Source organism: Rhyacophila brunnea, unplaced genomic scaffold (genome assembly GCF_057557595.1).
Source record: "Rhyacophila brunnea isolate RB1 unplaced genomic scaffold, BYU_Rbru_1.0 scaffold_122, whole genome shotgun sequence".
NCBI lineage: Eukaryota > Metazoa > Arthropoda > Insecta > Trichoptera > Rhyacophilidae > Rhyacophila > Rhyacophila brunnea.
The window spans coordinates 37,087-181,265 of NW_028232777.1; the positions used below are offsets into that span (position 1 = coordinate 37,087).

At 24.6% G+C, this 144,179-nt stretch overlaps 1 pseudogene; it reads right to left on the reverse strand.

Moving 5' to 3' along the window:
* Window positions 1-111,741: 111,741 nt before the first annotated feature.
* On the reverse strand, window positions 111,742-113,412 carry LOC147077588 (uncharacterized; annotated as a pseudogene).
* Between the last annotated feature and the right edge of the window lie 30,767 nt (window positions 113,413-144,179).

A 144,179-nucleotide genomic window follows, 5' to 3' on the forward strand; every position in this document is an offset into this window, starting at 1 on the left:
TCTACTGTTCATCGCTAAGAGTTACAAGCTACAACCACACTCTACACTGACCTATATCCTTGCTGAACGGTTTGGGATCTTTTTCATTCTGTTGGCACAGTTCAACGGCTTAAACAGCAACCTTCTATTTCTATATGGCTTGTCAATGCTTTATGGTTTATCTTTTATTTTTCACTGGCCGCCCCCTTGGGATTTTACTTTAGAGTAAATTCGTTTCGGAAATTAGTGAGGTGGGTAGAAGTGGATCCTGCGACCCCTCACTCTGGGGTCCGACTTGTAAACCACTCAACCATACCACCCGTAAGAATAAAATTATTCTAAATATATTTAATTTTTACCATGTATTAAATATTTTTCTCCCGTAGAACACATAATTTTAATAGCCTATCGCCGTTACCGATATATCAGTTTTTAGAATTAATTTTATTAATCGGTGAGCGTGCATTTTATATGATGACCATGTTTATATCTTTCTGTGTACCCTCTGCTTTTTACTTATGCCTCTTTCTCTTGTTTTTTCCATTTCCGCCATAAAGCTAATGCGTAGTGGGTCGATATGGGGGTCTAATTTTTATAAATATGCACCAAAAATTTTATTGCCTCGAAGATATACACGGATATTAGGGTTTTGGATTTTTAGATTTTTTATTTCCGACATTCTTACTTTTTTTTGATATATATTGACTACCTGTGCAAAAATATGTGCTTTTTGAAAATTCCTTTTAGTTATAGCAAATCGCCTTTTTACGCTTGGACACGGACTACACGCATTATTTTTTTGAAGAGTGAATAGCTTCTACATTAGGAATTGCAATTTATATAATTTTTTCATTGTCAATAACGCATGCATTAACAAATAAAATGAATTTTTGGACTATAAATTATAAGGAATTCATTTGAATCACATCTTTTCATAAATCGCTATCCCAGAGTGTATTTTACTCATTTGTAAAATAAAATTTCTTGCTCGACCCTTATTGTGTTCATATCAGAAAGCATTGGTAATTTTTATTCATAAATATTGACAATATTAAACATTTGATCTTGTTTTTCTTTGGTATTGCGCTTAGCGCTTTATATTAGATCCATAAACATACAGTCTCATTTCATTTTCTTTCACAGAGTTTACATAAATAGACCAGCAAAATATCTCACAGCTCTGTAGACCAACCACCTTTAAGAGTTTTGAAATCATCTGTCTATGTGTTATCAGAATAAAGTAGGGCTAGCGGTTTTCCTGAGAAATAAGCATACCCTCCCACTTTGAAAGCCTTTTTTAATTTTAGTTACATGATTGATGATATTGGTTACTATTATGCTGATAAATTTTTTTTTAAGATGGACACTTACGGAAAAGGCGTAATTTCTAAAACATGCTCGAGCATAATTTTATGTAAATTTAATCGCTTTTATTTTGTCTATGCATCTAATTTACTGATGTGGAATTATTTCCGGTGTGACAATCAATACATACAGCATTTTAATTTTTTGGAGTAAATCTCAGTATTCTCGTATTATGTTTTTTATTTTTTTTCAGTTTTACTTTTTGGATTGTCAAAATCAGCATTCTGTGCTTTTGATTCGAATCGCCTGGAATGTGTGTTCATTCATCAATTATCTAGAAGCAGATTTTTTTTCTATCAAACAATTTATTTTTTAAAATAGCCTTTGAAATGCTAAATTGAAAACTAATTCATGTTAAAATTATCATTTATGTTTTCGTTTTTTAGATTAGTTTCCGAAACGGAGGTAATCTTAAATAAATAATTTTATCTATTAGTAAATTCTGGTATTTTTATCTATGATTTTTTCTTTAAGTTTAACTTGTTTAATTTCCCAGAACACATCATATCTATACTCTATGTTATATACTCTTCTTTTACATATCTTTCAAAACTTCCCTATCTGACAAAGACTTATTAGTCCAAGCTTTTTTTCAATTTTATAGTTTGTATGTATGTATGTATGTCTAGATATAGTTTGTGACTATGAATTATTTCAGTTACCTTTTATTATATCATGCTACCAATCCATCAAATGTTATGACTTCTGGTATGATCTTTGTCTTACATTTGTATATTTAAGAAAATTCAAATGCTGGTTCAAAGTATTTTCTTACTTTATCTAATTCAGCAATATCAATATTATCTATATTCGTTACACAGATTTCTATCGAGGTGATACATTTTTGCTTTTTGAATCATGCAAATATATCGAGTCTGTCACAAAAAAAGTCATATGTTTATCTAAATTCACGTATATAATTTGATTTCTACATTTATCATAATCTTTTGTCCTCAGTTGCTGTGATTTTTTCGCTAGCATGAGGTGACGACATAACACTATTAAATTGTGCTTTCATGTATAATCTTGGCCAGGTATCTTTTTGAATCTTGTTGCAGATGACCAACCATTATAAAACTTTCATTACAGTGAGCGCATAATGATTTTTCTCGAAAAAAAATTTCTTTTCCTTGAATGAAACAGAGTTAACTTCTTATGGTGGTCGTATATATCGTACATTTATTTTAAAGATATTTAATATTAAGCGTTGTGCTCTAATAATCATTAAAAGGTTTTTATTGTAATTTTTTTGATGTTGTATTGCTCAATCGACACAATTTTTGTTTTTTACCCAGTACTTTAATATAAACATATTCAAGGTTGTAAATTATCACCAAATATTCGTTGATAAAGTCAAGTGTGTAGCGTTTTCATATTACATTGCAAATATGTCAGATTTTCTGTGTTATATCCCTTCTTTTTGTGCTAATTATCTTTTTACTATCATAAATATTTTTTCGTACGCATATTTACTTAATATTTATACTTAATTATGTATATACATTCAAAAAAAGCATTTTGATTTGATTCCTCGGTTAATTTTATTTTTATCCAATTGGTTTCTTTTTTAAATATCGTAAAATCTTTTTTATTTGAAAATTTCATCTATGAATGTTTTTCTTTGAATCATTTTTGCCACACTGAAATTAATGTCCACTATTTAACCGGTTTTTCCTGGCATTTTTTTTAGTAGTTCCACATTATTTTTATATATTCGTGCTATCGTTGTTTTTTTTAGATACCAATAACAAATTCTCACTTGTTCGTAATTTTTTAAAATATCTCCGGTTCAATTAAATGGGAATAATAACTCTGCAATCTGACCTGAATCATAAAAAATACGTTAGAAAACTTGCTATTCACTATATAAATCTACATTTCACTTAAAGCTAAAATTTCTGCAACCAAATATAAATTGAAATCTAGTTTTATCAGATAGAAAACTTGTTTCCTTAATATCTCAAGTCTGTTTCAGCTACTACTGTAAAATATTTGCAAGGAAATGTTAATCGATTATAGTAAACAGTAAATAGCAGAGAAAGCGTTTCCAGTATAGTATAAGACTTTCGATATCGCAAGTTTACTTAAATAAAAAAATTTACAAAGAAAAGTTCTATCTTTATGTTTATTAGTCTGTAAAAGACTATGCACCAAAAAAATAAGTAAAAGTGGTATAATATTAGATCACAATTTGGCAAATGTTTAGCAAATGAACATAAATTCCAGTTTAATTTGTTTTTTTTAATAATAACGAAATATTTTCAATCTAGTTATTTTCGCTATTTTACTTATTTATAGTTTATTATAATTATTGTATATTCATTCACTGATTTTACAATTATTATATATTTATGCTACAATACAATGTTTGGATATCTATTTCAGATACATAAAAATATTATTGGGCCTAAATTCAAGCCAATATGCTTTGGTGTGTTTTTTACAATGCAAACCTAGTTTTATTCTTAAAAAATTTAACCAAGCAAATTTTTAATCACAAGTCAAATAAAAAAAATTATATTCGAGTAATTATAGATAAATAACGCATTAATATTTTTTATAAAAGATGCAACATTGTTTATTCCAGGGGTACATTAAATTAATTTAAATCAATATTTAAGATATCTTAGAAATATATATATATAAAAATAAAAAGACATAAAAAACAAAATAATAAAAAGCCATGATTTATAATAATATCGCAAAAAAAATTACCGTTCTTCCCGTTAATTATTTTCGTGGTTACGACTTTCAAGAATGTGTAATATTTTCACGTTTAAAAAAAGAATATATTTAGATTATTTCTATTGATATGTAATTTTTCAAATGTTCTATTCTATTATATAAAATAATTTTGCATTATTTTAATATACAGTAACAGTAATAGCCTTTTATTTATTGCTGCTTTTGCAAAATCATATTAACCCTTTATACCTACTAATATTTTCATTTTATTATAACTTGGATCATATTTATCAATCTATTCATTAAATTAGATATCAAAACAGAAATATAGTAAATCTTTTCGTCAGTTCCGAGACTAGATCAGGTTGAATAAATAATTATAAGTATAATTTATAAAATATAATTTTTTTGTATTTTCTTGCAACCAGTTATAAGCGAAAAATATGTATTCATATTTCTATCGTAAATATATTTGCTTTAATTAAAACTATTCGATTTTTGCATAAATACACTTTATATAAGGTCTGATTAAAACTCACAAATAAAGTAATGTGTTAGAATTATTTATTTTTTCACGAATATTTTCTTTTAAAATCAAATGATTCATGTATGCTGATCAATCATTAATTATTTTCATAGTTACAGTATTTGTGAACTATTTGTAGTTAGAAAATAATACACTTGCAAGTGATCGTAAACAAAACTTCATAAAAAAATAAACGTTTGAAGTAGGTCGTGTTTGATAATTTCGATTTATATAAAAAAATATTTATTACAATAAATCAATTAAATGGGGGTGTTGATGCCACAATATATTCCGGCTCTCGGGGTATATAATGGTATACACATATGTAAGAGCATCAATTGTGTTTATTTAGCATATAAAAAATTCATACAATTAATATTTTAGTAACTATGTAAACGATTAATTGATGATACTTCATAGTATTTACATTTTTAATAGTTTTTATACAAGGTTTTACAACCTAGCCGCATTTTTGATTTTTCGTAGAAATGGGGTATCTTATTAATATAATCTATTCAGAGATTAATATTTATAAATCATAGTTAAGAATTCCGATACAACAAAATATGATGCGCAGAAATACACCTTTTATGTATAATAGTGATATAGATTATTATCTTTTATGGGTAAAATAAGCTTAAATTGTTACATTATTACCACTTAAAATTTATATAGTCTAAACAAAACATCATTTCTTCACATTTTTTCAAATTTTTATGACTTTTATCATGAAAGTCTTTAGATAAAGATGCTTTAAAATGGTGAAACCTATCAAGCGTAAATTTATAGTGATTTATATAGTACTTTATTATGCTTGGATTAGAATTAATTAAATAATGAACCACATAACGAATAAATCACATATTTTCAATATTATAAAACAAATAGTTTTTTTCCCAATCAATATGATAAATACAAAATATTTATTATGCCTAACTACTGCTTTAAATATAAAATAATTATTCTAAAATTTAATTTTACTTATTATTCCCATTTTATCGTCTCTTTTAATGTTTATTCTGCTGAAAACTTGAGTTTATTATACATATGATATATAAAATCCAAATCAACAGATTTTACAACAGTCTCAATAGAGGTTCCAGTATTTTTTTACAGTAATTAGAGATAAATTAAAAATCAAAATAAATTACAAAAGAATTTTTGTGAAAATAAAAAACTGGAATCCTCTAATTCATATAAAAATACTTATAATAATTATGTTCATAGATGACACGATAGTTTTAAAGACTTTGCTTGTATTTCTTAAAATTATGAAGCATGGAAAAATATCCTTTAGTATGCATATACACATAAGAAAATATATAACCATTCATATATGCGATGATATTTATTTTCTGACTTTAATAAATATAAATACAGTTTTACTATGCCTTAATAACATATACATGGAAGAATATATAGTATTTTATTCCCATTTTTAGAATAAAATAGATTGACAATCATAAATTAGATGCGGTGTTTTTTTTATTCAAAGTCTCTTTGAAAGGTAAACAAAAACTTCAATTTTACGACATAATAAACAAAAAAATTATTCAAGCGGTAAAGTTTTTTGGATTGTTTTGCAACTTTAAACACTTAAAAATATAGTTATATTTGCCCGTTATATTCTATTGAAGAATACTGTTTTCGCAAGCCGATGTTTAACTATTTTGTGTTTATCTCGTATAATTTTAACATATGATGGTAAATATCAAGCGAAAATCTTGAATTTTTATTAAATTTATTTACGTTTGTTCTTTTAATTTTATTTTTTAACGATAAGTAATTTCGAACTAATACCTTTATGATCTACTATTGTAAAAAAAAGCTTTATAAATCACAGAAAACCCTTTTGTCTTGTTTTATATATTTTTTTTAACTTTAAGTTCTGGAAAATCAATTAAATTTATTTTTAGACGTTGATTTTAAATTCAGATACTTTCATTTAAACTGGAAAAGAGAACAAGGAAACCAAATAGCTTAACACTTATACGATGTTATTCTGATCTTGTATATACTTTTTGGAAATTTTTTGATAATACTAAGTGCTCAAGTTGGTATTTCTTGCTAGTTACATTAAAGGATTTCCTATGACACACATGGTATTTTAAATTGAATTTACTTGCATATATTTCTTTTTGTGATTAATGTTCGTTTTTTCTATATATTTGCATGCCGATTTTCTATTATTTGATAATAAATGCTTTCAATTCAATCTAATGGGGTTTTAAAATATTTTATAGGATTTTATTTACATATTTCATTTATAAATATAGATTCGTGCTATACAAGTTAAAAAAGCCCTTAAATGTGGATAAAATATACTTAAGTCTCAAAGAAATTCCAGATGCGGTATCGTAGTTTTTTTTTGTTACTTTTTGTCAGCAAAAAAAACCTTTACAAATATTATCAACACAGTTTAAAGATTTTTTGAACAGTATGTAATTTTTTTAACTATAAATAAATATGAAAAATATAAAAAAAGAATAAGATACACAAAGAATATAAGAATAAATACAATATGTGAATAATAAAGAAAAAAATACAAAAGAAGATGAATATTACCGATTCATTTAAAAGGCAAATAATAGCTTTAAAAGTGTAAGGACACAATATTGTAGTGTGTGGGTGTAGTTTTAGTTTATAGATGAGAATCCAATATATTTTCCCAACTTTTAGAAACAAAAATTAAGTTATTTATATAATTATATATATAACAGTGGTTGAGATATGTAATGACTTGGGATGGAATGGTTACAAAATTCCATAAAAAATATGTTAGGAGTTAAAAATCCCGGACGAATAGAAGCAATCATGTAAGCTCTCACACTCCGCAAGGCACTGAACTCATCTAATTTGAGAGAAGAAGAGCAGTCGACGAAGATAGATCAGGGGAAGGTGTCAAAAGATGCATCAACAAGTTTTGCAATTAACCGATGGGTAACCACGTCTAAATAGAATAAACTGATAAAAATAAATTTATAACAGTGTTTGAGTAATATTTCAGCAAGTTTTATATTTTTTTAAAAATATATTTCAGTTTACAGTTTTAGACCAATGAATTTTTGAAAACAGATAAAATAGAATGGATTAAGATTTAATATTTTGCACTAAAAACCACAATAACCTTTTTTTGGAATTATATTAATTTATGAATCAACTTTATTTGAATAATTTTTTTGTTCAAGCAAAAATATTAATTTTTCTATATAACACACTTGCTTAATGCTGCCTCATCATCTTTGAGATCTTCCGCAGTGTATCACCTTCTTTAATTAAAAATAATTTTAAGTGTTTTTAATACAATTTTTGTTTGTCCGTATATTTCAGCTCAGTTAAAATTCCGAAATCCTTAATGTATATTTATTTAGTCTTTCTATCTAATCAAATAATTAAGATGAATATACTAAATAAATGCTTCTCGGTTCAAAAACATTTTAAATATAAAAGATTATTTTTTAAATTTGAAAAAAAATCATAGCTAAAATGAATAAAATACATAATTATCAAAAATAAAAACATGTGCTAAAATATGAAATGGAAATCACAGCCTCTGTGTATAAATTTTATAGCATATTCTATTAAACATAGATTTAGTTTTTTTAAGAGGATCGTTTCCAATAAAAAAAATTAGTCAAATCATCAGTAAAAAATCAATATATTTATATGATTCATATTTTGTAACATTATTTTGATCTATTGGATATTCTAATATAGTATATTTATACAATCTTTAATATTTTTGTTAATTCGGGAGCTAGTGTTATTCATATGTTTTTTTATTTAATTATAAAATCATACATTAAAAGCTCATATGAGCAAAAAATATGAATACCTCTAAAAAAGGTGCCGTAAAATATTTTGTATAACTAATCTTGGTTCAAGCCACATTTACACAAGACTCTTCCTCTGCCTCTTTGATTTTGGTTTTTTTACAATAAGATGAAATTCCCTGTTCATTAATTTCAACTGATGGTTTATTTTTATATATTAGGCATGCAATTATAAGCATTTAAATTTTTGTTTTGAGTGTTTTTTATTTACATTATAGTGTTGAAAAATTAAGATGCTATTTTATTGTTAATTGGTGGTATTTTTATAAATTAATTGAATCATTTTTAAATATTCTTTATCTTTTTTAAAAAATAAAATGAAATATTCATACAATTCTGTGGGATTAATTTTTGTCAAGTGGTAATTTATGTATACGGAGCATATTTTCGTCATCATTTATATATCTTTAACTAAATTACTCTGGGTTTCCGGAATAAAAAGTAAGTTTATTTTTTATTAAATATTCACCAATTAATTTACATCTCGAAAATGGATTTTCAAATATTATAGATGGTTTAAATAGTACAGAAACCTTGTATTTGCAATTTTGAATCCCCAATAATTTTTTAATTTATACGTTATCTGTAATAATGGAAGTGATTATACGGGCTAGGAAATGCAATTATAGGTTCATATGGCTTGATTTTACAAATATCTTACATGATAAGTTTTAAATTGGATTATCATTATGATTAATTAGCCTTGAATACTTTGTGCATATGATGTTTTGTATCACCACAAATAAAACCATCACGAATCTCGAAAAATTCAAAAGAATATTATTACTTATATATGTTCAATAATTTATTAACATTCCCATGAGATCCCATAAAAAAACAAAAAACCTGCATAGTATCATTTATATTTTCTGTTGAATATAAATTTAACAAATATAACCGGATTAGACTTATCTAAATTTAAATTTATAATGCGTGAGGTATAAAAAAAAATTAATGTTTTTATAAAATCAATGATACAATCAAGCATTAACAAGACAGAAATGTGTTAATGTTTTGTATTATCATATATTTAAAGGATAATACCTCTATATGAGTTTCTATTAGATTGTTTATATGCAATTTAATATTTTTAAACTAAGCTATACTTTTTAAGGATACATTATTATATCAATAAGTTTATTTAGGTGACATTTTCTTTTGCGAAAGCCGCTGACAAAGGTATTTAAATATTTTTTTATGAATTTTAAGACTTTATAAAAATTATTTTATTGATTCAAATGATACTAAATTGCAAAATATTTAGTTTTTTTTAAAATAATTAAGAAATAAAATTATTAAAATATTTTGAGAATGATTAGTGTTGGCATTAAATTGTCATCAAATGCTGATAATTTTGTAAAAAAATTGTAGAGTAGATTTACTGCAATTATATTATACCACTATTTTCCCTTTTATTAATAAATTTTAATATTTGCTATATTTTATACGTTTTTATACAAAAAGCCCGTTTCTTTATTTATACAATTCTTTACCGTATTTTATTTATGATAAACGGTAGTGTTTTTTAAATATTCTACTTCACATTTCTTTCATATGTAATTCGTGTTTTGAATTATTGAAAGTAAAATTTGGGTGTAAAATGTCATAATTGAATTTAAAGTGGTTGTTATTATGTCGTTAAACCCGTATAGAACATCCCAATAATGAGGAAAACCCTCTAGGGGAAATAAACTATATATTTGTGCTAAAAAATTCCAACCCGGGCTTATAAGGCTTTTAAAAACAAAACATACATTCGTAAAGAACATATGCTACAAATAGAAGATCGATATCCACTTAATTTTTTTTCTTGTATAAAATTATAAGGCTACATGTATGCATTTCAATATGTGATTTTAAACTTTAAATTAAGTTTTATATATTTAGATAAAAAAAATATTTTTCAAATTCAAAATTTTTAAATGTGCTTTCTTATAGTACTGTTTAGTGATAGTATATAACATTAAGCATAGTAAATGATAAAAACTTGATATTTTTAATTGTTGTTATAGGAACTTAAATGTGTATATACATTATTTTATAAGGGCAATTGAGCTAGTGATAAGTTTACATAAAGAAGCATAATATCTTGATAGATTTAGATTTTAAATAGACGAAGGAGCGGCTATGCGCCATTGAAAACAATTCACACAAAAAAATTTATCCAATCCCCAAAAAATATATTCTTAAAATCATTAAATCGAATTTCGCTGCTTGATTTACACATTTTCGATCAAATTACAAATATATTGAACGCTAAGAAAAATTTTATTTAACTTTTATTATCAAATTTTGAAGTGTGACATCGTAGCTTGGTAATTAGTAACTTATACACACCGAAATAATGCAAATATACTTTAAAGTAATCTAAATGATATTTAAAATTTAAGTTCCAAGATTTGTATTCTTTAAATAAAAATACAATAATTTCATAAACTTTATTTACCCATTAATATTATGGATAAAATAAAAAAAAAATATAGATCACGGATTTATAATATCCGTTTAAAAAATTAGAAAACATACACTTTTTGGTTTTATAACCATTAATTCTCCTCCTGATCACTTAATACATTATTTCATTTGAATATAGGTATCAATATACAAATACCCAGGTCGATGAAATTAATTAAATCAATCAAATTAAATACAACTTAATATAAAAAAGAAAAAAATAGATTGTTATAATTATTAAAATTCAATGCCATATTGTATAATATTTATAAAAATGAATAAGATTTTACTCTTGAATTTTAATTGAGTCAAGTGGAGCTTCATATATCTTGCCTTTATTATCATCAAAAAAACATAAATATCTTAAATAATTCTCTCTAAGTTCCTTTCTACAATTTTTATATTTTTTAATACTCTGCTTCAGCTTGTTGTTTTTGACTCAAAATTTTGAGTATGCAGTAAAAAATCTTGATCAACAAAATTATAATTTGTATGATCGTATGTAGATATATTATATAATGAAATATCTTTATTGAACTTGATTCATTGATATAATTACTGAAAGCTTTTTAAATACTCTCTTAATGACATTCATTGGAGTCCGCGTAAGTTCTATTCGGAACAACTGTAGCAAACACTTTGATAGGTGATTCACTTGTGCCTGCAATAGTAAGGGTCCAGGTCTGGTTTATCAGTGTCATCTCTTGATAAGACTTAATCTTATATTTAAGCATTGTTTCATTAGCTTGAATAATGCAAACAGGCGCTCTTATTCTACTATATTGCTTTTATAATGTTTTATTTATTAGTTTCTTAACCTCACTTATGAATCTGCTAGCGAATCTTATATTCATGCCAATAACATCGTAAATAGCTTATTGTAGGATGCCATTAGAATATAAAAACGGAAATTTCAACAATTTCTTGATTTCAATTTTGATGTTACTCAACCAGGCATTTTTTTCTTTGGGAGATGATATTTCGATATTTATCACAGGTATGATTCAAGAAGCTACAGTTATAATCATAACAACCATTTTTTTATTTTATAAGATCACTGGTAAACTTGGTTGCGTACCAAAACTTTGTAACTTATATTCATGCGATAGTTTATTATTTAAGCAAAAAGAGATTAGACTGATATTAGTTTTTCTTCTAAATCACTTAAAAATTTGACATTTATAGGGGACGTATAATTCATTTTAAACTCGATGGTTATATATTTCATACTTTCTGCACAGATATTTCTTTTTTTTTTATAGAGGTATTTTAAAATTATAACACTTTTTTATGATAGATTATGGTAATCAAAAGACAATTTGGCAAATTAACATGAATAAAAAGTCAATTTAGAAATCTTATCATTTTTTTGGGATCTAAGCATTATAATTCATGCTTATTACGTAATTATATTTGACTGATCCTAACCAAGATCCAGCCTCCCGTACATAAAATGGAAATAATAGACTATCTTATTTGTTTTTAATTTTTGTTGTTTCATAAATATCATTAAAATGACATACAGTTGACTAACAAACTATATAAAAATTCATATAATATGAAAGCTTCCAAAAAAAAATTAATATTGATTTATTCGAATAAAGAAAAAGAAACACATTCATTGTGCAAGCAATTTGCTATAATAAAATACATGCGATACTATTTTAAGTATATATGGCTTTTAATATAATTTATAGGCTATTTGATGTGTGTAATTGTCTTATATATTTTCCCTGATCATATTCAAACATGACAGAATATGCAAATTTATGTAGAAAAATAGAGACTGTACTTATGATGACTTGATTAGCTGAGAGTGTATGGTTTTTTTAAATATATTTATCCTAGTTACTATAGATAACGTGTCAATAAGTTTAATACATATCCTACCTATAAATTTTATTTTTAAGTTAGAGTTCGAAATAATATGAAAGTCAGAATATCCATTATGTTTTTTTCGTTCAAGGGGGTTTACATGTTATTAAAAACAATCTCGTTTTTGCATGTTGCATTTCTTAAGTGTAATGTTAAAAATTTAATTTTGTTTTTTCACAGCTTCATGATTGATTAAATATAATTTTATAACTTCTAATATAGATTATTTTATAAAAAAAATGGGTTTTTTTATGCTAAATATTTGAGATTAAAGGATAAAATTTCATCCAAAAAAATATCGTACGTTTATTCTATTGAAATTATATTATTAACAAATGGTAGTTACAAAATAATTATGCTAAAGATTGATATTTACTAACTTGGGTAATTTATTATGAATGTAAAAATTTGAGGGAAATGGTTGTTAAAAAATTTTATGCATTGCTCTTAGTTACCATGATAGTTGCATTAGCACATAAATAAATACAGATTTTATCATATAATTTTTTTAGAAGATTTATATGCATAAATTAAAGAATTTTAGTTTTTGTTTGTCAGATAAAAAATATTAGTTTAATTTTTATGGAAGTTTACAAAAAAATATGATATAGGTATAGTGTATTAGTCGCTATTACGACAGAATTTAAATTTCTTTTTTAATGGTTTTATTAAGATATAGTTTATTGCTTAAAAGACATCTTCTATAAAATAATTAGTATGGAATAATCAATCGCTTTCCCTGAAGAAGCTTGATCTTCTTAAAATACTTACATTTTTTTTATTCAAGAAAAGGTTTCGTAAATTTTGGTTGTACGAACTTCACTTATATTTTTTCGATTGAAAAATTACAAAAATTTGGTTAAATAATTTTTAATTCACCTGATCCTTTTATTTTTATGATATTAAAATGATCAATAATATCTAAATAGAAAATGCAAACTTTTAAACAATTTAAATATTTAAACATATTATAGATAATATAAATGTGAATTTTTATAAACCAATAGAGTTTTAAAACTAAAATTTAGATAAAACTACGATTTATATTAAACATACCATATTTTTGAATTTCATAGATTAAAAATCCATGAAAACCAATAAATTTGCCCCTTAATTACATGAAAGGTAATTTTTGTGAAAATACAATCGCATGTAAGCCAGACAGCAGATCAATTTCTACAAAGAATATTATATTAAGATTTCTTTGGTTTTACATTTCATATGACATAGGTTTGCACAAATTGGAAAACTTCGGTGCATGCGAAGAACACCTTGATAGGTCTATACCATATCCATCGATGTTTGTAGTCGCATTAAAAATGAAGTTCAACCTTTTAAACTGTCCAACAGCAATAAATGATACAATAAGTAAACTCGAAGTTCTTGTGGAAGCTCTCGAAACCAAAATGGATATACAAAAATATGATCCTTCGAAGCATAAATTAGCAAAAAAATACCACTTTCCTGATGATATCACACGATTATACTTTCGATTATATAAAATTCACAGAAATTTATCCATTCGTATGTTTATGTTAGCAGTAGTAAACTATGAATGTGCCATTGATATACTGAAATTCGCCCAAAAATACACAGAAATCCCGGTAGAATCTAAAAAAACCCATGCAGATTCTACAACAGAATTATATAGGACCGCGAGCTTATATATATTAGCAGCCGAAAATTACGTATTGAGCGGTGAAGATGATATAAAAGCATCAGGAGAATTTGACATAATGCTAAAAGCACATTTAAAGGAACAAATTAGTTATTGTGATAAAAAGGCGTATGAATATTGTAATAATTCGAATAAACTAAGCCGATTGGCTCGAGAATTAGAACTTTATGCTGAAAATATGATTTCATCTATAATGAACCAATCGGCTGACAAGGAAATATGATTTAAATAAAACACCATTTTTAATATATAATACAAAAATAAGAAGAATAAAAAATAATATTATATATATCTTTAAATTATTAAATAACAGAGAAACTACAATTTCGTATATAAATAAACTTAGATTCTATAAGCAATTTGTGTGCAGTCTATAAAATATTTTACAGTCTTTTATACATAAATAAAATTTACCTTAGATCTTCATAAAAATTATGCTAATGAGTAAAAAATATCGGACGAAGAAGAAGCATACACGCAAGATTTTACAGTTTTCAAGACACTTGACTCATCTCATTTGAGAGAAGAAGAGCAGTTGATGAAGATATATCAAGAGTGTGTCAAAAGATGCATCAAGGAGTTGTGCAACGACCCCAATAGGTTGACACGTCTCAATAAATAGAATTTATAAAAAGAAACTTAACACATAAATAAAAATCATAATGCGTAGGTCATAAAAGAAAAAATAAATCAATAAGATAAAAGATCATTATCTGATCAGAATCTTTTTCTCCTCAGTATAAATTAATGTCTTTATAAAATCAATGATCCACTCAAATATCAAAAAGACAGAAATATGATAACTTTTATATTATGATAGATATAGAAGTATAATCACTATCTAAGTTTCAATTTGATTGTTTTCATGCCAATAAATGTATTTAATCTAAGCTATACCTTTTTAATTTACTTTATTTTATCAATAAGCTTATATATTTATTTATTTTATTTCCGGTTGCATTCAATTTTGTGAAGCTGCTGACAAAGGTATTTAGCCATTTTTTATGCTTTTAAGACTATACAAAAATTATTTTATTGATCAAATATTAGTAAATATACAATTTCCCGGATGTTTTATTAAATCTTTATAAAATATTATTTGGATCATAAATTGTTTTTTATTATCATATAATGCAAATTATTTTGTAGATTTTTTTTCAATAGTAAATTTAAGAAGTAGTTTATATTGAAAATAGATTTTCTAGTATGTTCCCTTATACTTATAAATTTTAATATTTGCTGAATTTAGATTGTTTAAGCATTGTAAATTAAAATCGTTCTTTCATGCATTTCCTCACCCTTTAAATTTACAAAAATAAGTAGTGGGTTGTAAATATTCTTCTTTCCATTTCTTACTTATTGAATTCATGGGTTGGATATTATAAGTTTATCTTGGGTGTAAAATAGAATAAATCTAAGATTTAAGTGCTATATATTTTCTCATAAAATCTGTATGGAAAATCACGTATATCAGAAATAAACTCTATAAAAAAAATTATAATAAACAAAATTAAATTTTAAAATACATTTGTGCATAAAATCGCAACTATTAGGTTCAAAAACATCGTATTCTAACTAAAGATAACGGATTCTTATTTAAAATTTATTTTCACATATTCTATATTATATAGCCCTGTAAATGTATTTTAGTCTGATTTTCACCTTTTCATTGAATCTTATATATGTTGATTAAAAAATTATTTGCTTCCAAGATCACAATTTTATAATGCACTTTATTAAGTACTCTATGCTGAAAATATGAAAAATTTTTTGCTATAAATATCGTCTTAATTCATAAAAAACATTTTCCCATATTATTATTGCAAAAAAAAATTTCAAGTAGATTAAAGGGTTTAAAAACACGATTTTTATGTAAATTATTATCAAAAGGACGAAATATGTGTATAATTTCTTCATTTAAAAAAAAGACTCGAGCTAATAGATGGGTTACATAAACCTTCATAATATCTCAAAATATTTTTTGTTTCATAATTCGATGAAAAGGCGGCTATGTGAGAATAAAAGGGATTCGCATATTAACCAGGCTCAAACACACCACGGAATTTATAGTATTTAACCATTTTTTCATGAATATAACAGAAATAATATAATAAGAAATTAAAATCGAGCACAAATGAATAAATAAAGCAACAAAATAAATTTATTAGCCATTGTTGATCAGAACCCGTGGCTCTAAATATAGTCACTTTTTTTGCACGAAAATAATAAAAATAGTTATGATATATACTAGATGATTTTTTACCTAAACATCGTGTAGTGTTGAAAATTTTAAATTACCTATCTATTTCTAGGATCAAAAAATATATAGATCAAATTAATAAATGGACTTATTCATATTTAGACGAATAAGCGAAATTTTAGGATTATAGGCATTAATTATCATTCTGATTAGAAATATCCTATTAGATTTGTTTGGTTTTTAATGAAATATGACTGTTTATGATTGCATTTTTTCGATTTGTTTTTAAATTTATAGATAATTTAAGGGAAGAAATGCCATTATTAATGATAGTTTTAAAAAATATAATTGCAGTATTTTAATTTTTTTGAAGGAAAATTTAGATTTTATTAGATTCAAATTCACTTATTGGCGCTAAAAAAAAATTTGCCTTTAAACGAGATTAAATTCAACATATTCTAAAAATATGATAATCGTGTATAATTTGAAGACTATTTTTTTAATTTTTATTTTTGCATTGTCTTTAAAATATTGGTATATTTGACAAACCAAAACATACAAATAAAGATTTATTTGCATGTGTATTATTGACAAAATGTTTATTTTGTTTTCACAATGTGAAATAAAACAAATGCAGCGCTACTTTACATACATTGGGATTTTTTATAGAGGTTATTTGGTAATTTATTAACTGCAAATTAATTGTATATATTATTAAGATATCATTAAACATGATAAGAATTTGTGAATTTGTGTACTGAAAAGCGAACTGTATTTATGCTAAAATGATTAGCTAAATATGAAATTTGTTTTTAATATTTTTATCATAGTTTTTATAAAAAAAACTATGTTAACATTTTTTAAAAATCATACTTAGAACATCTATTGTTACTTTAAGAGGCTTTAAAAATATAAAGTTCATTTTTATAAACCTTTTTTTTATAGAGGGTTTCAATATTATTACAAGCGGTGACGTTCTTGTTGTTGTATTTCTTAAGTTTAATTTCATTTTTTTATTTGTCACATTTTAATGATTCAGAAAATATAAAATTTTATATCTTCTAAAATAGCTTTTTTATATGAAAAATTTGGGGTTTTTATGGTTGAATTTGATTTTTAGAGGATTAAATTTAATTGAAAAAAATATCGTATGTTCATTCCATGGAAAAAATTTATGAACAAATAGTAGTTACTTAAAAATACTGCTAATTATTGATATTTACTAACTTGGGTAAATATTTATGAATATAAAAATTTATGGAAAATAGTTGTTAATAAACTACTTGCATACACATAAAAATAAATACCGCTTCAAATATATAATATTTTGAGATGATTATTTTGTATAATTTAAACAATTTTAGTTCTTTGTTTGTCAGATTAAAAATATTATTTTAGTCTTGATGAAAGCTAACAAAAAAATGAAAAAAGTATGTGTATTTATCAGTTTATGGCAAAATTCAAATTTATTTTTTGTATGGTTTTATTAAGACTAAGCTCACTACTAAAAAAACACCATCTATAAAATACTTAGCATGAAAAAACCAAAAAATTGTCACAGAAGAAACTTGCTCTTTTAAAAAATAATTATATTCTTTTATCTAAAAAAACACGCTGTTCTAAATTTTGATTGTGCGACTAAACTTATTTTTAATTCACCTGATCCTTTTATTTTTATGATATTGAAATGATCAATAATGTCTACATAGAAGATGCACACTTTATAAAATAAAAAGCTCTAAAACATATTATATATAATACGAATGTCTATTTTTATAAACCAAAGAAGTTTTAAAATGAATATAATTTATTTAAGACTCCAATTTTGATAAAACTTACCATATTTATAAATTTTATGGATTAAAAGGCGATAAGCACCAAATAATTTACCCCTTAACTACATGAAAAAAAATATATGTGATAATGCAGTCGCAATGAAGCCGGCAAGTATAACAATTTTTACAAAGAATTTTATATTAAGATTTCTTTGGTTTTACATTTCATATGACGTAGATTTTCACAAATTGGCAAACTTCGATGCATGCAAAGAACAGCTTGATGGGACCATACCATATCCATCGATGTTTGTAGTCGCATTTAAAATAGAGTTCGACCTTTTAAACAGCCCAATAAATATAAATGTAACAATAATTAAACTCGCGAACATCGTAGAAGTTCTCAAAACTTACATAGATGAACATAAATATGATTCTTCACGGAATAAATTAACACAAGAATACCATCGGTCTAGTGGTATCACACGATTATATTACCGACCAATCAAAACAAATGCAAATGCATCCATTAAAATGTCTGAACGAGCAGTAATAAACTATAAAAATGCCATGGATATTCTGAAATTCACCCAAAAATATCCAGAAAGCAAAGCAAAATCAAAAGAAACGCATACGGATTATACGAAAGAATTGTATAAAGCCGCAATATTCTATATATTAGCAGCCGAAAATTACATATTTGGCGGAGAAAATGTTTTAAACGCATCAAAAGAATTTGAAACAATACTAAAAGCACGTTTGGAGGACAAATTTTATTATTCTGATAAACAGGCGTATAAATATTGTGAAACTTCGCATAAACATTGCCAATCTGCTGAAGAATTTGAACTTCTTGCTGAAAATACCCTTATATCTATAATGAATCAATCGGCTGACAAGGAAATGTGATTTAAATAAAAGACTTTTCTTAATATATAAAGCGAAAAAATTAAGTATAAAAAAAATTATGTATATCTCAATATTATCTAATTTTAAACAACTACAATTTAGCATGTAAATAAACTTAGAATGACAAGTATTTTTAACCAAAGTTTATATAAATATTTTACTGTCTTTTATGTAAAAAAAAAATTTATTTTGAATCTTCACAAAAATTATGCTAACTAGTTAAACACCCGGACGAAGAAGAAGCATACATGCAAGCTTTCACACTTCGCAAGATACTTGAACTCATCTAATTTGAGAAAGAAGAGCAGTTGATGAAGATAGAACGGGGGACGGTGGTAAGAGATGCATCGAAGTGTTGTGCAATGTCCCCAGTGGGTTGACACGTCTCAATAGATGGAATTGATAAAAAGAAACTTAACCCGTAAATAATGAATAATAAATAGGTTCATTAAATATTTAGACGTTTGAACTGTAAAAAATCGAAGTTCAAGATTTTCGGGAAATATATTAAGAAAGGAATAAAACAATAACTGCTATGGACCGTTACACCACTTATTACATTTCTATACTTCTTAAAAAAACATATCATCATGTGAAACAGTATAAAATAGTGTTGTAATCTTTACGCGCGTATTATTTATAATAAGATATAATCTATTAGAAGTTTAAAGTGTTTATTTTACTAATAATGCATAAATTTGATAGTTTCATTCGAAATTAAGGAGGCAGACAATTAATCCGTAAAAATCTTAATTTTTAGGATCTTATACAATTGTTAATTCATATGGTATTTAGATTCTAATTTTTAAGAATTATTACAGTTTTATAACCCAAATATATGAGATTTATTATTGTGATTAGTCCGGGGTGTTTTATGCTGGATGAATAATATAAAACTCGAAGAAAAATATATTTGAAAAATAAAATTTGATTTTAAAAAGAACGATTAAAATCAATAAATGTATTGAATTGTATCTTTCTAATTCTTCCATAAGTTTGCTTTTACTCATTAAATTAAATTAAAACTATAAAGTTTTTTATGTTTATCCAAGATGTATAAAACATCAATATTAAAAATAAATAAGTTTCTATAATTCTACCAAAAATATGAGAAAATAAAAACCTTTACCCATGAAAATAATATAATTTTCGAAGAAAAATATGGTGTATATTTGCTAAAAAAAACATATTGCTATGCGAGAGTATCAAATTTCAATGATGTTATACGCATTATTTACTTCCATTATTAAAAGTGAAATAATCAAAAAAATATGCACGATGAAGAAATTTTTTGAAAAGGTAAAAAATATAGCAGTTTATATGTATAAAAAACATGCTTTGAAAATAATATTAACAAATTTAATGTAACTAAAATCGAAAAAAGAAAAAGAACACAAATATATAATTTCTTTTCCATAAACTTTAGACTGAAAGAGTAAAATCTGGATAATTGAATTGACTTTGATTCAGAAAGAATATCCATAAAACGAGGATCATTTTTTAGCATATTTAATATATAGTTGACTAGTTATTATATATAAAAGAGTTAATTTTAAAGATATTGTTGAAGTTTTATGTATGAATGGCAATTAAATTAAAATAGTTGATTAGAAATCTTATTTTTCAGAGATATACAGATTTTATTTATATTTCAAAGAATTCTATGAATTTTAATTAAATTTATATATTATAAAACTGAATGTGTATATAATAAGAGAGTATATAGTGAAAAAATTAATTTTAAGAGATTAAATTGGTTAAATCAAAGGAACAATAAATTATACTGTTTAGAATCATCAATAAAAATATCAAAATAGTTCAGAAGTTATTTAAAATAAAAGGAAATTCTATAGCTGTTTTTAAGGGTTTTAACCAAGCTTAATTCTTTAATCTGGATGATAGTGCCAATGATCAAAACATTATAAATAATCCGAATTTACGTTCAAATACATGAATATGATAAATATAGGTTCTATTTTTACAAGCTGTTTTTTAGAGTCATCTTTTTAATATTATTACAGCATATTAGATTTCATAATTAATTTTAAATATAAAAATTATTTTCAATCGCAAAAAATAAGTTTCATTGATTATAATCTATTAATACTATTGTTCATGATTTTATCTTTTGATTGATCATAAATTTCCATTTTATTGATCATGGGATTGTATATTGTTTATTATGCCTACCATTTTTTTCTATAATTTTTCACTTTATCAATCACAATTTCTTAACAAGATTGCGTTTCAAAAATGTCTCTGCTTATAACATAGATTATGCCACATATATTTTTATATTCAGAATCTACTTACATGATTTTTTGTAGGCAATTCCAAGAGGTTTAAACGAATTTATATCACAATTAACTATTTATTGATTAGAAAATGAGAAGCAGAAAAAATAAGATTTAAACGCTAAAAACTCTCCAAATTTTCAAATGCGAAATATGAATGGTAAAAAATTCATGACATGGAATATAGTGGTGACAAAATACCACAAGTTGTATATAAAGTATTAGGAAATCCGACTGAAGCATACGAGCCAACAATAAGATTAAACGAACACTTGGAACAATAAATATGAAATAGAAGATCTACTGAGTATATTTTAGAAATAATTAGATAAAAAGAGGTAATTTGTCTTTAACTTCATTGCAAATTATTTTTATGCTCGAACAGATTTAAATGGCTAAATACCATTAACTCAACAATCATATTGATATTATTAGGATTTTACATATAGTAGCAAATTTATTGCTGATAAGTGTAGCATTGATAAATTTAATAATAATTTTTTTTATTTATGGGTTAAGTTACATTGCATAAATTACATATATTGAGTCGTAGTCAGCCTATTGGAAATATTGCACAACTACTTGATGCATCTTTTGACACCTTACCCTGATATATCCTCATCAACTGCTCTTCTTTTCTCAAATGAGATGAGTATAAGTGTCTTGATTATTTTATTTAATTAAATATCATAATTTAATCCTAGTAATTAATCAACTATTTTTAAAATATAATTAAGTTTAAAAAATCATCTAAGATTACACATATCTATTATGAAATAAATATCCATCTAACATGTCGTTAAATATTAGTAAAATAAAAAAAAATTTATGAATGAGTAAAATTTTGATTGAACAGAAATAGATTACAAGTGATACAATTTTATTTATTTTGAAATTCACATCAGTAAGCCAAAAATCACGAAAATTATATTTTGTCAATAAATTTGATTTGTCATTACGTTTACTATAAAAAAATAAATAGCATATTTTTTTTATTCGAAGTATGTATTCAACAAAAATTTTTATAGCTTTCTTCGTATTTAGGCTCTTAAATAGATTTAAGATTACCAACCTGAAAAAGCAATGTAAACTAATCAATAGCCAATGTGTAAGCAGTATTGTAGCCGTATAAACAGAAGTATATTTGTAGATTTTGTTATCTATGATTCCAGCAATTAGTTAAAAATATATATAATAAGTTCACTCTTTATAGATCACAATGTAACGCTAAATTTATTTTCGGTTATAAGAAATATTTTTGACAGCGTTTTGATTTTAATATTTTATAAAGAATAAACATTAAAGCCTTTATTTTTTTAGTATTAAACCCCACGCATGTAAGCGAATTTTTTTAATACAATTGAATTATGTTAAAATGAGAAATAAAAACCAGACTTATATAAAATTATATGAAGCTTGTGTAGATCTATTATCAACAAAATAAAAATATTACTGATGGAAAGATTTTTTATGCTAATGTCTTAATAAGAAATACTATATAAATGTCTTAATGAAATTATCTTCTCGAATTATAATTTTTTACTTAATATGGTGATTTTTTTGAGTAACTGAAAAAAAAGTGTATTTTGTTTGAAAATAAATATTTTTTGTCAAAATTATTATGATGAATCGAAAAATATAAACAGAAATATGGATAAAATTTATAATAAGAAATGAAACCGTTTTAAAAACCAAAAAAGAGACATGCGCAAAAAAATAATTCAATGAATATTAAAATTAAAACAAAATGTGAAAAAAAATATAGATGAAGAAATGAAAATGTATAAAGAGATGCGTAAACAAAAAATCTTCTGGAATAAAATATAGAAAAAATGAGGATAAATTTACAGTAAAGAATGAAACCATTTTAAGTACAAGTACGAGACACGTATAAAAAATGATTTCATTGAATTTTAAATTAAAGAAAATGTGAATAAAAATATAGATAAGGAAATAAAAATGTATAAATGTGTCTAAAAAATTTGTAAAAAAAAATCCACGACTTTCAAAATATAATAAAATGTAAATAAATATATTAATTTCGAATCTGATAATAAAATACATAAAAAGAAATACTGTTATTTTTTCTAATTTAAAGAAGAATATCAGATGAGTCAATAATTTAGACATCTGCTCTTTATTATTTAGTATACGATATTTAATTTTCTATTTGGCTGCTTATTTTTTATTTTATTTTTTCTGTGTTGTGGTAGGAATTTTGCAAGCAAATATAATACTCTAAAAGGAAATTAGAGTTACTAGTGGCTTATAAACAAAAAATCTAATATTTCAAATATAGATATGCTAATATTGTATGTGAGAAGCTGGGTCTTAAGGCAGAGAATATAATTTCTCAAACGTATAAGAAGCATGAATTGAAAGTGTTCATTTTCAGATTTTTTTAGTAACCATATTGATTTTTAAATATACGTTTTATATTTTGTAATGCTTTATTATATGCGGTATCGAGATGATATTTTATGCATAAATTAAAGATATTTATCTATTAAAAACATATTTTCCATAAAATAGTAATTTTATATAAATTTAAGCACTCAAAAGGCAAAAGGTATTGTTATTTTTTTTATATAGCATTTTTAGTCTGCTGCGTATAGTGTCTGGGGTCTTTTTTAGAGAAATGTAGATGTTTTAATAAGCAGAAGTTAGGCAATATATTGATGAAATTTAATATTCATATAACTTTACCAAGATTTTTAAATATATTTGTATATTTTGACACATGAATACTACAAATAGAGGAGAGATGGGTTTAATATGTATCAAATATAACTTCGTCATAAATAAGTCAACCTTTCTCGTTTAGATTTTCATTTTTACTCTTCTTTCTCTCTTACTCGAGTAATATTTCGATAAATATATATATTCAATATATAATTTATTTTCTGCGTATTTTTATGTCGGAAATAGAACAAGTCTATTCAAAAAATCTTTATATTAGAATAAATTTCCTAAATCAAATAAATGAAAAATTAAAAAAAAAGAGATATTTGCAACCATTGTATATATAAAATTAGTAAAAAGACAATATTTTATCTACTATTGATGTCAAGTGAAATAACTTCATTACACAATAAATATTCAGAAAAAATAACTAAACCTTAAATATTTATGAAAATTTAAAGAATAAATTATATAAAAAGAGAATTTATAAGTGATCAAAATGTACCGATGAATAATAGTATAAAAATAAGCAAAAAAAATATGAGACTGTTTAGTTTGAATTACTTTTATTTTTTAATTATGATTTATATCCAAATATTTACCAGAAAAAAAGGTTTTTTATAGGATGAATAGGGGGTGCCTGATTCAATAATATTTTAAAATGCCCAGACATATGGTTGTTCGTATAATTTTGTTATTTAAAGTTCAGAAAACTGTCTGAAAACATTTTAATGCACAATTAACCCAAATAAATAAATCAAATATGCATTCATTTTTTAATTAGTATTGTTTTATAAACAAAGTCGTAAATATTTTTGTTGTTTTTGTATTTAAATTATATATTACTTTTATTTTTCATTAATTTTAGCATGAGAATATTTTTTTGTCGTTCAATATGGTATTGTTTTCTGCTTTAATTTAGATTTTAATGTTAAATACATATTTAATCGTGAAAATTTCTGAGGTTGTTTAGTAGATATTTAATTTTAGATATTTAAATAAGTGTTAACTATAACTCAAGCTTATACACCCGATGTATAAGCCTGATTAAAAAATTGTTATAATATTACTTGAAACCTTTTTTTTCGATTTTTTAGAGTTTATTTTTATATATAATGTATAGGAATACAAAAGACATGGTTTTCGAGGTTATATGATGGTTATCTTTGCTGGAATGTGAATTGATATTCAAATTGTCACATAAGTTGGGTATAAAAAACATATTTTTATGAATCTTTTTAATTTTGTGTTTTTCGTTTTGTATTTGTTTGGAGCGTAGATAACTTTATGCTAAACTTCTATTATACTTTTTAATTTTGTGTTTTTCGTTTTGTATTTGTTTGGAGCGTAGATAACTTTATACTAAACTTCTATTATACTTTTTAATTTTGTGTTTTTCGTTTCGTATTTTTTAAGGACTAAGTACTTAAATTTAAACTTCCTTTATATTATACTTTTATATTTTGTGTTTTTCGTTTCGTATTTTTTAAGGACTATGTACTTAAATTTAAACGTCTATTATATTATACATTTCCTGATTCTTACATATGTTTTTATGTCTGTAAAAATTATTTATATGTGAGCAGAATAATTTTTTGTGTCTAGATGCGAAATACACATACATCTATTAAACATTAGGACGTTTTTTCTTATGATTTTATAAGACAGTTATGATATTTTTATAATATACATATATCGTGGTATTTTATATATATACATATATCGTGGTATTTTATATATATTTCCTGCCGTTTATAAGAAGAACATATAAAATTTTAGTGGTAAAAAAATTATTTTGAATTAGAATGCATCAAATAAGTAAAAAACAGTATTTTCTTTCAAATATATTTAACAAAGTTTATTTGATATATATAATAGCATTATTATCAGAAAAATATATAAAATTTAACGATTTTGTTTTTCTAGAAAAAACAGTGGACAAGAAAATATTTTCAATTAGAATTATGTATAAAAAACAGTATTTCATCTACTAATATTTTAATCAAAAAATTAAAACACTAGATATTAAAAATATTATAAATAATAACTTGTTTAATTGGAGATTCCAGTGGAAGCATATTCACAAACAATAATATTGATAAAAACATTTAGATAAATGATTCTTGAGCGTAGAAAGATATATGGAGGAAGACTTTAAGGATGATTTGCTTGAAAATAGTATACGATGAATCTTTAATATTGAGTAATCTAAAGTTTTGCGCGAGAAAACATGAACAGTTAAAAGGCTAATTAACCCATAAAAAAAATATAATTTATAGACAGTATATTTTTAACAAGTGTGTTTTAAAAATCAAAATAGACTATAATAAATATTTTTTTTATTATAGATCAAAGCTATATAAATGGAATTCTTATTAAATTATTTTAATTTCTAGTTGGTTATTATTGCAAAAAATGTTACCTTATATAATATTATTGCATTAATACAATTTTATAATATATGTAGGCATGTTCATGAATTATTTAAATTATTATATATGATTTTGAATATGACAAATATGATCATATATACTTGTACAATTATATATTTAAATTAATCACGTATATAGGAATTAGTTTAATAATATATTTGAAATTATTATATATGATTTTGAATATGACAAATATGATCATATATACTTGTACAATTATATATTTAAATTAATCACGTATATAGGAATTAGTTTAATAATATAATTGAAATTATTATATATGATTTTGAATATGAGAAATATGATCATAAATACTTGTACAATTATATTATTAAACTAATTCCTATATACGTGATTAATTTAAATATCAAGCAGTACAAATTTTATTTAAATATGAAAAATGTGATCATAAATATTCGATATGAAGAATTTTTGTATTAATTACAATTTAATGCATCATTTTATGCATCAAGCAGCACAAATTATAATTATATTTTTTGATATTATATGCAGCAAAAAGTGAGACCCATCTTTAATTCAGACATGGCCCAAAAGAGATGTCCACGAAAACCAGGTCAAAGCTCTATAATTGATTTATCTTCAGACACGGGATTTCTAGATGCATACAAATTGTTGCAGAGTAAAGAAAATCCAGATCATAGTCCATTAGATGATTCAAGTTATGGTTATATTTTTTCGGATGAGTTAGTTGATTTAGATTTTAATAAAAAGAGGGAAAATGTTAATAATCAATACAAAAATATTTGTATCAATAAATATCTATCGAGGAATGAATTGCACCAAAATTATCCTCAGAAGAATATGGGAAATAATTATCCTTTACAAAATGGACTAAACAACAATTATCCGACAAGAAATGAATTAAACAACAATTTATCATCAAAAAATGAATTAGACAGCAATTCTCCACCAAAAAATGAATTGCACCAAAATTATCCATTAAAGAATAAAGGAAATAATTATCCTTTACAAAATGAACTAAACAACGATTTCCTATTAAAAAATGAAAATGACAATGAGTGTATTTTACAAAATAAAGCGAGCAATATTTCATATAAAAATGAATTAAACAACAATTTATCATCAAGAAATGAATTAAACAGCAATTATCCACCAAGAAATGAATTAGACAACAATTTCCCATTAAAAAATGAAAATGACAATAAGTGTAATTTACAAAATAAAGCTAGCAATATTTCATATAAAAATGAATTAAACAACGATTTATCATCAAAAAATGAATTAAATAATATTTCTGATTTAAATGGAGCAAATAAAATTTCGGGTAAACGTGAAAAAGGCACTATTCTAATAGAAAACGGGATATCGATTCTTAGTGAAAAGAGCAATACAGTTCAAAAAAGGATATCAGAAAGAAATGTTCTCGAGCCACGCAAAGAAAATACAGTAAAAAGAGATTCCTTTCAAAGAAAAGACGACGTAAATATAAACAAGAGGCGAATATTTATAAGTAGTTCAGACGATGATATAAAAGTAGTCAGTTATAAAAAAACAGGTAAAAATGAAAGAATAAAGGCAAAAAGTGACGTTACGATGAATGTGGTTGAAAAAGATGGGTGTCTTACTAAACTGTTTGATGATGTTGATCGATGTACACTTTCTTTTGATCGGAAATCTTCTAGTGATATTGAAAAATATACAGGTTCATTTATTAATGATTCGTTTGATGATAATGTTGTTTTTAGTACCTATGAAAAAGAAAATTTAAAAAAAAAAGATTTTGTAGGTGACCTTGATAATTGTTTAGATAATGGAAATCATTATGGTGCTGTGAAAGTGTATAATAATAAAACCAGTTCATCAAGCGAAAATATCAACAAGACACCAAATATAATAACCAGTCGAAAAAATAGGGACGTCAACGTTTCTTCAATGAACAAAAACAAATCCTTTAATCAATCCTTAAAGGAAACGGATTGTTTTAAAGAGTCAACAATACACCATAAAAACTTAGAAAATGTGACCGGTGATAAAATACAAAGGATGAATTCATCATTCAAAGAAATTAATGATAAAAAAGAAGCGATACGAGGGGTATCTAATATTTCTTCTAAGGATAAAAAGCAAATTAACAGTAGAGTCAACGAAGATTCGTCAGATATTGATGCATATATGTTTTCTGATGAAGACAATGACCCAAAAGTTATAGAAATTTTCAAAAAACCTGTATGTACAGAAAATAATACAAGTCTAAATGACAATATTAAACAAAATTTCAATAATAGCATTGAAGATATAAGACAAATAGAACAACCCAAAAATATTCAAACCACACAAAAATGTAAAGAAATAGTTTTAAACGATGAACCACAAGATTGGGATTATAAAGTCGTTAAACATCAAAAAGTAAATGGGGATATCACAGAGATGGTTGATAACGGGTTTACGTACAAAATTAATATTGAAGGTACCACACAAAAGTCTTCTAATAGCACAAATCAGCAAAGAACCCCCATCAAAAAACACATTGGTAATCATAATGACATTAGTCAATATTCAGATTTTGAGAGTGATGATATAAAAACCGTGCATAATAACTATAAAACAAAGCAATACCCTGATAAATCACAAAACATCAGCAATAACAATACAAACGGTAGTAAAAATTCTTATCATCACAATATTATTCAACAAAAGGATAAAAAACATGATCATAGTTATGAAAATAAAGCAAATACCTCTGATTTATTTCAAAAAAACACAATAAAATACAATCATTTTGAGGAAAAGGCAAATGAAATAATTTCCAAAGACATTATTCAACAAAAAGATGAAAGATATGATCATAGTTATGAAAATAATAACCCTAAAGATTCGAAAAACACCAGCAATAACAATAAAAACGGTGATAAAAATTCTTATCACCATAATATTATTAAACAAAAAGATGAAAGGTATGATCATAGTTATGAAAATAATAACCCTAAAGATTTGAAAACCATCAGCAATAACAATACAACTAGTGAGTTAAATAAAAAAGCAGATAAAATATCAAGCAGTGGAAGTCAAAAAGTTCCCAACACGCTCGATATAAAGGTAACACGCGAAAAGAACTACATAACAAACGATCTTCCCCACACTGTCCTACGAAAAATATTCAAGCTAGAGTCATTCAGACCACACCAACACGCCATCATAAACTCATCCCTTCAAGGCACAGACATATTCGTATTAATGCCAACTGGTCTTGGAAAATCACTAACATACCAACTTCCCGCACTATTATCTCCAGGAATTACTTTAGTAATATCCCCCCTTCTTTCTTTAATGCAAGATCAAGTCAGAGGATTACTGAAAAAAGGAATCATGGCTCTAGCAATATCAAGCCAAGTCGGCATGAACGATCGCGGAATGATGTACGATATAATTAAAAGAAAAGGCACTCCCATATGTAAACTGTTCTATGTAACACCAGAATCTTTATGTAAAAATATTCTCTTTCAGAATATGCTAAGGGATGTTCATGTGTCAAGAGTTGTCATCGATGAGGCTCATTGTGTTTCTCAATGGGGACACGACTTCCGACCTGACTATAAAGAAGTCGGAAATGTTTTGAATGATATTTTCGATAGAAATGTGTATGATAAAAACACATATATAGGTAATAAAGACATGTATAATATTAGAAATAAAGACGTGTATAATAATGGAAATAAAGACGTGTATAATAATAGTAACAAAGACATGTATAATAACAATAATACAAATGAAATGAATCCCACACGCGCAGTTCCAATAATCGCACTTACTGCCACTGCATCTCCAAAAGTTCAACAAGATATAATAAACACTTTAAAAATGCACAACCCAAAAACATATAAAATGAGTTTCAATAGATCAAACTTAAAATACGAAGTCCACAAAAAAACAAAAACAATCGACCTAGAAATAGTCTCATTCATATCAACACACTACCCCGAATCATGCGGAATAATATACTGCACATCACAAAAAGAGTGCGAAATGATTTCGGAAAAAATGAACGACAAATATAACATCTCAACAAGATTCTACCACGCCGGCCTCTCAAAAAAAGAAAGAATCACCGTACAAGAACAATGGAACACAAACATATTCAGAATCATTGTTGCAACAATCGCATTCGGAATGGGTATCGATAAAAAAGACGTCAGATTCGTCATACATTACTCTTTACCAAAAAGCCTCGAAGGATACTATCAAGAAACTGGAAGAGCCGGCCGAGACGGAAAAGAATCAATATGCTTGCTATATTATAATTACGGCGACAAAAAAATTATCGGCTTTTTAATTGAAAGAGGAACAAATACACAAGCCCAAAAACGAAAACTAAAAGAAGAACTCGAAAAGGTTATTGAATACTGTGAAGATACTAAAATGTGCAGAAGAACAAGAGTACTGAAACATTTTGGCGAGGATTTCGATCCAAAAGAATGTAAAAAAACTTGTGATAATTGTGCTAGACTTAAAAATAACGAAGATACTAAACTTGTAGATGTAACTGAACATGCTCGAAATTTGTATAACTTCGTGGCGGGAAATAGTAACCTGACTTCGAATATAGTTGTTGATATATATAGAGGATCGAAAAACGCAAAAAGTTTGGATTTCAAGGGGAATTTTTATTACGGTAAAGGAAATGCTCTAACTAAAGAAGAATGCGAAAAAATTATTAGAAAAATGATCAGCACTAAAGCAATCATGGAAATTAAAAAGAAAAACTATTCGGGATTCTTTAATATTTACCTCGGCATTGGAAAAAGAATCACAAGTCAGATTGTTATAGAAATTAAACTCCCCACCCCTAATTCTAAGAAACAAATAAAACCCGGCCTGCCTTAGTACTAAAAAAATAAACTCACAATTTATTAAGCTGTAAACTATAAACTATCGAAACTAATAAACTCGTAATTTTTAAACAATTCATCTTAAAAGTAAGAAAAAAAGTAAACACTCAATTTATTAAGCTGGAAACTATCGAAACTAATAAACTCACAATTTTTGAACATTTAAACTTAAAAATATGAAAAAAAGTAAACACTCAATTTATTCAACTGTAAACTATCGAAACTAATAAACTCACAATTTTTGAACATTTAAACTTAAAAGTATGAAAAAAAGTAAACTCACAATTTATTCAACTGTAAACTATCGAAACTAATAAAATCGCAATTTTTGAACATTTAAACTTAAAAGTATGAAAAAAAAGTAAACTCACAATTTATTCAACTGTAAACTATCGAAACTAATAAACTCGCAATTTTTAAACAATTCATCTTAAAAGTATGAAAAAAAGTAAACTCTCAATTTATTAAGCTGTAAACTATCGAAACTAATAAACTCACAATTTTTGAACAATTCATCTTAAAAGTATGAAAAAAAGTAAACTCATAATTTTGTAAACCTTTTATACTATAAAGTGTCGAAACTTATTAAACTCGCAATTTTTAAAAAATACATATTCAAAGTATTGAAAAAAAGTAAACACTCAATTTATTATGCGAACTTAAAAGTATGAAAAAAAGTAAACACTCAATTTATTAAGCTGTAAACTATCGAATCTAATAAACTCACAATTTTTGAACAATTCATCTTAAAAGTATGAAAAAAGTAAACTCATAATTTTGTAAACCTTTTATACTATAAAGTGTCGAAACTTATTCAACTCCCAATTTCTAAACAATTAAACTTAAAAATATGAAAAAGTAAACACACAATTTTCTAAACTTTTCAACTATAAACTATGATAAAAAAAAGTAAACACACGATTTTATAAACTTTTTAACTTCAACGTATAGAAGGCCAAATAATTGATCTCGGTTTTGAAAAAATCGGAATAAAATTTAAAAATCAGATTTTTGCTTTTATCTACGAAAAAAACATATTTTTCTAAGATAGTTAAATAAATTTTTATACCTATGCGTTGCATTCATTTTGTAATCTCAAATATAATTAAAAAATGCAGAACACATTTGATTTGTGTTCACAAATAAAAATTTTAAAGCAAAAAAATATTATAAATTATTATCGATCGGATAAAAAATTTATGCTTGTAAAAAAAGAAATAAATCCACATCTATCATAAATATGCAATTGCCACCATAAAATTTTAATTCAAACATTATAACATCAAAAAATATAATAAGAATAGTAAAAGAAACATTTATGCACACAAAAACATTTATTATAGAACGATTGATTTTTTTTATTTATATAATAAAATATGCTTTAGTTTTGAAAATAAAAATTAAATTTTAAAAATAATTCAATGCCGATTTAAACCTTTATAAATAAAGCCATTCGTCATACTGTAAACAATCATACAAAATTAAAAATATTTATAAAAATTTGGGACATTAGAAAACAAGGAAAATTAAGATAAGATATAAAATAGAAGAAGATATTTACCTTTTAAATTTTGTGATAATCATAAAAAATGCAAAAAAGGGTTGATTCGGTATAGGCTAGCACTTATTGGCTTATTTCAAATAACATTGTTTTAGTATATCTATTTTTCAAAATAAAACAGCGAATTAGTTATAATACACGTATATAAATGCTAAATATTCATTCAGTCAATCTTAAAATATATTTTTCTGCCCCTATAACTTTTTAAAGATCTAGGTCTTGCAATATTTAGCTTTAAAATATGGAAATATAATTCCGGCGCAATATTCTTCAATTCACCTATCTAACTTAATTAAAAGCCAAAAACAAAGTTTTTTCAATATCAATAATTTTTTCGGATAAAAAGATTAAAATCAAAGTTTTTGTCATCTTTTGGGAATTTATCCAGCCATTTATTTTCATACAATATTTAAAGTTTTCCAATTTTGCAGCTTTAGAATTTTAAGCGTTTATCTTGTTCCAAAATATATAAAGAAATAAATATAAAACATTGCTTATATTATGAAGTTGCCATATTTCACTTATATATTTCAAATTCTGTAGTATATAGCAATAAATTGTTTTACATATACATCGATTTATATACAAAAAATATGGGTTTTCAAAGCATAGGAATAAATTAAAAAAAAATCTCCTCCATCAACATATCACAATGAATCTATTCTTTAATGAAGTGAAATAAAGCAATAAATACAAAAAAAGTAGTACAGAAACATAAAAAATACTATTGAACATGCTAAAACACGACAAAATCCACAATAAATATTTTAAAAACACTATTTATTCGACCAGTTATATGATAATAGAACATATGGTAAATAGGAAAGCTCCTTCTCTGTACAAATCCGCTGGTGAAAGTTGGCCTGTCTTTGATATGATTAATTACAGCCTTGCCTAGTTTTTAAGATTAAGCAAAACTAGCAAATGTCTTTGTTAAAGTGTTAAAGATTTTTAATGGCTAAAACAAGATTTAAAAACTCATGTATGCTACTTAGAATATAATAATCATACCTTTCAGTAATTAATTTACGGTGTAATCATACGTATAGATAGATTAAAACAGACATTTGTGTCTAAGTGATCTTTAAAGAGCATGAAATTTATTTGAATTATTCACAAATGAAAGATATATTTGAAACTAGACTTTCTATTGAAGGCAAATAAAATTACCCTACAATTATCATATTTTTTGTATTTATATCTGTATACTATATTGCGTGTATAATTTTGTTGTTTTTATTGCTAAGAAGATAGATGGAATATTAATAAGATGCTATAATAATCAAAAAATATATTAATTTATGTTTTTATTCTAATTACATCTTTCATAAATATAAATTACGATGTTGCATCTGCAAAAAAAAATCGTTTTAACCTTCTGTAGAATAAAATAAACTCTAACCATAAAAAATAAGCTTAACTATACTTCTTTCATGTAAATTTGCAATCATTTTAGAAACTAAATTTTCGCCTGTATTTCTGGAACGCTTTCTACAACTAGTCTTTGGTGCAAAATAACTATGAACCATCTCGCTATCCTCAAAAAAATCTATGGTCTTTTCATATTAAATTTTACAAAAGACCTTTTTCTTCAAATGATTTCATCTACTATATTTTTTCGTATGTCTTTTTTCACCCCAGAAAAAACACAGGAGAAACTTTGAGTATAATGGTGATTATAGTTCAATATGAATATAAAAAAAAGAAATGCAATAATTCTAACAAATTTTATTTAACCAGAGACCATCTACAAATTATTTTATTTTACGTTTATCTTTGATCATAAGATTTGATAACTTAATAAACAATTAAAGCATTTCCCAAATTAATTAAAACTTCAGAAGTAAAAAATTAGATTCAATTACTTACAACAGAACATACTTAAAAACGTATAATATTATTAGACCAAAATCATTGAATCGCTTTTTTTCGCCTAATTTTGTTTCAATCAATGACAAATTTAAACACATAAACACTTTGACTTCATAATTTCATTTATTTATCGCTATTTTTTTCGGGAACGTATTTACGATAAATGTCGAATATAATAAAAATTTAAGCCTTTTTTATACATTATCACGATATAAAATTTTGAATGATCTTTCTATACGAATTCACCATTATTTATTAGGTCTGAAAAACATATATGCTCATATAGACTTCAAGTATTAAAATATCATATAAGTAATTTCAGCTTTTTATAGCTTTAACTTGTATTTTTTTGTATTATATTTATATTTCAGATATCGCTGCAAGCCTTGGAAGTTTTGAAAAAATTTTCATATATTTTATAATACAGTTGGCTTTATTAGATCTTTTAAATTTACATTACTAGTAGATATATAATTCTATATAGAATTTTATTTGTAAATTTCTAAATAAAAAGCTAGACATCGAATTTCACTGCTTAAAAATAATTATATATCATGTAAACACAGCCATAACAACTTACTTAAGACAGAAATGTTTTTATTTTTCTATAATAAATTTATAATATGTATATTTTCGTTTACTATTCAGAAATATACACTTTTTAAATTAAGAATGTTTTTTTATGCTAAAGGTATCATTTTATGATGAACCCAATATTAAATTAAGGCGTGGGTAGAGAATATATTCTATAATTTATACATTTACTTTTCATTTTAAGAAAAATATTATGCAAAGCATATAAGTGAAACAAATTCATAAAGAACAATTGTATTTAAAAAATATTTAATTTCTTAAAATTAATTAAAATTTAAAATAGCAATATATTTTCCAGTTATTATAGAAATATTGACAGGTTTAGCAAGAAATCAAATATTTTATGATAACAAGACAATCATAATTTTTTTTAATGATTTTATGATATATAATTTCATTGGAATAAGTTTAAGACATAAAAATAAATGCTGAAACAAGTATATTTTATTTTATCCCATTCTATTTACAGATTCTCGTTTAAACATGGCATATCCAGGTCTTATTATAATTTTCTAAAACTAAGTGGTTTTATATTTTTTACTTGTAAGATATTTCTGCATTAAATGATGCAAATGACAGCTTATTGTTATTGAAATGCGGATATAAGTCTTTGAACAGGTTTACTTCTGTATTTTTATTTTTAAAATTATAGATTCTTCCGTAAAAAGTGATTATAGCTTCAAATTTTCTTGTGTTCAAATATTAACAATCAGTTTTCCCTATTATATTAAATGTTTAGTATGATAATAAAAACCTATAACTTACAAAAATAGCTTTAATTTTTCAACGGGATAATGTATAGGTCAAATCTTATATTTTAGTTTTTCAGAATTATATGAAATAAAACCAATCGAAAAAATAAAGCATTATAAAAAAATTCCATCTTTATTGCTCTAAGGTGTATTGGTAACTTTTTTCGTGTTCTTATCAACAATTTTTTATTTTAAGTAAAATTTGACGTATTTATTTATAATACCCATTTTTACTACAAATATTTGTTTCAAAGTCATAATCGTGTATTAATAGCACAAAAGTATACGAAAGTTATTTTAAGCTTTGAGCTACATCAATAAAAAGCGATTATCAAAAAATCTCTCGTTTTTCCAATATAAAAGAAAAATTTAATAAAATTTATACGATATTGACATTTATTGTATGTTTATTGTAATCTAATTACATAATAAAAAAAATCCAATAATATTTATGTGCAATATATATAAACTGTAATTGAACTTATATATACAAACCGGATATAGAGCCTGAATTTATATTATAGACCCGACGAAATGTGGCAGTAAAATGTATATAAAATTGAAAAAAAATATAAAAAATGCTTTTCTGCAAATATGATCGAATTTTAATGGTTTTTTTCTTTTTTTTGTAACCGTTATATCATAATAAAAATGACAGGTGGGCCATATTATCATTTTTATAATAATTTATGACATGAAAAAAATTTAAAAAGGAATGTTTTTTAAAGTAAGATGTTGTTAACTTGATTGCGCTTAATCCTTTAAAGCCATATATTATGTATATAATATGTAAAATAAGAAATAGTTAAATTATCTGGAATATATATTGCATAAGAGAGCCAACACCAATTATTTTTATGTGTAAAAACGCAAAAAACTCCAAAAAAATCATCTTGAATTTTTTTACAAAAGAAAAAAAATATCTACTGTAAGCCATGTTTGTTGCTATTTTTTTACACAATAGACTTATTAGACCAAAAATATTATCCCCATATTGTTCTTACGAGTTTCAGGAACAAAAGTTGATTTCTTAAACAAAAATATCAATTATCCTTCCTTTATTGGTTTACTGATCTCGATACCATTTTTTATGGTTTGCCTATCAATTATTTTTATGGTTTAAATTCTAGAAAACTTTTGAGCTACATTGCACTGACAAATCTTAGTAGATCAGTATTATTTTTAATATTATGAATGTTGTGAATTGACAAAGGATATTTTACAAGCTTATAATTTTTTTTACAGATATAATATTCTTATTTATTAAGAAAAAATGTACTATCATGAGGTTCTTAAAATAAACGCCAAATAAAACCATCAAATGAATCCACTAACATATCACTTTTCCGTTGCAATATAAAATATTATATTTTATAGATATACGAAATATATAGACACCTTCTGCCTAAGAATATTTTATTTTAGTATTTTAAATTTCATTAAAAGTAAGTTTTTGAAAGAATAAACCGAAATATAAAGCATAATTCGGCTTTCGAACACAAATATAGATATTTGTGTGATGAAGAATAAAAATTATTGTGTTACGGTGCACTATATTTTCTCTGTATTTTTATTTATCTCATCAAATATGCGCCAGAAAACACCTTTCGAGTTACTATATCCATATTTGATTTCATATTTTATGTAAGCACGAAGTTTTTAATATTAAATTATTTGTATTGCATGCCATCACCTTAAAATCAGGCTTCGTTGATTTTAAACATAAATACCTTTATTTGATGGTCTCATTGTACAGCATTTATAACTCCATTTTATTGACGATGAATGCCATTTAATTATTATTTATTATTCAGAAGATAAATATCTTGCACTATACAATATTTTATCGAATTAAGAGTCTTAAGGAAATAATAGTGTTTTATATTTTCATCTGATTTTTTTCACATATTATAAAAACTTGTATCGGGGGAAAACGCCTTCGTATAAGTCAAAAAATGCAAAAATAGGCTGAAATTAAATGATTTTATTCTTGAATGGTGATGTTATATCAAATATATATATACATAAATAAATGAAAATAAACACTTGGAAAAACATGTTTAATTACCATTGAACAATAAATTTTTTCAAAGACATATTTAATTTATAATTTGGAAAGATTATTAAATAAAAAATTAAAAGGGTATAATTTTTTTGAAATCGAATGAATATACTTAATATGTATTCATGATTTCTATTTTTATAAGGATAATTTCGGGATATTTTGTTATATATAGAGAATTTAGAGATTCCAAATTGACTTATGCCTAAAAGTAATAAAACCCATAACACAAATAAAACATTAAAATCATATAAGACAACCGATGAAACCAGAAATAATCAATCTATAGATTATATTAAAAATTAAAATAATGCATACAAATAAAAAAATGCACTATAAAGAGAAAATTTTCCTGATATTCTTCTTTTTTATTTTAAATATATATTATATCAAAATTGCATTCTAATAAAAAAATTATGGATTTCGTTGCAGAGTGAGGAATGTGCCGATACTTTATCACAAATCGTTCATCATATTATTTTGGCATAGATTTATTATGAAACCTCAATAATTAATAAAATTAACAGAGATGTGCCTTACCCTGTCTAACCCTATATTAAGTATTCTTACCAATAAAATTCGGAATCCATCAATTCCAATGCAAGGAATACCTACTGTAAGACCTAATAGTTTGATTTCAGAACAGAAGAAATGATATAAAAAACATATTATAATTAATCATAAAAATCAACAAATACCATAAATAAATGAAATTCGACACATCTATATAAATTAAAAGAAAAAACTTATTCAATATAAAAAGAAAATGAAATTTCCAGAATCAATGATTTTATTATTTGGCTAATATCAGAATAAAATGTTATTACGTGTGTAAAGGAGCCTTAATTTGATATTTATATAAATGGTATCAAGTCGATGGTAGAGGATCATAGTAAAAATTTTAAATAAATTGAGAAGATTTTATTGTGATTAGGATCATTGGCAACCATTGATGATTTACTTTAAATACATGAAATCGCCTATGACGTACTAGAAAATAAAAAAACATCTAATAAGATATTAAATATGCTAACAACATTTGCAAAATAAAAAACTAGCAATATTTAAGCATAAAAACATAAAATTAGAAGCGTTTAAAACAATATGGCATAATAAATTTTCTTGATCATGTTTATTATATGCATTAAATGGATTAAAGAATATTGCATAAATCCATGTATAAAAAATCTTCCGAAATTGTTAATCATGTGATTATGAAGACAAATTAGATATACTTCTTTTCAACTAATCAAGCGCAAAGATTAATTTTTTTGTGAATATAAAAAACACAATGCGAGTGCTGGTATATCTTATGTTTACATTTTTATATTGTATATAAATGTCTAATTTTTATTTATCTCTGATCTTCAATGAATTAAGAAGCTTTAAAGTAAATCTTTGGGATTTTGGAAAAAGAAAAAATATCATTAGAAACATATAATAATATTCCAAGAAGTTTGGTTTTCTAATCAGACTAGACTTTGGGAAGATTCAAAAAAATATATTTCTAATTTACATTTATAGATTCTATATGGATCTTTTGTTTAATTTTTCATCGATCAACTTTACCATAAGAAAATAATATAACAAATAAAAAATTATAGTTCATATCTTGTTAAATTATAAAGCGTAGTATAATGCCTACCATTTGGGTGAAGAATTTAATAAGCCTGTGCTTAATTTTAAATATAATTTTGTTCTAATACAATTTTATAACGGTTTCCAGTGCACTTTTATATTTTTTTAGACCCTTCCAAAGAAAATAAGATTGGTCTAGCATAAAATCATTAATATTACTTAAATATGAATTGTTACCATTGCATTTGATATTAAATTGCAATATATGATTATATATTCTAACCGATAAAAATACACATATCATTATAAAAAAGTCGTTATTTACAATTTAATAATATTTTCACACTATATATTGTAAAACTAATTACTTATTAATAAAAATAATTGCGCATATGGAATTTACTTTTGTAAACTTACATAAACTGATATCTACAGCCGCGAATTTAAAAACAAAACCTGTTTCATTCCAGAAAAAAAAGTATAGATCTGATCTTTGTACAAGTTTTGTGTTGGAATTTCGCGCTAGATATCTGCTGCATAAAAATAAGATTAATAATTTTTTTAGCTTATATAATACATAAATTTGTTTTTAAAATGCCACATTTTGTAAATTTATTGATTCTTTATCTTCATTAAATAATAAAAACATGAAAAGCTGCTATGATTCATATATATTTTTATACATACTGGTGAGCAAATATATATTACCCTCCTGAAAAAGATTAAGAACATATTCAACATCATTTCAGATACAAAAACAACTTAAATGCGTCAAAATATAATATAATCGGTCAAACTTTCGTGCTTCAAAATCAAATTTATTAAGTAGACTTCTTATTATTATATATATTTAAACGTAGGTTCGAGATGCTTTATTGGTGTTTTTAGAGGTGCAAAGTGATGTTATTGGTACCCACAAATATTATGCGTAAATTTTATAGATTTGATGTATAACAGTCTTAAATTATAAATACGAACATAGGTGGGCTATGATTTTAATCTATAATTATTTTATATTCTGACCGCGTGCAATATTTATGTTTATTGAATTTTTTTGCCATAAAATGTATTGTTAAAATTAGATTAATTATATTCTAATTAAATATTTTCTAAGATTAGAAAAAAATATTTTTATTGTGATTTATAAATGATATGTTGTATTAAAAAATCCATGAAGTTCATAAAATCATTTGTTAAAAATGTATGAAAAACCATAAAAATAGCAGTTTTTCAAAATAAAACTATCTTAGCAACCTATTTGACTGGTTTTTTATGCGCCTTCAAATACAATAAAAAACTTATATCTATATAAAATCCTTCTTGACTATATTTATTAAAGGAAACAAACACCTTTTATAAATCATCTGGTTATATTTATTTGTAAAATACACGAACCACTATAGTAAAGCAAAAGGATTGAATTATATTATTTTCTGCAATTATTTTGGCAACTTTTTTTTATTAAGTTGCGCTTTAAAACGAAATTTTTGTTTTTTTATGACTTTGCGTTGATTTTGAACGGCTGTGAAACCATAATTCGAATAATTCTTTTTTTATATTAATTATTATGATATAAAAATGTGTGCATCAGTCAGAATATATATTTCGAGCAAATGCCTCTATTTTGGTGAATCTAATAAGAAAATGATAACAAATAAAAGCATATATAATTTAAGCTACTTGTATATTATATTTATTTTATTCTTTTTTCTCCAATGAAACAGAATCAATATATATGGGGATGAATTGTTTTTTTATGCGTGTATTGGTTTGAAATCATAAATTATTAGCTGATTTATATCATAGTCAGAGAGAATCTTCATCACAATAAAAGGACTTGCCGCATTAATATATGTCCAAAATACAATATAGAAAGTATAGAAACGTTGTTTTATTTGTGTTTAAATGTTTCTCTTCTAAAATAGATCTTTCGTCTCTTATTTATCTATTTTTGTGATAAATTTACACCAAATCCATAAATTGATAAAATGATATATATTTATACCAATATTAAAATGAAATATGTTTTTTCTAGTTTAGGATAAAAAATTTGAGACTATTGTTTTTTTTTTAAAAAAGATCAGATTATGATAAATATTAGAAAAAAAACCATAAAATCATTTTTTATGATATAAGACAAAAAAAACAGAATTTTTCGAAGAAAATTTTCTACTAAATTAATTCCTACATGCTTATTTTTTAGGAATATATGTTTTTACAGAAGTATTGTCTTTTTTACAGTAAAATTTTTCAAAAATCTCATTTTTTTTTGAAGAAAATTCCGGCAAATATTGTATATTTTTTTTAATTTTTTAAGCCATCCGAAATAATGTAGTTAGTTTGCATTGAATAGCTATTAAAATATGTATAGAAGCGTATCTGATTAAAGTATAAAAGATAAAAATTTGGAATTTTAAATTAATTTTCATAGGTTAAAATATTATGATATACAGATAAATATATGAAGCCTCTCCATCATAGATACATATCTTTTCTGGTTCTTTTGTTTTAAATGAGCATTTGGATATGAAAAAATATTTAGAGCGTATTAGATCAGTAACAGTTATTTAAGTATAAATATTTTCGACGTATTTGATCAGTAACAGCAAATTTAGCTAAAGTATTTGTTAAACTATACTACAAAATACTATATTTTGTACCTTAGATTGCCCCATACAAATATATTCTTGTGATATTTTCAAAATGATAAAATAAGAGTTTAGACAGTAAATTTTGCTTTTAAATATATTTTTTATATCAAAATATATTACCGATCGCTTTATAAATTCTTTTCAAAAAATGAACGCATTTTTTGGATTTTTTCGCTCAATTTTAGATACTAAGTATAAAGTGTCACACAAAATATCTTTTAGGAAACACTTCGGATTTGTATAATACGTCCATAGCTTGTTTAAGTAATATCGCATCTCACCTTAATTTTGTTTTGATATCCCTTTTCATAATTTTTTAGACAGGAATATGTTTTATATTACCTTATATACATATCAAGAAGTATATATAGCACCGAATTCTAGTATTCTTATAATGGATTACACGTAAGTTTTTCTGGTTATAGGAGTGATAAAATTAATATTAAATACACATAAGCCTTCTATTTAAGGTGAATAGTAGTTTTCTTGCTTAAAACTTGTACAATAATAGAAATTTCCACAGCGTTTATTTTTTTGGTACTTAAAATATGATTAAAAGAATGGAAGTCTTTTACAGCGCTTCCTTAAAGTTTTTTCACTTAATTTTTTTGCTCGATATTTTGTATTATTCTTTTATTTCATACCTTAGATCGCCGGCCTCTGCTGTTATTAATATTACTTGTGTTCATGAGCAAATTTTTTTCTAAATTTATCTTTAATTTTACTATCAAAACGAGTTAACATAAAATTGAAAACTATCATGTGTTCTGATATTCATAATTAAGCAGAATTTTCACGCACACCACAGACTTGGAATATTCTAATTTTATAATCATGTATTGAGAAACGGTTCATATAAAAAAATAATTTATTTAATTTTTAAAATAAAAATACAACAATACAAAGTTTTTTTGTGCATGTCTTTAAATTTTAATTACTTTAATAATGAAAAATCGGTTGTCAGGGGATCGGAAATATATGTTTTAGATATTATTACAATTGCATATATACACAAATAAATAAAAATTCTTTATTTTTTTTAAATATCGTTGTTATATTCTATTTTGAAATATAAAATATAATTAAAAAAAATGAAATAAGAAGATCTAAAGCGAAAATGATCTGCAGTTTAATCTATAAGAAAATATTTACGATCTAATTTTATAGTTATTAATATTGTGTATTATATCACAGAAAAATATAAAATTTTATTGCATATATCCATTATAATAAAAATTCATTAAGATTTAGGTTTCGTATTAAAATATTATTAAATTGAATAAATAGTATAAATAAATAAAGATAAAGCAAATCTAAAAATGAGCTTAAACATTTTTTTTTATAAAAAAAGACAATTTTATTCAATGCTATGCATTATATGTAAACACAGTAATGATAGGCGCTTATATACCTGTTTTTGAATATTCTATTCAGTAATATTTATAGCTTTTTCCTCTTGAAAAATTTTTTTTGACTGCTTAAAATTATATTGAAAATGTTGGTCTGGATCATATGTTAGAACGAGAGGATTTTTATATAGCAAAATAACGATAAACAAGTAATTTTTGCATTCTCTTCTACGTTTAAGAAGTTTTTTTTATGGTTTTCCGCTTAATATTTTACACGCTTAAGATTAGATTATAAATACGAATAGCAACATTTTTCAATATCCGGTATCTTTTTTGTTTGTATATCAGTACGTCTTTAAGTTTTTTTTAAGTATTCAACTTGTTTCTTTGAGAAAATGTCAATGGATTTAAAAACATAATTTTTTGCTTTAATTTAATGCTGCCACAAATCTCTTTTCGCTGCAGAACGCTAAAATTGTAAATAAATAGAATATTCAAAACATTTAAGTATGTCTAGTGCTGTTAGTAAATAAAATATATTCCCCTTAAATCACACGATTGATTGGTTAAATAATGTATTCACTCTATTTTTTTAACTGTGACTTAAATAAATATTTTGCAAGAAAACGACTTTTTACTTATGTTTTGTAAAATTCTTGCTACTATTTATGATAATTTTACATTAAATCATATGGAACTTTTGTATTTTCTTTCTGGAATTTAATAATCCTATTCTTTTGCATTCTGTATAATTTTTACACCAATACTCGTTAGATCCTAACCATATATTTGTTTTTTTAGAACTCGGCTTCATTGCATTAAACCTCCATGGTATCTTTTGTAAATTAACCCTTTTTGTTTTATTGAAACAGAAAAACACAATATTCTTGTGATTGAAATTATTAGACATAACAAAAATAAAAACAAGCAGCGATTGTATTTTTTATTCAAAGGAAAATTTATTACAAAATGCTATAAGTTGGTATATATTACGTGAATTTATCTTTTTTTATTACCATTTTAAGCATATAAAGTATTCAGCTCGTATATATTATTTTATATTCACTACTTCGATTTGAAAATGTGCAAAAAAATCGCTTTTATTCTTATAAAGAATCACTATTATAGATATTAAAATTTTCTATTGGTCTTTTTTATGTAGATGCGCACTATATAAGTTTCTATACATCACTTATTTGTTTACCTAGTAATCACATAAAGACTGTATGTGAGCAATTTAATCAACAATTCTAATGTTGTATAAATGGAATAAAAGAGTTATGCAATTTTATATAATGCTTAGAATAATATCGGCCTTTATTTACACAAAAAAAGTGACTGGATCGTATTTTTAAGTATAACACCATAAAAAATCAATATATATTAATTTGATAGCTATTTTGTTTGTTTTGATAAAAAAATACGAATTTGAAATTTTAAAGCCACAATAAAAGTGAAAATCATTTAATTATTGAATTTTCAAAATAATTATGTAGTTTATGTTATCTTTTACTATAATAAATGTTTTCGTATCATTTAGGATGATTTAAAGATTAATATCTTATTTATAAATTTTAAGTATTTAAATTTTATCGAAACCTATCTTATAGACCTTTTTCAGCGTACATAGTTTGATAATTTTGAAAAAATTATTGAAATTAGAAGAATATTAGGGGTTTGAGTGAAGCAAAAATAGGCCTTTAAGCATCAAAAAATTCGATCAAATATGTATTTTAAAAATAAAAATTCTCGAAGTGCATATAATCAATGCAGATCATGGTTAGGAGCATAGTCCTTAATCCTATTTTTTTATGATTGCAACGAATTCTGGTAACTTTGATGCGATTTTTTTCATACTGTTAATTTATATGCTTCGAATATGGTATATTTTAGATTTTTTTATCCATCATGTCATTGTATTTTTAGGATTACAACATGAAATAGCAAATATATACAAAATATAGAAAATTTATTCCAATATAGAAATGCATGAATACGTCTATAAATGTGCCAAAAAAATTCTTTGGTGCACTTATCACTTCTATAAGCACATTTAAATATAAATAATATCATAAATAAAATTTGACTCTGATTTTATGTTGTGTTCGCATCAGACACCAATATCTTTGTATTACTGAATTTTTAACGCTATTTTATTTGTAAAATCTCGCATAAATCCTTTATGATTCGGTTATATTCAATATTTTTTTGCTGTAAAATTATTGGTAATAGATATATATGAAAACATATCTTTGTTATTGAAATGATTTTTTAGGTCCAAGTATAATCAATAAAATTAGTTGTTTCTGAAAAAAAGGTAAATCGTGTGAGATTGTAACATAAGATTATCATAAAGAAGCCATTTTTTTCATGATATAGAAATACTTATTGAAGCCATTTCCATATAAGATCGCATGATTTTTTATAATCTGTGTGTCAAGATTTCTGTAAATCCATACTTTACTGATATATAGTTATTAGATTTATGAAAAAGCATCTTTCACTTTTTATAGGAATCATTATTCGGTTTTAACTTGCGAGCGCTTTTATAAGTTAACCAAAATACGTTATCCATGTTTTATACTCTTAAAAATATTTTTATGGCAGAAATTACTTTTTATAGTAAATTTATAGATAGAATTATGCGAAATACGATAATAAAAATTTCAATATTTTAGCTAGTATTCTGTAAATATAAGAATAGGCTTTTGTACATAAAGTTAAGAACTGCTATTATGTTTTAAGTGATATTTGGATATTCCTTTTTAAAAATTAATTTAAATGATTGCTCATTTTACATGTTTATATTTAGAAAAAATCCCGAATATTTTGATTATACATATTATTTTATTCAATTTTTATTTTCCAATGAATTTACTGTTAGTTTTTTTGATTTATAAAATTCAATTTTTATTCCTTTTCATTCAAATTTTTATTAAAGATTTATTTTAGGATTAGTTTACCTTTTTACTTACATGCAGATTTCATCATACTCAGTATAATTATTTAAAAAAACCTACTTCATTTACCCATTTTGTATATCATACTGTTCTTTGTAAGACGCAATATCTACATATTTTGACGCACAATTTTCAACTATGGTTTGTAAATGTCCGGGTTTTTCACTCGCCAATGTTTTTTTTGTAGTCCCAATTTATAAGGAACAGCATTATTATTTGAAACTGTTGCGGAAAAACGAATTTCAATATCGTGAATAAACTAATGTATAGGATACTGTGATTTATTTTTCATTACATAAAACACCGCTGAAATATCTAATAAGTATATAAAATATTTTATTTTGCGTTATAAAAATCAGTTATATTTCTGAAAACATTACAAATAAAGTTCAATAAATACATTTAAAGGTATATATATTAATAATATAAGAATATTAAATTTTTCTATCTTATAAAGATTTTCATATATCTTTACATTAAAAAATGAATAGACAGTTTTCGTACTATATATCGCTGCCCTATTATTTTATTGGAGCATATTTTTCATCATATTTTTTTGATAATTTTTTTAATCGTTGTTCCAAATTTCTATGCATTATTCCGTTTTCTTTCAATTTCACTTTTTATAAATTAAAAGTAAATTCAAAATTTTCAAAGCACAATTTGTTATGGAATAAAGCAACCATGCCAGAATATATATTGGTTTATTTTAAGGCCACTAGAAAGTTACAACGGTTCAATTACATAAGAATCAACCAATAATAATTAGTTTTAATTTTTTCTTTTCCTTTTTATTACGAATTTCAATATTATGTAGGTTTTCTTTTTAAAAAATTTACTAAATTTATAAAGTTTCTTTTTTTTTGTTTAATATAAAGTAAAATTGAATTTTCTTGTATTTTCTTGCATTTATATTTTGAAAATAAGAAACAGTAATTTTTGATGCGTGAGAACGGTATACGGGCATGTCCCTATAGTCTACAGCTATATGATATTATAAAAACCAAAAGGTTTTCAATAAAATATATATGGTAACAAATTTGTGCGAAACGACTAAATTATAAATACTTTCAAGATAAATTATTTCGATGTGGTCGATATATCAATTAAAGGTTTATTTATTATTGCTAATGATTTAAATTATGCTTAAAAGGTGTTTTTTTAGATTTTATTCTAAAAATTTATGTCTTGGGTATACTGCAAGTTATATTGATAGAGAGCATAAATAAAGCTCTATGACATGATAATTATGCATCTTCCAAAATAGAGTGTATAAATTTTTTACATATTCGCATCTGTTCGTATAATTTTCAATATATGTTATTTGATATTACTTATTGCGTATGAATGATCATTTGGTTGGTTTTAAGATATTTAATGTTGAAATGTATTTTCCTATTTACAAGATATTTCAAAAATTACATAAAAATAAGCCAAACCGTTTTATTTACATAAAAAAACATTTATTATAGATTTTAAAGTCTTTTAGATGGTATTATGTTAAAATTCTGTTTTTTTTAGTTTTAGAAGGGTAAAAAACTCATGGTGTAATATAGTTAAAAACTTACATGAATTTCACAAACAAAATGTGCAATTTATAGATAAAAACGCTTTTGAATCTTTACGAAAAGCATAAAATTATAAAGAATGCAAACAAATTTTAACTTATAAATATTCGTATGGATTTCTTTTGTTAAACTTAAAGCTTTTTAAATTCATTATAAGTATTTATAGTGTTTTCTTTACAAAAAAAAATATTATAAATGAAAAAATTTCTTGATGTTATTATTTTTATAGCGTAATATTTGATGCGGGGAGCGTTGAGCAGGTAAAATTAATCTAAATAAATTATACTTTTTTTTAAGCTTTTAGAATATATTATGCCACTCAATTCTTCAATAAAAAATTTATAATACAAATTATATCAATAATAACATTGCTTTTTATTTTTCGAGCTATTTGATATTAAATCAATTTTATATAACGATAATTTATGGTGGTTCTAATTTTGCAAGACACTTGAACTCATCTCATTTGAGAGAAAAAGATCAGTTGATGGAAATAGACCATTTAACGGTGTCAAAAGATGTATCAAAGAGTTGTGTATGTTCACAATGGGCTGGATATGTCACAATAAATCGAATTGGCGAAAGTTATTTAACCCATAAAAAAAAGTGCTTGAATATTTATACGTTTACAAAAGTAAATAAGTAAAAAATCACATAGAAATAATTAATTAATATAAAAAACAGATCTAATATATTTTTTTTAAAATATTCTGCAAGAAAATCGTATAAATAAGTAAAAAAATTCTTTGAATCATTTTTGGAAATTTAAATTCTCATTAGTGCTAATATCTAAGAATATGAATGTTTTGAAGGTTTTCGCTGTCAGATTTTCTGTAAAAGATAATGAAGGTGTTTGTATATATGTTTGTGTCTTTTGTGAAACGCAACATTTTGGGTTGTTATCGTGACCTATAAAAATTAAATAATTCATTTAATAATCGTGTTTTATACTATATGACCAGTGATTTTATCTTCGTCTTGATAGATTTCTTTCATTTTTGGATTTAAAGGTTGTTTTTGCCTTCATTAACTTTACGATTTCTGTATGATCTGATTTAAGTATTGAGGAATACAATTATATTTTCAGTCGTGACGATATAGAGAATATTTTATTTAACAAACTTCCGCAAATAAAAAATTAAAGTCTAATCAAATAATAATAATTTAGCACAATATAGTTTACTTTTGTAGCCCATATAATAACTCAAAGTATGAAGACATATAGTTTACTTGTAAAATACTAGGAAACCATTTTAAGGCCCCTTAATTTTAGATCCTTCCATAAAAATAAATAATTGAATGTATTATTCCATATAAATCTATAAATACATGAATTATTTATTTTATATTAAAAAATGCATATTATACTATATTCCACAATGTGATCTTTGGATGAAACATTTTTACTGTGGAAAGTTATAAAATCTATAGTTTCTGGACTTACCTTTTCAATTGGTGTATTTAACAGATTTAATGATCACGAAAAATCTAATATCAAAATATTCTTTTCAGTTTATGATTAAAACCTTCACTTAACATTAAGATAATGTTTATTAATAGCGAAAATATTATACTTTCAAAGGTGTGATTTTTGTTTCGGCTTGTCTACATCAAAAGTAATATGATTATTCTAATTTATATTAAAAGTGCCTATACTATAAATTTTTTTATATTTAGACAAACATGCCGAAATTGAATAAAAAAGCACTAAGTCTTTATGCTATTTCTACTTATGGAGTATCAAGACAAAAATTTGTGCAACTTACTTCATAGGCACTTTTGACTAAGAAATTTAGACAATTAGTTACATACGTATAGGGCTTTCATAAAAAAATCATACTTAATACTAAAAATAGAGTCTTATAATCCATAAGCCCTTATATCTTATAAATAAACCGTTATTGCAGCTAAATATTGCCTTTAACAAGGTTTTATTTAAACGAACAAAAAGGCCTATTTCTAGTTCGAATATTATGGCGTTGGTATATACCCAAATAACTTGAGTATATTATATAATAAAAGTAAATTTTATATGCAATACCGGCTTTTATTGACAATAGAAAACATTTTAGACATAAAAATCTAGTTTGTGTAATTAAGGGAAAATAATTTTAAAACGCTAGTCTTTGTTACCAATAATTCTGTATATTAAAAAAATATGCAAAGTATAAAAACCATGTACAAAAATAAAAGATATCTGCTTTTATTTATTTTGAACACACATGGAATGATTTTGAGATCATGATTATCTCTTTAATTAATCATAAAATATTTTTATATTCAGCAAAAAGCATACACGAAATATCTTTGTACTGGTATTATATGCTCTATTTACATATTATGTATTGAATAAAAATCTCCAATTTTAAGGGAATCACTTCATATGTATCAAAAATCACAATATAATGGTTTATAGTATATAAAACCCAGCGATTTTCAATAATATATCATGTGCCTCTTTACATGTTTTATGGATAATATATCTCTAAAATCCAAAAAATCAATCGATATGCATCGTAAATCATAATATAGAGATTTGAAGTAAAAATAACCCAGCGATTTTTCCCCTAAAATTTACCATATGCCTCGTTATGTGTTTTATAGACAATAATCTCTAAATTACAAAGAAACCAATTAAAAGGTATCCATATCTATAATCTAATTATGCAAAAAAACATTTAAAAGAATTTTCTAAGGTTTTTGTGCAACAAATGATCATTTTAGTCATCAATAATCGAATATAATAATAATTTGTACAAATGTAATAAGTAAGATATCAAATAAAAAGATCATAAAATACATGAAAATTGACGTCAGAATTCTTTCCATCGCAATTTAACATTTAGCAACAAATAGATACATTAAAGAATTTCTATTAATTCTTATGATTATACAATAGGGGTTTCTAGAAAAAAATTTAGAGTTGGGCAATGTAATGTAGTATGGTTATATTTATAAACAGAATATTGGCAACTAAATGTTTTCTTTATTTATATTAACTATTTAAGTGAACTGCATATTTTTGCCAATAACCTTTTTTTTCGTTTCAGTTTCGTTTTAACCAATTTAATTTTTTATGATCAATTGCATGATTTTTATTGTTCAATTCGTAAATATTTTGTTGATATGTTGTTGATCATATTTTGTAGAAACATAGAAAATTATTTATATAAATTGTGTATTTTGTATATTATTGAAAATTTTTACATTTTTTTTATTTAGTGGAAAGTCCAACCAACATAAATTACAGCGACATATTTTTGATATCTAAAAGAATAGGATAGATGTGTTGGTTTTACACTTATTTTGCAGAAATCTAACAATAATATTTAAATTTTTTTTGCATATTTGTCGCTTACATTCAAAATTGTCTCAAAAATACAATGATAATATATAGTTTTAGTTGGTGTTTTAGTGCTGGTTCAATGCAAGCATAATTAAGAATATGATATAAGTTTTAGTTCAATATTAAATTTTACTCCTATTTTCCAGCTTATTTTTCTTTGCTTTATTGGTTTATTTTCGAGATTTTTTTTACATTAATCAAATGTATGCGAAAAAACGAAGTACATTTACTTATCAATATTCACTATACAAAAAAAAATAAAAAAAATTTATTGATTCAGAAAACAGATTTTTAAGCATTAATGTGAGTTATACAAAAAAGTTTAACGATGTTGACCAATAAAATTCGGGTCACCACTACAAGTTAACATATCCATCATACCAATGGTGGTTTTGATTATTTTTAAGAATCGATATGGGTAGTTTGAGCACCAATATAAAGTGTATTTTTAGATCTGAAAGCTTTTTTTTACTATATAGTGAGAAATTCATTTGCTATTCGCCTGTAGATAGGCAGTATTAATAATAAGCTTTGTTATTTTTTTAATATATGGTGTAAAGGGGATTCGAATCTTCAATCATTTATATTGAAGATTCCAGGTCTAATATTTACACTTCTAAACTATCGCTGCCAGCTAACACAACTATGTTCTATGAGGAAAAGGTAATAAAAAAAACAGACTTAAAATAAATATATAATACCAATAAGTGATTAATTAAATTCATAAAATGTTTTTTTATAATTTATTTTTTTTTTTAATTAATTTTGTTTTTTTGGTATTAATTTCGTTTTTATGATTTATTTTGTTTTTTTACATTAATTTAGTTTTTATAATAATTTCATTTTTTTATAATAATTTCATTTTTTTGATTAATTTCGTTTTTATAATTAATTTAATTTTTTTATTAATTTAATTTTTTTACATTAATTTAGTTTCTTTGTAATTAATTTTGTTTTTTTACATTAATTAAGTTTTTTTATTAATTTCATTTTTTTGATTAATTTCATTTTTTTAATTAATTTAAACTTTTTAATTAGTTTACTTCAGTATTTTCAATTTGTTACCATCGACAAGAATGGCACCGCTATCGACATAAACATTAACAGTTCGTTCAACATCTTCTTTCCTGATACCCTTAGATTCGCAGATCTGTAAAATATTTTCGTAGTCAGCGATTGCTTTTTCATCGCAGGATCGTGTAATAATTTCGTATACATTTCTTATTGGATCATTTCTTGGGGTTATCTTATTTTTCTGGATATAATTAGCACTTAGTAGTCTTATAGATTCCTCGACATCGATAATTTCGACTTTTTTGGAGAGACGGAGCCTTGCATGTGCAATTGCTATTCGTATTAAGCTGAGTAAATATCTTGGTGTAGTTTTAATGTTTTCTTTCCTTTTTTCGATGTATGCGTCGACCAGCTTTTTCGATAAACATGTTTCTAGGATTGGGTTTATTTGCTTTGCTTTTAGTATATATTCTCTTATTTGTTCACAATTCAGCAAATCGCTATCTTTTGTATCTGTAGTTGAATTTCCGTTTTCATCTATATTACTGTTGGTATTAATCCCATTTAACACTTCCGTATTCTCTTTACCTTTATTAAATGAGTCTTGGCTATAAATTGACTTGGTCATGAATCCTTTAGTAATATGTTTAGCGAGTTCTGTGTCTTTTTCCATGTCAACAACGTCTTCCATTACAACAACACAATCAAATCTTGAAACGAGTGCAACAGCCATTCCAACATTCCATTCCACACTCTTACTTTTATCATATCCTCCGCTTTTCTTTATAGGATTGGCTGCTGCAATTATGCTACATCTTGCGTTTAGAGTAGTGTTTATGCCAGCCTTTGAGATAGAAATAGATTGTTGTTCCATTACTTCGTGAATTGCAACTCGATCATTTTCATCCATTTTATCAATTTCGTCTATACAACAAACACCTCCATCACTAAGAACAAGTGCACCTGCTTCAAGAATATATTCACCTGTATTGGGGTTGTTAGAGAAGGTATTTGTGTCTCGTGTTAGTGAAGCTGTCATTCCAACTCCAGTTGTTCCTTTTCCAGTTACGTAAACGCCTCGTGGTGATATTTTATTAACAGTCTTTAGCATTTGTGATTTGGCTGTTCCTGGATCACCAACTAAAAGTACGTTGATGTTGCCACGGATCTTCATTTCTGTTTTACTTTTTTGGTATGAACCTGTTAAGGCAAGCAATAGAATTTGTTTGGTGTCTTTGTGGTTGTAGATTTCTGGTGCAAATGAGTCTAAGAGAATTTGTGGAAGTGTTGGGAAAGGTTCGGTAGCGTTGAGCAACATTTCTCTCAAGCTAACACCATTATTGATACTATAGATAACATTACCAGTAGTATTGATATTATCTGTATTACTATCATTATTTATAAGATCTCTTCTTTCACTATTCTCAATCTGATCATCACTATTAATAATCTTACTATACTCAAACTTATTATCATTAGTACCCTTATAATTATCACTATTAGTAATCTTAATATCCTTAAAATTATTATCATTATTATTCTTAAAATTATCGATCTTATTATCATTATTTAGGGGTGAGGGTTTTGGAGCATCTTTTAATAAGCATCCTCTTTCATCATAAACTTCATGACATTGAATTCCTCCAACAACACCAATTAAAGAATATACTCCACAAACAATTACACTATCACCAACCCTGACCCTGTCAACTAATCCATTTCCTCGCATAACAATATTCATGGTCAAAGGCGTACATGACCCAGGAACATCACTACAAGGCTCTGAAATACACAAAGTCTGTGAAACTGTAAATTTGGATGTCCTTGGCTGCAAAGTCAAAGTAGGGGGATTCTGTAAAACACGGCATTTCGGACTGTCACATTTCGAAAGTACTCTAAATGTCGTTGCATTCGTTTGATATGCCGTATTAGAAATTGTATGGATACTTTCATACACCCTGGTACTCATATTGGTATTGCTCATATTAGTACCCGTAAGTGATGACGTAGGAACAGCTTGTCCACTGCTATTATCATTCTCGAGTGATGTCATGTTAGTATGACTTGATGCTGGGTTTACTGGTTGATATGTTTCTGACCCACACGTCTCACAAATATATGTTGCTAGGGTTAGTGTTGGTCGCGTAGGACTTATTCGTGTTACTATTCCACGTGTAATTACATATCTCCCCAATAAAGGTGAATTCAGTCCTCGTATACTTAAAAATGGAACAGGAAAATCATTTACTGTCATGTCTTTATTACGCGCATGATAATGAACAACATTTTTGACATAGGATTCATCAAGCACAAAATAAAAATCGTAATCTCGCAATAACTCGCCAGGAAAAACATCTGTAACCCGTTTATCTGGATATTTTTCTTTTAATCGTGCGAGTCTCTGATACATCAAAAGAGAAACACCCTCTGAACTCGAAAAATAATCAACACTATCTCCATCATAAAATATTCTATCAAAAACTGACGAAAAAAGTGAATGATACGTAAATGTATTTCCAATAACTAAGCGAAATAACTCGGGATCATAAATATGTAGATCATTTAAACTCACTCGGATTAAACGTTGCTTCGTAAGATATTTAGGTGTTGCATGCGAAGGATCGGGCGTATAAAATGTGATAAACGATGTTAGCTTGTGGATATCAGTCGGTATAGACGTTGGTGGCCGGATCGGCTTGAGATCTGGAATAAATTGCTGTGATTGCATTTTGGGGTCATAGAATTTATAATCATTAAATTATACACAAAAGATTTGAATTATAAAAGGATTGTAAAATTATATGAATTATACAGATTATTTAAATCATGAAAAAGGATATAAAATATCAGAAATAAATACATGCAAAAAGATTTGAATAATTAAAAGGATTGCAAAAGGATATACAATAAGATTTGATGTATCAAAGGGATATGCAAAATTATTTGAAGTATCAAAAAGATTTGTATTATAAAAAGGATTGTAAAAGGATATAAAAAAGGATTTGAATTATGCAAAGGTATATTTTAATTTATGGGTTAAGTTTCTTTTTATCAATTTTATCATTCAGACGTGGTCGGCATATTGATAACATTACACAACTCCTTGATGTATCTTTTGACACCTTCCCCTGATTTATCTTCATCAGCTGCATTTATTTTCTCAAATGAGATAAGTTCTAGTGTCTTGTGAAGTGGAGAGCTTGAATGTATGCTTCTATTTCGTCCGGGATTTTTAACTCCTTAACATATTTTTTATGATATTTTGTGACCACCCCATCCCAAGTCATCTCATATGGTATTATTCTTGTTTTGCATTTGTAAATTTAACCAAGTTCATTTGCCAAGATGTCATATTTCCTATATTTTTCATTCTCAACTTCAGTCAAGTTATCAAGGTGCTTATCAAAAATAATAGAATTATGCAAAAAGATTTGAATTATGCGAAAGGATATAAATTATTGAAATAAATAAGAGGTCAATGACAATTAAATTATAAAAATCGGAACATCATTGAATTTTATATTGGATTATGTAAAACTGGTGAAATAATCTATACATAGTGAAATCGAGAAGCTAAGAAAACATGATTTGCTAGTAATTGAATCATTAATATACCATTCCAAGATAAATATTGTACCATATTATTTAAAATGTGATGAGGTGGTAACACAATATCATAAAAATAATCTGAAAGAACTTGAAGTTCTAAAACAAAATTGTGTTAAAAATTAGAGCTATGGATTGAGTTTATACCTTGAAGCAAATAGTTCTTGAAAACAGGTGAGACATATAAGGGTAAAGGTATGGTCAAAAGTATGAATATGGTTGTTTACAGGAAATAAATTACGCTTTGCATGAAGATAAAATAAAAAAATCAAAATCGCAATTGATTATAACTAAAAAGTATACCAACAATAATTACGTAAATAATTTCAAATATATAAGGAATCTATTTTCCAAGAATTATAATAATATACAGAATCACTTATATAAAGGTTCTATGTTGACAAACTATTTAAGTACCTAAATCATCTAAATAATTAGGATTACCCAATATCTTAAGGTGTTTCATATCTAATAAATTTAAATATTACAATATCAACGATGTGAAAAAGTACATGATTTATAAGTTCAATAATTTATTGATATAGAGCATTTTTTAACTTCAAATGTAAATTCCCCAACACATTAAATTGTACTATCGGGCTGAACAAGCATTAAACTTTTATAGATATACAAAAAATGAATTTAAAGTGAAAAATTTGAGCATTTTATAATTACCTCTCATTATTTTTTATTATGTATCATTTTGAATATAATTATTGCTATAAGCAAATAATAAGATGCATGAAGCATAAAAATAAGTAGTGAAGCGGGCCAAATATTTACAAATTTATAGCCAAAAATGACTTACAACTCTATACCTAGCAAAATACCCTGCCCTTATAACTAAAAAGCTAGGGAAAATTTATAGATAAAATTATGACTACCCCTATAACTAAACGTATAAGACATCCCATTGACTGATAATATAGTACAAATTTATAATTAAATACACATCACAAGCCTGTAACTATAAATATAGTACATTCTGCAACTAACAATATACCACAGACCTTATAACTAATAAATAGTACAAATACATAACGTAACATATAATACATCCCTGTAACCATAAATATAGTACAATTCTGTGACTAACAATATACCACAGATCTTATAACTAATAAGAAGAAAAATCTATAATTAAATATATAATACATCCCTGTAACCATAAATATAGTACAATTCTGTAACTAACAATATACCACAGACCTTAAAACTAATAAGAAGAAAAATCTATAATTATGAATATAATACAACCCTGGAAATTTAATATGTTATTATTCTGCAACTAACAATTACCACAGACCTTATAACCAAATATTTATATTGCCATTTCAGCTAAAAATATACTAATATCATTATGAGAACATAAAATACAACTTTATAAGTGATAACATATCTTAAACCCGAAAGCATATGTATAGCTCAAATATAAATCTAATAATATATTCATGTATATTTTTATAGACACATTGGAAGTATTGATATCAAAGAGTTGTGCAATATTCCCAATGGGCTGACCTGACCACGTCTAAATCGATAAAAAGAAACTTAAACCATAAAAAAAATAGGCTCAATCGACTATAATTGAAATAAAAATGTAGCCTATATCATCTAAAAAATAAAATACATAGTTCGTCTTCTATCTTTTCTACTTTAGAAGTAACCAATATTTATTTTGAAACTTTAATTATATAATATAGATATCTTAAGGATATAAATGTTTATTTAAATATTAATCGGTATTATTCGAATTTATTTGCTTATTGAATAGGCATCACTTCTAATTTCCATCTTTTTACACAATATAAATACATGTGATTATAACATATGTGCCTTAAATATATGCAGGGTTGTTAGGATTATTTATAAAAAGCTTGGTTTAACCTATTCAACTCAAATATCTTCCATTGCTCATGATTATTTTGTGTTTTTCTTTTATGTAAGCCTAGGGAGAATCAAGCTTTTCTAGTATAATTGAAGTAATTCTTTATTATATACAAATATTGATAATTTATGCAAATAATCTTGTATGTTATATACTACTTTGCTTTCCGTAATTTATGGTACTAAGCATGAACGTATTTGCTGACGCCCGTTAAATTACTGGTTTTATTTATGAAATGTGATTCGAAAACACATTTACAGGCCTAGGAAACATTAAATCTTTTTTTATGTCTTTTATTTTTATTTCAAAAATGTAATATATTTATTAAAGTGTGTAATATACATAATATTTTGCAAATAAATAAAAAAAATTAAAGCTCTAAAATACCCATTATTCTATAAAATTATACGTGATTTTTCTATAATTTTTTAAATAAGCTTATTAAAAGTAAAATAAAATATGAATTTTTCGATAATTTAATATTGGATTTCTTAGTAATTCATTAATGAATTTTAGATGATGATAGCTTATAATATTCTAAAATAAATTAATTGACGATTTGTCTAAAGTATCTTTATCGCCTTTTTTATATCATTAGAATCTTAAAACAAAATAATAGGGCATATAATAATTTATTTGTATTTTTATAATAATTCTTTTCTAAATATATAACTTTTGATAGCTTTCCTGATATTTATTTTATAAAATAAAATTCAATGCATCAAAAGTATATATTATATGTTTTAAATAGGACTGGCATTTAAATTACTTTAAAAATGCTTAAAGTGTGGTTTTTATGTAGTTAAATTGTATAAAAATTTTTATGATGGCTTGTATATTTTTCTATAAATAAATATTGTTTTTAACCTTTGGTTTTAATAGCTGATATGTTTAGAAAAAAATATACCAACTTTTCTTCAAGTTATAAACTATTCTATAAATATACGCGTAAATCAAATTTAGAAATCAGAATGATCTTTTATAACAGTTATTAGATATCGGCTTTGATTATTTATTTATGATAGTAAAATCAGACTGTTAAATATATTTAAGCTCAAATTTTTATTTATTTATAATTCTACCAAATACAACTATATTTCGGAAAAAATAAATCATAAAAAATTCTATATTTTTGTGCTAGTATTTGAAATTTATTTACCCATAAATACAAAAAATTTTAAACAAAATATAGATATATACGCATATAGACCATAAAATATATAGAGATGGAAAAATTGCTTAAATATAACAAAAATCGGCAATTTCACAAAATATGATGATTTAATGACGCTAGGATAATGTTTAAGCTGCAAAATTAAAATATTCATGATTTTTTGAACTTACGTATTTTAAGTATTTATGCTCTCTTTATTATACGATGTGTCCTAACACCAGACTTTTAACTAAATGGGGATAATACTAGTAAAATAATGATTATAGTTCTTAATACTCGAAATAAAAATTATGCACACCATATTTTATAAACTTTTAAGATATAATAAAATCACAGTTCTATTACACTTTCATGTTTAACATTCATAAATAATCAGTTCAATTTCATATAAAATATAGCATAAATTTAGTAGTTGACTGATTTATATCATTGTAGAAAAATATAAACACATCCAAATGTTATCTTAGAAATTTCAATTTCCTTTTAGACCTAAATGATTTTTGCACATAATTTACTACAAGCTTGTGTTTACATATAAATATGTATCAATCATATCTTAATATGATAAAAAAAAATATTGTATTATCTTAAATAATTATTTATTTTTAAAAACACACACTATAGAAATCCCAAAAAACATAACATTTATGATCAAATCACGATAAAATATCACATAATAAATTTTTATTTTATTGGTTTAAGGCGCCAATGAAAAATATTTTTTTTTATAACAATTGTTCACTCTTTTTATCCTAAAATATAGCTTTTTATTAAAAAAAAATTACATCGATAAATGATTTAGATTTTGATGTATGCGAACGATTTCTTCATTATTAAAACCATGAGAAATTTAAAAATAAACCATATGAACTCTGCGAAAATATAAAAAAGTATAGCTCTTGATGTAAAAGATCAAGAAAATTGCAAATCACATATAAAATAAGATTTAATAGTCAAAATATTATTAATAAAGGATTTCTTAAATTAAACAACGCCATAACATCTGTAGACAATTATTTAAGCCATATAATTTCAATTGGATTAAATTTTTTGCCCGATTACCTATTATACTAAATTTCGCATTAAAAATTACAGAAAAATCTACCAATCTTGAAATAAAAATTCCCAAAATTAAAAAAATCATTATTTTGAGTTATTTCCACGGTTTTACGGCCTTTTCTTAGAAGAAATTTATACGTTGTATATAATTTTATTGTATAAAACTACGTGGAATTAAAAATTTATCGTATATTTTCATCGGATTAAGCTTCTAAATTATCAAACAAGGATACGCTGATATCATGATAAAAATAATAATCAAACGATTCTAGTTCTTAGTAATAATACTATGAATACCGAAAATATGGATTTCATCTTTTTTATATTTACAATTCGGAGTCTCAACACCCATATTCAAAAAAATTATAATTATTAAATTATGAAATATTCATAAAATGATTCATATAGATAAATATGTGCCTTATTACGGTTTTTTAACAAATTTTTATAGTTTTGCACTCGAAAATAGATTGTATATTCAAATATGATATATAAAAAAATCTAGCAATTATTAGAGATGTTCGATAGGCAATTTAAAATTTTTTTTGAATTTAATTGAGATTTAAGAATCGATAATTCAAACTTTATGATTTTAAAAGATCAATTAGCAAATCAATTTTGCAGACAAAAAGATTCATCTAGAGCTGATTGTTTTTATTTTACATAAATATTCATAAAAATGCACTTTCATTTATAATCAATTTTACAATATTGATGAAATATCATTAAATCATGCAGATTGGATAAATAAAATTACTGAATACACTCTAAATTTCTTTAAATCTCGTTTAATAGAAAATACATAAATTTTATCTGCAGATTAAGGAATAGATGAAAAAAATACACATTCTTACCCATCAAATTTTTTAATTTTTGTAATGAAATAATATCAAGCGACAATAGAAAAAGAATATTGATGTTTCGAGAAGCTTTTTGCGCACAAGCTTCTATACTATAGATATTTGCCAATTATATTGTAAGTTTATTGAAGTACTAACTTTTGTGAGCACATCTTCTTTGATAAAATGACCCATTGAATATGTGAATAAAAAAGAACGCAAATATAAACTACGTTTTTAAAGGGGAAGCTATTGAAAAGCTCTTAATGCATAAAAAATGAAATTTTCACAAATTAATATATCTATATTTCTCAGTAAAAAAATTCATAAGATCATTATTAATATATGATCACTTTATTTGGCCCGAAATCAATTTTTTTTACCGGTATAAAATATTAACTTCCAGGATGATACTTTTTTTATATAAACGTATTTTGAATATGTATAAATTTATAGTTACACAAAATACATCAGATATGTATTCATATATGTTTAAGTATATTAATAACTTCTTAAACTCTAATATTTTACCAATTGAAATTTATCAAGTTTTATGTTGTTTTCCTAGTTAAATATCTGTTACCATATTTTTTTTCATAGAAAAGTCAATGAATATATATTTTAGGGATCTTTCAGATAAAAATTTTTTTTTTATTCTCAAACCTATTTCTTCAAAATCACAAATATAATTATCAAGAAATACGAAAAGGATGTTTTTTTTTCTCTATTTTTGTTACTATAAATTTCTCTGCTTATTTTAACTTAATTATGCTTTTGATTCAGGACGAAATTGACCAATTTTTATACATATACTTTTGTATTATATTTATTGTACATAAAAATTCAAGTTAATGCATCTCTCATCAGAAAAAATTAAACCAGACGATCAATATAACTATTTTCAATTGTAAAATTGATGGGATTACATGAAAACTACGGATTTTCTGGTGTAAACATCATTTTTATTTATATCACAAAATTTGTTTTGTTTTCTCTTTTTTATGCTAAAGTTTTTTTATCAGTGGAGCTATATTAAAATATAAGAGTATTTTCTTTATATAATTTCTTTTCTATCGCAGAAATCTTTCATAAATTTGTTTTTATGCGTAAGAATATTGTGCTCTATGGTGCTGAATCAATTTAGAATGTGATCATGAAATTGTTTTTACGGAATAGCATAGATTAGAAAAAAACAAAAGAAAGTTTTGAAAAATGATAAAAGGTTTTGTAAGATAAAATGTTGAAATAGGATCAAAAACGATATAAGAAAAAGACAAAAAATCAAAGAAAACAGCTGTGCAGAAAAATAAGATAAACAATATACAATTTAGTAGAAGTCTAATGTTAATAGAAATATTTTTGAAATTATGACAATATGTACACTTTAAATACAGATGTTTGCTAAAAGAAAACACCAGGGCGTTTGTCTGGTTTTTTCTACGAACATGTGATTAAATGAAACTTAGTATACAAATTGTACAACTTTGCGTGCAAAAAGCTGTCCCAGTTTTCCCATAATTTTTTTTTTCTATTTTTTTTCTTAATTTATGTAAAAAGAGAAGTTTTAATGAAATTCCAAAATCATATCATTAAAAAAGTAAATCATGTAAAACAAAATTTATCACTTTAGGGGGGTGTGGTATAGTGGATAGAACGTCAATCTTCGGATTGAAAACCCGGGTTCGATTCAATTCACCCTCGGCAAATTTTTAACAATTGCATGTTTTCTTTTTATAGAATATTATATATACTTTTTGTATGACTGCAATAAAAATCTTTAAATTTAAATTAATTACCAAAATGGTATCATTACGGGTTTTTATTTCTTTAACCATAATTGAAAAAAAAAATATGGCAAAGTAAAAAATTCTAAAATACATACGAAATCAGAAGTTGATTGGTTTTTTTTTAAAAAGCCTCAAGCTGTTTTTTTTAAAGAGATCTCATAATTCATTCGCATATTATTAAAGCATAGGCCACAAGTTAATTTTCAAGACAATGTGATCATAATATATTGCTTTCTTCTTCTAGAAGATAAATTTACACACAATTTAAAATTTTCGATTATTTCAAAGTTCAGATTTATACGTATTATTTGAATTGTAGAAAATCATAAAAAGAGAACGTGAAGAGAAAGATAACATTAATAATTTCGACATAATTAAGATTTTACCTATAAAATTGAAATTGTACTTCTACATATCTCAAAAAATGATTGTAGACATTTAGATTCTCGATATAATAAAGTTCATAATAATATAGAGCAGAACTATACAATAAGTTTTAAAAAATACGTATTTATACAAAATATATATAAATATTGTATTTTTTTAAATTATGTATTGTATAATCTTTTATGCAAAAACGATTACATTATGATTAAACATAAAATGGATTAAATAAAATATATTATGTAAGACTATCTATACTGAAATAAAGGCTATAAACCGTTTTTTAATTTTTTGCAGAAAAATGAGGAAGATACAAGAATTCCAGAAAATTTTCATTGGAAATCTTCTTATCATGGAAAATAGATTTACAATTGCTTGTATATATTATGTGGGTTCTATTTTGCAGATTAAAAAAAAAATTTCTCATAAAAACTTTGTATTGAAATTTTCAATCCAATGATTTTGATTTTAAGAAGTAAAAAAATTTGAGGATTTAGAGTGTTCTAAGTTTATGAAGCGTGAATAATTTCATTTTGCCAAAAACTCAAATATCAGGTATTCCTATTTAAAAAAGTATATTTGACTTTATTTCAGGAAAAAGCACGGCGAAAATTTATGCAATATCACTAAAGAGACTTCTTTAATTAGAAAATTTGCTATTTTTAAGCTATAATAGACCCAAATAAAATGTTTCAAAGTTGTTTACATGCATATAAAGATCTAGACAATTAAAATATTTATTTTCCTAATTATCTAACAGAATGATTTCACGAAACTAAACATTCCGATCGCAAAAAAACTATAAGATTGTTGAATAGTGTTTTATCTTTCGCTTCATTCGAACCCTAGAAAAATGCATGTCTGATGATACATACTATTAAAAATATACAATCGGACTTTTAACCATAGATATCAAAAACAAATATTATTGTATTAAAAATAAAAAATACGCACTGCTAAATGTACTGGATTCAAACATGGCAAGTAATGACAGTGTGTTAAAAGATTTGAACTATAAATAAGACAAGAAAATCATGAGAAACTCGAATTATATTGAGGTAATGTTAAACCATATGCAAAATCATAAAAAACATTAAAAATGTTGTTTACTACCAAATTTAACCCCTAAATTTTCAGAAATTTATTTTATTTGCAAATTGTGAATGAAGGTACAGAAAAAATCGAGAAAATAGAGATACAATGTATCTGTAAATAGTATAATAGTTATGATGTTTTATGATTCAAATAGCATAACTTATTCAATAGGGATATACAGGTGTAATTCACTAACAAAAAAAATTACCTAGAAAAAAATATTATTGGCACAAACCTAGATACTATTACATAAATTGTCTACTAATATGGAATGCTTGATGGAATATCAAAATGTGATAGACAAAGTCTCTTCGAATTCTTAGAAAAGACACAAAGTATCGATGCTACAATTCAAAATTGCAAAACTTCCAATAAGAAAGAATGTTATCAACCATCTTATATATTTTACTTGGTTATTGCAGAAATGGATTATTGACTTAATTTCATAAATATAGGCAAATAATATAAGCCTTATAAAATGAACTAGAAAAATCTTACGGTAGAACACTATTAGGATCGATAGATTTTCTTAGCAAAAAAGATTCTGATGTGGCTTCAATGGGAAAACCGATGATCTTTCTTTTTATTTATACAATTGAGTTATAAAAGCGGTGTCATCATCATGCACATAAAATATTCGATTTTGAATATTTATCAAATATAGATACAATTTCGAAAATAAATAATATTATATTTGCTTAAATACCTGATGTGCTTGTGATCCGGAGCTTAATAATGGAGTATCACAACACCTGACATAGGGACTATGTGAGATAAACGACATGAATTAACGATGTATGGAAAATAATGTTTGCTCAAAAAATTATTTGAAGAAGATAAATGATCATCCCCAGTTAAAAGGTGAATTCTAAATAAAATATAAATAACGTGTAAAAAATCATTGTCGTATAGGATACTAATATGTTGATAATACACTTTGGTACCATGAAATAAATTACTACTATTTAAATATAACTTGGTCATGACTATACAAGAAGACACAACGAGATTGTAAGATGTCTTCACTTTATGTTGGCAAGAAAATACAATTTCAAAAAAAACCAAGAAAATCCGCAGACACTCTGTACAAGAAATAATGGAAAACGAATTCGCAGAGATCAAAGTAGATACAAGAATTAAAACAGACATAAAGTTATCGAATGACAGACCTGATATTTTTGTATATGACAAAAAGAAGAACTGCATCACCCTAATCGAAATTGGCGTGACAAGTATTGATAATATAAACATAGTGGAAAACGAAAAATTGAGAAAATATGACCTGCTAGAATCTGAACTGTCATTAATATACAAATGCAAGACAAAAATTATCCCATATGTTATAACATGGGACGGTGTGGTGACACGATATCATAGAAGGTACCTGAAGGAACTAGATGTCACGAACCAGGTTGAGGCATATATTCAAACCTTGGGATTGAGAAAAACCCTTGAATTAATAGGTCTTGAAAGAAGGAGGGGTATTGAAGAAGACTATGGAGAGGAGAAGATAGCCGAAAGTATAAATACGCTGTGTGTACAGAGAATCAAGCAAGCTGTGATTGAAAACAAAAACTAAAATAACTACTATAAATATGGCCCATAAATAAAAAATATTAAAATATAACAGCCATAAGTATATGCAGCCATGAGTATCTAAGAAATCCGCAAAAAATATTTTTAAATATGTGTATAAAGGATATGATTGTGCATATATAAGAAAATATAATACCAATAGGGCTATAATTTTATTAATACAAGATATGTTAGTCACCCGAAGCTTCTTGCAGACTTAACAAATATTAAATGTATGAAAAATCACATTTGATTGTGAGATAACCAGTGCATCTTTCTAACTATAAACCAATCATATTTGATTAGAAAAAAGAAGAACACACAGTATAAATCTTGCATTTATATACTATGGTTTTTACGAGGTTTAAACTTTATGAAGTAGACGAATAATTAAGAAAACTTTAATATACAGAGATTCCATTGTAATATACTATTATAAATCCATAATGAAAAAGAGATCGAAATAAAATATACAACATCCCGATATTTTTTACAGTATGATATAAGTATGAAAAGAGATTATTCTTGAGAATGCTTTTACTACATGTAAAGGGTTAAAGTTTGGTATAAAATACAATTAAATGTTTTTCAAGTGCAATTTTCAACTTTTAAGAAACTGTAATATGTATGATCTTTTAAAATAACGAAGAACAAGAAAAATTCCTGTTAAAAGCCTCTATAGTAATATCGCGCAGAGAATTAACATGAATATTCTGCATACATTTTTTATTTTGTAACAAAATATTTATGTTTTCAATTTTCATAAGATGTTTAGTAATGGATCGATTGATGATAAAAAAAGATGAATCACACATGCAGAGTAAAAAAAATTATTTACCAATAATTTGGATAAGATTTTAGACATATAGATTAAATTGTGAAATATTATATTTATTATCACGCTATCAGATGAATTATAAATAAAGAACAAGCGATGATTAGAGCGAAAAAATCAAATATGAAGAAAGGGCAGGTAAACTATAAAACGAGAAAATAATAAACTTATATCAGCCTAAGGAATCGGTAGATAAAATCTTTGCCATACATTTTATATTGATAGACCGACAGGATTTGGAAAGACATTTTTTCATTAAACATTAATTAATTATTATAAGGATTTGGTTTGCGATATGTATTTTTTTGGCAAAAACGGGGATTGGCAGGGGTGTATTAGATTATAGATGAAATTTACACAGTGGCTTAAAAACTAAGTTCATATTAAAAATAATAACGTAATCAGGGGTACATTTGGTATCACCTGAATAAAAAAAAATCATTGCTTATTATGGACGATAAATTCAATGTTGGTAAGCGTACTTTGAATGCTATTGATGAAGTTTCTAATAGTTAATGATAAAAAAATGTGTATTTATCAGCAAAACAATTTAAATTTATATATGATTTCAAACATACTTCTAATATAGCAGTCAGAGGAAATTAAAATATGTATTGGAGGATTCTATTCAAAGAATATACTTATGAAAATACTTTTTTAAAAAAAGTCGCGCTAGGAATATTAGATCAAGCGAAAAAAAATGTGTTGATTATTGGCATAATGAAATCTCCAATTTTGAGTTCAATAAATTGACGATGACGTGGAAATACCCCAAAACTGCAGTACAAATGTAACCATAATTCAAGCTGTAATATATGGGTACTATAAATACAAGTGTTTGCGAAAATATGGCTCGGAAAAGAATACTAACTACTAACAATGAATTGTTGAATAAAATTAATGATCAAATCGTTTAAAAAAGTTGATAGAAAGCATTTTAAATTACATAGTATATTGTTTCCGAAGAAAAAGACGCAAAAAAATTAGAGTTTAATTTAATAATAGACACAAACCATCAGAATTCCTCTCTAGAAATCTACTCTCAAAGTTTTTGCTATTTTGATGTTAATAAGAAACAGTTATTTTCGAATGAATTTTATTAAATGGCACATGATATATTGTGCAATTTCTAAATAAAGCTTTAATAGCTTGATAAATTTTAGCCGGCAAAAAAGCTTGTTCTATACTTTAATATAACAGATGTGCGTAGATATTCTATCTTCTAAAACACGGCAATCTTTTGTTTTGAATAGAAAAAAGTTACTCATTTTACTAGCCTTTGTAATCATCAAACTAAAGTCCAAACAAAATATATGAAAATATTATCATTTATCTTGAAAATCAGAATTTTGTAATTGGTCAACTTTATTGGACATTGCCATGAACAAGAGACTCAAGTAAGCTCAAAACATATTAGCCAAACGATAAAAAGAGTGCCAAGAATATCTTATACTAAGAATTGATTAAAAATTCATACAATGTAAAAAATTAGCAAATCATATTCGTTATTTTTAAGAGAACATGGAAATATAAATAATTATTTGTAGAATAATTATAGTAAAAAAAATTTGAATTATTGTTAATATATTAGTTAAAATAATGATTTTTAAAATTTGTAATGTAACTATAAAATTAAAACAGTTATATAATACCAAAATATAAATCTAATCAAGGGAGCGGAGTGTAATCAAATAGTGTATGCTCAAAGAGAGGTTTAGCGGGATAAATTCATGACGCCCCATAAACCCCAGCGGTTTTAGAGGCTACTATTTTTTAAAAATATCATTCATTCTTCTCATATGATTGTAATAGAGATATATTTCACCTATATAAGCATGTAAATGTTAGATTTTTGACATATTTAATTTCTTTGTTCTGTAAAAGTAAACCTATTTAGAAAAATTTCAGTCAAGAAGATTTTAACATAAATAATCATTACAAATTTATTATACAATGATAAATTTTATAAATAATATTGCAAGACAAAAATTAAATTATTAAAATGAAATATAATACATTAGAAAATAATCAAAACCCAACAATATATGTATATTTTAGGGCCTAAAATATGTTCCAATAGTTTCAGTAGTTTGAAAATAATAAAATTTTAAATTTTATTCTAATAATTTTTCCCATTGTGTCAAATACATAAGAAAAAAAAAGAAATACATTATTTATACTACAGAACTCTGAATTTAGAAAAATACATTAAACCGTACAAAGATTATTGATACATATTAATTTAATATGGCTAGTATGAAAACGGAACTAAATTTAGAAAAGAAAATATAATGTCGAATTCAATATTTAATGGGAACATGTAACGTGAATATTTTTTTGGATATAGAAATAAAAAATAATTAAAGAAAAAACATATAACAACCTTACGACGTACTTTTTATCTTGAAATTAAAATAAATTTAATCATCAGCTTTCTCTTATGTAATTTTTATTTTCATGTAGAACTTTACGCTTTTTAGTCAAATTTTTTTATGCACATATATGATTTATAGTGTACTGGTATCTTAAGGTTCTTTTAAACTTTAAATTTTCTTAAATTTTATTTTCCACAGATTCACTGCAAAATAAAAACTAATATAAGAAGGAATTAATAAAATGAGGCATAAAAAATATGATTAGCTTTGAAATTGTTGTTTTACTTTGAATATTTTGTCCTTCTATGAATTTTTTTTATATCAACAAATTTCGACTTCTTAAAAAAAAAACTAAAAAATTCGGTTTTTTGTAAATTTAAATAAATATGTACAAGCATAGTTTATAGAATTTCCTAATTTTTTTTAATTATGTGTGCTCTTAGTCTTTATTTGGCTATATTTATGCAGATCCTTGTATTTATTTTAAAAATTTATGTCAATTATGCATTTTTTTGGTATAAATATGTTCTATACAATAGAAATTGGAGGAATTAAAAATGATTTTTATAGGTATAATATTTTTGTAAAATATTATATCTTAAATTTTATCTTTAGCAAAAATATATTATACGTATATATTTTAAATAACCCAGAATAGTTTTTATGTTATTTAAATATTGTTTATATGTCGCCTTTGAGTTCTGTCAAATTATTAATAAAAATGAAACTGTAGTATAGGTCATGAAAACATTTATAAAACTAGAATATAATATACTATTCATAAAACCATTTGTACTTACATTCAGTATTTTTTATACATTTTATAAAATATATTTTTTTGATCTTAAAATGTTTTTAAATACATGTAAAGGTTTACGGCCCATTTTAAAAATTTACTAATAAGAATATGAAATCCAGTCGTATATTTCGAGCATGAAAAGTGATTTTAATATACTATATTCGAAAAAATTCTTTAAAAAATTAATATAAATCATTATTTTAAAATTAATATAATATTTTTCTATGCAATAAATTGATACAGAATGTTATGAATCGCATTAAAAATCATTAAACAAATAGATTTTCGCTTCAGCTCTACGAATTGTGAATTTTTTTTGTGAAATTTTATTATAATTTACAGAATGAAGAATATGTGTTTATGAATGTTCTAAATACAAAAATTATGTCGAGATTTCTAAAGTTTATACTCATATTGATCTAATTAAAAAATAAAGTCAAAATATTTTCGCTTAAGTTTCGTATTTAAGGTTAATTGTATTTTATTAAATAAAGATTTCGCTTGTCACTTTTCTAAAATATCGTTTTTATCTTGTGTAATATATAAATAAAATCTTTTTATATTCAGTACGAAGTTCTAGATCTGAGTCATTATCAACTTTTTATACATGTAAAATTGGAACATATACCGTCTAAAAATACAAATATTTTGAAATCTATAAAATGCGTATAATAGAATTTACGATAACAAGAAATGATTAATTTTAGAAATGAAACAATTTATTTTTTATTGTTGTCGTAACACGCGAAAAATAGTTGTTACTTTCTTTTTTATATATCTAAGACAGAAAAAAATTGCCTTGTAACAATGTTTTAAGGTTTATATAAATAATGTCATCTCTTCAAAATTTTACGAATATACCAATAATACCATAAAATACATGGATTTGCATATTAAAAAACTGGTAAAGTTTCTTCAGCGGTTCGATCATGTATGTTTAGAACATAATTAAATTTTTATCATGGTCGTACTACAATTTTCGTTGTTCCTTTTGCAGATATACTTTTTCGAGAATTTCAAAATACCTTTTTGTGCCAAATATTAGACCTAATATCTTTAATTTGATGATTCTAGATCTTTTATACAAGGCATTAGAAAAAAAATTATAGACTGAATGATATCGCTTAAAAATTGTGGTAAAGTTGTTTTAAAGTTAATCACCTGCAATAAAAAGATTTAAGTTTGTGTAAAAAAACACGCTCTGACTGAATTAAGATTTCTTTCTAAAAATACAAAGATACTAAAATATTGAAAGTTATAACTCTTATAAAGAGCCGTTTACAATCGTCGTACTTATCTTGTTTATATTTTGTTAATTTTTGGTATTTTTTCTGCGCAATAATTATGATTAAAGAATCTCGAATCAACATTTTGCCAATTAATATACTGATTCTGATTACATTGGTCTATATATCAAGCTATTTTTCAATAGTGTCTTGAGCAGATCGTTTTTTGAAACATATTTGGGCGCTTAAGCACGTAAAAAAAAAGTGTTTATAGATGAATATCAAGTACGATCTAGTAATATACCGAAATTTTTTTTATTGTAATTCAAAACAATATTTGAATTCATAAACAAAACCAATGGATAATTAAATGAAAATATTGTATTGAAATGCAAATAATAAGAGACACAAACTCAATATATTATATTTGAATTTTATAAAAAAATCTTGCGTTGTTTTGGTTTTTTTTCAATGTGTTCAAAAAGGGTCATTTTTAATAATTCAAAATACAAATGCTAATTTTTAATAATCTAAAATATAATTTTACTTATTTTATATTTTTCAATATACAATTTCCATTTTTTTAAATTTAAATTTAGATGCGAATTCGTTTAATTACAAATATAAGATGAGAAATTTACCAAATCACACCATTTAGAAACATTAGAATAGTTAGTCAAACAAGCTTAATATAATAGTTTCTTAACTAAGTGTATATAATATTCTTATAGATTAGCTAAGGCTTCATATCAATATATTCTAAAAAAATATTGGTTAAATTAGAAAATACAATGAACGTATAAAAAATCCAGCAATTTTTACAAGCCAGATTTATTACAACCCATTAGAAAAGAAAAATGGAAAAATACGGAAAGTTATTTAAGTTATACGCAAAACACCCAGAAAATGCACTTCAAGCATCTCAACTCCACAGTATATTATACCAAGCAGGATTCGCACTATCAACTCAAGATCTAACCAAAACACTCCGACACTTAAACATGGGTGTAAATGAAGAAGTAAAACAAGAAGAGTTTGTTCAGCTAATACAGCATCTTGAAAATACCGGAATGGGAAAAGCAGGACGACGAACTTTACGAGAAGCCTTTCGTGTTTTTGATAGAGAACATACGGGATATATTCACGTTGGTTTGTTAAGAAGTATTTTAAATGAAACTAACATTATGAATAGCGATGAAATTGATGAAGTGATTAATGTTTTAGAGGCTGATTCTGATGGCCGTGTAAATTATGAAGCTTTTGTGAGAAAAGTCTGCGGTGATGTAGATTGAATTAATTTCAAATTTTATGAATAATCAGTATTATTAATTCAATAAATTCACCTTGCATATTTTTATAGTATTTATCCGTAAAAATATATTATTTTCTTTTTTCTTTGTTATCTATTGGTCATTTATTAAAAAACTTTGTAAAGTTGTATATAATTAGAGAATTAATTTCAGCGTTAGTTTGTCTCTGTTGAGATCCGATTTAAAAACTATTAAAAAAAATCTTTTTTTAGAATTATGATTAATCTAAGAATCAATTTCAGCGTTATTTTGTCTCTGTTGAGATCTGAGTTAAAAACTATCACAAAAAATCTTTTTTTAGAATTATGATTAATCTAAGAATCAATTTCAGCGTTATTTTGTCTCTGTTGAGATCTGAGTTAAAAACTATCACAAAAAATCTTTTTTTAGAATTATGATTAATCTAAGAATCAATTTCAGCGTTATTTTGTCTCTGTTGAGATCCGAGCTAAAAACTATTGCATAAAATCTTTTAATAAACAGTTATAATTTAATACAAATGTAAGAAATAAAAAATAGCTTTCAAAAAGCTCATTATACTCGCTAACTAAATTTAGGCGTAGCTTGCAACATCAAAATCCAGCTAATAGATCACATCAACCCCTCACTTAGAATTTCAATATAAAATCGATATGGATACTTAAATTTATTAAAATACAAAAACATTAGCAATGTTTATAAATTATGCGTCGTCTGTACTGTTTTAAATTTTGTGGTCGCCCATTTTGATATTATTTAGTTTATGTTATCTTATTTTATACATTTTTAATTTTATATATGGATTAATGTAATTTGTAGGTCGTATTAGTGTTCAAGCAGAATTTTACAATGCTCTATAGAACATATTTTGCCAATAATTCTTTCTATCTCATCACGTTTACAATATTCTCAAAGGAATCAACTTCTTTCAAGAAGAAATTTTTAGATTGTTTATTTTGTCATCCTTTTAAAATACAATGCAATAATCGATCTACTAATATTGGACCTAATCACATATCTGTGCAGTAAACATAAATTAATGAAAATAAAGTTTTGTACGTCATTATACTGGCACACTTTGAAAATATAATCTTGTGTGGAATTATCTATATGATTTTTATTGAAAGAATTTCAGCAATTTATTATAAAATACCATAACCCAAAACATATATTCTGCACCACATGTAAGTTTTGGAGATTTCTAGTCATAGAAAATCCATGAATTGCGGGTTTTTTATAATATTACGCATTACCATATATATTTTACATTTGTTTAGGATAATTATAATCTTTTTTATTTATGGTTGTTTTATTTTGTCTAAATTTAAATTCGTTCAAGTAAAACGTTGATTGCTTATAAAACATATTTTCTTAATCCCTTATTCGCTATATACGACATTATTCAATGTATTTTCACATTATAAGGTTTTTTAATTCAATATATAACTCAAAACTATATTTTGTGCGTAGTCTCCTATTTCAGATAACACATCTAAGAATTAATATACGACATATGGTATTTTTCACTAAATCATCCCTTTCATGACGTATGATGACGCTCTTGTTTTTGTTTAGTAAATTAAGATGTTATAATATCCTAGTAAATCATATTTTCTTAGTTTCTAATTTTCAATACATTTAGGTTATCATCACCCTGCATTTTGAATTTTTACGGCGAGATCTTTGTATTTATAGGTTGTTTTAATAAATATTTATAGATTTTCTCTTTAAGCGTAGCTCGATGTGATATATTGGACACATCATATCGATACTTTTATGTTCATCCTCTTCTCTTACATTTTCTTCTATACCTCTCCTCTTTTAATTACCTATTATATAAGGATTTTCTTCAATCCTATCCTATAGTTTATAAATATACTTCTTTTCTATTTGTCACTTTGAGTTTCATCTGATACATTTTGTGATATTATTTTACCACATAATCCCAAGTTATGACTCATGGTAGAACCTTTGTTTATACTTGTAGATTAATGAAAATTCGATACTATCTTTTCATATTTCTTTTTGTTTCTCGCTTTCAAAAATGATTATATATTTTATTCTAGTCATTTCTTTTTCTAAAAAGGTGAAACATTATTTTCTACATTTCTCATTTGAATATATCGGTCCTGTCCCTATATATTTATTTTCGCCTTAAGTCTTGTATCTACCTTTATATAGCATATTTAACCTATAATATCGTGTGTAGTGTGTCGAATATTTTTTTTTAAGGCATATTTTCTTGCTAGCTCGAAGTTTGGAATTTTTACTGTCTTATGAGCCTCTTCGTGCAATATTTTTCTAGATTTTTATGCATCTGGTCGAAATATGATTACATTTTGAAAATATTTTTAAAAGTGAACTTGAATTTATAAAATAATCTTGGATTTTAATTTTCGGTTACTTTGATTTTCAGCTATTTTATCCATTTCAAACAAAGACTCTAGAATGTTCTTTAGAAATATTTGAATGACACTTAAGTAAACCTAGGAATATATACATTTTATAAAAAAAAATCAAGTTCTTTATATACTGATTGATTGGATATTATTTACCTTAAAAATTTAGCCATTGTCATCCTTTTTTTCTGAAATTAGATACCCGAATAAATTTTTTAAAGAACACAAATAAATTTATATAATTATCAGGGGTCTATTTTGAGTAGATTATAATAAAATAGATTGCTAAATTATTTATAATGTAAACAACGGTTATATTTTTATTTACTATTTCGTTTCTGTTAGTTTTAAAACAAATAATCAACAAAAAAAAAAGTAAAATTAACATCTTAAAATTAAGTTTATACATTTTTCAACACAATTTTATATTAAAAAGCATTTTGTTTACAAATTAACCTCGTAACTATTAGATCTAATTTAAAACAATTCAAAATATTAGTAAATACAATTTTTTAATTTAAATGAACATAAAATAATAGCTTTTGCAGATAAAAATACAAACAGGATCGTATTGAAAAAAAGTACCGCTTTATAAAATTCGCCACAATTAACATAATCTGGCAGAATAAAAATTCAATAAAGCAACTCATGGATTTTTAAAAATCTTAAAATGCAAAAAAAAAAAAATTCATCATAAAATAAAGGAATTTGAATTCTTTAAATATCTTTAATAAAAAAATTGAGATAAATACACCTGTTGGTATAAAAAATAGAAATTCATTAAATTATGTAAAAATCAATTAAAATATGAAAAGTTAATTTTAATCTAGGAAAATACATTTACGATCAAAATGAAATATTTTAAAGCTATATAACCACTTTTTATAAGATTTTATATATACTAAAACAATTAATTTACATGGAAAATAAATTTAATGAATACACTTTTGCTAAAGTGTTTATTTCATAAAAATAGAATTTGAAGAAATGTATATTCTGAAACACCAAAAAACCAACTTAAATACGTTACGTAAATAAGAAAATTGACAACTAACTCACTATATAGGTGAACTATGTGTCTAGAAAATATCAAAATATATCTATAAAATCTAATATAAGAAATAATTATTGATAAATCATAAAACATTGTTATTTCTGTACAAATAATTTAAATGCTTGATTTTCAATATACCTATACATATAACTTATATAGAAAAGCAAGGTATGTCTTAAATACACTAAAAATATAATCATATATGTATAATAATATCATAAAACTAAAAAGGATGATAAATAAAAAAAAATTTTTAATACAGTTTTTTTTATTATTTGAGAACTGTACAAAGCATTCTTGTGTTTTATAAGAACGTAGTTTAAAAAAAGCTACTTTGTATACTCTAAAAGAGAGCTTATAAAAATAAAAAAATAAAACATAATTTAAATTCATAGGAAAATATTCATAACCAAATGATAAAATGAAAATATAATGATTCATAGACCACCTTTATCCCGAAAAATAGGTCTTTAATTTTATAGAAACATATATATTATACCTTTGTTTGTAGTTTATGATTTTTTACAATCCTTAATCTCACTAATATCATTTAAATATATCTACTTTGTGAATGATTTTATATGCTGTGTGATATAATATAAAAAAACCAGTATTTATATATTTATTTTACGACCCTGAAATCTAATCAAGAATTTTTTCTTTTTTCGTTTTATATAATCATCATTTATGCTCTCATACTGCTATATCTGATTGGACCTACCTTTGCGTAAATTTTATCATACCCATGTTTTCGTGCTATTTTATTATAAAATACTAGAATCAAAAAAAAACAATACAATTACAAAAGGAATCGTTATAAAAATTAAGTTTTCAGAACGACAACACACATAAATTATAAAATTTATAAAATATGATTATGTAAAACAATTATGTTAATCAATGCGATGCATACACTTAAATTATATAATTAATCTTTTTTTATGAACAAAAAAGGAACCATATAAATGTTTAATTCTCATGCTAGTACATATCGAGTAAAAAAATATATGATCGCAATATTTTTAAAAAAATTGAATTTTGTAACAATAAGAACAAAAATAGCAGTAATTTCGTTTTACTTGACTAAGTAGCTTGTATTTCTAATCTTAAAAACTATTCTCAAAGTCTTTCTTTCTTTTTTTTGCCATGTTTTTGATACTATATTATTTGATAGAATCTTTTGAATATAATAGAGATACATAAATGAAAAGTAAATTTTAGAGAATAACATAAATAAAGACATATTTTTTTGATTGATAAACAAAGTTTTATGTTGAATTAGGAAGACATTTATTAAATAAAGTTAAAATGAATCTATAAAAATCGTTAAATTTTGCCCAAAATCGTACTTATAACGTTTATTATGAAATAATACAAATACGCAAAACGAAAAATTCATAGTTTATTGCTTTATATAGAAGAATAATATTGTTTGGCTCAACTCGTTTCACAATCTATATTTGAAAATTTATTCAAAATTAATATAGCAAATTATGAATTTATAAACACAATATATACCATATATCTGCTTAATATGATTAATTATCAACTAAATAAATTTTATTAAACTATCCTCTTTTAAAAATTCGTCTAAAAAATAACTTTATGGTAGAAATTTTCAATTTTTAAATAATTAATCTAAACGTTACGGCGAATTTGATGTTTTAATCATAATATCGTATTTGAAAAATATATTTATCAGATGTTCATGGTATAAGCATGCGTAAAAAAAGCTTGTATAATTTCAAAATCATGCTCATAATTTTCTAAAAAACATAAAAAATCAAATATGTTATTTTTTATCTTATATCGGAAGAACTACTATGTGTCAATAAAATTGCTATAGAATATTAATATTTCCTTTACTTAGATTATTCCTTTATATAAAAATTGATTTATCTTCTAAATTGACCATTATTAAAGAATTATACAGAGAAATCTAAAGATTCTATGCAGTTATTCGGTTTTTTTATTGCTTGATTCGCTTCTCTGATTATATTGTTTACTAGTTCAACAAAATACAAAAAATATTTTCATCCTAAAATCAAATACAAAATATGATATTACAACTTTATGGCAAAAATAATTTTATTTCGCGAATTAAAACATGAAACACTTTATGATATAGTTGTCTATGCTCAGTTTTTTTGCACCTTTATTATATTATTTTAGACAAAAAATATATAATGTGGTCATTTGAAACAAATAAAAACATAATTAATTTTGCTTAATATTTTTGTCTTTTACTTATAATAACCAATATTTTCGATTATATCCATACCAAAAAGGCAATTTTTTTGCTATAAATTCTTTACTTAATTTTATTATTCATGAATTTTTCTTTTTTTATCAAGTTATATATAATTAGTGTTAAATCAAAAAAAAAATGATGAAGAATAAGTGAAGATATGTGATCTTTTACTATTATATATGAAAAAAAGAATAATTAGGAATATAATATGTGTATATAGAATCTGAAAACCAATCAATTATGAAAAAATTATGATTACTGGATAATATTATCATATAATGTAAAAAATAAGATTTAGAGGTTTTTTAAAATAATAAAAGCACTTTTACTAACTTTTAGCAAATTAAAGCGTATAAAAAGTGAATTGTCATTTTACATCCTATTTCTAGATGTAGGCAGAATTTCAGAAATCGCAACTTTTTGCTGGCCTCAAATCTAGGCTTAGTTGAGAAAGAAAATACACAGAAAAATTTATTGTTCCATATTCATCACACAAGATATATAGGTTATATTCAATTAATTTCAAACTTTTCTCTAAAATTAAAAGTTAAATACCATATCTGATAATATAACAAGCCAGAAGTTAATAGAAATTACGAATGTACTAAAAATTCGCCGCATTTTGTACAAAGCTTATGATTGAATAATTTTAAGTCAAAATTTAGAATTTCACATTTCTTTTTTATTCTGATACTATATAAATGCACATAAAAATGTATAAAATAGCCTAATATGCATACAACAAAAGAAGTTTGTAAATTTAACACTTAAAAAAAACAAGCAAATTTATAAAAATATAACGCTATACTTTATATATCTATTTTTCAGATCAAATTTTGAAGCGAGTTTAAATCTTACATATATTTGGTACTACATTATTTCTTAACATTTGCGAATTTCATTTTTTGATATTTTTTTTATTCTTATATTATATTTGTCTTTTATTGAGCTCAATCAAAGAAAGAAAATCCAAGAAGTCTTGAGAAAAACATGATGCAAAACTTGATTCACATTTCCTTGCTTTTCTGCCAAATAATAAAGAAGAATCGCTTGTCTAGATGCGAATAAAAAACATCAAGAGAATTAAGAAATGAATTATGGATATATAAAGACATATATATTCTATTAAATAATTTGGTAGAAGAAGAGCAGTTGATGAAGATAGATCAGAGGAAGGAGTCAAAAGATGTAGTAAGGAGTTTTTCAATATTCCTAATCGGCTGACTACGTCTAAATAGATGTGATATTTGAAAATAAGCTAAACCCATTAAAAAAAATTTGTTATATACAATTATATAAAGCGATAGTAAAATATTTATGAAATATAAAAAAATTATTGGTGATCTAAAGAAAATACGGAGTTTAACTATAAATTATAGATGCTAGTCTATTTATAATTGTATATGAAACTATTAATTACCGTGTAACGTACATAAATCTTAAAAGAGAAATTCCAATAGATATTTCGAATACTTTCTACAAAGCATAAAATTATATTTTTATATACGCAATAAGCTTGTTAAGTTTTAAGTTTTACCAAAAACATTAGTAATATTTTTTTGATATAATGAGTCGCATGTTTACTGTTTTTATTTTAATACATTTTTTTTGTGCATCGTCTTTAGATTTTCAAAGTTGGATAAACGAAGTTGGTAATAATTAAGAGACCCAATTTTTTTGCTCTTGGCATATCTAGAGCTTTTCAGATGTAAGAACATGAATATAAAAAGGCTGAAAACTATTTCTGTAAAATCAGTTATCTCTAATATAGAGAATGTTTCGTTTATTCTGCTAAAAACCATCTATTTTCTTATCCTATTAAAAAACGATTCAATAGATGAAGATCCGATTTTTAAAAGAAATAGTATGTAAAGAATGTAGATAAGTTTAAACTTAATTTTAAATTCTCATGGTCTTATAAATCACAATTATATGTCCATTATAATAACAAATTCAAATCAAGGAAATTCCAAACTAAATATTAATCGGGATTATGTTATACGTAAACGATAACCAAATTTTTAATTTATTTATTAAAAGTCTTTATGCGTTTCTATTTTTGTAGGGTAATTTTGTACTAAAAATCAATTTTTTCTGCATCGATTCATCTAATAAAGACAAATTAAAAATCGAAACAGGCATATATAATTATAAATACATAGAAAAATCATCTTATAAGTCTTAATGGGAATAGAAAAACGATCAAATTTATGTGATATAATTTTTTTTATAGTATCATATATTTAGTTGTATGTACTAAACTACTAAAAATTTTGAATAAAATTTTATATTCGACAGATCTTTTTTATATTAAAATAAATACATGAATATAAAAACCAGCATGTTTTTTTTCTAAAGGAGGTTATTACTAACAATGAATATGTCAGAAAAATAATTAAATTCTGAAATTTATCAAGCAAATTAAATTTGAGTTATAAATTTACATCATAATCGAAGTCTGAAGCATTTTTTTTGTAAACACGGCAAAATAAAAAATTTACTAATATTTTATAAAATTCTTATAAAAAAATTTAGAACCTTTAGTTGACTAGAAAAGTTATTAATAATTTATAACTATGTTAACATTTTATATCATAAACTAGGTGTGTGAATATTTAAACATATATATTATAAGTGTGTTTATTTAATAAATATGATGTACATATAGATATTTTTTAAATAAAGCATTTACACCCGTTACAGCATTTATTAAATCATACAAAATGGCATATCTTATCTATTGCAGATATATATATATATCTTTTCAATGTTTTTATCCGATAAATGATTACAACAAAAGCGATAAGGTTAATTTATAGACACACAGGGATATTTACAAATTTGTTGATTTCTTGTGCCTTTTAAGTCATAAATTCGGTTTTAAATCAATGTTAGGAAATAATTAAATTATATTTACAAGAAAATAAACAACAATATTCAATATACCATGTTTCTTGTGTATAATAAAGAACCACAAATCATAAATAAGAGACTTCTATAAATTATGTAATAGAATGGTAAGTTTAAAGCAAAATATAAATAAATAAAGAATATATCTTTTTTACACATAGCAAATTTTGCGTAAACAAACAGATATAAAGTTTACATGGAAATTCATTTTTATACTAAAAATTTAATAAATTTTTCGATATAGATAAAATAAAGACTTTTAGGGGTTTTAATCGATTATTGAAACTATTTACTATGTGTAAGAATTTTTTTTATCTAGTATAGCTAGAGTTACTATTATTTCTAACATAAAAATATAAAATAGCATTTAAACTAATAAAAAAATCAATACATCTTATGAATAATCCAGTTACTTAAAATTAATGAGAGGGCATTTACATAGGGTTTTTGCATACAAATGCAGTTTACAAGCAAAAAAATTGAGATAGATGCAAAGCGAATGAGTAAATCAAATCTAAAATACTTAAATTCTCGTTGCAAAGCCTTAATTTGTACAAAAAATAGCATCTACAGGAATTAAACTTTATGCAAGGCTCCAAAATTCTTAATGACGTGGTATTTTTGATAATATTTGTTATTGTGAAATAAAAGAATCGACAATTCAATCAAAATTCACATTTGAGAAACCCGAAATTACCAATAGGGATTTGCAACTGAGAAATCAGTTTTTTTTTGGAATAACATTCCATGCAAGTTTAGCTTCAAACATAATGATGGAAACTGATGAAATGGTTGTTTCAATTCTAATTATAATAAATTCTTTTAATCATACTATTAGATAATTGGATTAATCGACACGAAAACAAAAAATTTATCATTAAATATATCAATAACAAAATAATATTGCTCTATAAAAGGTAACTAAGAGACTATATTAGACAATATACAGTATATCCAATACAGAATCTCGATAAATATGCAAATTTAAAAAATTGTTGAACAGAATCTATATTTTAAGAATCATATTCTAAAAGATTAAGAATAAATTTATATTAAATCGTCAAATAAATTCGATTATCTGTATTTTCATCAGAATTTTGTTTTACAACTGAATTAAATTTTGATGCTAAATGTCTATTTTGATAAAAAATAAATTTTCGATTGGCAGTATAAATAAAATGGTGTGCAATTTACTAAACCATGTAGTAGTTTTTTTCTATATTAAATTACACTGGATTTTTATAATATTTATACTTCTAATTAAAATAGCATTAGACATGATTTTTGATGAAAGCTCAAGCAAATTGTCAAAAAAGTCTTTAATTTTGTCTCTTTCAACGAAAAGTAAAATTTTTGTTTAGATGAAAAGATTTCAATTTATATTAAGACTTAACAGTTCAATACTCATCTTATGAAATTGATATGGTGGGCCCTGGTTTGCATTAATTTATATTTTTTTCTTTAAATTTTGGAATTACATAGCACAACGAGAAAACACAACCATCCCGGATAATAATTCCAGTATATTATTGTATATTATATTATCATGCACAAAATAAATACATGGACGTAACAACAACAAACATGAGAGATACATGTAAATTCGTTTTAATTTTATGTCAACAACATTTAAATATAAAACGGAAAAGAAACATAATTCAAAAGATCATTTTCAAAATATTAGCCAGGGAATAAGCATTAAAAAGAATAGGGATATAAATGAAAACAAGAATTTTAATGATTTATAGACTCGAAATTTGCGCTTGGTTTTTTATGACTTTAAAATTTCTGCAGTAAATTGGAAATAATCTATAAGCATTTTAAAAGGTGTTAGAAAACACAATGTATTTAAATAAGTTCCTGAATAATCTCAAGTTTATTTTTACCTTGAAAATAGTTGGTTAACTTACGCATAAGCATGTTATTAATATTTAAATTTTGCATTCAATTAACGGCGCAACTAGGCGCAAGAAATTTTTAATTTCTTCATGATATCAAATTTAAAAATGACATAAGACTAACCAGAGTTTATAGGACTTAAACATATATGTCTGGTTAATTTAAAATATAAAACTAAGAATTTTAAAATTTTTTTACTTTGCACAATCCAATATTATATCGTACTTTCCTTTTAATAAACTTTGAAATTACCGCATAAAAACGTATATTAAATAAGTAAATCGTTGATACCTTTTATTTGAGACATACAGAATAAATCAACCCGTTTTATAAAATATACCTTGTATCAAAAAATAAAAAATTTCAAGAATTTTATTCACATCTCATTCCGAGCAAATTTTTTAATTGTATTTAATCTGCACCGTTCGCGATTATTTATATACTTCGGGATATACTTAAGTGATTGGATGACAATCACAAAATGCACACCAGAAAATATGGTTTTGTTAAAGAAAATGTAAATTTATAAAAAAAATTATGATGGGTAAAAATAATTTTTTTTTTAATTGAATATGAAGATAGTGTTTTTTCAATTCCCAGAAGAATTTGAAACTGGTGGATTATATAGTAAAATAGAATTGTAAGCATTTAAAATACCCTTATAGAAATCTATCTTCGACAGAATAACCTCTTTGCTTCTCCTCTTAATAATAATACGAGAATTTGATACAGGAAAGCGTCTAAAATTCAGTTCTTTGGGGGAAAAATGCTTGTATACTGGATAATTACTGCTTTCGAATCTTATTGATTTAGTATACAAAATCTCAAGATGATCGATGATATTTCTAAAAAGGCTTAAACTGGGGTCAAAGCGGTTTATATATTCTGATTTTTTATTGAGAACGAATAGTATATTGGCGGTTTCTGATCTGAAATTCTTAATTTCATTTTCACTTAGAAGAATTGCATTAAAAAAGGAAACATGAAGAATTGCATTGAATCCATGATTATAAATATTATTATTAGTGGATATTCTTGGTTTAGTCTTATCTAATAGATTTAAGCATGTTCTGTAACAATCCATGTTAGCTTCGGGCATAAAAATACAACCAAGATCATAAAAATATCCATATATTTCGATCAATATATTTATTTTATTTTTATTTTTGATTTTGAGAATAGTTTCTATGGTCAAATATGCAGTTATTTGTTGTTTATAATGATTAGAGCCGTTATTTTCTGATATCTCTGTGTTAAATTTATGATAGGTCGCTAAAAAACTATCAAAATTACTATTTAGACGTTCAAAAAATAAATTATTCATATCCACATCGCATTTTTTCATTAAAATAAAATTACTTTGAAAGTTTTCCCAGGTGCAGAATTCTATAAATTTTACAATTAGTGGCATGAAATCTGGAAATGTTACGCACAAAATTCTATATTTATCCCTTATTTTGTAATTTTTTACTTCATAGTCATCATAAGAATTATCTTGGTTCTCACCATACAATAAAAATGTTTCTAAGACTCTTTTTCTAAAATTAAAGAAATTTTTCATTGTTTCTTCACTTATCAACTCTATATATTTACTTTTATCATGCGGTGTGTAATTTTCATGAAAATTCTTAGCTATCTCGAAATTATTTTTTATTGTTTCTTCACTCATAAACTCTATATCTTTACTTGTATCATGCGGTGTGTAATTTTCGCAAAGATTTTTAGCTCTCTCAATATAATTTTTTAATGTTGGATGTTCTATTTCAAGGCCAGTAATATATCTAAATTTTGTATCATAAATGTGCACGCAAGGCTTTTTTAAGATGTTATAGTCTATTTCGGAGTTAGCTACATTTGGGTTGCTTGAATCTGTCTCATTTTTTAAATTTTTATTTTCAACACTGCGTCGTCTTGATGATTCAAGAATTGTCGACCCTTGATTTTTTCCGTTATGCAAATTATGTTTGTTGTGTTTTACAGAACTCGTTTGATGTTTTCGATCACGTAATTTCATAGCACGTAATAATTCCCAAAATAAAATTAAGAGGTGTGTGTCTATCATGATAAATGTGATATTTGGGGGTAATTTATATTCACAATTAATTTTCGAAAATATAGGATGCGATAGCTGTGTATCGATAAAAAAATATTTATATATACCTTTAGCTTTAAGCATTTAAAAGGTGATATGATCATGCATAAAATCTCCAGAAAAAGATAAATTTTATACATTTATATTGGTAAATTTAAAATTTGATTGATATAATGTGCAACCCATATTATAAGTAAAAAAATCAAAGCAACAAATTTAATTATATTAGGCTTTTAATCTTAAGAAAAAAAAGTGAAAAAATATGGTCTGTATCATATTTATTTTATATCTGTTACAATTATAATATCTTACAAAAAAAAATATTTCAACATGCTAAGATACCCCAAGTAAAATTATATGAAATCTAGTTTTATTCTTAACCACGGAAAAAAGCTAGCTAAAACTAATAATAATTTTCCAAGTGTTCTCACATATATTTAAAATATATCATTGTAAATATTTTATATTTTTTGAATATCAATAGACGCCTTTTAAGAAATAAAACCCCATTCTAATACCAATAAACATGAAAATTAGAAAACACCCTTACCAATAATTTTTTTAATGCATATAGACATATTGTAAAATACGATTTAAATCTTTTGAATCTTTTAAATGTTAATAGACGCCTTTTAATAAAATAAACACACCTTAAATCCCCAAAAACGCATTAAGAGCCAATAAGATATTAAATGCCATTTGTTAATAGACGCCTTTTAATAAAATAAACACACCTTAAATCCTAAAATACGTATTAAGAGCCAATAAGATATTAAATGTCAATTGTTAATAGACGCCTTTTAATAAAATAAACACACCTTAAATCCCAAAATACGTATTAAGAGCCAATAAGATATTAAATGCCAATAAAATTATTCTGAACATCTCATAGAAATAAAAAATCCCTTTTCTCATATAGTCTTTTATAATATTTTCCCTTTAATTAACATATTAAATGGTGATCCTCGCTTTTTTTATAAAGTTTAGAAATTCGCAAAAATTATTAAAATTTCAATTGCATTGTTTTAATAGCTAAGTCAGTATATAAACTCTTTGAAAGCACACATTCGTAAATTCTTGCCAAATATATAAAACGTCGATTAAGCGCCATATAAATTATACCGTAGTATTTAAACTTACAATTTAAATTAATCCTTGTATAAATATTAGCCCAAATATTGCATCATAACAAGCAATAAAAGGCGTAAACAGATAAATTTTATACATTTTTTAATTATAGAACAATCAAATCCATAAATTAAAAGAAAAATTAAAAAACAGGTCAATAATAAATGCAACATGTCCAAAAATAAGCATATGAAACCTTTAAATATATTCACTTAACCATAAACTAATAAATAATATGAAATAATGATAAAACTAAAACTGCCATAAAATAATATAACATCTGCTTGTAATATTACTGTTTAAATTACTTAATTCGCACATTCTTGTTTAGAGAAGGCTAAAATATATTTAAATACTACTTAGAGTTTATCCAAAGAACTTCGCGTTGTTTATTGCATTATAAGCCCATTGCTTATCATGTAAAAAGATCTAAATTATTTCATTTCCAAAATAATACTCTGCTTATATAAATGAGAAAAGTGTTAATGGCTAAGTGGATGAAATATTTAATTAGATCCTCATCTTAAAAAAATGAGTTTTATATCGTCCTCACGTAAGCCCTTGATATGTTTCCAAAATGGTAATCTATGATGCCTAGCGGCTAGGAATACAGTTAACATTTTTAGGCCGACCCACAGTAAAGAAAGTTTATAGTTACAAAATACACGGAATATGTTGTGCAAAACGGTTTGAAATGACCCCGGAAGCGTTTATAAGTAATATAAGCTATACTTGGTGTGATATAATATTTCCCCATAGCGTTTACCTCATCGGTACTGTCAGATGTAATTGGTATTCTTTATGTAAACAATTAAGTGACAAGAAATTATAAAAAGTCAGTGTCTATAATGCAAAAAGATAATCATACAGAATAGCACAATTTTAATATCATCACAGCCAGCAAATATAATAAATACGATTCACTAAAAATAATCTCTTGTAAAATGAATTTTTCTTTATTATTTATATTATTGGTTGTAATTATTGTAAATTTATTGTTCATTGAACTGCTAGATGAAAATTTTATAAAAATAACAATTAAATGTGATTAGAACAATATTAAAGAATTCGACAGAAAAAAATATACATATGAATAAAATTATTTTAATATTGTTCACCTATATTTCTATAGAGACGAATTACTATTGGTCAAATAAAAAATGAAAAAATAAATTTACATTTTTCAAATTTAAGCTGCTTAAAAAAAAATGTTTCTAAGAGTTGACTCTTATAAATCACCTTATAGTTTATAACTAAATATTTATGATATCTTTGCCTTCTGAGCTTCTTAAACTGATGGGGCATCAATTAATGCAGAAAAAACAAACAGTATGTTTAAAAATAATTGGCATTCCTTTTGGATTGATATTATATTTTGTGTGGTTGCATGTTTACCTACGTAAATCATTTATAAAGTCAATATCACACATTTTCTTGTTTTTATTATATCTTTCGCGGCATCAATATTTTCTACAGCTTATTATCAATTAGAATGTGTAAGAATATACACCGCTAATATGTTTACTATAATAAAATATCTTTGAATGTTTAGAAGGAGACCAAATCATCAATACAACTAACACATCTTGTATACTATGTAAGAAGCGCAAGTTTTGAATTCATTTACCTTTCCAGGATTTCTCTATGTAAAAAAAAATCAATCGTCATCATTTTTTTACCATTCTCTAAGCTTATAAATCATTTATTTTTAACACCACGATCTCATATAATCTATTAAAAAATAATTTCCTCAAAGTCAGCTGCTCGCATGATAATAGCATTTTATATACATACTTTATTTCATATGTTTAAAATCAATCATTTTTTTTGATTAATCAATTTTTAGTAATGAAAACTATGTATATAATAATTCTTGTATTAGATATAAACCGAAGATATTATAAATAAAGTTTTTAAGTTATTATATTATTATTGCAATATTAGAATGCGGAAGATGTTATGGCTCTATTTTTCGACATTAAGTATATACAAATCGTTGATGTAAAGTTCAGAACTATAACACTAGATCTAATATTATAATGTGATATAAAATGCACGAATAATAATTTTAAGATGTTAATAAATATAAAAAGCTTCACTTGGATATAAAAATCTTACGTTTTGTTTTAAACAAAGGATGTTAAAACAATTAGTATAAAAAGATGATGGTATCGATCAAATATATCTAGTATATCATTATTTGTATCACATAATAATATTTTTTTATATTTTTCCGTGCTTATTATGTTGACAGAATTATTTAACAAAAAAAATATGTATCATTACGAATAAATTCAAAAAACCATTTTTATGTTTTCTTTGCAAAAATTAAGCGAATTAGAATTTCTTCATTATTAAAACATTAATTTTAGCTCGAAAAAAATCTTTAAATTTTTATATCTATATGATCGTATAATATTATTGTTTAATTTTTTGAAATCAAGAATTAACATACGAAGATATTTACATAGAATCCACAGTAATTTTTTAATTTTTGTTGGTTTAGTATAATTTATACCAAAATTGAAAAGATTGGATAAGATCATGATAATTATTCTAAGATAATTAATATTTTATTCCTGTTAATCCATAATTCCATGTGTTATGTAAATAAAATTATATTGAATAGCTGTTATTTACCCTTTTAGGACCGAAAAATAATCTTTTTACGTGTACTAAATGTAAATTCACTTATCCATTGGTATCAAATATAATAAAAATATCATTAGAACGAAAAATTTCAAATAATATGAATGAGATAAATAAACACATAACGAAATATTTTTTGTGGAAACTTTAGGATACTTTTACATATTAAAGATTTATATTCAAGGACTAAAAGATTATAACCTTGTCATATACAACTTTTCAATGTTGTTTTTTTATTCACTCTAATAAATACTAACTTTTTTGTGCATTCGACAAGGCATATGTGAAATCAACTTTTAAGGGTTTTATAAAAAGAAACCGGTGATCATACATACAAAATGTAATTGAAAAAAATGATTTGGATTAGTATTAAAAATATAGAATTTGTTATAAAAGGCCTTAAAAACTGATAAAGCCGATTCAGGGATAGTTAAACAGTAGTCTTTCGTCATTAGATTTATTTGTGTTTATTGTTTATTGTTTTATCTTTTGATGTTTATTTTGCTTGTTTTTATATCCGAAACGTTATATTTAGAAATAAATTATAATAATCGTTATTTAATTTTTTAATCATACCAATATTCGATCTCAGTAATAAAAAAAATGTTTTTAATCTATTTATAATGAAAATAACAATAAATTGATGAGAGAATCAGAAATATTAGCTGTGATATAAGAAAGTTTATTTTGTAAAATAAATTTAAGAAGTAAAAACACGTTAAATTCTAAAAGAATTTTGTATTTTTTAAAATTCGCAAGTTTTTGAAAATAAAAATAAGGAAAGGAATGAAGTCTTAAAGTGTATTTTTACAATCAAGATCACAACTTTTTAAGCATCTAGTTTAGACTTATTCAATATAGTTTAGAGCAAAAGGATACTTTCTCCATCGAAAGGTCTAAGCAGTGACTTGTCATTTATATAAGAAAATAGTAAATGACTTCTAGAAGATTAAAATGATGGAAACCGATTTGTTTAGGATAAAAACTATAAATCGATAGAGATAGTTTAAAGGCGAAGAAAATTAAAAGAATAAACAAAAAAAAAATTAATATAAAAGAATTACAAGAAGATTAAAGTAACATTTTAAAAATTTAATACTATACATCTATAAGGTATCAAAAGTTGTAAAAAATAGTAGTGGATGCATTAACAATATAAATAAGACTAATGTTCGAAAACCTTTTAAAATTTAATTGAAAACGAGAAAAAGCACAAAAAAGGTGAAAATTATATTTGATCATATAATATTAACCAAGACTCTAAAACTACATGAATATTACACAAATTACAATTTATACACTAGATAAAGAGTATAGTTTGTAGAATGGAAAATTATATTGACATTAAAGCACATTAAACAATGAAGAGAACAGCAGAAAAAACGTCATAAGTACATAGGGTTACAAAATACTGTAGTTATATTTTAAATTTGAGCAATTCGAGCATTATTAAATCCTTTCTATTAGGCTTCAAGAGATGGAATTGGCGGTTCAATTTTATTATAAGACAGTCGTTTCAAGTCATGAAAATACAAGATAAAGTCGTATAACAGCTGATTATAATCTTAAAGAGGTATTTTATAGAAAATAATCAATAAAAAAACCAGAATGATTGTGTTTCTAGAAAAATTATGTGAAAAACGCAAACACAAAGCAGAAATAAAAAAAAAATTATGCAATTTATAAAGAATATTACGACTTTACTTTATTTAAAAGCACAACGCATAGACGCAATTCTAAACACATTATAAAGAAAAGTTACAAAAACAATATTTTAACTATAATAATGTCACAAAATATCTTATAAAGAATGAAAATATCATAAGAATGGTTTTATAGGGGATTATTACTACAATCAAGATTTATATACAATAAAAGAAAAAATGATAGCTTAAAGTCAAATTAATTAAACTCTTTGATTTTCTGCTCTAGTAAGTGACTTAAATTAGTCACTATAAGTAGAAACATGTTTTTTTAAACAGAAAACTACATTTCGATGCCACGAGGGACAAGAAGCCGAATATATCAATATATACAGAATGAATAAGTAATTAAGATAAATAATATTAATGACCAACTATGTAATTAAAATCATATAAATTGTTAATGTATGCTTATTTATACTAATAGCGAATTTAATTACTATAAAGGTTATATAAGTCTGTTCGTAGGTGTTTTTTAAAAATAAAGAGAAAAGATTATATATTATAAAATGGAAAAATTGTATATTATGTAAAAAGAATATGATTATTGGTTATGGCATACATAAACTTTTTTTGTTTCATTCTTGCTCATATTAATAAAGCGTAAAGCGTTTTTAAATATCGATTTATGTAATATCATCAGATTAATCTTGATCTTTATATTGTGGGTGAAAAGTATCTGTTCATCATTATTATAAAGGATATATATAAAACTATTGAATTCAGTATGAAAACGGAAACATTCGGTTTGCTTAAATATATAGGACTATAAATTAACATTTTTATATTTCCAAAATAATATCGAATGTAAAGGATATGCAAATATAAAAAGAAAAGCTATATATCAATATATTCGAAACGAAAATATTATGAAAACAGCAATAAAGGCAGAAAATTATATTTATTTTGTGTATAAACCAAAAGTTTTTAATATCCGAAACTATCAATAAAACCGTTTTTTTTTAAATAAATTGATTATCTGGAATTCAACATAAAGAACTATATTAGTTTCTTTCCTAGACTAAAAAATTAGCCAAAATTGTTATTCATCTCGCAGGTTCTATTTAGAAATCATTATATTAAGAGGCATCAAACAGGGATGGATTATATTTATAAAGAGAATAATAACAAAAAGCAAAAAAATACCAAATCCACAACATAAAAATATATGTTTTACCAAAAAAAACTTACTGTGTATTCAAAAGAAAATGTGATATATTGTACTTAAATAATCGTTTTAGAACTTATTTCATGTATATAAATTTGGCCTATAAGCTGTGTGCACATAATAGAATGAATGCATGGAAAAATATTGTATAGTTTGTTTGATGTAAAACTCTAAAAATCGTATAACTTTCATACATCGATTGAGTAATTGATTTAACAGTGTTTATCGTAACAATTATTCAAGAGTAAAAAAGAGAAAGCTAAAAAAATAAATAGATACTGTTAAAAGCAGGATAAATAATAACCTTCTAAAAAGTTATAATACTAACAATTTGGTCTGACCTATAAAATTGTGAATTGGTTTTAAAGATGCTTGATCATTACAAACACGTCGAAAAAGATACACTAAAATGTATCATCTTCATGCTTACGAGAAAATGAAACTTAAAACTATTCAAGAAAATAAAAATAATTTATGTTTATGATTTAAAACTAAACTAAAATCAGAAACATAGCAAGCGCCAATTATAAACTATTATATTAGTATTTAGTAACAGATTAGTTATTATGTGTATGTCTGAAAAGAATGGAGCGCATTGAATGATAATGGTATAAAAATTTCGTCTTCTGGATGTCTCAAAAATTGTGCCAATAACTAATTTCTAGCTTAATAACTCTGAAAAATGTAAATATAAATAATTCACTTGCAATATAATGAGATGCCTAGACGAAATAACAAAATTTCAGTATAGGAAGTTGTGATTACTACGTATACTAGCGAAGTAATAGACATAACGTTTTAAAAACATTATTATAAAAGAATCCACATTAACGATAATTATATATTTTATTAAATTAAATATTATTTATCCAATCGTCTCTACGGTTCAATTTACATTTTACTTTGAATATATAAAAACAGCTAAAAACCAAAACAACATAATACATTTAAAAACTTATTAGATTCTATTTAGTGTTAATGTGACAAAATTGGGCTTTCTTAATTTTTTAAATCAAGTATATGAACTTAAAACTATAAATTAAGTTTTCCTTGTATTTATTTATTGTGAATTAAATACACAATGAAAACCTTAACTAAATTTAAAAACATGGAAAAAAAACTAACACAAACATTCTGAATTTGAAAAAGACGAAAACAAATATTTTAGATCTCAGAACGCATTATAAAGCTAACCAGAATTTGTAATGTGAACATTAAAATTTGTATTTTTTAGGAAAATATATTGCTCAAAACCGTAATAAAAGCCACACATATTTTGTAAACAACAAAAACCACCCATATCATTCGAATTTTCATTTTTTTATTCAAGCAGAAAAAGTCTAAATTTAAATAAAAGCATAAATTAGATTTTTTTTTCAAAAATATATTTTTAAATTTTACCATAAACTACAAAGAATATAATATAATTTAAAATTTGAGTTTTTTGAGATAATTAGAAGTCGTATTTTTGGGATCTTAACGAATTAACTAATAAACATTTTTTTTTGACTTTCAGAAAATCTTTTTTTGGGAGTCAAATGTGGATTTTCCACTGAAATTAGACAAAAATAGGTCCAAAGGGTATGATTCAATTTAAAAAAAATGTATTTATAGATTTAATCAATAAAAAAAATACGAAATCGCTAAAAAAGAAGTTGTGTACGAAAAGTAACTAAATCAATAGATTCAAATTTCTATATAGACTAAAAAATTTTGGTACTATAGTAAATTATATAGAACTCTCGTCTGTAAATAAACATTTTTCCGTATTTCAACAAATAGTACCTTTAATATGTCATTTAGCAAAAAAAAACGAAGAAACATAATTTTATCGAGTAAAAGCATTATAAAGTGTTAGTGAATTTTATTAAGCATGAATTTTTATACATGATTGATTTAGTTGTTCTATAGAACTATATTTTAGAAAAAAAAATATATCGAAAAAATATCGCATTACAATAAAAGTAAATATGATTTCAATTTCAATAGTTTTATGTATTGATGATTGAGCCGTAATAATTGTTATATTTTGGTGAATCTTTAAATTATACCGAGCTTGTTCTTATTTGGATATAAATTCATTGCATTTTTTTTCTGAATAATATTTATGATTGATTTTTTATGCATATAAATAACATATCAAGAAAAAATGTTTTTTTTTGTAAAAAGATTCAAAATTTTATAAAAATTTAATGTGTTGTTACGATTAAAAAAATAGAACAATAAGGCAGTAATATACCACTGGAAACTATTTTAGCTACTCTTACATCAATTGAAAATAATGTTTTTAGCTACTCTTACATCAATTGAAAATAATGTTTTTAGCTACTCTTACATCAATTGATAATAATTTTTATGCAAGAAAAATCCAATTTAAAAAATTCAAAGTGGTAATTTAGCGCAATAACATACGAATTCGATAGTAAACCAGCAAAAAGATATCTGCTAGAGTATTTAATATAATAATATAGTAATTTATATTGAAATTCTCTCATAACACAGAAACAGGTAGGTAAATGATTGTGTTGTCACCATTAAAAGAGAAAATAAATAATCTATCACATAAAAAAAACAATTTTTAATCATTTTTATATAACAAATGCACACTGTGTATTTTTTACTATGCGATTATAAAAGATAATAATCTTAATAATTTCTAGAAGTGGAATTACACAATATATTTTTTTATTGAAATTTAAATAATATTTGATGTGTGGATAAATTCCATACGCTTTACAATTATAATCCATATCCAGACAGTTCATTTTATAAATTTAAATTTTATTGGCATGTTAATCTATGATTCGATGTAAAAAGTATATAAAAATTTATTTCGCAGTATTACATGCGCAATAAATGTGAAAAATTAGTTTCATTTTAATTAATCTTTTTTTATGTATTAGTAATCGAATGAACTAGTATATTGAGACATATAATCTCTATTTACGTATTTAAATATATAAACCTATGATAAATAGATTTAGAATGTTTTACTCGCACTAAAATTTAGTTCATATCAAATAATGACAAATTACATATTTATCAATATTTTTTCACAGATAAAAAATTTTAAAATAAAAACGAATTTCAATAAACTTTCAAAAACCAATAAAAATTTGGGTTATTAATATTATATTCATATCAAACTGTTGTAATTAAAACATATAATAAAACATTACATCATACATTTTTAATATAATATTGATTTTATAAACACGAACCGTTCCTTAAATATCCTTTTTAATCGTGAATATTTTATCGCACTTAAATGTGTACCAAACCAATATAAAATCGAGACAAATATTTTTTGAAAGATCGATTATATTATATGTCAGTCGGATTTGTTCAAAGGAAACTATTGTTAATTATAAAAATACAAAGATTTTTTACATAAATAACGGCCCAAGTATAAGTTTTATTGAGAATAGAATATAATATACATTTTTACCATGAATGAAAAATTTACAGATTTTTTGATATTAATATTTTTTTATTGGTAAATTATGTAATAAAAATACAAATCACATTTGTGAAATTGCGATGACTTTGGCTAAAAAAATATAATCTAAGAGACATTTTTCAACCATGGCAAATATATTGTTACAATTGAAATATTAAGAGGGTAAAATATCGGTCTAAGTAAATGTTATATGTCACTATTTTCACTTGATTTATTTATACATCAATGTATGTGGTAATTTATACGATATTTACGCATTATTATTATAGTGATGAGAAAAATATGCGAGACTTTAATTCTATAGAACAATGATAGAGAAAAAAAGGTAAAATGGTTTTAATATATTTTCATCGCTTTCAGTGTCCTAGGCGTTGGTGGAAAGCGGTAAAATAGCGGCATGATGTCTTGATTTAATATATAAATCTGGTTCTTAATTCTAGTGATATCATATTTTTTTGATTTATGATAAAAAATTACAGTAATCGTTATAAATAATAAGCATAAATCATAAAAGCCATCTTTCCTCTACATTGTATTATATCAAATGATGGTTGTATCATAATTTTTCGGCAGAATTTGCGAATACATTACAAGCGAATTTTATATATGCAACAAATACAGAATAATAAAAGTTTATTGAGCTTGAAAATAGATTTAATGCAATTTAAATTTATCAGCTGGGCCTATATATTTTGGAACTAACTGGAGTCTATTGAGCGTACAAATAGATTTGATGCAATATAAATTTATCAGCTTGGCCTAATATTTTGGAATGTAGTGGAGTATACTAAGCTAAAAAAAATTTGATGCAATATTAATTTATCTGCAAGATCTATTTTTATAATGTAATGGTAATATTAGAGTATATGATCATTTTGGCTTGACATATATATAAAAGTGCATTAAAACTTATTCAATAAATAATATGTACATCCAAATTTCGTTTCAAATATTTAAATTTATTTTATACTCCTTTAAGATTTCAAAATACAAAGTGTAAATTAATTTATTTGCATACACTTTTAAATCCGGAAAATTTTTTTCTATGATCATATAATTTTAAATAAAAGTGCATTAAAACTTATTCAATTTATAATATGTACATCTAAATTTCGTTTCAAATATTTAAATTTATTTTATACACCTTTAAGATTTCAAAATACAAAGTGTAAATTACTTTATTTGTATACACTTTTAAATCCGGAAATATATTTTCTACGACATATAATTTTTCAGAAAACATTATCATGATATAATTTTACATATATCGATACTGGTTTTTTAATCGTAGATTAGAATGTTTCTTGTGTTTTTAATAAATTATATTTCATATTAATCATTGATGATATTTTTACTTTTATTTGAAAGATTTCCTTTAACTTTATACGTGTCATGAAAGTTTCATGTAGTGAAGCATAGATTAAATTATTACAGCATAAAACATTGTCTGTAAATTTGATACAATAAATGGACTAATTTAAATCCACACAAACTATAAATTAAGTTTATAATATACTTTTCAAAAAATTTCCATTTCGTCATCTATCTTTTTATACATTTATTTAATATTTAAAATATAAAAATTTTCAATTATAATTTCTCAAATCATAAATATATTGTTATCTTAGATGCCCAATTACTAATTTTCCCGCACAATTTAGATTCTGGAACGTGGTCTAAAGCAAATTAAATTAAAATTAAATTATTGTTTCCAATTTTCTGCGATCACATATATAGAATCAATTATTGAAGGCATAATAATAATGAATCAATCATTTTATGAAGATCTTTATTTACACAAAGGATGCAAGACTGAAGAAGTGCGAAAACAATACTATACACTGTCGAGAGAATTTCATCCAGACACAAAACATGGTAGTATTGAAGAATTCAATAGAATAGGAAGAGCTTATATGTTCTTACGAGATAAAAAACGAAGAGACTTTTATGACACTTTTGGATCCAATGGATTAGACTATTTGAAAGATGAAAAGAGTATATTTCTATATACACTACTGTTATGTAAAACAAACTTGATTGCTATATTTGGGACTATTTTTTCTATAACCTTAGTGTATTTTATTACACCATTGATAATTTTTTTAAAAGAAAATGATATTCTGACAGTAAAATACTCGATAATTTTTATACCATTAATTGGACCAGCAGTGTTTCTATGTGTTCTGTGGATAAGAACTTTAAGAATACTTAGAAAATCAAAAGAAGACTATAAAGAAGAAATTTATAATTGCCTTATTTTAATTGGAAAAATAACATTGATAGTATCACAGTATGTTTTAATGTTCTTAATAATAGACAATATTATAAGCATAAATCGAATATTTTGGCTACTGCCTTACTTCATTTTTGAAGGCACTAAAACTATCAATTCTTTAGTTGAAGAGTTTCGATATGGTGGTTTTAAATCTAAAAAAAGATTCGGAAAAATTGCCTTGAATTTTCTAATACGACTAATATTCATGTTAGTATTTATTTTACCTATTAATATGAAATGGAAAGCAGGCATCAGTTGCCTTATTATAGCCGTTGCCGCCACTTTCCTTCAGAAAAAAACACCAAAAAAAATGAGAGCAATTTGTGTGCTATTAATAGCTCTTTATGTTATGGGATGTCTCAGCTTTGGTCAGTTAAAGATGGACCTGTTTTTGAAACTGTGCTTAATACTGCCCTTCATAATTGCCATTTTAGGGATAGTAAAGGGATTACATGAGTGGACTAAAATAATACCTAAATCCATCTATCTAAAACAGAAGATGATTTCTCACAAAACGAGAGAAGACTATTCATTGGTTGTTTAATAAAATAGAAATCCATAAATGCACATATAACTTATTTTAGAATTAAATATATATAAACTTTATCAATCTTTTTATTTCAATGCCAAAATTAATCCATAAATAAAAATAATTATATATTCCCTTTTATGAATATTAAGTAACTGTTTAAAAATCAATCTATAAATATTAATAAAAGCCTTTTATTAATGGTTAATATAGAAATTATAATTTTAGATTTACTCTTCAAGCTTAACGTGATTGATTCCCGTACGCAGAACATAATCATCCTCATTATTCTCATTCATTAATTTTTCATTATAAATATTAAATTAAACTCGAATATTCATAGATATGAAAGTGTACTTTAAAATTCTTTTATTAAAATTATGTCATCATACTAAATTATAATTTGAGAAAAAATATTAGTATGTATTGGATTATAAAAAAAAATTATATGTAAATTGATTATATTTATTTTATTATTTTACAATAGGAAATTATATTTATAGAATATAAATTGTAAATTACTATTATGTCTCTTTTATTTAGTTAATTAATAGCCGAAATTGTATTTATAAAAATTAAATTAGTATTGTATTGTATTAATTTTATTTAGTGAATTAATAGTGGAAATTACATTTATAAAAATTGTAAATTAGTTTTTTGTTTATTTGCTGAATTAACAATAGAAATTACATTTATAAAAATTAGATTATGTTTATTTTATTAATTCACAATAGAAATTAAAAATTATTAAAAATAATCTAATAAATTTAAAGAGAATTCCATAACTAAACTACCTATAAAACCCCAGAAAATATATTACACGTAACAAAATGAAATTTAGTTTTAATAATTAAATGAATCAATAAGGAGAAAAAATCGGCAAATCAGGTCGATTTTCAAATGTCCATAAAGAATATTTTAAAAATTAACTCAAGTTAAATTTAATGCAAATAAAGAAGAAATTTAGCTCAAAAACAATTTCTTCTCTTAGGTAAAATTTGACTTGTATTTCTCTCTAAATAATTTTATTCTAACTTAAAAAAAAGAATCTTTTATAAATATATATGTTCAACACTTATTTGAATTACGATGGCGTAAAGTAATTATAAAGTTTATTCTTATTAAAAAATCTATACCTTTTAAATTACAAAAAAATTACTTTTTATATGGTGTTCGTGTTTTTGCACATTCAAACACCATATCACCCTAGAAAGAAGTCTATGTAAATTTTTTATTCCTTCTAATAAATTGAAAATCCTTTCTGATCGAATTATATGGTATCATACTTAACGGTATAAGCCTTAGCTGAACTTATAAACATAACATATATATAATTTTTTTAATGCAAATTTTTAAGGTCTAAGTCAGAAAAAATATGACAAGAAGCAAAATAATATCTTTTATTATTTAACATACATCCTAAAAAAAATTTAGTCGTCGATTTTTACTTTTTTTAAAATTAAGTCAGTAAAAAAAATAAAAAAGTGGATATATATTTTTAGAGGAATGTTGGGATACATTTTTCATTTATTCTAAGTATTTTTAGATATTAAAAAATAAAATATAAAGAGCATTATCATGAGTTTTCACAAACATTGCATATTTATGCGACTCTTTTTTTTACTTTTTTAAAAATATTGCATCTGGTATCTTAATATATTGTGTTTTACAACAACATTTCTTTTATACATGCCTTGTTTATAGAAAACTCACAATTTCTACAAGATAGAGCTTTTTTAATGTGATAAAAATCTTTTGAAAAAATACTTGAACATTGAAAATGCTGAGACCTCTATTAAAAGATATAACGCATATAATTGCATTATTTTTAACTCATTGTTTTGTTTATAATCTCTTGTTTTATATACTAGATTCGCTTTATTTAATACTAGATGTAATTTTTCTTTATTAATATAAATTAATACATCTTTTCATAATTCAAATCGCTAAAATTTATAGGTTGAATGTTTTATGAAAGCCAATTTTGGCTACAAATATATATTTTTAAAATCATTTTTGGTTTATAGGCGCATTAAAATTTTTTCTTATATATTAATCATATACATCATATTTATACATATATAAAAGTATATTATGGCAAATTTATACTTATTAATCGAGAAGTATATATTTAGCATGATTTTTATAAAAGACACGCTGTTAAGAAATTTGCAGCATCGTAAACTTGCGTGTTATAGTATTACGTGTTATACTTTTTTTATAAGCCTTTATTAATGTTTGAAACATAATTTGCATAATTTTTTAATTGTCTTTAGCTATATAAACCTGTCTATTTCTTGATTTTTTTATGAATAGAAAGAAAGTACTCAATTTAATGAATATTTAAAATATTTTCTTATTTGCTTGTTGTACATAAAATGAAAGCAAAATATACAGAACTGCAATTTTTTTAAAAACCCTGCGAAATAGATCGTGCGGCATTTTATATGTAATATCGTTTTAAAAATAAATTTTTATAAAATTTTTTTCTGGTAAATTTAATATTTCGATATGATATAAAACATAAATGTTTTGCAATAATACTAGCCTTATTTTATCTTTTTACTTGGTTTCTTTTGTTCTATTTTGTCAGTATATTTTTCATCCTTCTTTCTTATGATTTCGCATAATCCTTAGTAGATGTAAATAGATATTTGACATACAAACAGTCAATTTTATATAGTTTATATTACTTTTTTATTTTAAACCACACCAATAATTTAATTTTCTACTATTTTTTTTCGGATTTTGCACATGTAATTAATTTTATATGATACTAAAAAATAATGATGAGAATATATATAAGGGTAATCTTAGAATCATAGACTTTTTAATTTACAGTTCTTAAAAAAGTCAAAATCTTAATATTATTAATATTAATTATATGCCTGCATAATTACACACCATAAACATAAAATGATCATCAAAAATATTTTTTTAAAGAAATACGCTAAATATATCACAAGAAAAAAAAATTAATTTATATAATATAAAGATAATATAATAGTAAAAGCAATAAACGACACAATTTAAAATTTTTTATTTTTTTGATTGTACATATAATTATCAAATAAAAAAAGGGTTTGTACATAAACAACGGTTTTAATTTGTCAAAAGCCCACAAATTTAAAATACCTATTTTTTCTTTCTATTTTTAATTAATTTATACATTCAATCATTAAAATCACAAGATATTCAACAATTTTACAACCTTAAAAGTGAATATTTTCTGGACATAATGCAAGAGATACAAAATACAAGCGTGCTACAATTATTATTGAAAATGTACATATGTCAGGCAATTATTAATTTTAAAAGTCAAGAAATTTATAAAATATGTTATTGTTATTGAGTGACTATGGTGTGTGGTCTAAAAAATAGACCGATAATTTAAATTTAAATGATATAGATTTGAATTACTTTACACCAAAGGAATAGAATATCCTCCAAAAGTTTATAAAAGATGCCTAGATGCAAAAAAATATGGCAAACCCATCAAACTACTGCTAGAAAAGGTTTAATTTTTAAAAGTATATGAATATATTTGTGGCACTAAAACAACTTGACTCGACATAGTAACTAAATAGCAAGAAATCATAGTTCTTACATAAATGATTTGATTTTCCAGACCGGTTACCTAGTAGAAGTATTTCAATTTAAACAACTGCGCCATGAACCTATAGACACTATCATAAACGTTAAGTATGCAAATATAACAAAGTACTTTGTAAAATATATTCTTTTGTTTTTTTGAAAATATATAGATGTAAATTACTCGTGTTTAATTGTCTAACATGATAAAATATTAGCTTTCTATTAATATAAAAGATTAACCAATTATTAAGCTCGAAAATTATTGACTTTTTATCCATCAATAACACTATTTAATTATATTTTACAAACTTAATTTACACATTTTTATAATCAAGAAAAACACTATTTATACTTTGCTTTCATTGAAAAATGCATTTACTTTATTATGAAGAAATATTGTAAAGACATTTTATTATTATTTTATTTGTTCTTCTATACACCAATTACAAATTTATAACAGAATATAAGAGTCTTTAGCATTCCAAGATCATGATTTTAGCTAGTTATTTAATAAATTTACATTCTATTTAAATTTGTAAAACATTTTATTCTTATTCTTGAATTTCAAGAAATTTGTATTCAAACAAAATTCAAATCCAATCTTATGTGACAATATATCATAAAATCATCTAATATATATCTGATATCTTCTTTTGATCAAGACCAATAAATCTAGGAATTATAATCAGACGAATATAAAATGCCAGGAAAGTGCTTATACAAAGATTAATGTGTGATACATACAAAATCATATTGTTTTTGTATTTTTTGCAACATTAAACATTTTAATTCAATTACATATTTGTGTGAGCAGTTTGTAGTTTATCCCAAAAATGGCAAATATATATGCCTCTTATTATAAGAAAATTTACCTGAAAAGGCATAAGAAATCGTAAATATGAAAAATCTGTATTATATTCACCAAAAAATAATATATATGAACGAAATATTCCGAAGAATTGGAAAATATGGCATACAATTATGTATTGATCATTTTTCGGTAATTATTGTCATATATATAGATAAATTCTCGCATAAAAATTCAAATTTAATATTAAAAAATTCATTTAATGATATTTTATATCATATAGAATTTGACACAAAATTTATATATTAATGAATCATCAGCAGAATATGTAGAAGTCTTCCTTTTTCATTAAAATAACAATAAAAAACCACCAAAAAGCAATATTAAATTTATAATACATAGGATATGCGTTCATAAAATTCATTATTTACCTTTTTTAATGAATAATAGAAGCCTACCCAGCCAGTTTGTATGCTGTGTTTATTTTCATCAGATGTTGATTATATTAGTAAACCTTTATAGAAATATATAAATAAATGGATTTGAAAAAAATTTATATTATATTTCGGTTTTCTTGACCATTTTTACACAATTTCATATATATTTATCAGGAATGTAAATGGAAAGTAGTGCAATAGCATTTAGAATCTCATATTGTCGATTAAAAAGGGTTAAAAATAAACTTCCCTGTTATATATGTACATTCATTTGTAAAATTGGTTATTATATAAAAAAAATACAACTTTTACATATGATTTATGCTAGAAATAATAAGATTCATACCTTAAATGTAATCCAAACTATTTATATCGCATGGGTATTTTAAAATTATACTATATTTTTACCATCTTATATTATCTTGTGCATATGTATTTTTATTATACATTCTCTAAAAAAGATTGATTTTTACATATGATTTATTCTACAAATAATAAAATTCATGTTTTAAATGAAATCCAAACTATTTTAATCACATGGGTATTTTATAATTATGATATATTTTTTCCATTTTATATTATCTTGTGCATATGTATTTTCATTGAATATTCTCTAAAAATGATTGATTTTTATTTTATTTATGGGTAAATTTATTAATTAGCTTTTATATTTGTTCAAGAAAAACTTTAGGTGGCTATATGAAACAGAGTTAGTGCTATTTCTTTCCAACTCATCCTTTTTTATTTTTCTCGTGGCATCTTCTTCTCTCTAAACTATTATTCAACTGTTTCCCTTAATACTATTGTCTGTGCTCATTCTTCCGCTCCAGTTGGCATTCCTAACTCCTTATTATACGAATTTTCGGATTTTGTAACTACCCATTCTAAGTTATGACTTAGGGCGAATTTAGAGCTATATATTTGTAAATTAGATAGGGTATATTTTCTAATCTTCACATTTTAAACATATGTCAGTACATTAATACTCGTTATTAAATTTCCTATAAACGAGATCATGCTTTTTTTATCGTTCATGAACATGTTTGTCATATCGTGTTATAATCTTTAGATCGTATTGATTCTTGAATCAACTTAATCTGTCAAGGTTTAGCTTGTATAGTATTGTGCGCATAGAGTATATCTACATTACAACTTCGTCATGTCTTTGTGGTAGATCATGGCAAGCATTCCTTTAAATCGGCTTGCTAGGCTGCCTACTGTTTTGTATTCCATGTCAAAGGGTGGATTTTTGACTTTTTCTGAGCGAACATATTCCTATCCTACGTGAAAAAAATATCTTGCTTGTTTTTTTCCCTAAGACTACCGGTTGTTAGTTACTTTGAAAATCCTGTTACGTCAATCATTGATTTGATGCTTATATTGAAAGGTTTTTGATGTGGTTGTTTATCTTTTATTATACATATCATAAAAACTTTCGTTTTAATAAAAGCATTATATTTTTATCCTGTCAATGTTAAGTTATATCATTTGTATTCGTTTATGAATTACAATATATTAATTATCCTCTTCCATTTTGTGTCTAGCTGCTCTTCTTAGTGATATTTCTTTAATGTGGTAAGTATTTTATTAGCTGTAAAAAGCATTTTTGCCAATAAAAAATTAACACTAGATAGTCCCAAATCGAGTTATTCTGCTTTAAAATATAAAATATCTGTATTTGCTGGTTGCAAGTGAATACTTTCTTCTACTAGAACCTTCCTTATCCGAGTATATAAATCTGCAAATTCTTAAGGTTATAATTTAAGAACACTAGCATAGTTTTTGATTGGCCAAATCGCGTGCTCATTTAATTATTGTATTTTTTTTGTGATTAGTTTTGATTGAATTCGACATACGCAATCTAATTTTACCACAAATTTTGGAAAATATGATCTATCATACTAAATTAGTATATTCTCTTTTGCGTGTATTTATACACATACTTACTTTCTATTAGATTCGCTCATTCATCACACCTAAAATCATTTGCCGCTAACTTTTATTTACTCATTTCTAGTCATATGCAAATAAATAAATTCACTAATTCTTCAGTTCTTTTTTTTGTTTTCTGTGTCTTTAGTCTCAAGCATTTAGATCATCAATAAATACGAAATGATTTGTTCTATAAAGAGATTTATTCAATAGTATATTTACTAATGAAAATTGTTAATTAAGTACTCATCTTATTGGATATATGCATAGGACTATAGAAGTGTGGATAGACTGTAACCATGCAGTGTCTCTCTTATCATACTTTTGTTGATAATTTATTTGTTCCTATATTTCTTAAATTTTTACATTTACTCGTTATACCTCCTTTAAACTTATATACCTAATCTAGAACTTTAAGTTTTGCCAATATCACTATATAATAGCTATGATCATTTGAGTCATTTGCTTTCTTATATAAATTCATGTGATGCTTAGTATGTTGCTATATTTCTTCTATATAGCCTTGTATAATAGCGCTTGCTTTTAGCACCTTGTACCTGTCTTAAGGTACCTATTTAATTTTTTGATAATTGGTTTCGCTATTAGTCTCAACTGTAGAATATCGTTATCATTTTAGAATTCAATAGCAATAGTTTATTCATATGGTTTATAAGCCTAAATTTATTACGATTTATAACATTATTTAATTGTAATGCGATATTTTGTTTCAATATAAAACCATTCATTTTCTATTTTTGTCTTTTAAACATATCTCTGTGTATTATCGTAAATATTTTGATGCAAAGAGTTCTAGCTTTTTTTTGCAAAAAGTTATAGATTCCATCAGACCCTGCAGCTTTACAATTAGGCAGTAGTTTACAATTTTTTACGATTCTTAAAATGGCAAAAATAGACTGACACATTTTTTCCTCATAGACTCATACATATTATATTCAAACAGCCTGCTTTCATTTTTTTTATGACACATTTCCCTAAAAAATCCTGCAATTTGTTCCTTAATAACTTTACTTGTGAATGTATTTTTAATTTTGATGTCCCATAAGAGATCTTTTGTTTAATTCTAATATATTTTCTGCCAGCTGATACTCTCATCTTTTTAATTATCTATCGATATGTTTTCTTTCTATTCTTATTTTGTCTTCATTTCTATTTATATCTGAAAGTACACATGCTTTTCTTCTAAGATTTTGTTATGCTATCGCATAGTATCATGCAGATTTTTCTATTTCATTTTCTGTCACTTGCTCCAAATCAGTTTTTGGCATTTTTCTTCCTTTGTATTAATTTAATTATTTTTTTATGCTGGTTCTCTTTTTTCAGATCTCTCCGTAAGTCAACAGGATGCTCTGTAAGATATTGGCAATTCAGTCATATTTTAAAGGTGTTTGGCACTGGTAATTGTATTTATAATATTATTAGGATCTTCTCGGACTTTCTGATTTACTTCGTGAAATGGTACTTTTTGTTTCTATTAAACTTCCTTATCTCCAGATTACCATATTCAGCCTACACGTATTGATCAATTGATTTTCTATTTTTAAAAAATACATCCTCTAAATTTTTGTAGTGATTCAAAATATAATCGCTATAGTTTTTCTTTTTTTTGAAGTTTAGTAATTAAATTTTAGAACCGATCTTCACCCACGATTTTTGTGCAATAGAATTTCATTTTCTAACTTCTTACTTGTTGTAAAGACAAGTGGTTACCCACTTATTGCTATAGTAAGCCATATTTTCTGCCAACAAAGGCGTTGCATACACTTAAAGTGTAGAAGGATTATTTCTTAACAATTATGAATAATAATTCTTTTAAGGAAGATTAATTTTATAGATTTTTCCATAATGAGCATGTTCGAAGTATTTGATTTCTTTTCTAAAGAGTTTTATTTCGTTTTATTGCTCTATTCAAATTTTACGGGATTATCATGGATGTTTTTGCCACTCTAGTTCCTTTGTGATTTTTTTTCTGTTATCTCTAAAAATATTATTGCCTTTTGTGATAAATTGATCAGATACTAAATAGTGATTTTTATGATCAATCAAATGCATGTTTACTTTCCATATCCATTAAAAAAATCAAAAGGACAACATGAAGTTATATCTATACTTTAGAGCATTATTTTTTTCAGGAGTCCACATAGCAGAAAATTACAGAATGGATTCTATTAAAGTTCAATTGATAGCCATGCATCATTTAAGATGCCGACTTTTGACTGACCTCAAAAAAATAGATTCAGAGTTTCCGGAAATACTTGTAAGTTTCATTTCTGAAGATAATGGTAAGTTAGAATACAAAAAAATTTTTGAACTTTTTATAGAACTATTTTCTCGAATAGAAAGTTTTAAGGAATCTTTTTTTATCGGTTTTAAATTACTCGAAATCCAAGCACATGTAATGAATTTCCATATAAATCAAGACACAGAACCATCTGAGTATGAAGACGTGCTATTAGAATTTTATTTTGATCAATATAAGAATTTTTTTTGGAAAAGTTCTTATAACTTTAAATTATATTCACTGTCTACAATTTTAGTTCAAGTTCTTACTTACGATTCAAATTTACTCAGTGAGCTACTTTATCCTATTTATAGTTTTAATTATTTAGTTCCCCCAAACATGTTCAGTATGCATAAAAATAATATAAGGTTCGAAACTTTACACGAATTCTGCTTTATATTTTTTTCTCAAAAAAAAATCACGAAAAAACGTATCATATATAAATTGAATAAAGCCAAGTATTCACATGGTTTTTTTCCAATTGAATATGTTTATATTATTTTTGATAATACTAAAAAACTCTATAAAAGTTGCGAAAAAATAGATGCGAAAATCAACGAATCTACAGATAAAATCAACATACAAAAATTAAATTGCTTAAGAGCGAAGAAAACTATTGCAATAATACAAAGAATAAAAAAATTGAATAAATTACTAAGAAATAAATCCTTACTTACATTTCTGCGAAATTATAGCGTCGAAAACTCTATCCTATTACGTTTTTTCTTGCCAGGACCTACATCCAATTTTAAGAATTGGGATGAGACTAAGCAACACTATATAAAATATAAATTGCGAAGTTGGCGTTTATATTGGCCTTTACAACTTAGCATTAGATTTGAAAGATGGGAAGGGGGTGATCCATGGGCTAAAAACCCAAATAAACCAGACGAACCTATAAAAAGAAATACAGAAACGGATTTTCTTGAAGATGATATGTGTGAATACTTTTACGATTTACATTTATGAGGATATTAAACAATTAAATAAAAAGATAAAGTGAAAGTTATATTCAATTATAATAAATTAAACAACATGTCTCTGGATTATATAAATCAGAAAATATTGGTAACTTTCATTAAACACAATTTTTTCAAATGAAATTTAGACGTATGCCGACCTGGCACTTGCGAAATTTGATATATAATACAAACTAACACTTAAAGAAAAATTGAACAATATTATTCAGAATTAAATCATAAATAAAATTTTGATTCTACATAAAAAGAAATGCAAGATATAGAGAAAATTTATATAAATATAACTTTCTGACTAACTAAACATATATGCACTATTCATGTAAATCTCAATACGTTTATGTTGTTCCTTTAAACATAGTTAAAACCGAATTGAACCTTGACGATATATCAAAATGCCACTTTCTAATGAAAAATAACAAATTTTGTGTGTATATTTATGGCAGCTTTTTTCCGTGCACGAATATTTTCCTTTAAAAAATATTTTTATCAAAGGGAAAATCGATTTTTTTACTTTATAAAAATTTTAATAAATTTTTTTTTGATGAGCAAAATCATTAAACTTTGAAAACTCCGGATAAAAAAAAATATATGTCTACTGACTTTTAATAGAAAAAAATTGGTTTTAAAGCAACAAAAATATTAAAGAGATCATTTGAAATTTTTCAACTACACATAAAAATAGTAAAGAAAAATTAAATATAAGATTACCCGTAAAAATTTAATATTATAAAAAATTGACATAAACTATTTTTTCTATATTAATAAATATTATATGGGAAAATTATGAAAGATTAATTTAAATATTTTTTTTTAGCAGAAAAATCGGTGATCGGTTTCGTCAAAAACCCACTTTAAATATAAAAATATGATTTTTCATAATAAAATAAATTTTGTATATACAAATTCCATGTTTATAATTTTTATTGGAAGCCATAAAATATACATTACATATCTTAAAATATTATCTATTATATTGTTTAAATCTTGCAACATCGGCTTTTTATTTATTTTGTTATTTTCATTCATCAAATAAAAATAAAACCATAATTTATTTATACTTGAATATTCACATACCAAATATATATTAAAGCTAGAAACAAACTTATTAGTATTTATATTATCTAAAAACCATCTGGAATATTTTCATATACATCTTATTGTGCTTCAAATAAAAAAAAATCCTTCAAGTAAATAGCTGATATTATTTTGCTGAAGAGAACAGATATTCTCTACCTGATAATCCGTCATTCAATCGCATATTAATCAGTATTTTTGTAAGTTAATGTAGCTTCTTGTTGGAAATTGACGTGTATAATTCGTTAATATAATATATTCAAATGTGTTTTAAACCAATTTTTTTATAAGCCAATATTATCATTATCTAGAATCTAAATATATTTTTACAATTTATAGATAATTTATTTCACTATTGATAGAAATAATTAAAAAAAAAACCTTTACATTACATTTTTACTGCAAAGAATGATTAATTTATTCAATAATTTGCAAACGAGTAGAGGATTTCACATCATCACAAGTTATAGTTATCATTTAATATTCTCTTGAAAATGCTTATTTAAAAATATAAAAATGATATGTTTAGAGTTTCTAGAATGTTTTTTTCTTTTAATTTTCAGTAATATTTTTTGAGAATCTCAAAAAAACGATAACACATGAATTGAAATTAACTCATATTGTATTAGTATAAATTCCTAAATGAGTATTTTCATTTTTAATCATCGCGATTAGATTATAAAAGTGCTCAAAGTCATACACAGAAACAAAAAAAATACTAGAGGGTTGTGGAATAAACTAGAACTAAAAGCCTTGAAAGGTGATTATATATAGTGTATCGTTACAAACCCGATACAACCAAAGTAAAATAGGGGCATGGAACAAAAATTTTAAAGCAGAAACTGTATAAATGATGTTATTTGAGTGGATGAAACTGGAAGAATAAAATAGAGTTAAGGAAGCTGTCGCATTCTTCCTTCTTGAAATCAAATGATGTTTAGTGGTTGATTTTTAAAGAATCGAGATATAAAAGTAATTAGAGTTGAGGAAGGCTGTCGCATTCATAATTCTTGAAATAAAATGATGTTTAGTGGTTTATTTTTAAAGGTCCGGGATAAAGAAGTATATTAGGGTATATAAAGGTAGTTACATTTATAAGAATTATAATAAAATGATGTTTAGACAATAATTTTATAGTATCGAGATAAAAAAGTCTATTAGGTTATATAAAGGCAGTTAAATTCATAAGAATTATAATAAAATGATGTTTAGACAATAATTTTAAAGTATCGAGATAAAAAAAGTCTATTAGGTTATATAAAGGCAGTTACATTCATAAGAATTCAAATAAAATGATGTTTAGACAATAATTATGTAGAATAAAGATAAAAATAAGTATAGTGGGGAGTTTAGAAAGGCTGGTAAATTAATGAGTCACGAAATAAATTGACATAAGCAGGGTGAATTGTATTATAATAAGTAGAAATGTGATGTATTATATTGAAATCTTCTTTTACACACGGATAAAAAGATTAAAAGCCATTAATATGATACTACTCAAGTCAAATTTATTTATTCAAGAGTTAATTTATATGTTGTATTTAGATCGTGTCTCAAGGATAACTTGATTGGTGCAAGTAGGCACATCGTATCACTACTTGGCATAATATTTTCTTGATAACTATTGATTTGATAGTTATAAAGGCGTCCATTTTCTTCTTAGTATATTTAAGGTCTAGTTTTTCTTTTGAATTTTTATATTGCGCAGAAATTTAGATTGCTCTATATTACTGATTTGCCGTATACCATTTATAAGCGCATCATCATTACAGTCTTTTTCAATATGTATTTAACCACAGGATTTTATGAATATAAGTGTTTAAACACAGCTATTACTTGACCATATCCTTCCGTTGATATACCATATTCCTTATATACGACTTATGGTATTTTTAAGACCCATTCAAATTATTTTTTTTCTAATAAATTCAAATATTTGAAAATTCATAAGACACTTGTACCCATATCAAAAGAATGTAAAGGGGAGTTGATGTGATTATTTAAAAGGGAAATATTAGAATATGCATCAAGACATTTACCATATTTAAAATCCCGCATCCATTCTTAACCAAAAGAAAATGATTAGATTTGAGAAAATTAACCTATAATACTATATGCATTTTGAGTTGTGCAATGTTCCCAATAGGCTGAATACGTCTCAATAGATGAAATTGAAAAAAAACTTAAACTGTAAATAAAAAAAATAGTGAAACTTTATGTATTTATTTTATAAATTGAAATGGTTATGAATAGAAATAATATTACTTAGATGATATTGAAATTTGGTTTATTTAATTTTGCAATTTTTTATTGTGACCATTCGATGCTTTTTAAATCAACGCCATCTTTGACCATTTCATAAAGTGGGCTCATTTCTCTTAGTTTATTTACAGCCTCCACAACCTTTTTCCCAACAATCTCAATATCTTTTTTAGTCGTGAATCTTCCCATTCCGAATCTAATAGAGCTATGGGCTAAATCCTCTTCAGTTCCTAATGCTCTTAAAGTGTAAGAAGGTTCCAGACTTGCTGATGTGCATGCACTTCCTGAACTCAAAGCAATATTTTTTAGAGCCATCATTAGACCTTCTCCCTCAACGTACGAAAATGAAAGATTAAGACATCCAGGGTACCATTTAAGATTTTTCAAATCTGTTTCATCTGATTTTATTTTTACTTTTCCATCTGACTGGATTCTATGATTATCAAATCCATTTTTTATCACTTCACTTAAATTTTTACGAAGATAATTAGTTAGTTTTTCACTTAAATTTTTCACGTGATTATAGTCTCTGATCATTTCATTATTACAAATTTCGGCTGCTTTTCCAAGACCAACGACGAGATGGACTGGGACTGTTCCGCTCCTTAAACCCCTTTCTTGCCCACCTCCGTTAAATAATGGCTTAATCCTAGGCCTAGGAATATTTAACCATTGACTTACCTTTTCTTTTATTGTTTGAATAGCCCCTGTTTTCTGTTTACCATCCATTTCTTCACTCATGGCATTTTTCGACTCTCCAATTATTCCTTTACTATTATCTGCTCTTTGTCCACTATTTTTCTCTTTTCCCATATTAGTTTCTTCACTCCCCTCCTTCAAAAAATTATTGTGCCATTGTTCTAGCCCAGGCCTCCTCTTCTTATTAATAAACAAAAATCCCACTCCCTTAGGTCCATAAATTTTATGCCCACTCACACTCATCATTCCTATTCCCATTTTCCTCACATCAATCGGAACCTTCCCATATGATTGTGCTGCATCACAGTGAAGAATAACCTTTCGGTCACTACAAATCTTTCCGACTGATTCCAGATCTTGAACCACACCAATCTCATTATTTATTCCCATAACAGACACACAAACAGTATTTGCCTTAAAACTTTTACGTAAATCATCAAGATTCAATCTACCTTCTTTGTCTACTGATAAATATGTGACTTCCGCCAGTCCTTCACTTTCCAAAGTTCGTAAAGAATCCAAAACACATTTGTGCTCCGTTTGGAGCGTTATAAAATGTGGCACCATATTTTCTTGCTTCTTCCAATAAGCCAGTCCTTTTAAAGCCATATTCGTGGCTTCGGTTGCGCCACTAGTAAATATTATCTCGCTTGGATCGGCATTTATTACTTGTGCTACTTTGGAACGCGCTTGTTCAACGGCACTTTCTGTCGTCCATCCGAAAATATGTGTTCGACTGTGTGGATTACCAAAATGACTGGTTTGAAATGGTAGCATCGCGTCTAAAACTCGGGGATCAATCGGTGTAGTTGCTTGAAAATCCATATAAATTTTCTTTTCATCATCATCTCGTTTTGATTGTAAATGCTTATTATTTTTATCCGTCAACACTTTGTACAAAGGCGATTTTAATACATCAGTACGTTCAGTCGGTGTGCCATGAAAAAGCTTGCGGAAAGACTCGGCAAGAACTTTTGTTGATAGTGAATCTTCGGTTGATTTTTTTGTTAATTTCATAAACTGATTCTAATGGGTAAATTAATTAAAATTCGCCACATAATTTTACTAAATTCAATCTGATAAAATATCTCTCAGAATTGTGTCTCATCGGTAACAAATCATAAGTTTTAGAGATACCGCCATCTTTATATCAGATAGGAAAAATAACTTTTAAAAATATTGGTTGGATTAGAGGATCTGATTTTAAAAAAAGAGGATAGAATATTGGATTAGCCTATCTAGATTTGCTATTATCTTTTGAGCGACATTAAAGAATATACTATGGAATTTTATGATGGTATATGTTTGCACCAGAAATAATTGGATTTTAGAGTATCTTATGTATGAAAATTTGAAAGTTTTTAATAATTATAAATTACTATCACAGTAATCGAAACCTCAAGGTACAATAAATCTGTAAAACCTGAGTAATAGATGAAGGAAAATTTATGCAGGAATATTTTTTTGCCCTCCTTCAATATTTACCGAGCTTAGTGCCTGGAAGGTTAAGGGAATATTAATTAAAGTATGGTTCTTTTTTTTTAATTTTACTTCAAGTTTATTTTATAGATTTATTTAGGGTGCTATATATTTTAGCTATTTTCAAAATTATTAGTATTACTTAACAATATTCATATAATATTTTAAGTTTTATTTACATTCAGTAAAGTATCAGTAAACTGCTTCTTCAATTTTATTTTGAATATAGGTTGATATTATACTTTGAATTTCATTAAAATATAAAATCTGAAAGTATATCATTTAGGAATGCATTTCTGTATTGTAACTTTTTATTATTTTTTCAAACATAACATGCTTTATTTCCGATGATCATTCTATACGCTTAGTTTGATCCTCTTATCTTGCATATTTTCGTTATATCACATTTTTTAAGGCCATTTACTAAAAAGGTATTGCTCAATCGTACAGTTTATAGTATCTACGATAAAAAAAATAAACTAATTTTTTAAAGAAGGATAGAATACTCTTATAATTATAAAATGGCAATTGAATGTTAGGTAATTTATATGATAATTAGTAATATAAAAGATAAAATAATAATATAAAACTATTAAGCCTTGTATGAGGGTAGATTTTAATAAAATTTCGACTTTTTTTAAATAATCTTTCATTTCGAAAACAGATTTTTTATTTATTTTAAATAAACTACACTTTACATTTACACTCGCATTATAAAAATAATTTTTTCATGTTTGCTAGTGCAAAATTTTTGATTACTCTATATTACAAATTTATTGCATATTATTTTCAAGCACATCATCCTTACAGTCTTCTTCAATGCATCTTCAACTTTCAATACTTATAGATAAAGGTGTTTTTTTACGACAATTGTATGTCCATATGCTGCTGCTTCTATCGGCATCCTAATTCCTTAATATACAAGGTGTTTAGTCGAATATAATTTATTCATATTCATTAAAATTAAAAGATATTGCGACTCTATTTATTAAAAAAATAACTATATTTGTACTCAAATACTATATAAGCGTTTATTATCTCTTCTTGAAAAGGAAATAGAACTAATATAATTTATACAAAAAAAAAGAAACGAGGCGCATTTTAATAGATTAGTGGTAATATGATATTTTTAAAATTCATAAAGTTCAAATTTTACAATGAAAAACATAGCCGTACAGGATATAGTATCAATTTTAGAAGCCAGATTTTAGCGTATTTTAGATATCAATTAATCATATGTTTTTTTTATTACCTTCAATTTAATATCATTAATTTATTTATAGCCTAGTTCAAATAATTTAAAAAAAATTCTCTATCTTACACTTGAAGGCTTATTTTTACTATGTACTCAATTATACACTGAATTTTCAAATATTGATTTCAATATAATTAACAGTTATTAAAAAAACTATGGTTCTGTTCGCTAGAAATCAATAATATAGAAAATTCTTGATTATTTATGGTTTAATATAAATTTATATTCTAAAAGTCATTTTCTCTGCAGTATATATACACCCATTAAACCCTTTGTTTTAGTCATGTAGACACATAATGACACTAAAATAATTCATTACAATGCTTAGAATTTGATGCGTAAATAATGCATGAATGTCATTTTTTCATATAAATCTACCACTAAAAACATTATCTAATTCCCGCCGCTTTTTATAACCAACGATAACTATTGGTTTTCTTCCATCACATACAAAAAAAGCTAAGTAAATGGTCTATTAAATGCTCAACACATACCAATGAATATAAATTATAGATTTTATTTCACTAAATTATTAAGTGGTCTTCTATTTTAATCTACTTCATAAAATCCGCTAGTATTCCATAAATTTATTGCAAAACCAAGATAAAATAGTCAATCGCAGAGGAAATTTTTCTTTGGTGGATTTGTTTATTATATAAAGAAAGTTTCTGGATATAATACTAATCGTATTTATTACATTGTATGCTTGCAATATATTTTTTTGATTGGTTTATTTCGATAAATATCTATATATGAATATTTTTATCACAATTTCTTGTTTTTTTATTAGCAAGCATTGTATTATATATAAAAAAATTATTATAATACAAGAAATAAAATATTGATCCGCGAAAATTATGATGAATGCTTATTTTAAGATTTCTTTCTTCTTGTTTTTTTATTAGCAAGCATTGTATTATATATAAAAAAATAATATAATACAAGAAATAAAATATTGATTCGCGTTAGTTAAGATTCATGCTTATTTTAAATTTCTTTCTTCTTGTTTTTCCATAAAATCTAGCGCTATAAAATTTTTATTTTTTGTAGTTATCTTTTAATAATAATTCCAATTTTGTTTAAACTTTAAAGTTACAGCGCTCTTTTACACTTTTTAATGGGAACATCATAGAGATATAAGAATATCAATGTTCTAAAAAATTAATTTCTGAACGATTATCTACTCATAAATGTTCTTTATACATATTTCTCTACAAAGCGTATTCAGCTCCTTATTTGCCAAACGCATTAACCTATTACAATTCTTGTATCAAAAAGTCTTATATTTACGGTTAAAAACAAGACCAGAATATAATTCGATGGAAATAAAATAGTAACGAAAGCCCGTTGAAAACATGATTGAGATGCCTCAAAAGATGAAAGCAGTGAATGTTTAACCGGAACAAATTAAGAGAATAAATAAACATTATAAATGCAAATAAAGGCTATCAGAATCCCTCGAAGATGTTAATGACCAAAAAAAGTGTTTTATTTTTGGAATGAAACGTTCATTTAGAAAAAAAACAAACTAATAAAATATTTTTAGAGGATAAAATCTTGATTCGCTGTAGTTTATATTTGACTTTGATGGTGTTATGTGATAGAATATACATATAAATAAGATACATTTAGTGACTAAACAAAAGTTTAAAAGACCATGAAAGATGCATGTCGATTTATTCTTATATTACATCTAAGAAGCTAATGGTCAAAGAAAAAAAATATTATATTTATAAAGGCAACAAAAAAATATTCCTGATATAATTTCTTTATTTTACCTTGTATTTTTTATAAAAAAATATTCATTTATTTAATCAGAATAAGCTGCCCTAAAATTTTTGGTAAAGGTTTTAATTTTACCACGTCAAGTAATTCACTGCTTCGATATCTATTTCTATATTATCAAAAATGGCTTTTTTTCGTAATGCTCACATATATAAATCGACTCAGGTGTGCTTCTGTCATACTATCATGAATGTATTTAAACTGTAAGCTTTTTTAAATATATATTTACCTATCAGTGCTTGATGTATTAATTTTAGTTCATAAGTATATACTATTTTATATATATCTGATGGTGTCTGTGTATGAAAAGAATAAAAACAAAGCCATTATAATTATTTTTTATGTAAAAAATTAACACCAACGTTGAGTTTCACTAAGCAATCTTAGAACAAAAAGATTGAAAATCACGCAAAAACTTCTAGAATATAAGTTTATTTTATTAAAAAAAATATAATGGATTTGTCCACAAGAAAATGAAAATCGTGTAGTGGTATTTATGTGAAAATGTTATGAAAAATGATCCCTACAATATTTAAAGTATCTGTATATTTTTAGGTAAAAAAAATACAAACCACTTTTTTTTTATTATTTCATGGTTTTCGAAAAAAATTAATTTATTTCCTTACTGATTAGTTGTCTTTTAGATAGAGCATATAGGTTCCTATAATGAAAGTTTTTATTCAAAAACATTTATAAATAAATTAATCCCGAATTTTGATCAGAAATAATAAAATCATAGTTTCGTAAAAAATATATACACATTATAATACATTATTTTACATATTAGAAAGTATTAAACACTATGCCCTATGAATATATTAATAAATAGATTACTAAAGTGATACTATAATACGGCGAATAATGAATAAATACATGTCTTAATAAATTAAAATGAAGTATAGCAGCTGTACATCGAATGTATAAAGTAAAATAATAAGCGTTAATGAAGATAGTAGTAAAACTGGGAGTAATTATATAAATGTAAAAAATAAGATATTTATGTATAAAAAAGTAAATTTTATGCAAAAAGATAAAAAAAACCGGTATTTGAAAAAATGTTGCTTTAAACTTGGGCAAATATAATCATGTTTGTATTTAAAAATCAAACTTTTGAGAAAGAGTAAAAAAGAATAAAAAAATATGTAAACAAATGCTGACTAAGAACCCACAAGGCAATTTTCTGCAAATCTTTCTTTTTGTTTGGATGTAGGTTCATAATATCTATGCTAAGACATAATCCTATTGGTAAAAATTCTAACCAAAGAATATTTTGTTGAATGTTACTATCTTATTCATTGATTTATAAGCATTATTAATTTGAAATTTGTAAAACTATATAATATTGACAGAAGAATTTATTAGTTTATAAATTAAATGTGTGCTTAAATTTACAACAAATGATGTTTGATATAGCGAAAACGTAAATTCTAATGCAAGATAATATTGTACCAAATATCTTAAAAATTTAGAAGATGCATAACCATCAATATAAAATTATACATTTATAAAATATTGATAATAATTTCATGATAATTATATATCTAGATAAAATTTTATTACAATAGATATGTCTAAATCATTATACTAGCATGCAATCTGGAATATTTATTTTCTTGGGTGTTAAAAAACAATAACTAATACATATGGTTAGAATAGATATACAAGTAAGGAATTTTTTATCAAAAGAATCTATAAAGTTAAGAATAACAAGAAAAAAAAAACAATATAACTATAAAATGAACTACATAGTATTAATTATATAAATAAAATGTAATTTCTCTTATAGAAGACTTTATGTAGTATTTAACGTTATTTAAAAAAAGTAGCAGCAATTGCATAGAGTAAAAGCAAAAAAAACACAAAAATACATGAAAAAATGTTTTAGTGGCATATATTATGCAGAAAATCTATCTTAAAATGTATCGAGCAGAAACAAAATTAAAGGTTTGATGTCTAAAATATAGCTTGCACAATCATATTAAAAATACCTTATAACGATCATACCAGCTCAATATATATAAATCAATTTTCAATTCAGTTCGAGCGAAAAAATCGCTATAGTAATAAATTATATTCAGTTTCGTCTTGAAATTGAGTTTTTTTAGGTTTAAATCGAGGGCACAAAATTGTGGAAGGATGTTTTGGGGATACAATCACAAAAAAATCAATGCGCTTAAATAAATATTTATCGATACAATAAAGAGATGTTGAGGTGTATGCAGGTTATTATTTGTAAAAAATAGACTTTGAAATATTAACGAAATCACAGAAAAACACATTTTAAAAATTATCAATATAAAATTCGGTGATAAAAACTATACTATAATTAAACAATATTGCATGATTGACCTTTTTTTTGACAAACACATATAAAAAATAGATCACATTAGCGGAAATAGATATATAGACATAAATAAACAGACTAATAATATAAATATATGACCAAGAAAATACGAATTTGAATTAAATTAAATTCTCCTGTTTTACAAATTAAGGAAAGATTTTTTAAATATGTTATATAATGTTAAGATAGTACAAAAATTATATAGCCCTTAATTTATGAATTCTGATTCCCACTGAGCAGAAGCATGCTACTAAGTCATATAAAAATAAAAACATAAATTAAATGTGTCAATATGAAGAGAATGCATTATGTAGGAATGGAGGGATATGATTTTAAAAAATTATCACATATTTTTCTATATTAACATCAATATATTTGATGTAATATTAAACATATAATAAAATACATATATGACACCTCAGATACAGCAAAAAAATAGTAAGGATTATTTTTTTATCTAGTTATTGCTGAAAAAAAACTATATAATGAGCCCTCATATTATAATTAATGAGAAAAAAAAATCACGTGCCTCAACAAATATATGAAAAAAGAAATATTTTGATTTATTTTTCATATGATGTATAAAATTATATCTATTTTATATGCCAATTTTCTACTTTTCAAAAATTTCTAGATTTCATAAATTTTTAAAGAGAATATTCTGCATTCATTTTTTATAATTTTGTCGTTTCGTTTGTCCGTGAAATCTACCTTCAATAGCATAAATAACTATTTTCTTATATACTAAGCCTCTTTTTTTAGTAATGTATATGTTTTCAAGAATCATAAATTAATTTTAATAAAACGTATAATTATGTTAAACTTTCTTAAAATAGATAGGAATATTTATGTTTTACACAGCTATAATGTCATTTTGTAGAAAATAATTATGTATTCTAAACTCATTATTTATATTATATCTTAACCTACTCCGCCAAATTTTTTTACTAAGTATCTGAGATTACTTTTATTTTAAACATAAATCAACGATTAAAGTTTGTAAAATGCGTCTTTGAATATAATAATACAAGATCACTCTTTAAAACTAGATATTATGGTATATTTTTATACGAAATATTTATATCGAAGTTCTAAAATGATATTACAATCTTTATATGTAAGAGAAATTTTTTAATAAAAATTATACACTGAATTTTACAATTAGGTAGTTTTTTTGGATATAAATAAGATAATAAATTTTATATTAAAGATCAAGATAAAAACCTTTTAAATAATCTTAATGTGTAAAATATATTTATGATTATATATATCAATAAGCCCTGTCAATGAATTTGGTTTATGATTAACCACTGCTTTTTTACAACAAATTTATAATGTTCTAGGTTTTTTTTACATTTATGAAGTCAAATGTAAAATCGATTTTTTGATGTAATATTAGAGATCTTTTTATAAAATAGGTTCTGGATCATATTTGGAATCGATTTGTTTCAAGAACAAGCGTATATTATGCAAGTTTATTCGTATTTCCATATTGGGATTTGCGACAATTGAAAAGGTAAATAGATACTATATGCCTGAAAATTGCATAAATAAATGTTATTTATAACATAAATATTACAGGTTCGAAAAAATAATATTTATTCGCAAGTAAAAGAATTCCAATATAAAATTTTTATGGCAGTAAAAAACTATTTAATATGTTTTAAAATCTTTTTAGCAAATTATATCGAAAATTTTAGTTATATATATCATATAAAGAAAAAATTATATTTTAATGATACAATATTTTAGGAAACATACTATTGTCAAAATATTTTTATTTATAAAATCAAGCTTGGTGATAAATTTTTTGTTTATGGGATAATTTCATTTTTGGCTTTTTATTGCTGTCAATCCTAATTTTGAATGCTCTATATAACAGATTTCGCTGATACTCTTTGAAAAACATCATCTTTACAATCAACCTATTTTATCTCCTTCTCTCAAGACTTATTAAAACCAGGTTTCATCACATTTTTTATGTTGAAATCCTATAAAAAAATATCATACGGATATCTGCTAAAAAATTGTAAATATATTACATGTTATATTTATATGGTAGAACGTGTATATAATATAAAAGGCGTAATACTTATATCCTTAAAATCACTGGAAATATATACTGATATTCTTATAAACAAAATCTTGTCGTTCGCATTAAATATCGTATAAAACTAGAAAAAATTTTGGAAAAATGTACAATTAAATATCTTAGCTACGTATGACTTTAAATTACTATTTATTGATCAATAATTATTTTATCAAATTCATTTATTTATATAAACAAAGGTGAATAAATTTACATTAAACGAAATCAGTTATATGATATAATTTTTCTTGCAATAAGGACAATTTAAACATTAAATTCTGCTTGATTTGTTTTAGAGGCATATTTTTAATATGAAAATAATAGATTGAAAGAGATTTTTTTCTGCCGATTTCCTTTATTTGACATAACCAGATAAAATACCATAATTAAAGAAGGCTTTAGATTTGATGACACAATAAATTACCTTATTGCAAAGTATATAAAATTTAGCATTATAGAACTTACATCAAATTATTTTTTTGGTTTATATTTTTAATGCTAAATAAGTACTTGCTATTTTAAGCATCTTGATTGACAGAAAATATAAGCATAACCTTTTTAATCCATTGAAAACAAAATATATTTTATTCGATTATTTAATATTATATCTCAAATGTTACTATTATTTTCAGTAATACATTCCCATAAGATCAAATCATGCATTTTTTATTCTATATAAAATATATCTTTAGCAAAAATAAATAACTATGTGTCGCATAAAATATATAAATGCAAAAAAAATTGGATGATAATAATGTGATCATAATACTTTTACAAACTAAAAACTGTATTATATATATTAGAATAAGCAAAAAAGGCATTCCACGCAGTTTTAGAGATGTAATCTATATATGGAAGTAGCGCAAATCACAAAATACTAACTATTAAGAACAAATATTCAAAAATCTATGGAATAAAAGTTGTCTTATAGTGAAAGAAATTTATAAAGGCTTTTATTTTAATAAATGTCTTTTTTAGATTTGAATGAACAATATGGCAATTGAAGCCACTACTTTTTAAGGAAAAGGAAATGTATTATATATAAAACAATAAATAGAAGAATAGTCAATATCTAGTTTAATTTATTGCATATTAGGTTCAAACCATGAGTAAATCTTCACAAATTTCTTACATTATTTGTAAAAAATGCATTTATCAACATATTCAGACATCTCAATAAAAAAAATCCACGTAGCTCAAGCAGGAAGATAATAAACGTTTATTGTCTTGTTTGCAATATATTAAAGTGAATTGAATCTATAAACAATAAGGACATTTACAAATGAAGAATATTAATATTAGTTTTGAGATAAAAATATTACTTTTAAAAACTATACTCAAATGCTAGTTTTAAAAACTTTCTCCGAATTTGTGTGAAAAGATCGATCTGTACGATCTAAATTTACATTTTATATAAATGTTTTATAAAAAGTAATTTGAATGTGTAATAATATTAGTTATTTTCATCAATAAAATCATGAAAATACAATGTCAAACTCTTTTGAACAGAAATTTGCAGCAAAATAAGATTTTTATATTTTATTATTCTGTTTTTATTTTTAAACACACGGGATCAAATCGTTGGGATAAATGGAATGTTTACTGTCCACAAAAAATACTTCTAAGCATTTTCACATAATCGATTTTTCTTTATACCAGTTATAAATTTAATTTGAGCTTTTCTAATCTTTATGTAGTAACTATAGAAGATTTATATTGATCTATCTAATGTTTTTGGTTATATAATGTAATTTCTGTTATTTTTGAACACATCAGAAAGTTCTTTGTGTTATTTAGTAGATCATTTAGATATATTTTAGAAAAAAATACATTTTCGGTGCCATATATTTAAGGTATATATGATTTTATCCTTTGATTCAATTTACATAAAAAAGTAAAAAATTTCTTAAATTTATCAAACGAGTTTACAGCATTTTTATTTTTGGTAGATATGGTTCAACACATATAAGTATCTGGTGTTTTATTTTGATACAATTTTAATAAACAACCGTTAAAACACATTTGATCTTGAATGGATTTTACACGAAAATTTTTCGACAATGTAAATCTTTATTCGCAATGGCTTTTAGTGCGCTTCTTATATTTATACATTAATGTAAAAATGTTGCTTTTCGGTATAAATTATCTTGTAGATAAAAAATGTGTGATTTAAGTAAATTAGTATTCAAACCATCATTAAATGTATAATATGCATAAAAGAAATTTTTTAGATTAATTTTCTTGTTTTAAAAATAAATGATAGTATTTAAAAATAAAACTGGTTAACATATCGAATAAAAATTCAAATAAAAATCATTATATGTACAATAATGATTAAAAAAAACTTAACATATTATTAAAAGCCAGATGTACCACGTTAGACAAGTTTGTTTTTATAAATTCTATGCTGTAATTTCTGATTTATTTGTTACAAACAAAAACTCTTTCGAGTGTTTTAGAAAACATTTTGTTTGCCTTTTATATAAATGCCGGAAATTGCTACAATCTAATGATATTTTATTTTATTAATTTGGGGATATAGGAGGGGGAAGTTAGGAGAACTACAAAGATAAAATAATAATCGAGACTCTACTCTGTAAACAAAACATAAACTTGCCTATAACTCATACACGCACGCAAAATTACTACACGACTATATTTTTTTTTAGAAGCTATCTGTAAGATTATAATCGCCATTAAAGACTATTTTATTCATTAAACCTACACCTTGATCCAAAAACGATTGAAAAAATTTGAAATTTAACTGATTAGAATATCAATGAAGCCATAATGTTTTTTCTAACTGTTATATGAGCATTGTCTGTATAAAAATAAATAATCAAATTTTCTGCTGAAAACTGGCGAGAAGAAGACAATGACAAAATTTACTGCAATAGAAACAAAATAAACAGAAGAAATGGCTATCGGAACAGACCATCAAACATTAGTGTGTTATAGATTTTACCAATTAAAAAAAAATTTTTATATGCGTAATGACGGACTTAAAAAATATAGAGATCATAAATTTTAAGAAAACAAGAAAAGTACGCTGATCTGAAGTTAAAGGCAAAATCATTGCGCGTCTTAATTAGACAGTTCAAAAGCATATCAAAATCGATCATTCAAAAAGCACTTTCGAGCTCGCTAGAAATTTAAGAGCTATATGTAGTAGTTCAAGGAATACACACGATACTCACACAAGAATGATTTACGTGTTAAAAGATACAACCATAAAAACATGTTGCTGACATCTATGGTAGATATTTATAAAAATAGACAAAAACCATGAACAACAAAACAAGATACTCAACAATAATAATGATGTTTTTGAAGTGATTAGTATAAATAGAATAAGAGCAGAATAAAAAAGAAATATATTTAAAAAAACAGACGATGAAATAAATCATATAAAAAAATTATTTCCAATCAGAAGTTAAAGGTAGGAAATTTAAAAGAGCATATAAAAATACGGAAAATCTGAAATTCGTTATAAAATGACAATATATACACGTTTCTGGTCAAATAGATCGGTGGAAAACAAATTTTTATGCAATTTCGATACTATAATTTATAAAAAAACACACCGTAGGCTTACATATTTCTCAGAAAATAGATTTCTTCTGATCATAACTAGGCGTTCTAACTCAAACAGCTAGATTCGATGTATTATATAACAACTGTGTTAAAAAATTATTCAAATAACCCTAATATTTTATGAAACTGTCAAATAACACCTAATATTATATGAAACTGTCAAATAAGTATGCCCAATAAAAAATAGTTTATAAATTAGTTCTAATCATATTTACCAACAAAATTTCCAAACATAAGACATTCAGTGGATCGAAATTCGGGCTTCTCCATGCATGTAAAACTTATACAATCTATACTTCAGTAGTTATAATTTAAGTAAAATACGAAGTCGAGCATTTAAACCTACTAGTGAAAAATCATTTTAGTACTTTCGAAAGAAAACATTGACAGAATAACATTAAATGATAAACTTTGCAATAATAGTAAACACGATCACGAAATATACGTAAATTAGTATGAAAATGAGAATTTTTTAATAAAATCCTTCATGATTACATTTTCAACTTATAAAACTATCTTACATACAAGAATGAATGATTGTATTTAATATTCCAATTCATAAAAACTATATTTTATAGCTGAGATTTTAGCAATGAAAAAATAAATTCAAGAAAAAAGATGAAAAAGAAATTTTTAAAAAGACATTTATCGTTGAATCCGTTAGACTTTAATGACCCGTTAAGCCAAGGATTAAACGATAAATATTCATTTACGGTTTTTAACGATTATAAGAAGATATTAACCGCTCAATATTTCCTTTTTTATTACGATATGGGTTTTTAGGTCAAGAGATCAAAACACAAAATTTGTTTTATATGAAGTAACGAAATTCATTAATTTCATCGGGATGGAAATCAATCTCGCCTAATCCGTTTCTAACCGTATCAAACAAAATTATTTTACCAGTGTCATCTATGGATAAGAATAACTAGATATACTAGAAGACTTTAATATGAGGTGAAATCTCCAATAATAGAGATATTAGTAATAGAAATATTATACAGGTAAGTATCTATGAAAAACAAAATTGAATATATAAAATAGAGTTAAAACGAAAATGAACATGTAATTTTACTATGTGAACTATTACGTAGGTCTATTAAAGCTGTAAACAGTAGATTTTACGCTGTATAACACGATAACATGTAACGCAATTAACATAAAATGGGTAAAAACCAGCAACAATTCAATCAACAAGACTATACCTCTAAAAATAAACAGAACGCTGGCTTAAAAAAAACATTCAAAACAGAAAATAAACTCAATGCGGACTTTAAAATTCAACCAAGAATTAGTAAAATGGCCATAAAAGCATAATATCAAAATTCAAAAAATAAAACGAACGAACCAGGTCTTGATAAATAAATTCTCAAAGACGTAATACGAATATGTAAACTAAAGACTTTTATAGCATAAATAAAAACAAAAATAGAGTTTGTCGTGTAAGATATAATAAGATTGCATTGAAAATTTCATAATACGCATAAGAGATCAACTCTTTAATATCAAAATCCTAAGTTGCTGCAATTTTATGCAAAATAGACCCTTAGAAATGGATTATGATATTTTATTCACAATAGAAACAATTATATTGGAGATAGATCAAGGTGCTTCCTGTATTTACGGTCGTAAAACAATCGATCATTTGGTATGCTGATGTGAAAATAGATCCTTTGTCGTTTTCATAAAAGAATAAATCTAATGTGATGATAGGATTTTTATTATCTCATGTTAGCAATAAAATACAATTTTTAATAAAAAAAATAAAACCCTTAAATACCTCGTACATATAAAATGGAAAACGAATTCGACGGAGACAAAAAAGATGCGATAACAATAACAGATATAAAATAAAAGAATTACAGATATCATATATCGTAAATTATAAAAAGAAGAACTTTATCACTTTGAAAACAAATAAGTGGCTAGTTTCGACTTTCTAAATTGTAATTAGAAGAGAAAAATATAGAAGTATGATCTTATAGCATCGTTGACGTAATTACGGCACAAAAACAATATAGCATTTATGTCATATGTTATGGCTTGAGATGGTTGATGACACTGTAATATAAGGTCACTGATAAAACTTGAAGTCGCGAGCAAGATCGAGGCATAAAACGCCTTGGATTTATGAAAAACCTAACCTATATAAGTCTCGAAGAATATAGAGGTGAAAAGAAGACTTCTTAGTGAATAATATATTTGAAAGTATAAACATACTCTGTGCACATAATATAAAGCTGCGTATGTCTATAACAAAGCCTAAATTTGTTTATATCTATACAATAAAAAATAATCTTAGATTAAGAGAATTGAACTCTATTTTTCGGAGTTAATTTATATATTATGAAGTGGTTTTAATCATTTTTTTTCACCAAAAATTCTTATCAAGGAAATCTTAAAACCACAAATTAAGTTGGACATAAATATCTTTAATTTATGTGGAAAAAAATGATAATGTTATAGTGTGCAATATATGCAGAATTATTGATACTAATCATTTTAAGTTGCTATTTTTTAATAATATTGATGAACTAATCAAATATTGATGCATCTTATGTTTTATAATATGTTCTGGGGCTGTTAGATAGTTTATATGTACATGGTATCTTTTTATATATACTAAATTGTTTCTATTTCCTCTATTATTTTTATTGCTAAACATCTTGCACTAATTATTTAACCCATTACAATTTCGATCAAAATATATAACTTTTTTATATGCTATTTAATGTGTTATTAGAAATCCAGAATATTCTATATGTTATAACATGGAACAGTGTGGTGAAACGATATCAGAAAAGGTACCTTAAGGATTTATGCCCGAATCAGATAGTGGCATATATAAAAACCTCGGAACTGAGAAAAACCCTTGAATTAATAGATCTTGAAGGCAGAAGAGGTATTAAAGAATACCTTAGAGAGGAGAAGATAACCGAAAGCATAAATACGCTGTGCGCACAAGGAATCGAGAAAGCAGTGCTTGAGAACTAAAATTATAACTATAAATTTAGCCCATAAGTAAAAAAATGCTTATAAATTTAGATGTGAAATTTCATAATTCATATAAATTCTTTTATCACCCCAATCTAAAAAATAAAGCATCCCTGCTGACTGAATATTTACAAAAGAAAGATATTTTATTAGATATATGATAATGACCCAGATGTAGTAACAATAATATTTTTTGAATGCATTAAAAGTTCAATAAACACATCAAACCCTTTTTGAAACATTGTACATATTGGGGATTGATATGAATTGAATTTTGTGGTAAATATTTGTAGGTATACATGTATGATTTTTTATATATTTTTGTTTATTTAGCTTAAATGTGTTCTCAGGAGACAAGATAAAGTTCCCACTATAAAAATGCCATGAAATTTATCATAAGTTTTGTCACATGTTATAGTAAAATTATAACCCGTGATTTAAATTAGAATATACAATTTAAAACTTTATTTACTGCATTTTATCAGACACCGAAACCAAAAAAATAAATATAGAATAAATGAACCAACTCTGTAAAAAAAAATTTTAAATATGGTATAAATTTATGACTAGATAAAAACCCTATAAAAAGATATGGTTATTAATTTCATATATGATGCAAATCCACTATTAATGTAATTATCGCAGTCTGTATTACTGGTTCTATCTATTAACCGAAGTTGGGATCGCAAATTACAGAAAGAAAAATATTTTAGCAATGTTCTGTCTAGGAACATTTTTGTGATAAAAACACTGCGTACAGTATAGTATTAAGGCAGTTTACAACTTTTTGCGTAAAATTTATTTATATGCTATTTTTATAGAAAAAGGCAAACTTCATAATAATATAATTTTTGAAAATTATTTTTTTAGAATATAGGTAGCTTATAAAATTAATTTTTTTGAATTATAAAAATTGTACAAGTAAGTAAAAAATATTTTTAATTACCTAAATCGACTCCAAATTATATAATAATAAAATTAAAAGCCAACTATTCAAAAATCTAGCTTATGAATTTTCATCTTTTATTCGTATAATTAGGTTTTTGTAATTCTTAATTATCATATTTCGTACAGTACGCAGTCGAATGCTTATCTTTTTTTTATACAAAATAAGCTTCATAATTTTGATTTTCTTTTCTAGGAATTATCTGAATGTTTAAGTGGTATAGAGCTCAAATATGCACCTTATATCTAACACCCGTATATATTCTAAACAGCACGACCCGTTTAGTGTTTAGTTTGTTTTTATTCGTAGTGATCTTTATATTAATTATCATTTTATTTCATTTGACCTTGAGATAATCAAATGCATTATATTTACTACATTCAAAAGTCGATTTTTTTTTGGTTTTATTGGAAGAAATATAATTGCATCAATTAAAGATTTATGTTTTAATAATCCCAATCTACCCATAAACATACTATGTGATGTTGAGATAATCTTAGAGAAAAATAGAGTTCAAGCGTTTCGAAAAATAATTATATGATATTATTGTATTTGTGAGCTATTTTTTATTATAGGGCTATATTTATAGTCGTAATTTATGTTTTTGTTCACAGGTACAGCTTGCTTGATTCTCTGTACACACAGCGTATTTATACTTTCGGCTATCTTCTCCTCTCCAAAGTCTTCTTAAATACCCATCCTTCTTTCAGGACCTCATAAATTCAATAAAGTTTTTCTCAATCCCAAGGTTGAATATGTGCCTCAACCTGGTTCGTGACATCTAGTTCCTTCAGGTACCTTCTATGATAACGTATCACCACACCGTTCCATGTAATAACATATGGGAAAATTTTTGTCTTGTATTTGTATATTTATGATAGTTCTGATGCTAGCAGGTCATATTTTACAATTTTTCGTTTTCAACTATGTTTATGTTGTCAATACTTGTCACGCCAATTTCGATCAGAGTGATGCAGTTCTTCTTTTTGTCATATAAAAAAATATCAGGTCTGCCATTCGATAATTTGATGTCTGTTTAGATTCTTGTATCTACTTTGATCTCTGCGAATTCGTTTTCCATTATTTCTTGTACAGAGTTTCTGCGGGTTTTCTTGGTTTTTTTAAAATTGTATTTTCTTGCCATTGTAAAGTGAAGACATCTTACAATCTCGTTGTGTCTACTTGTATAGTCATGACAAGCATTTTTTTTACATCTGCTTGCTAAGTGGTCGACAGTTTTAATTGAGTCTTTACAATGCGGGCACCTTGATCTTTCTTCAAAGAATACGTAATTATCCTGAATACAGAAAAATCTCGCCACTTCTAATGGTCTGATATTTCCATATTGTAGCCACCTTAAGGATCCCTAAATTTCAAGCGTTGGATTTTTATGAACATCGAAGAGTTTTTGATGTAGTGTTTTTTGTTGTATTTTACACAATAAACACTCTTTTTGTTTTAACTAGTCACAAGCGCAGAAAGATCTATGTCAACGAGGCCATATTTTGTTCTGAGGAATCTATTTATTACGGATAGATGAGTTGCATTTTCAAATTTAAATATTGCGGCTTTTCTAGGTGATTGTCTTCTTTCTTGGTTTAGGGTTTTATATAGCTGGTAGAGTATTCTTTCGGATTTAAACTCAATATTTTCCAATCCACGTCCTAGTTCATTTCTTTTAAGATATAATCTTTCTTTATTAGATGATTGTAAGTTTATTTCATTTTCTATTAATATTCGCCTAATTTCATCATTAAGCTTTCTAAAATCTTCTGGTTCTAGCTTTAATAAACCATCATAGTAGTTTATCAGTGATATTGCATATTCTTTTATCGCCTTTAATATGTTTTTACCATTTAGTTTGTTTTGCATATGCTTTTTACTCTTTCTAGCATTTCTTTTCTAATTTTATCCTTGTTTCGGGTGTAGTTCTCGATTTTGAATCTTCCAGTATCCCGAGATATTTATATCCATCTTTTCCTTCTATCACTGTGGCAATATCTTGGCAATATACATTAATAGTAGCTGATTTGGTCACTTTTATTTCTATTCCGTTACATCCGAAGAATTTTGTTGCTTCATTGGACATTAGTTTAGGTTACTTTCTTCTTTTGACAAAATCTTTTGAACGTCAATGAAAAGGAAGTGATTGGTTGTAAATGCCTTCTTATCAAGGTTAGTTGATATCGATGGAAACTTTTCATATAATCGGCGGCTTAGCGGATCCATACAAAGAACAAACAGTAGTGGAGATAGACTATCTCCTTTTATAATCCCCTTTTAAATTTTTTTCTTTAAGATTTCTTCATTGTTTAATCTTAGAGATAACTTCCAGTTTTTTGTAAACACAGATATAAAGGCAATCATCCATTCTTGTATGTTAAGATTTTTTAAGCAGGACAGAAGATACTCGTGGTCGATTGAGTCAAATGCTTTTTTTATGTCGAACCATGTTACGTGTCATTCATTATTATGTTCACTGTTTATTGCAACGTTTGTCATGTCTTGTTCTTTAGCACCCTGTACAATTCTGACTGTACCGAGTTGGTTTTCTGATAGAAGATTTCGGGATTCGACATCTTTCTGTAGTATCATTGTGACAGCTTTAGTTGTCAATTTATATAAGTTTATAATGCATGAGTTAGGTCTGAATTCCGATCCATTTAAAACATCTTGTTTGGGTATGAGGTATGTGATCCCTGAGTAGAACCAAATTTTTACCTCTTTGTTTTCAAGGCATATTGATTTTACTGTTTCATATAGTATTGGGTGCAATTTTGTGATTTTTTTGATGAAGAAGTTGTATATACTATCGCATCCAGCAGCTTTCCAGCTAGGCAGGTGGTTGATGATCTGTTAAAATTCTGTTTCAGAGATGAAAACCATTTATGGTGTGTTTTCCAGCGCGTTTTTGCGCAGGTAAGTATCGAAGTTTAAAATTTCCGTACTTTTAGTTTACATATTTGACCAGAAATAAACTATATTTTCCTTATCTGCCTTAATCTCCGGTTATACCGTATCTGTCAATACTCTATAAAATTGTCTTCTGTTGACTTCGAACTGGGTGTTTGTATTTGTAAATTCTTTTATTTTTCATATTGCTCTATCTGTTTATTTATTATCCTTATCCTATCGTTATTTTTAGTATTCACTTCGAAGACATCATTTTTTTTGTCGAGTATCATGTTATGTTGTCTCATGACTTTTCTTAGAAACCTTGTTTCGCTTTCTGAGAGTTTTACTGAGTTTTTTACGTAGTGTTTGAGGGCAGTGTTAATTTGGACATGTCTTTTTTTTCCTCCTTTATTAGTACGTAGTTTAGCTTTTCCTGGACAGATTTTGCTGTTAACTCTTCGTAACTCTTTTGAACAGCTTGCAAGATCTTTGCAATATCGCACATGTTTTGAGGGCGGTGGTTATTGATATGCGCATTAACCGCTTAGTTCAGACCTTCGATTATGTCGCTTCTAACTTTAGTACATGGTATTTTTTTTGTTCTAGGGATTTTTGTGATGTACGTACTTTTTAAGTCCGTCTGTATTCTTTGAAATGTTTTTTTGCATCTGTCGAGGTTAATGCAATGGTAGAGTGTTTTATAGCCTTCCTCTTGATCGCTTTGTTTTCTTCTTTTCGTTTCTATTTCTTTGAACTTCCGGACTTGTCTTCTTTTCCCATCATTATCTTTTAGAACGTTCGAAGGTTTAGATTTAATTTCAGTCATGCTCATATCACTGTTAAAGATATCATTATGACTCTTTAAGAACTCTTGCCAGCCAGATCTCGGCATTCTTCCGAATCGTTTTAGGATCGAGGTATAAGCCTCGTGAATCCAGTTCTCTTTCTCGGCGGGTGTATTCTTGCAGATGGCTATAAGAGTAACGAGCCGTGGTATGAATGCGAGTGGTCATGTGAGTTTCAGGCAAGTTGTCGGTTGAGATTATTGTTACAGGATCGGTTTTTGAATGTTCATCTTTGTAGTTCTCCTCTCCAGTTTTTTTTTGATCCCCCATTTGTATTTGTGATATAAAAATTGAGTAATGATAGATATTTATTTGCAATATCGTATTTACATATGATATTCTTAGTATTGGGTATAATTTTACCATTTTAAATCATTAATTTATAGATAAAAAAATATTGATTGCTAAGTATTTGGTGTAAGCTGAAATTTTTTATCATTTGAATCTTTTTTTGACATCTTTTATTTAAAAATTTAATTAACTCTACATTATACTTTACAATTTTAATTTTGATTAAGTAAATTGCAAGATAATGATTTATAGAAAATATCTATGATTTGAAATTCTACACACGTATAAAACAGTGAAAAATTCATATGCTTCAATGAAAAGAACAAAGCCTAAATTATTATTTAACGTTTAAGAAATAACCGTGTTCAATATATATAACCCGCTTAACAAACGAGTTGTTATCAAGATATGATATATGGTGTTGCACATAACAACATAGGGTTTTAAAAAACATTATTTCTTTATATTTAAAATTTAATATTGACCCTATGTTGTTTTTTTTTACTTTTATGGTCATATTTCTCAATACACCAATTATTTATTAAATAATGATGTATTTTTTTGTATAAATGCTTGTTTTACTCAAATGCATTTTTTTATGGAATTATTATTTAACAAAAAAATTTATGTGAATAAAAAACAAATGTCACTTATATAATAGTCTATTTTTAATAAAATTCTGTACGATAATTAACTTCAACTTTATTTGTATTTGTGCTGTAAAATTGAACACACATATATTACAACTTTTTCATATTAATATGAATATAATACTTATGATATAATATAACAGCTTTGTTACGATGCTTCTGTATCCCAATAAACTAATTTTTTATAAGCTCAAATTCACTTACTTATGCTAAACCGTACTATAAATATGAATATCTGCATGTATAAAATTTCTTTTATATTGAAACCTAAAAGATAAATTTTTAAACCTTGTTCCAATCTACTTTCTAGTAGGAATTTCTTCACATTGTTTACACATGTGAATAGTATAATTAAAATAATATAATATATTATTTGTATTTTTAACTAACAAAATGATGAAAAATCAGAATTAATTTTATTTTGTGTTCAATTAATCTTTGGGAACAATCTAATTTGAATTATATTACGGTAATATTTAAATATATCGTATATAAATATAAATCCACATGTTTTTAATTTTTTTGCTGCTAAAGGTAAATGGGAATTTAAAGTTTATTTACTCGGCGCTATTAAACCTTTATGTTTACTTTAAGGAAGAAATTATTTTGACCAGGTACTATATTTAGTAGGAAATTTTGATCAAGCTAATCATATAAGAAATAGTTTTACATATGAAATTTTATTTTTTCATAGAAAAGCTTCACGAATGAATATAGGCTCTCATAGATGCTCACATAAAGTGATTTTATCTGTAGAAAGTGATATTTCGATACCTTTCTTCACTATATACAATCTGATTATAAACCAATTATGTACAAACAAAATGAAGATCAAAAATACATTCAAATGGTTCTTTTATGTATGATAAGGTCGAAAAACTACTTTTAATTGAAATTTAGTGAATATTATATGTAAAAATCGTATCAGTGTTTCAAAAAAGATTACATCAATTTTAGTAATGACATTTTTCAATGTTAGTACTTTTTATTTGATTTACTTTTGGCGTTACCTAAATATTAATAGAATCTTCATGAATTTCAGGCCAACTATCATTTAAAAATTCTATTATTAGCTTGGAACTTTCAGTTATTAATTCATTAGAACTTCTAGAAACATCAGGATTGGGATTGTGACATGTTGTTTCATTTCTTTTCTTTTTTCTTCGCCCTCTAATTTTTCCAATTTTTGCTTGATCTGTACAATAATTTTTTTTTTGTGTATCTGAACAAATACGAAGACTATTTAAACTTGTTTCTGTAAGTGTTTTTTGTGGTTTTATTGGAATCTGTTGATGAAATGTTTTTTTTGTGGGTCTTATCACATCCCCTTCCGATTGTTCAAATCTTATGTTATGAACTAAAGGCCAATATAAATTCCAGTTTCTAAATTTATTTTGCATATCGAGTTGTTTGGTTTCATTACAGTTTTTAAGCATAAATGGGGGTCCAGGCAAGAAAAAACGTATTCGAATAGAGTTATCCAAGCTATAGTTTATTAGAAATGAAATTAAAGCTGTATCATTAAGCACTTGATATAATTCATTTAATCTTTGTATTATTTCATTCTTTTTATTCACCTTTACGCGTTTATATATTTCTAGGTCGATTTCATATGCGGATTCTTTAATTTTAGTTTCTATTCTATCGTATTTTTTATAGATCTCAGATGTATTATCCAAAATAATATACACAAATTCAATAAAATTGATTCTGAGTGATTCCCGTGCTTCGTTCAATTCGTTCATGATATCTTTCCCCCTTGTTTTAGTTTCCGAACAAAATATAAAACAGAATTCGCGCATAGTTTCAAGTTTTTTATTTTTTAAGTACTTATCATAAAATATAGGGGGATTTTTAAGTGTATTATTTTTTAAAATTTTTAAGTATAACTCATCAAGTATCTTCGAATCGTAAATAATAAGTTGAAACAAAATACAAGCTAATGAATAATATTTTAAATTATTTGGACTTTCGCAAAGACTTTTCTTATATTTCTTAAAGTGATATTTTGTTACCTCGTCTGTGTACCACATTGATCCTTTCATATAATTTATATAAAGGTTCATTAGATGCGAACGGATTTCGTGTAATTTAAAACTGATAAATAAAGTAATTCTGTTTTGAATTTCTATTTTAAAAAATAGGTTTATAAAAAGCTCCAAAATATGTTTGTATTGATACTTATTAGTATCTTTAAAAGTTAAATGTAAAAGTATTTCAGGAAACTCTAAATCAATTTTTCTGAGATCACTCAAAATAGCATATCTCAATCGATGCATGGCTATCAATTGAACTTTTGAAGAATCTGATCTGAAATGGTCTCCGATGTGAGCAACTGAAAACAATAATGTTTTAAAGTATATATATAATTTCATGTTTCGTTTAATGATTTTTTAATGGGCTTAAATGTAAAAAAAAAATGTTTTAATTGATCAACAAAATAAGAGATTGATAGAAATAAACATAATGCAATTCTTTAAACCCACATTTCTAAATATTGATAAGTTATTTGACCACCAAATTATATTATTTTTAGGACTAATAAAATCCATGGTTGATGTTTAATATTCTAATTTAGATAAATTTTTAAAATTATTTTTAGATATATATAGCTAAAAACCATATTCTTAAACTTTTTTAATCACGATGCGACTTCACAACACTGATGCAATGCTATAATTTCACCAAAATCGGAAATAATAATAAAAAATTTAAAAAACATTGATGAATGATTTTTCTCGTTTTTAAAGATCATTTATCCAGCCAAATAGAAAATTTGATTATTTTTATGCTTTTTTGAAATTAAACGTGCATTTTATGTCTTCCCAACATTCTTCAAATAAAAACCAGTCTTGAGATCTTAAAACTCTATTGGATTATTCACTGCGTGTCTTTAGAAAAATAGTATTTTATTTATTACGTCCTTTGCATTAGTCATATAGATTATTGTGTTTTTCTATAGACATCAGCCATTTCTTCTTTTAGCGTTTTCTATTTACTCTTATAAACACAACCAATTCTACTCTATTTTAAAGATTCTTTCTTAACATTTGAATATTCCAAACACCCTCTATATAATCACCCTTGAGTGCTTATGGTTAACAAACTTATACTAATCTGTTTCATGTAAAAAAAACCTGCTAATCCAATAAAATCTTTAGAATATTGCTTCATTACTCTAATATTTTAAGATTTTTTTTATATTATTATTTTCGTTTTCAGATCAATTTCAAGAAAGTGTGCTTCGACTATTTTTGAAGCATTTTGAAAGAAATTCAGAGTATTATAAAGATGATGTGTTTTGAAAGAAATTTAAAGCATCATAAAGATGATGTATTTTGAAAGAAATTCAGAGTAGTATAAATATGATGTATTTTGAAGAAATTCAGAGCATTATAAATATGATGTATTTTGAAAGAAATTCAGAGTATTATAAAGATGATGTGTTTTGAAAGTCTAGCATTATAAAATACATTTCTTTCAAATATTTATGTCGTTTTGCAGGCCCTCCAAAGACAAACTATTCCTTTATCGTCGCTAACCCTCATTTTTACTTCATAACCCGGCATCCACATTTATTCATTTCTTTTTGGGCTCTTTTTTTAGATGTGATTTTTTTTCCTCTGTTAGTCTTTTATTTATATTGAAAATAAGGGTAAAAAGACAAAATAAATGTATTTCCCAAAACGGCAGATAATTTCTGATGGGCTTAGGATTATATATAAGTCGTGTAATTTTTATAATATTCCTATTAAATACAATGGAATTGAGTAAATCAGATGCAAAAATAACCAAGGAGAATCTAAAAGTACAATTAAATTAAGTGTTTCGCTAACTATAATAGAATCGAGTTGAACATCATCAATAAAAGATATGTAAACTCTGCCATAAATACTAATAAATATATTTTATAGATCGACATCATTCTATGAGCAATCCAAAGCGTTTTTTTGTTATTTGCTCTAAAATGTTTATAATTTTTAGTTATTCAGTCAATTTTCAATATAATAATCGAGCTTTGTTTATAATTTTTGTGGTTAAAATATGAATACGCATATCATAAATCATCATTAGTTTTCTAAGAAAATTTTATAACGTATATTTCTCAAAATAACAATATTTATTTCGATTTGATAGTGATTTTGAATGCATATACTACAAGTAACTTGCTATACAGGTACTTGCGGTGTAAACATACATTTTTTTAGCAAACATAAATCATTTGATCTGACACTATCTAGACTAAAGTTAAAACTGATACTTAATATAACCTTTAATATATTTTCGTTTTCTTTAATTGAAACATATTTAAAACAAATGTGCATATTTTTTGTATTATATAACGATTTTCTATTCCAATAAACATGCTTTTTGAATTAATACATTCTTCTTATTTTAATATATAGAATTGTCGGTCTTAATGAAAATAAAAATCCCTGTATATCATTAGATGGTTTGTTAACGTTATTTCATTATCTTTATCAGTTGAATTTGTTTTGAAAACCCATTTATTTAAATTTAAAACAAGAATAACGCTCTTAATAAATTTTAATTAATATATTCATAACATTCTCAACCAGCAGCAAATATGATATTTGAGGAAAAGCCTCACAACAAATATTGTATATTCTATATCACCATAAAAAATTGTTTTATATAGTATTTTATGCTATTAAAATAATTCGTGATTATATGAAAATGAATGTATAAACAGTGAGAAACTTTATTTAAAAAATTTATGTGTAAAATTTTTCAAATAGAATATAAATTTTGCACATTGATATAGATAAGAGTTAGATAATCTATTATCATGATAGAAAAGTTGTTTTTATATATGTAAGAAATCAAAAAAACTTCTTGAAGAGTAGATAGTCTATTAACTTAACGGGTGATTTATACCTAGCACTCAATTTATACAACGCTTTCCATCAGAAAAATCGATTTTTATTAAAAAAACTATATTAGCTATGAAGGCGATCTTATAATGGCTATATGAGACATAAAATTGGGTTTCACATTTAAACACATATATTGGGTCATCGCTCCCTTGAAACCCCTAATTTTTGTGTAGTCGCTATGACTTCTAAATTTACTTCGAGAATCGAATTATGTTCTTAAACGCCACAATAGGGATTATGAATAAACAGAAGCTTTATATAACATAGATTGTTTATGTAGTGTTTGCAATATTTTGTTTCTAGGTGTCAAATATTATCTGTTTAGTAAAATGGAAATAGCCTTGCTTGAGAGAAAGTTTGAACCATAATTATTTAATTGAAAACATAAGGCGGAAAGTTAAAAGACATAAGCATGGTAACTAAATAAAATTAAAGCATCTAGTTTTATTAAAATAATCGTTTAAATAGAAAATTTGGGGGCTAGACAACAAAACCATTTTATTGCTGATTTTAGTTATAAAGTTCATGTAATGTTCTTATAATCAAATTTATTATAAATCTCATATATTTTAAGTAAAAAGGATTCTATTTTTATATATGTAAAATGGTTAAATTACTTGTGATTTTTATCATTTGAATATATGAATCTCCTAAAGATAACTAGAAAACATACAGTCGATAAGTTCATTTATTTACAGACATTTTAAAGCCGGTTGTTATGCTTTTGATTCCTATTATAATTTCATTTACATGAAGAGTACAATCGAAAATGAAATTTTAAATTCCATCAATTTTTGCTTTTTATATTTTATTCCGTTCCATATTTTACCTTAGTTATTATTATTGCAATATTTATATTGTATTTCTAAAAAATATTCATAATGTTTACTTTATGTTTTTGGCAAAATAAATGCAGGCATAATAATAATGTATATTGTGTTCTAATTTTTTGTTAATCTAGCAAAGAGTATTTCAAAAAGTTTTTGGTTCTATGATGATCCTAATTATATAATTCACAGCAGATCTATTGGTATTATGATGATTTTACAGGGTGTAATAAATGCATGATTTCACCTGACAGTTGAAGTAAGCACTTTTAAAAAATATTTATTATATAAAAATACCATTTGCAATAGAAGTAAAAAAATTTATATCTGTAAATGACTATATTAAGAACGCAATATTCGCTTGAAAAATAAATAGCGCGTTCATTCGGTATTTCATATATTTGAGAAGCCTACAGCTTTTATTTATATGATAACTTGCTTAGCTGGCACAATAACTTTTAAAAAATTGTATAATTTTATAAAGTCTTCGAATCAACTGACTTAATAATAAATCTTTCTAAGCGCGTATTTAGGTTTTTCATATGTTCTTTAGAGTAAAGAAAGTACTTATGGTGAATTTCGTAATCTTAATTTAAGAAATAAATACATATCGAATCGTCAAAATATACTTCTGTTATTTATATTTATAGAATGAATGAATGCAATAAAAATTATATTTTTTTATGGATTATTTTATAGATCTTAATTGCTTTTTTAAAAAATATAATTAAATATATATCAGTTATTTTTTTAGATGGGTGCGAATAGCATACAATTCTTGATTTTTTAATCCCACATTAAATGAAATAAAAATTTATTTTTAGGAATGTAGGATTTTCTTGCAGAAAAATTGAATTTATATAAAAAAAATTACAGAATTAATTTTTACAAAAAAAAACTAGAGACAAGCTATTATTTAATTTTGCGAAATTCTTTAGTTAAATTACACTTAATATATTTCGCGAAGTATTTCGGCATACAATTTCGTATTTTATTCTAAAACGGAAAAAAAAATTGTACGAAAGAAAGCCAACTTGAAAGGCTTTCTATAAGATTAGAGATACAAATAAACGATTTTAAATTTATTTTTTTATATATTCGGATATTATAAAATTGGATTCTATGGGAAACTAGGTTATATTTGTTTATATACACACAATTCATAGGATTTATAATCCTTGGTGTGCCAAATAGATGAAAGTAATTTATACATATTTTTTTATTATGGTTAATCGAGTAAATTTTTGCATTTATTCAAGTCTAAAGCACCTTTATACTGTTTTTATTGTAATATCATTTGAATTAAGATGCTTTATAATATTTTAATCCAATATTTAAGTTGTATCTTTTTGTTTTATCAAAGATACAAAGACTCCGCATTATATTTTTTTCAAATTTATTGGCGACAGCGATTGCAGAATTAATCAAACGTGTGTTAAAAGAGAATATTTAGAGAAAATAGCTTTTTTAATATTTAAAGGTTGAACGTCATCTATTTGCAAAACCCTTTCCGTATATACGTAATAACCGCAAAATATGTAGAGGATAATTTCTGATATTTTTAATACATTATAATAATTTACGAGCAATCAATCACTGACTTTTTATTACAATTACTAATAAATATGAAATTTTGATAATTTTCGATTATATCTCTAACCTTTTTAGAATGTTAAAAATTGCATTATTTGGTTTTTTTGTATCTTATGCTTTTAAATCGACGCTGTCAATATACACACATCTTCTTTCTGTGAACTCTTACTATCAATTGTAAAAAAAAAAGGCAAATATAAAAATAACATAAATAATTTTCAGGTCATCTATGGTTTTAATTTAGTATTAATTATACAAAATCATATTTTTTTATTTTTTATATTTGAAAAATCTTAAAATTATTTATAGTTTTCGTAAATTTATGTTAATTGTTATTCTTTATATTTGATGCAAAATCGTTCTTAAAAAAATACCTTTGTAATACATTATTTTGCATCATAAACGCACATATCTGCAGATAAAAATGTTTGTCTTTTAACCTGAACTTCTCTTTACATATTACTGATGTATTTTCTCTTCATTTTTACTACGAAAACCGTATTTATATCTACATAATTTTATGAAAATAAGCTTTTTCTACGACAATTTACTTCCCTTTCTGTTATTTGACATCTTTTATCTATCAATATTTTGAAATGTTATATTGAAACCTGTTATTTTAAATATAACCACATGATTGCAATGTTCGTTCAAAAAAAAATATTAGTTTTGCATTTTTCTTCTGTGATTGTTCACTTAATTTTAATGTATATTTTCCCTTTGATGCGATTCTAATATGGTATTTGTCATCACTAATCTTTTTATTTGCAATTATGTGACTTATATCACCCCCTATCCGTTTAATCATGTCTAAGCTTTTAAATTCACTGATTAAAAAAATATCTTAGATAGATTTTTAAAAAAATTTCTAAATAAAAAATTTTGATATATTTTGTATTAAAACGCGGTTTGTCTGTGATTTTCAACATTATAACGCTTTTTTACACAGAAAATATGCCCAATATCATAGAATTGCTGATACCACTTCTAAGTTAATCACATCTATTGTCATTTCTTCTGTTTTATTAAAATATAAGCATGTTATTCAACTCTCTTTTACATTTGTACATCTTTTTGCCGATAAATTTTTATCACCCTATAAAATATATTGGTTAAAACCGCTTAATGCAATCGTATTAAAAGTTTTTTTGGCTAAAAAAATATTTATATTAAAACTTAGTGCCCGAAATATTCAAGAACTTTTTATCGACGAGCAATCGTTACCATCAAGACACAGTTAGATATTCCAAATACATCGGATGTTTTAGTACCAAAAAATTTGTATTAAAATTATAAGATAAATACTCGATTTAATTATATTTGATTTTTCGTTTTTACTATCCTATGAATAAGATTTCTAATATAAAAATTTATATTTTTGAATTTAAATATAGAAAATAGGCCATTTTATACATAAAAACTTTATTAATAAAAACACATGTTGTACTTATGTCTATATACACAAAAAAAATTTGAAACATGTTTTTTATTTATTGTTTTATTGTTTACACTATCATATTAATTGTCTGTTTTTTACTTTAAAACATATAACAGACAATTTTGTATATAAAACGTTATAATTTATATTGGTAGGTTTTCAGATTTAAATCAAGGGATATCGTCGAGCATCTGTTATAGAGTTTCGTATTTATCAGGTTAAATTAAAAAAAAATATTTTTTGGCGATATATGTCATTTAAAAAAATAAAAAGTTTTAGATAAAATTCTACTGATTTTTCGCTGAATGTAATAAATATATAGTTTGCATAAATTTATTATAAATCAACTTTTAATGTTTATTATGGAAATATTTAATACACTATAATTTAATTTAAAATAATTTTAACGCAAAAAAATATCTAATGGAAACTTATCTTGGTATTATATATATTTTTTCAAATAATTATTAAACAACTTAAGACTGATTTATATCTATTTAGAGTGAGCTATGCAATTTTTTTGGCATTATTATCAGACGTAAAAAAACTGGAATTTGAAATTTTTTTCATAAAACTCAATTACTTATATAAAATGAGATGGTACATGAAACGATGCAAGAAACATGATCATAATTGTCTTTCGTATAAAAATCCATATTTGATACATACGCATTAAAAAATATATATTTCTTTTATTTAGAACATTAGTTGTGATATGAGTTTTTATATATTAGATCATGTCCTCATGTTTTAGATCGCATTTTGTTTTTTTTTCCTTTGCGAAAATCTTTGTTTCATAAATGATATAGCAATTAGCAGTGATTATTGGGCCAAATATCAGAGGTATTTCCAACGTCATAGAGTCTAAGGTGGGATATATTATACTATAAAAAGTCATTTGAACAGACCCAGTCCTTTATTTTATTTGTATGTCATTTCGTATGTTAGGTTAATATAACCATAAAGATTGCATTTTGGATACAAGTTTGTGAACGTTGTTTTTTTGCAGGAATAAAAATATAATTCCCGCATTGGTAAAAATAAAATATTCAGAAAATTTTTAATGCTTTAATGCACGTTTCAACTATATATGCATAAGGATTGTAAACTTTTAACCCTTAATACAAGTTTAAAATATCAGTCATAACCCGCATTATAAAATCAATTTATAATATAATCGAGATTCTTTTTACAACCAATACTATGAAGATTTTAATTATCATATAACTAATAATTATTATGAATTTTTATATCTTCTTATTTTTTACACACGTATTACCGCATCTAAGGCAAAAAAAAACAGAAACTTGTATAGTATTCTATACAAAGAATAAAAAATGATTATTAATATATAACTTATATTCTAATTTTTTTTTACAAATAATTTTAAATATATTTTTAAAGGAATCTCATGTTTTTTGTAACAAAAGGCAAAGTTTAAACTGGCATATTTAAATTAAAGAATATATAATATTTGCGTCTTATATAAGTTTATTTAAAATAAAATATATTTTCATCCTTTTTTTCGCTGTAATTCTTTGTTTAGGGCAAAATTTTTATATGATACCAAGTAAATATAGATTTCGCCACAAAGAATTTATTTTGAATGTGGGATGGCAAAAAAATTGAAAAAATATAAAAAGATCATCTAATTATATTTTAAATATACATAATCTACAATATTTCTAAAATATAAACGAAACTACCGTTATTTATATTGTACAATCGCAAAAAAAAATCATGTTTGATTATAGAGTCCAAATGTGTATTTCTTTCAGAAATATTTAAAATATTAATGATCTATATTTATTTAATAATGGTTCATTATAATTTGAATATGCTTTTTGTTAAATTGAACTCT